The sequence below is a fragment of the Lytechinus variegatus genome, chromosome 1, assembly GCF_018143015.1.
Source record: "Lytechinus variegatus isolate NC3 chromosome 1, Lvar_3.0, whole genome shotgun sequence".
NCBI lineage: Eukaryota > Metazoa > Echinodermata > Echinoidea > Temnopleuroida > Toxopneustidae > Lytechinus > Lytechinus variegatus.
The window spans coordinates 74,602,135-74,734,245 of record NC_054740.1 but is presented as its reverse complement, the minus strand read 5'-3'; the positions used below and the strand labels follow the sequence as shown (position 1 = coordinate 74,734,245).

The 132,111-nt window shown below is 35.8% G+C and overlaps 3 protein-coding genes across 3 annotated transcripts in view; 2 read left to right on the top strand and 1 right to left on the bottom strand.

Annotated features, from left to right (window-relative positions):
* Window positions 1–11,821: 11,821 nt before the first annotated feature.
* Window positions 11,822–89,225, bottom strand: LOC121422868 (G-protein coupled receptor GRL101-like). Its single transcript, XM_041618099.1, has 25 exons — window positions 88,709–89,225; window positions 62,601–62,719; window positions 50,852–51,004; window positions 28,828–28,935; window positions 27,923–28,042; window positions 27,100–27,222; window positions 26,329–26,538; window positions 24,068–24,208; window positions 23,473–23,640; window positions 22,552–22,674; window positions 21,932–22,066; window positions 21,047–21,181; window positions 20,455–20,574; window positions 19,877–19,991; window positions 19,467–19,535; window positions 18,756–18,827; window positions 18,328–18,399; window positions 17,837–17,908; window positions 17,312–17,383; window positions 16,888–16,959; window positions 15,659–15,727; window positions 15,100–15,298; window positions 13,980–14,639; window positions 13,552–13,720; window positions 11,822–13,180 (listed from the first exon to the last, which is right to left on the bottom strand). Exons 2-25 carry the CDS (start codon window positions 62,638–62,640, stop codon window positions 12,930–12,932), a joined length of 3,468 nt encoding a protein of 1,155 aa, XP_041474033.1. The 5' UTR covers window positions 62,641–62,719; window positions 88,709–89,225; the 3' UTR covers window positions 11,822–12,929.
* A 34,182-nt stretch (window positions 89,226–123,407) lies between these two features.
* LOC121422862 overlaps window positions 123,408–132,111 on the top strand; it is a 14,254-nt gene continuing 5,550 nt past the window's right edge. Inside the window, exons 1-3 of the mRNA XM_041618087.1 lie at window positions 123,408–123,724; window positions 131,045–131,128; window positions 131,533–131,672. Of these exons, the coding sequence (XP_041474021.1) occupies window positions 123,665–123,724; window positions 131,045–131,128; window positions 131,533–131,672 (284 nt within the window). The 5' untranslated portion in view covers window positions 123,408–123,664. The remainder of the gene's footprint in view (window positions 123,725–131,044; window positions 131,129–131,532; window positions 131,673–132,111) is intronic.
* Window positions 128,491–130,457, top strand: LOC121422851. Its single transcript, XM_041618076.1, has 2 exons — window positions 128,491–129,898; window positions 130,314–130,457. The coding sequence occupies exons 1-2, from the start codon at window positions 128,520–128,522 to the stop codon at window positions 130,318–130,320; spliced, it is 1,386 nt and encodes a 461-aa protein (XP_041474010.1). The 5' UTR covers window positions 128,491–128,519; the 3' UTR covers window positions 130,321–130,457.

The following is a 132,111-nucleotide window of genomic DNA, read 5'->3' as shown; positions in this document are numbered from 1 at the left end:
ATAGTTCATATCTGCACCTATTTCACTTCTGATTCAAGTAAATCATGGGATAGTATATTCCAACTGTCAAATATGTTCATTTTATCAATAATCATTACTTACTCGTATCCTGGACGATGTGTCGATTATCTTTATAAATCCCAGTAGATGTCGAATGAAACCATGGATGTGTTATCATACCTCTGATTCTGACTGGAAGCAAGAAGAAGTCTCAACCTCGCAAACATCAATTTGACAATGACCGCATTCAGTTTTGTAGCCATCGAACACTCCCTATGTACCCCCCTTGAACTTATAAATGAACAAACACACAGCGTGAAGATTTGTATTGTTACTCATAAACATGTTTATAGCGTTTGCATTTACTGCCTATCGGATGGATTAATGGGCTTCGTTTCATTAAAATTCCTTCACAATTAGCCATATTTTTTAAGTAAATCAAACCCAAGAATGTCAGTGAATTATCAGACGTCCTGATGGAATGAAAGTAGATGATTTAGGGTAAGACTTTTTTTTTCGTTTTCATTTTCTTCTCTCTATCTTCATGATAAAGTTATATGTGTGTGTTTTGTCTGTTTCAAAAATGCACCTTTAAGCATGTTAAGGATATGTCACAAACTTTGTTACTGGTATTCAGGGATGGATCCAGCTTTCGCCAATGGGGGGGGGGGTCGATTTTTTTCCGAATTGTATTATCGCGATGTGCCCTTCATCATGTTTTATTATTTGTTCCTTTCCTTGCAAGTCCCTGTATGTTACATAATTCTACATAGGACATCCTTATTCCACACCATTTTTAATTTCCCTAAAATCTTCAATTTGTTTTAAAACGCTGTAAAAACTGCGGTGTTATGTTAAAACTGACACAAGTTGGTTTTAATAGAGCACCACACCCTGAGGTGTTAAAATTACACCCTAGAGATTGAACATAACACCAAATAGTGTTAATGTAACAACGAAAGGTGTTGTAATAACACATATAGGTGTTAAACTAACACTGTCAATTTAACACCGGTGTAAAGTACCTGGTGTGGTACACCGGGTAACACTCCATTTTTTGCTTTGTATTTTCACATGACCTGTATCTTTTCAATCCCAAGTGGATCAACTGAAATTATTTCCTGATCTGCTGCCTGAACTTCATCATGAAAGATTTGTTGCAAAAACCGTACCAAATCAATTTATTCATACTTCTTTCGAATACAAATACTTGAATAAGTTTGATAATTTACGGATATAAACGAAAATACATATACAAAATAAATAAATCAAAAAGTTAACCGGTCAATTGAATTGGTACAGGTTTGCAATTAGCCTATTCATGCTATTGTTGACAGTTTCGTGGTTAAGGAATGTAATCAAACTATGGTTGTTGTTTTTTTTTATTTGGGGGGGGGTGGGATATATGATTATTTTTCCTGTTCCATTAGCAATTTATTGACAAAATGTTCGTATAATTGTGGTTAAAGTATAACTCCCCAAAGGCATGTCCCTGGGTGGGATAGGGGTGCAGGGGGCACCCAAAAGATTTTTTCAGGGGGTGCTGACTCAAGGGCGCCGGAAGCGGGGGGGCAGGGGGGCACTTGCCCCCCCAAATAAAATTTTGGGGGGGCAAAACGAGATTTTGCCCCCCCAAACGTGCCCCCTGAAAGATGAAAAATGATAAATTATTTAAGGACAAAAGTAAATGAAGGCACTTTTCTGCCTGAAAATTGTCATTTCCATTGTCAAAAATGAAAAAAATTTGCCCCTGACGGGGCAAATACATTATCATAGTAAGCCACGCGTCTTTTGACGAACAGTTCCTCTGTGAAACATAGCTTTGATAAGCACCTTTTCCATCTTATTACAGTGTGATAACGTTTAACATTTTAATGAATACATTTCAGACTTAAAGCGAATGGCAAATTGATAGTGGTCCACCAATGATATAGGTTTATAATTCTATGATGCTGGCTGTGTCGTCTAACAAACGCGCGGTCGCCCAGAAACGCTCAGACCGGACCAGATATCACTAACGCGCGTGAACACTAGTTACTCGAGCAAGATATGGAATCTATGTCATAGCTGTCAAGCCCAGAAACCATAACATCTCGAGAAACTTGTTTCAATTATTTCATTTTCAACTAAATATAAATTGAGTTAATACAGTGATAACAAGAGAGCGGTGTTGGCTCAGTCGGTAACGCGTCTGCCCGTCGAAGTCGAACCAAAGATCGTAGGTTCGAGTCCACCCTGGGCGGATGACTGAAGTCAGTGCGTTGTGTGTAAACGTCTCTCCCATGTTTCATAGATGCAGGCTATGTTTCAATGGAAAACACTCCGTCCCTCGGATAGGACGTTAAATGGAGGCCCCGTGTAGAGGAAAGTCACCACCTTTGCACGTTAAGAACCCACTGCACTATTCGTATGAGAGTAGGGGGAAACCCCGGTGTCGAGGTCCACCTGCACCCCCCCCCCCCAATCAGTTATATCGGGAGGAGAGACCTGTGGATCATAGTGATTCAGTTCGCTTTTCGCCTCCCAGGCACAGGTGACGCCAAACAAATAATAATAACAATTCAGTGCCCTAAAGAAACTACCAAGGTCATTTCAACTCAATATAGACATGTTATCAGAAAATTACACTCAGAATAATCATGTGTAGAGGATTATAATTTATGATTTGTAAAAATGGTGAATCCCACTCGAAAGCAACTTAGAGATAATGTTTAGACATGTAAAAAATAAAATCATCTGTGAAAGTGTCTTCTTGACCGGACTCATATTATCCGAGATATGAATACAAATGTAAAGAATAAAAAAATAAGCGATCTACTACATGCATGTATAAAAAAAATATGATTGGAAGGCGTTTTGTCTGATACTATTTCAGCTCATATATAGCACTTATGTATTTTAGATTCCAAAACTTCTCCCCATTACCTGTTACTAATCAGATCGAGATGGCAGCTATGTTCTCTGGTTCATCCCAGCTTTTGTTATTCATGGACATTTGCAAAAATAAAAAAATAAAAAACCCGGGAGTGGGTGGGGCTGCAAGACCTAAGTTTTCGAAGAAACGTAAGAGCGAGGGGATTTGTGATGGGGGAGCTATTGCATTTTCTAGAATAAAATTGAAGGATTTCGTGCACACTTTTGGTGAATTTTGCCCTCTCGATCGGCGGCCCCCTGCTGCGTACGGTCATGTTTGTCATCTTAAAGTCTTTAAAAGGCCTATATTACATTGGTTTGAAACAATTTCGTTTGCAATAAGGTTCGTAATTTGCTGGAACTGCGACCCTGGACATAAAGAAACACCAGGCTGGGTCAGAAGAGAGGTAACAGAAGGAGCAAAAGGAACTCCAAGATTGTTTAATTCTGAAGAAATTTATTTTTGAATGCACTTAGAAACGCAACTTTTATACTCCATTTTTACACAAAATTCTTACCGTGGGGGGGGGGGGGGGTCCCATAGCCTCTCCCGCTCGATCGCTTCGGTATCTCACGCTGTCAAAAATATTGTGCCCCATTCGGGATTTTGCCCCCCCAAAACTGAAAGTGTTCCGGCGCGCCTGGACCGTGCTGTGTATGCAAGCATAGGCCCCTGAAAATCAGGCTGAAAAAAAAAATGACGGAGAGTTCGGAGCAAGAACCATTTTTTGCTTGTCATTTTTTTAAGACAAACCCTCGAACAAAAACACCACAATCCCCTACTTAAAAACTACAGATTACAACTGGAAGACCATATAAAGAAGATAAAGACTTTTGCTTAAGAAATCAAATCTATAGGGTAAAAAAATTGTGGAAATGACCCCAATCTTCTTCAACGTTTATTCTGTAAAATGAGTGATGATAAAATGGATCGATGGAAATGAAAATTTAAATGTTATCTTGTCAAAGTGAGGCATCGCGTAGTATAGCTCTTTTGTTTTGTTTTCAACTGTTCTGTCAAGTAATGATCATAATGTACATTGTAATTAAATTTTTCCTGTTTATAGTAAAAAAGATCGAATTGATAGCCTAGATTTTCCAACAATGGACCAGACATTCAAACATTATGACAAAGGGAAATGGTCCCAAATCAAATGTTAGCCAACATTCGAGTGTAAACGGAGTCTATGTGATAATGTCTGCCTTTCTTCTTCACACTCTTCTGTGTCTCTCGTCTGCATTTGGGTATTATTTCTACTCACTTTTTTTACCCCATTTTCCACCCCGGTCCACCTTTATGTCACTACTGGATGTTAATAACCTTGCAACTCCTTGCCCCCCCCCCCTCCCGCCATATATCAACGACTGAATGAAGTTATAGTAAATGAATTTGTATTCTAGCTGTCAAGTGCTCTAAATTAATATATTTCATTCTCCAACTTTGAAAATTTTGCCCCGATCACGATTTAAAAGCCCTGGAGCTGCCACTGCCCACAGCGTATCAGTTTGCCCTTTGCTTTTTATTTTCAGTATCTTTCAAATCAAACTTGCCCCCCCCCCCTCTTTCTCTCCCTCTGTTTCTTTTCCGCTCTCGGCTGAATTGTTTCCTATATATTTCATTCTCTGTCTCTCTTTTCTTCTGCCAATTGCACGCATACATCAACGTTTCATGGTTCATTCACATCCACAAATTGCAATCTGACATTGACACTAATGCACAAATCGTTACCCCTGGGCAATCGAATAACAAGTGGGCGTTGCTGTTAAAAAAAGATGTTGGTCGATTTCAGAGATTGATAAACTTCCAAGAATTTATAACACATTTTCTAGTATCAAAACGCTTTTCATTTTGATATATCCTGTCTTTCTTAGTTTAAAAATCACAATGAAAATTAAATTATATATGAAATGGGGCCGTTAGAGGGTAATGGTCAACCAACACGAAATATATAAATACTAAATTGTTTTTTTAGTTTTAATTTTCACCTTAAAGTGTCAATGTGTGACAACTGATGCTTTTCGGAAATCAGAGAATTGATAATCACGATGCAATTAGTGCCGTATTGTACTAATTTAGTTCATTGGAATGCAATTAAGAAGCCATTGTCCAATTTGTCATAATTATTTTCCTCTTTTTTTAGCCAGATGCTGGAGAGATTGCAACTTTGTATCTGACGAAGCAAACAAAACATTTAATTTATGAAGTTTGCTATGATACATTGACACTTTAGGGTGAAAATCATAACTTAAAAAAATCATGACAATTCAATATCTATAAACATGATAAATTTCGAAATCTTGTGTTCTAAGATTTTTTCCTTTCATTGGACCAGTTCATTTTGCTTCATTCATCATGGCGATTTTTATCATTGTCCCGGAACAAAGAACATAGGGTATACCATCAACCATTAAAATAATTTCTTTACTGTATACCATCTACCGGACGAGAACATATGAAAGACATGGATCAAAATCCCAGAGCCAATAGGGGCACCTTTGAGGGGTTTGCTTTCAGTGGTATAATAAGCCAAAAAATGTGCTCGAATGGCGTATCACATAAGATTAATACAAAGTTGGCGAGCGAACGGACAAATATGTCGATTTTTTAATCACAAAAATCAAAGTTTGTAATAGATTTTGACACGACATTCAGAAAATAATAATCATGTTTCAAAAACCGTTTTGAAGTCCCCCTCCCCCCCTAAAAAAACAATAAAACTAAATCATTAAATAAAAATCTTTAGGAAATTATCCAGTTGTGTATATACAATACCGTTCTCTACCCCCCCCCCCCCCCCGTCTCTCTCTCTCTTCTGGCCTCGGTTCTCTACATGATGACGTATACATACATCGGTAATAGAATCATTGATCGAGTCCATGGCCAAGGACCATGATTATTTTCTGTTCGATTGGACCTTCAAGTTCAGTGACATTACATGTGATGGCTTACCGTGAGGACTTGGAGACCAACATAGAGCCTGTCTAGCTTTCTTAAATGATTGACAAGTGTCGGTACATTGGAAATTTATCACACTTAACTGTCAATTTTGATAAATTCTTTGTGAGATTTGACCGTAACATTAGATTTAGAGTCCTATTCTCGACCAAGATCAATTTACCTTTTTTATTACTCCTCTTGGTATTATCATCATTATTATTATTACTATTATTATTATCATTACTATTATTATTATTATTATCATCATTTCAATGATTTGGTCCACTCTTTTGTTTAGATATTTTGTGAAATAAATGGATAAAGAGAACAGTGTTACGGGCGTAGCTTAAATCAATGTTCCCCAGAAATATATATATATATATATATTGTAAAGAAATGGATGAAGAGAACAGTGGTAGGCGTAGCTTAAACCAAGGTTCCCCAGAGCTATCTACCCTTTGGAAAAATTGGTGATGCCGAAAAAATGTCTCTGCCGGGAATCGAACCCGGGCCCCCAGCTTTGAACGCCGGTGCCTTAACCACTAGACCACAGAAACGGGTTAATGGTTAGGGCGAGCCAGATCCGATTGTTCTCTTCATCCATTTCTTTACAATATTTAAATAAAAAAGAGTTGCCAAAAGCTGTTGTACATGTAAAGCTTTACGCATTTGTATTTCTTCTCCCATACGTGTACTGTATCAAAGCAATAGCTTCGATCCAGCTGAGGCATGGCGGCTTGTCATTGTTCAAAACTCACCTTCACCCGACAAAGGAAAATATAATTGGTATAGTGTCGAAAATCTGTCTATCTGACGGTCAATCGGATCTGGCTCGCCCTAACCATTAACCCGTCTCTGTGGTCTAGTGGTTAAGGCACCGGCGTTCAAAGCTGGGGGCCCGGGTTCGATTCCCGGCAGAGACATTTTTTCGGCATCACCAATTTTTCCAAAGGGTAGATAGCTCTGGGGAATCTTGATTTAAGCTACGCCTACCATTGTTCTCTTCATCCATTTCTTTACAATATTTAAATAAAAAGAGTTGCCAAAAGCTGTTGTACATGTAAAGCTTTACACACACACACACACATATATATATATATACATGTATATATATATATACATGTATATATATATATATAGTTTACAAATATACCGGGTATGAGAAAGAAGAGTGGAAATATTTTCATCCGAGCTTGGTCCGGAAATTACTATTTTTCCCGAGGGGCGCGAGCCCCGAGGGCATGTCGTAACATTGTCGGACCAACCGAGGATGAATATTTCCACTTTACTTTCGAAAGTAACGCCCGGTATATTTGTTTTATTTGAGTATGAACGAAAAAAAAAATGGTAATCTAGTCCTAATTGGCCCATCTTCATGAGCTGTACAAAATCTAGATCGGCTTAGCTCTAATTTAAGCAAACCTGGCTTATCATTCCCAGCTAGCCGGTTCTTGAATATACTGCGCGCGGCGACCGTCCGCTCCCAAGCATAAGTGGTTTGGTGTCAGGTTGCGCAGCGCGGCGGCTGTACTAGTGAGATCGATCTTCTAATAATTGCACTTACCGGTTGTGAAGATTTTGATCTAACCCTGCTGAACTAAAGTTGAGTATCCCGAATCATTCGATGATCGAAAGATGGCCATCATCAATTTTGTTTTCAGCATACAGTTTCATTATAAACAAGTAAGACGCGATTTCACATTGACATTTATTTATCGGAGAGTTCGTGATTCAGCTTGTATTGCATTTTTACGTGTGTTCAGTGGCGGACCGTGACCCGAAGGAGACAAATGAATGGAGGGGCACTGTATTCTTTGTGAACAATGCTGTGCCCCTCCAATGCTTTGTCTCCTCTGGGTCACGGTCCGACATTGCCTGTGTTGATTGCGCTGTGCTCAGCGAACCCTGATAAGCGTCTGCGCCGTCGCATCACTAGACTTGGCCAGTTGGAGACATGCCGTCGTGCGCTGCGCCCGAGTGATTGCGTGGTTTTCAGTAGGACGCAAAATAGTAATAATAAAAAATAAAAAAAAAAATAATAACTCTACTCTAACGCCACGAACTATGGTGATCTCCGATGAATTTCATTTTTCTGGTGAAATTTATGACTAGTCACGTGAAGGGCCACGAACTATGGTGATCTCCGATGAATTTCATTTTTCTGGTGAAATTTATGACTAGTCACGTGAAGAGCTCTCGACCAATCAAATAGGAAAAAACAACATTAAGGGATATAATGAAGAGTACGTTGGGCCCAACTTTACTAGTCTTTGTATTCAGCTATTTGATATACGAAATACTACTATTACTACTATTGATACTACTATTTCTACGACCAATAATAATGATAATACCAAGAGGAGTAAAAATACCAAGGAATGTGTTTTCCAAACATCTTCAATATGAGCTACACTGTAAAAAATATTGGGTAAATTTTTTACCACCATGAAGGTAATTATGTGTCCAACCATTTTGGGGCAGTATTTTACCCAATGCGGGAAGCACCAGTAAGGTTAACAAAATAAGCAGCAATTTACTTTAGGATGGGCAAAGATTTCATCACACTGAATAAATAAAAATGCCCAAAAGAAATTATCAATGTTGGTTGGACACATATTACCCTCATGGAGCACTTTACTCAATATTAGAGTGTAAGATGAGTCACGATACACTGTATCATGGAAGACTCCCAACTACATTTGCAACTGCGACTATCTTTTCTGCATAAAATATCCCTGGAACTTTAGAAGATTGAAGAAACATTCACTTCACCTTAGAAGTCAGAAAGAATTCGGATAATTTCAAACTAGAAAGCCGAATTGATCCCCTTTTTCTTCTTCTCTTCATCTTCTATCTTATTCTTGTCTGTTACTTCTTTGTTAAGCTCCTCCATCTCCTTCCTCCTTCATATCCCTTTTTCATTGATTTTTTATTATTAATTCATTCATTATTTTACTCATACAAGTATATTACTAATTCACGTAAGGATTATTCACTATTTTTTTTCTTTTGACGCGTCATGAGAAAGGAAAATGCCTTATATAAATCATCATTCATTTTTATTCATACCTTCTTGCTTGATCGCTTTGCTTACTCACTTAATTGTCAAAAGCTGTTCATCCATTTACGCATTAAAAATAACAGCATATCGCAGTCAATCCTCACCCCCAACGGCTTACCATCACATTGCCAAAACAAATGGTAATTTCTCGTCAAAATAGCCATGCATTAATTCCTACCCAGGACTAACACCAACAAATTTGAAAATAAGGACATTTTCCACTTTTTAAAATATTCATTTGCACTTTATATACCACAGTATATATTATTGACATTTTTTGTATAATACCACAAAATCCATTCACTTTAAGATATCTGAGGTATTGCTATATTACAATATTCACAAATATATACAGAACAACCAACCAATAGCTTATCAATCATCACTCAGAAACATAATAGGAGATTAACAGTACTTATTTTCATAATCAATTCCTACAAAATGTTCGATATACCATTATTACATCTATAGTTTACACAAAATTTCACCCTAACGTTACATATTACTAAACTTTCAAGAAAATTTGTATAAAAACAACCACTCGCTGCAGTGCAAAATCTGTACACATACTTAAATATGATCCTATTTTATTTTCTTATGATATACTACATTAAATTAGGTTTGAAGAAATTCATGAAAATTTGAAAAATACGATTGGTTCTATCATTAGTACACATTAATACTCTAATTATATATATAAATTGCCGTATACTTCCGTGTAAAAAAAAAATATGAACATTGCATTTGTCCCTTTTATCGCACTGATATGTAGGCTATAGATCATGGGCAAGCATGTATTGCCTTAAAGCGTTATGTTGGACGCGGTTAGCTTACCAGTCAAGTGGCATGTCTGGGTATATCAAATCACAAACCTGAACCCTTCTTGCATGTTTTTTTTCAAGTGTTCATGAAGGTAAAGTGTCACCTAGAGACTATTGCTTGCATAAGTTGTAACCAAGGCAACCGAGACGCGGGCAAGATACGCCGGGAAGGGGAGATATATACCCCCTTGGCCTCCCCAAACGCATAGTATGGCAGAATAATAATGACGACGATGCTTTCGTAACTGTTGCTGACGAAGTTGCTGATAATGGTGGTGATGATGGCGATGATACTTAAAATGACACTACTACTAATAATGTACATTTCAAACAATATATTAATAAGGGAGACAGGTAACCTATCAATATCGTTATCATGACCATGATGTCGAATACCATACATAGTTTTTAAAATCACTTTCAAACAATCAATGAGATATTCTAAAAAATAAAAACCGTAATCATATCCGGAATACGATTTCTCCTGATATACAAAAGCATGGTATAATTATGGTATAATTATGTCCTCTAACATTTTTGTTTTGCTGTCTTTACGCAACTTGCCGTATAAACGCAATAAAGGGAATTACCTTTCTCTGTTCATATTTCTTGCACATTATCTGGGAGGTAGAACTTAGATGGGGGTACGTTGCGTTGGATTCTAGGCTATGATCTGGAAGTCATTAAGTAAAGGTATTCATCAGCCATCTTGATACAATATGGAACCAAATACTATTTCGATGATACTATTTCTTCCAGAATATGCTCTAATGATTATTATTGCATTTAACATACAAATATAAATTAACAAGATGGACTATTATTTCACTAACTTTCAGGAATGTAAGATAATAAGCAATCAAACTTTGCAATTTAAAGTTACGGAAGTAAAAAATACATTTTAGAAATAAAGCTTTTGTGATATGAATCTACCTGAATACCTGCCTCTAAATAGAATAATATTAATTATCACGCTGTTGTTCCTTTATCAAGAATGCAAGAATATGAAATTAATAAACTTTGGTTTGGACCATAAGTAATATATGCATATCCACAGTTGAAAATGCCTTAAATCCCGGCATGAGTGTAACGAATTGACAAAGAATGTCGGCGTGAATACAATACAGAATCGTCTTTTTATACATGTTATATTTACCGAGTACTTGTTTTTTTGGTGTATGACAGGAGAACCATTAATCATAATGATAATACATTAGGCCGTTTTCATGTTTTCAGTTTGATCATTATCCTGTTAAGAAGTGGGATAATTGAATAACAGTAATTACCTGAAATTTGGCCTTTTTTATTACAGCAATAGGAAGTCTGAACTTTAAATGCCCCTCAATATATTGCAATTGGTTATATAATGAAGGAGGCATGCACATCCTCATTTTAAAGAATATGCTCCTTTTTCAACGTGGCACTACTGCACATTACTCCTTTGACCACTACCAAACATTGATAATACATTCTTCTCTGATTCATCAGTGGTCTATGTTTGTTGAGATTGCTGAGTAACTTTTCAAAGTTTCGATAAAACATGGTCGTGGCGTCCTTTCATGATTTACACTCTCCTTAGCAATACACCTAAATAACGAGCAATTCAAGATAGTATACTTTTTAACAAGTAGAGGGATTATATATTATATAATAGTAGTATTTTCATGACACCAGTTTGAGAGCCTCTGAATACATTAATCGGGGAAACGGGCCCTAATGAGTTATCTGAGTATATAAATGTAAGAACAACTGGTCCATGTGAATTAATTTCGGGTATATAAAGAAAAACAAATGGATTTTTGTGTACGTCGAATTAGGATTTTGGTCAGCTTTCATTCAGTTCGGGCAGAATTCCGGGATATAAATTAGACACAAGATGGACTTATGTATTTGCATTTGTATTATGCATTTGTCACAGTGCGCCAAATTGACGCCTGTTACCATGGCTATTTTATTCATGAGTCAACTGTTTGAAGAGTGGACTCATGAATAAAAACAGTGGAATCATGAATAAAAAAGCGTATCTGTGACAAATGCGCGCATCAGCATTGAACATGTTTTATATACGCGCTAAATTAAGCGTAATTTATACAGGAAATCTGCATAAACCATGGACTCAACCGTTGGTTTTCAAAACCACCTTTGTGAATTCGGGCCAATTTGGCCAAGAGATGGACCTGAGGTGGTCTTATACATGATAAATGAATGGAACTATAGACGACTTTCCATAAAAATATTTGATAAAAATAAAACTGTATCAAAACCCATTATAACATCAATAACGAATCAAATAAAGTATTTGATAAAAAATGGTAACTGTAAACAAGCAAAATGGATATTCGTGAATTCTGCTTATTAGGGTAGAGGCCCGCCATTCAACTGTAAATAAAAATAACTCTGGAATTAAGGGAGGGAGAAATTAAAAAGTTATAATCTATTGACTTTGCACATACGTTTTTTGAAACACGTTTTAATGACTGATCTTTAAAAGATAATACTATGAAAATAACTACAGAAAACAAACAACACCATATGTAAAAATAAAATGAATATGGAGTGATAGATAGGAACAAACTTATACAAAGCTTCAAACAGTAAGAGAAAGGGGGGCAAATTGCAGGTCACAACATTATGCCGTATTCAAGATATTATCATATAAATCACAATATTCTAGTTACGATCTAAGTTGTACAGTTGTAGTAATGACAAAAACATCTTCTGTGCTTCCTCCTCTAAATCATCCACACACGGAAATTGAAACTAATTTCTCCAAATAAAATCAATGGAATTTAAAAGATAGTATAGTTTGGCATTTGGGGATAAATTGGACGATTTCTTCACCAGTCATGTAGGCCTATTCCTCTCACAGATCTTTTGTATCAAAATTGAATTTGAATACTACCCTCTATTTTGTAGAATAACATTATGACTCATCATGACCAGTACTCTCAAAAATCTGCTGTAACGAACGAGAAGTCTGATCTGGTCCTTATATTTCACAAAGTTTTCAAATCGCAATAGAGTTTCTTCAGACCTCTCACATTTTGTTCACCTTTTTCATGACTTAAAATTAGAGAGAAGGCCCACTCTGTTCAGTCTCCACTTCCCTTTTCACAACGAAAACACCAAATATCAGGGAGTTACTTAAGTAACTCTAGGAAATATCTGTTTTAGTTTTCGGTTGCTGGAATAATATTCACACATTGTTTGGTGTTCTTTCATTGTTATTGCAAGTCGACGTCAAAGCCTTGTTCTCCCCATCATCTACGGTGACGTGTTGTCGATTCCCGAGGTCGATCATTTTAATCGTTTCCTCCTTGCACGGTTGAGGCTTAGGTTTCGCCGTAGTGGTCGTCGTCGTAGCAGTGGGAGCTGGTTTGCAATATTCATTTGCGTTCGTTGACATTGTCCGCAGAGGACGCCCCTTGTATCCACCCTGTTTCCGATCTATAACGAACAAGCATGAATTCAAACACACCGTAAATAGAAGAATATTCAAAATAATTGTCACAACTTCATATATCTTAGTTTCGAACAAGGAAGCATAACAAAAGAATGGTTTACATATAGTATTTGTTCAGTGTTTGGACTTCTAAAACAAACCAGTATGAGCAAAATTAGGAAAATCCTGTTACACAAAATCATATGAACGTTGCTTTCTGATTGCGAAGGATCATAATCATGCCGATATCCCAAGGCAAATGCTTAGCCATTACTATTGTTTATATTCCCCCTTTCCTTCGACATGTTCGATTGAGAGGAAGGAAGGAATCTGTCCAGTGCCTTTCATCGTTACAACACTAATTACATCTTATTACCTGAGGAATTGTTCATAACAGTCTTGTATTCTGAAGTGACTGTTGTTGAAGGGTTTATTGAGAACCTTTGTATTGCTCGACGGACGGTGATGGCGCTACCTAAGGTGTAGAGGATCGGATTGACGGCTGAGTTGACTGGCATCACAAACACAGCTACCCAAGCATACACCTGCAAGAAGAATGGGTAAACACACTGCTGTTATTTGACAATAATATCAACATTTTAATTCTAGTTCTTGGAATACAGCACAACAATAGTTAAGAAGTAAACAGTAGCAATGATGTGAACGATTTTGTACAGTATTGTTTTTATAGGTAGCATACCTATCTTAAGCCCCAATTTTTATTCGTTTATTCATTTATTAATTTTCGCTAACAGTTAACCAATACACACCATTCAAACATAGATTAATATTTTGTCAACTTACCGAAGCTGGTACATAAGCTCCAGATAAGGAGGCCACGCCCAACAGAATAATAGGAACCCAACAGCAGAAGTCTGTAAAGACAATGACAGACATCCTCCTAGCCATTGAATCACTTCCTTTTGACTTGAGTGATCTCATAGCTGCCTTCTGGGTCTTTCTCGCAACGTTGAACATGACTCCATAAGATACCATGATTGTCATAAACGAAACAAAGTTTAGACCCAGGAAAATGAATACGGCATATTCCCATCCACTGGGTCTATCTGGTGTGATATGGAGGGCAAGACACACACCTGAACGTCCGTAGAAGTTACCGAAGTACGCCACTCCGCATAGAGGAAGAGCAGCCAGAAAAGCCACCAATCCCCAGGACACGCCCATAACCCAGACCGCGCGAGTGAACTCCATGTCTTTGATTCGGAAGGGAAAGACGATTGAAGATAACCTATGAAGAGTGATGATTGTGAGACTGAACACAGACAGTTCGCTGGAAAATGTGGACAAGAAGCCGGCGAATTTGCAGAGACCACTGCTCCGCCAGAGCTTATCATGGACGATGTAATTACCACGGTAATAAGCGTCGACGCATGCGATGATGAGGAGGTAGATGCCCATAAACATGTCACCCACGGCGAGGTTAGTTATGAGAAAAGAGTGAACCTGCATGAAAAAAAACACGAAAACATATATTGTGAAAATGTTGTGCATGTTTAATCAAGTGCGACAAAGAACATCTTGCAATTAATTATCTTGATTAGTTCATCGGCACAAATATATGACCCTTTAGGGTAAATGTGCACATTTTCTACGCATCTTAATTTCTCAAACTTATCAGCACAAATGATTTGCCTATAATAAGGGATATTTTATGACGTCTTCTTTCCTCAATTAAATAATAGCGATACACCAATTGACATACCTTATTTGAAAAATAAATGTTGAGAACCCTTATATAAGTACATATTATGGACTGGTCTTGTCACCAACTCGACACAACTGATTGCCTGACCTACCCTTTTTATGAGCACTCCACAACAGCAAAACATTTACCGATAGCCGAAAGGACAAAAACGTGACATCAGAAAATTTGTTGATATTTTTAAAGACCAGTAATGATTACCTTATTATCTCGCTTGCTATTGACCCTCCACAGGATTACAAACAGGTTTCCAATCAAAGCAATCATGCCGATAATCCATATGCACATGCGCAGGATAGGATTTGACATGAGATCTTCGCATGATGAAAACTCATCAGGTAGAGGGAGACATTTAGACACGTGGCGAGCCATACAGCAAAAGCGATATTCATCCGTTATTCTGTATAATCAATATCAAATTGATTAGAGAATTGTTAATCATCCGTTATCTATTTATCAAAATAATCCAAATACATTTTAAATAATAAAAATGATAAGATTAATACTACTACTAAATAATGACGTCATATTTTACCCAGGGTATAACCATTTCAGTTCCGCAAAATATTCCCCCAGCGGGCCCTGCTTACCAAGATAATGTTAAAACGGGCGCTTGAGCATTATCAATACAATACATTTATATCTGTTTTATGTTGAATAATGTCTGCAGAATATGACATGAATGTCTTATTTCAATAAAAAAATATATCATTTATCAAATATATAACAAGTTTGGAATCATTATAAAACATTCACTCACAGTTCGTCCAAGAGACGCATGTTAAATGTTCGTCTGCTAACAACTTCAATTGCATTCCCCGATATATCTCTGAAATAAAAACATTCAATAGCGACGTTAACAGCAGTTTGAATGACTATGTACTTGAAAAGAATTTGTTCATATCATTGTTGATACACGGGATGATGAGAATATCGAACCATATCTGAAATGAGTCAAATTCTAAATATATATACACAAATAAATAATAAAGGCAGAGTGTGTAAAAGGATCGAAAAATGCTCAAAAGAATGCAGTGGGGAAAGGGGGGGGGGGGCACGCGCCCTGGCGTCACTTTCGGGAGGCGCAAAAAAGGGAAACGGGCGCAGATAAAGAAAAGGATAAAATGAAGATAAATGCAAAGGAATAGAGGTATTATCATGATAATTTAGTTTCCAACACATTTAGAAAATGAATGTCTTTACCCATGAATAAATATTCATGCCAACTTTTGATTAGTTATACACTTCTCTTCAGGAATTACATGTACAACGAACAGTCCTTAAAATATTTTTTTTTCAAACGCAAATACTATAACGTTACTCTTAATTAATTCTTACAAACAGTTCTGAAATACAATTTCTTTTTCTGGTTTAATTGTCAAAGTTTGTCAGCACGCTCTGATTTCATATTGGATACACAAATCCTCTTTATTTTTTAAAAACAATAATTCGCGCTCGCATTACGCCGATGAGATATGTTTCTTCTCATGAATTCCTTCATATAGTCCTTGAAATTTTCCCCTACAAGGTAAGCATATACCAAAAAATCAGCTCAACTTGCATTGATTGCTAAGTTAGATAGGCTTCGAGGGATTATTTCTCCCTAACATTTCCCGATTTTAGGTTTAAATATCAATGAATTTCAGCTCGTACATTGCGCTCGCATTCGTTTTTTAATTAGATACGAATCATGTTGATTAACGTCTTAATATTGAAAAATATTCGCACTCGCATTTATAATATAATACACTTTGAAAGAGGCGAGACTTGCCCTAGATACACCACTGTATGAGTGACAGCAATTTCTACCCATACTGAAATCACTGTCATTCCTCGGTCCTTTTAAAGCTTATTTTCCATTTTTCACCATTTCATTTTTGTGTAGGAATGCAAAAAATACATTAATATTGCAACAAATTGATATTTTATTTAAAGTGATGTTATGAAAGAAAAAATCCCGAAAATTCCCGTACTGACTATATTACTTACAATTTCCTGAGTTGATATAGGCCAAAGAAAGCACCATCCGGTACAACTACGATTTGATTGGCTGAAAGGTCTCTGCACGTGACAATAAAAAGAAATACTACATTACAATACACAAAGAGTAACTGTTGCTCTATCATGTCTATTCTCACCAAATATAATGCTCAGATCTCTCTCAAAAATATTTGTTGTTATGGTGATGTCTAGATCCAGCACAGTCAGATAATAAATGGTTATGAAATACAGCCACTAAATTCAAATCAAATATGATACAGAATAAAATCTCACTGCATTACAATTAAATAAGTTGACCCACAAATCCATTCATAAATCGGTTCAACTTCTGTGCATACATCTGTACAAGTATTTGGAATTGAAATTGAACCCCACCGATGGATTCTCTAACCAACTATCATAGCATACTTACAAGAAACGGAGCTTGTAAAGTCCAACAAAAGCAGCGTTTGGTATTTCCGTTAACTTCTGATGACTCAAATCTCTGAAGATTAAAAATATATACAGTTACAGTTAAGCACATAATTTCCTAAAAATTGTTATTTCTTATACACAGTTTGTTGCAACCATATAGTCAGTAGTAGCAACATCAATCAGTCAAAGGAAATGTATGAAGTATCATGTTACCGTAATAATAATATTAATAACAACCGGGTAATCATGCAATCATGTCGATACCCGCTGCATAAATGTGACCATTCTTTCCATATCCTGCAAACTTTTTACTTATCTGAAATTTCCATACTTTAAGTGTTGTTCTCCAGAATATTGAACCTCTAATTTAATGGGGTATAGAATTACCTTGCAAATGTTTTAGATCTATTGCACATATGACGTGTTGTCACTGACTAAAAGTATTCCAAACATTTCATCATTCACAATTTATACTTCATTTTTACATAGAGTTTGTTCCAGAATTTTTTTAATGTATACTTACAGCGTTGTGATATTCTTCAATCCTTCAAATGCATGTGGCTCTATCATGTTGATGTTGTTTCCTCCAAGTAGCCTGTCAGAATAATATAGGAACATAATTAATTTGAAAAAAATAAAAGCATGTAATTCAATTAATGTATACTACTACTACTACTACTTCTACTAAAATGGTGAAATCATATACTACTACTACTTCTTCCACAATTATTTTTACTAGTAACGAATTTTTACTGACTGATGGTATGCCAGTGAAAATAACAATATTAATTTTGTATCAGTGTATATTCGGTTTTGTTGGTACGACTGCAAATTACTGGACCAACATACTGCTTGACTGGATCAAGATATATCTTTCACGTAGAAGGCCTAAACACATTTCTATATGCACATCCCCCTATGTTATTTTCATCACGTTTGTTTGTTTGTTTAGATTTAACCACAAGAGACAGCCCATGACAAAAGTTACATATATAGGATCAGGGTTATACTTACAGTGATTGCAAACCGTCCAAACCTCTGAAATTTCCCTTGCGGATCACCGTGATATTATTGTTCTCCAAATTTCTGTTGTAAAGAAGAACACACACATAAATAATGAAATAATAACTGTAACTATAACACAATAAGTGTGTGTATATATACAATTACTTATACGACTAGTACATAATAATCATAATAATGATTTTGAGAATAAAAGCTACATTCATCATATTAATGTCGCCGTTGTAACGTTGTAACAAAGACAAATCTACATCTAGTCCAATGTATAACACTTTCTATCATGAGTTGTTGACAGGTGGTACATAAACATAGCGAAGGCAAAAACAAATGTTTTCAAAGTAATAAAAAAGTAAAATGAATGATGAAATGAAAATGATAAAATGAATTAAAAAAATAAGAAGTAGCAAATAATTACTTACAGATAAGTGAGATTGACCAAACCACTGAATGTATCATTATCGATATCATTCAAGCTATTATTGGATAGGTCCCTGATAAAAAAAAGAAAAGAAAATCAAATTCAAATCATGGCGCAATGAATACCAATTAATTACACACTTATTATTATAGGTATCATAATACGGATAAAAAGTAATGAAGATATATATATTTTTGTATACATTTTTCCAAGATCTTGGATATTTTGGTAGTGTGGAAGCAAAAGTATGAGAACTTTCAAAACCGTGCGAGCAGTTGGGCACGAACACTGTGCCTGCTCGACTGATTCGTAACTTCAAGTAGTTACCCTGAAATGGTCTGCTTCGGATCGAAGAAGTTATTATCGAGTATTTTGTGGCCTGATCAAGTTTTCGTAATTAAATGGGCATTCTTGAGATCGAGGGGGTCTGAATACAACTGAGTTATTTTCCATAACAGCCAAAATGATATGAATGGGTTATGGACCATTCCTTGATACATGAAATAATTCTTTATTAGTAAGCTTTATACCTAGCATGGAACTGTCATTTCCCATACATTTCTAATAAGGTATTGGTATAACCCTAAAAGGACTGGGCTGTTTGAGATGTGTTAGGGTCAAGGAAAGAAATATATTTGTATTGACCTGAGTGAAGAGGTTAATACGGACAAGTACAGGACAGGGAATTGTATCGTAATAAAAAAATACTCACAAACGAAGCAGCCCGGGTATGTTAACAAGGACCTCGTTTGAGATTTTAATCCTGTTTCCACTCAGATTTCTGTAAAATTAGGAAGCACATGCGGTATTCTTATAATAGCTCATAAATCACAACAGCAACAGCAACTATCCAATAACACATAATCCACTACTACTACTACTACTACTACTACTACTTTACTACAACTACTACTCTAACCAATATTTTTTTCATTTATACTCCGTAATCGCTTTAATACGTCATACATTTCAAGAATATGTGCACTACGTAGAAACTGTGTGTTAACTTCATTTGAAATTTGTCATAATTTTTAAAGTACTTTGGAGGTAGAAAGAGATTAAAACAAATTAGTAAGTAAGAGCAAGTGCTGGGTAGGGGGCACAGAACATTTTATTACTCACATGTCATAAATGTTGTCATCGACGTGGAAATTGTGGAATGATTCAAATCCAAGATTAATACAGCTCATTCGCGTTTGATTGCATGTACACAAATGTACAGGTCCACAACTGTAGGCTGGAAAGATCATTCAAACAACATCAATTTAGAATCGCATGGAGACTCTATTAATGGCTATTTTAAGAATACTATTAAATGTTATTTGTTTCAGTTGCATTATAAGACAAACATAAAACGTTTTCTGATCCATCTCTTGGATATTTTTTTATTAGTTGTACAGATTAAAATGATTAAAACGCCCACCACGATTTCACAAAAAATATTACCTGGTCCGTTAAGCGATGTGATTGTACTATGAATTCAAGGGATTTACGCCATATCCATATGAATTTATTGCGAGATACAGATTATTATTATTTTCATTTGTTACAGAAAGTTGAATTTATATTTCAGACATTTATAATCGGTTATGAACAACCGAAATGCCCACATTACAACTACGCCTGCTCATGCTCAGCAGGTATCCCGTTAAAATATTGTTTGTAAAATTTGCATGTGAACCTCGTAAGACAATACTTACGACAGAAAACTTCGTCTATCCAGGAACGGAGACAATCTACGGGGCCGTTACACACATCACTCATATTGATACAATAGGAATTCAGACACTTAAATTCGTTTTCACGACAGTTCCAGTTGTCTACACATAAAAAAAATACAAACGTTATCAGTTATTGCGGGAGGGTAAAACCTGTAAAGGATTAAAAGAAAATTTAAAAACCAATAATTTTACACTCTATATAAATATCAAGTAAAGCCTACGACCGAACCAATGTTTCCAAGGTATCAAGGCATACAAGAGAGATATCAGTAAGACCATTTATATAAGCCTTTGTTAAAACTGCGTCTGCGAAATGAACTGCCTAGGTATTATCGACTTTATAATACATAGGTATTGATATGAAAAGAAGAACATGTTTTTAAATATAATCTCTGTCCTTGCTCAAAGCGTTCGGGATAGTACTGTAAAACAGAGTTATTACTCAGCAATCATACTTGAACTTATTATGATCGCGGTATAGAAATAATCATAATATTATGTTTGTTATCTTAACTACATGTTTACACTTATACTTTACAGGTGATGGATGATTATATTCTGTAATGTTTACCACAGTCAAATAGATGAGATTCGTCCTTGCATCCTTTGTTTCCCGTAGTATCCAAGAAACACACATCCTCTTGTGGTATACACTGATCATTACTACATCTGAACTCACCCTCCTTGCAGCTTAAGAATTTATAGTCTGCACAGGTTGGAAAGTGAACAACATTCACGCTTATATGTGGGATTAGTAAAGAAATGAATGCAAGATCACATGAGAATAAATTTATTGTCCTAACTCTCCGATCATTCTCCGATCGGTAAAAACACTTTCGCAATTTCGGAATGAGTAAGAAACTTTAGACAATCTCTATCCTATAAAATGTGAATCGTTCTAAATTGATTAACCAATTAATTACTGTTTGATTGTTATGGGAAATACGTTAGTATAGACTGATCAATTGAATTTATTTCCGTTAAAAACATATAACAATACAAATAAAATGATAGATGTGAATTGATAAATGAAAAAGAAAGAAAGAGAGGATGGTTCTACTCAGCAGCATCCATCATCGTGCTTCTGGTCTACCGAGGGGTTCTCAAATAAGTCAAGATAAGTCATTATATATAATTATTATTCCGTGTGGGCTAAAACAATGACAATTCATGAATTCGGGTTAAATGATTCTTAGATTTTCATCACTCAGTACAAAAAGACATGCAACTGAAACAGAATGGACAGTGTAGACTGGATAGTTGGCCTGGGTTGACAACTAAACCTTGGCCGTATAAGCATGATAAATACAACGTACGCTTAGGCGAATGCTACCGCAATCCATGCGCCATTTTCCCTTGACAATCACTGACAATTCGTGCATTCAATTGGCAGAGAGCAATTTATAAGTGTAAAGCCCTGACAAATGACGCTTCCTGAAACGTTCCCATGTCTTACCACATTGATCTTCATCAGACGAATCGATCGTTCCATTGACATAGAAACAACTAGGGATGTAATCACACTTCAGAATCTCCGGCAGACATTGACCACTCTGACACTTCCACGTTCCAGGTGGACACTCGTAAGACTCTAAACATGGACGAACCAAATCCAGGATAGAAACAATCAAATATTGTTGGGTGATGATAGAAAGTGCCACGCTTGGCATAGGCAAAATATTGCACTTACCGTAACAGTATAATTATAGATACGCTGAAAAATGAACATAAGTTGATTGTTTGACATAAATCCTGTCCTGGAAGCATATCGTAGACATTTTAAATGAAGTTGAACTGATTGCAAGTCAGATATATGTATGATAAAGTTCACCAGGAAAGATGTGAGAATGTATCTAATTTTCATTGCCTATAAGACTATACAAATAGTCTAGTATTGATATAACTGACATTGTTCCTGACATTTGACAATTTTATAGACACCTACAAACTCTTTTTCTTGTCGAAGAGAGTAGTGGTAAAACAGCGGCTTGGTGACTATAGTGGCTGTATTCAGGGGGGGGGGGTAGATACATGCACATGCTTCATTAGAGAATATGTTGCGACAGAAAAACATACCACAATTTGCTTCATCCGAGAAATCGAAACAATCGAGATTTGCATCACATCTACTTGAAAGGTCAATACATCTTCCATACGGGCACTCAAATTCTAACTCGGGATCACAAGGACGAGTCACATCTGGAAATAAGATGTTAACAAATGTAAAAGATTACTTTCTTCAAAGTAACGTAATGCAGTCAATTTAACAACACAGTCACGTCGAGGAGCACACAGACTAATACATATATCTTTTAAATTTATTGCATAATGCTGAATGAAAATGACAAGAATGATTATTTTTCACCACCGTGTATATTCGTGAATATGACATTTTCAGAACAGGCCCAAGCAAGATAAATGTTGTCTACAGACGGTTAAGGGGACTTTTCGAAGTTGTTGTTTTAATGCATAACAACAAAATACCAGAAAAAAAACTATTAGACATTATTTTAAGCTACTTGTCGAAATGGTGAGATGATACATCTTGCCATGTCGACATCATAACTTTGTTATGCCAAAATGGCGAGATGCGTTATTTTACAATGTAGAAATATAAGTTGTATGCCAACATTGCGACATACATTATAACGCCAGGTTGACTTGTGAATGGATGTATATGGGCATTGTGAGATATGTTATCACGTCATGTTGACAAATGGAAAGTAATGGCTAGAACTAATTGTACCATCCACAGTGTGCGCGCATGTGTATGCTGATCTTTAGCTTCCCACACCGCTGTGTAAATTCTTCTCCCATTGGATTTACCTTTCTTATGTAAGCATGGCGAGAAAACGTATCTCGCCATGTTGACACTTAACTTGGCAACAAATTGGCAATGTAAGTTATCTCGACAAGTCGATAACACTTTAAAGCTTCAGTACTAAACAACACTCAAGAATCCCTTGGTCAGACAAAATGAATACAAAAAACGCTTACTACAGTTCTGCTCGTCGAAACCATACATGCAGTTAGGTCGTCGATAATGGTCACAAAGCACCTTACTAGGCACGCATCGAGGATCGTCGAGTCCATCTTTGTTATCACACATCATATGGGGATTAATTCCCTCTGGGTCACAGAAGCCGGAAACCTTGCCTGGAATCTCTGAAAGTGCAAAAATGAATGTGCATATCTTAAAGTGTTTTTTTTTCTATCTCAGAAAAATAAAAGACTACAATTAGTTTTTTTAACATGTCCGTAGCAGAGATCAAGTGTTTCCAAGTATTTGTCAGTGGAAAATGAAAGATAAGGTGCACACTTTATCTGGATTTTTTTCTTATAATACTTATGGAATAAAAGGAGAGTCTAACGACCCCAACATCCAGTCTGCGTACAGCCATGGTTCCTTAAGTTTTGTGTGATATCACCTAGATATTTCGGCCGGTGGACTTCACAAACTTAAGTGGATTTACATCCTCAACCGAGAGCTTGGAACAAAGGCTTGGACACAAGGAGTTACCCAATCACCAACTGATCCGTCTTGTTTGAACATTCATGACCTCCAGTTCTTTGGTGATTATAGAGAACTTACGGCAGTTGTACTCATCCATATTTCGAGGACAGTCAAAGTATCCATCGCAGATATATTCCTGCCGTACACAAGGAGCTGGTTTGTTGTTTTTTATCGCACAAAGGATCCCATTTGTCTCGTAATTACACATATCTTCATCCGCTGTCAAATGAAATATGAATAAAGAAAGCATTGGTTTAGGAATGGGACTCTTGAGAAACCATTTTGACTTTAAAAGCCTAAATAAATAATTTCACATCATATATATATATACAGTGCGTATCAAAACAAGTTTACACTTTGAAAAAGCCCTGGGAATTAAAAAATATACAACATGTTGGTATTTTTTTAATCTTAGGTTTGGGTCTCATCTATCCAATGAAAGCAAAAGTTTGGACAGAATGTTACACTTGAGTGAGCACTGTCCATTTAAAGCTCGCATAAATCTTTTTGCGTAGAAATGCTAGTTTTCACGCTGTGTCAAGGGGAAAGGGCGAAATCAAATTTACCCTGCGAAACATTTCTCAGTCCCTTGTACTTTTAGTCAATTGAAATAAAACAGATACATTCTAGCATTTTGTAACAATTTTGCCACCCAAATTGAAATTTCAGCACTTTGTAAGCACAACCTTTTACCCTTTTTGTGCCAGCTGGATCTGAGGACATAACTGAATCTGAACAACAGTTTAATATCAGACAAGTTTTTATCATTTAAAGTGGGTTTACATTTCATTTTTTTAGTTAATACTTGTTTCTCCACACCTTTTCCAAGCTTGACAATGATTAACAAAATGAAAATCAAGCCTAAGCCATTTCATGTAAATCACAGCTCAGTGTAAAGCAAATATCGTCACGATGGCCTCGGTGTTTGGGGCAGTGGGGTGGGGCGCAATGCACTCTTCGAAGTGTTTTGGGAAAGGAAACAAGTTAAAAAGGTTGAAGATATCTTCAAATCAATTTTACTAGCTAAATTCAACGTGTTCTTCATGATTAACGTCTACTTTTATTCGCATAACTATTTCAAAGTTCTGCGCAAATCATTTTTCACTAACTTTTCAAAAGGAAGTGGTGCTCACTCAAGCGGAAATATTTTCCGACAGTTATATCGTCATTTGCTTAAATGGATCTGTACCAATGTTAAAATGTGGAAAAATCTTCATGATATTACAGTCGTCATGAGTATTCATTAGGTGGGCTGATGATGTCACATCCCCACTTGTTCTTTTGTATTTCATTATATGAAATTAGGTTTATTCAAATTTTTTCCTCCAAGAACTAGAAAAATTTGATTAACAACTGATTTATTGCATTAGATATTTATTGCTACAACTTATTAATTTATGAGTGAGACATATTATTCACACACGTATGAAATAATGAAAAAAATGTGATGTTATGTAATAACATTTAAAAAACGTAAAGTGGAGATATGACATCATCAGCCCACCTAATGAGTATTCATGACGACATTTTTCACAAAATATTGCTAAAATCTAAACTTCAATAACTTTATTATTTGTTATCCGATTTTGATGAAATTTTCGGCATTTTGCACAGTGATTTCTACTCTACAACTGATTTATCGCATTAGATATTTATTACTACAACTTATTTATTTATGAGCGAGACATATTATTCACACACGTATGAAATAATGAAAAAAATGTGATTTTATGTAATAACATAATAAAAAAATAAAGTGGAGATGTGACATCATTAGCCCACATAATGAATATTCATGACGACTTTTTTCACAAAATATTGCTAAAATTTAAACTTCAATAACTTTATTATTTGTTATCCCATTGTGGTGAAATTTTCGGCATTTTGCATAGTGAATTCTACTCTATGTATTAAGATATAAATATTTTCAGCCCGGACCATCCCTTTAAGTTCATTTGCGACCATGGCCAGTCATATATAACCACTCATTTGGTGTGATCCACGACTTGTTACCCATCCACAAAATCGGTCAATGTTTTAGTCAAATGCTGGACGGAGACCGTCGCGAAAGAGGTGAGCACATTATTTTAGATCTGCTACTTTAAATTACCAAAAAAATATGTTCAAAATTTGTATTCACCATTCATCCCATTATGATACAAGTTAGCAAGGGCCACGAGTAAAAAGAACGCGTTTTAGTGAGTATACTTTAACTCTATCTATGATGTAATTCTTCCTATGATAATTAACGATAGCTAGCTTTTAAATGACAAAATGCGATTGTTTCTAGTAATGTGACATAAAATAATCTACATATTCGTTCCTCATATGTCACTTACTGCACTCTTTTTCATCCTCGCAAGACATACAATCACAGACTCCGTTGCATCTGACCGATGGCCGGAGGCATTTGCCATTGGGACACTTATATTCATCGGCGGTACAATCACAATTTTGTTCATCTGCTTCATTATCTGGACAGTCGACATTGCGATCACACCATTCATGTTCGTAGATCTTTTTACCATTCCCACAAAGAACGTAGTGATCTAAGGAGAATGGGAAATAATTAATTTTCAAGATATTTAACCAATACATCAACAACAAATTTATGTTATTGCCTGCAAGGCCTGAAATAAACTGGATGTGATCATAAGTACATTAGAAAAATACTCAAAAGTTATGCTGTTTACAGGGGCAACAGGACGGTTTTGAAAGTGGAAGGAGGGGGGGGGGGCACCAAACCATACACCAAACCACAATCAATGGTAATTTTTACATTTTTGTACACGGTTTTGGATAAAAAGGTGGGGGGGGGGGCCTGAAGCCCCCCAGCCCCCGATCAGATCAAATTCCGTATGATTTTACATACATATTAATGCATGAATTAGCATAATCAATTCATAAAATTTGCATAAAATAAAGTACAATGTGTAGATTATTTCCAAGACGTATAACCTTTTTTGCCAATTGTCGGTGGAGATCTGGGGGGGGGGGGGGTTTGACTGCGAGCCCCATATGATCTCAAATACCCCGGTCTACACAGGGTAAAATAGCAATTTGCAGCTATAAAACTTGGTTTAATGGTCATGCATGATCATAAAACATACCTTCATCACAGCGAGCCTCATCGCTACCATCAAAGCAATCAGGATTTCCATCACACATAAACCCTGCGTTAATGCACTGCCTGTTAGAACATTTGAATTCTAGTTTATAACATTCTCGGTGAGCTGCAAGATAAGATCATATATAACAAATCAAACCACAGATTAAGGTGAAACAATGCTGTATGCATTTTGTTCCATGAACATTTACAAAATTTCATTTGATGTTTTAATAAAGAGTTTGACCTTCATCATCAAATTACAAACCAAAACTTAAAACACAAAAAAAATTGAGTGCGCTACATCATCATCATCATCAAATTACAATATCTATAATTATGAAATGAAACAAAACTTTCATATGTCAAAAATTTCTAGGTATATATTTTGTCTTTACTCTTTCCTCAATTCCAATCAATTGGCCTTCTTTTGATGCACTGGCGTACAGATTGGGATACGTGGACACCCCAAAAACCAAGAAGGGGGGGGGGGGAGGAAAGAAGAAAATGAAGGAAAAGGGAATGAAGTATGGTGCTTTTTTCCGATTCTCCGATTTCCAAATCTGTTTCAAATTGTTCTTCTTGAAATGAAAAAAAAATCAAAATAGTCGCTCGCATATTTTTGCCCCATACGCCATGTCTGGCCCCTTTAAGTTGCTGGATGGACTTGACATTTACATCCCCATAGCTTTATTTCCGTTACACTGAGAAACCTTTCTTTTCCAGTTCCACCGATGTAATTATAATCTAGAAATATCTCTAAACATATTACCGAAATCATCTGCTCTCTGCTGGGATAGGTCCAAAATTTATATATGTTTACTTACCACATGCTTCTTCATCTGAATTATCTCCGCAATCGTCAATGAAATTGCACACTAGATGAGGAGGTATGCAGTAGTGATTATTGGAACACTTATGGTAACTTGCTTGACAAGGAAATGTATCTGTGGACAGGAATCGAAAAATGAACCTAAGCCTGTTGGACAGATAATGATTTTTTTTTTTTATTACAGAACACGTAAAAACGAAAGCAAAGAATTTTCTAATATGAATTGCTCATGAAACAATATAGAGATTAATCGATAAAAGATTGAATGATTGATTGATTGAATGAATGAATAACGGTGTTTATAGTAAAAGTAATACCAGTTCTACAAGTCTACTGCAAATAAAATGATATTAGTAAAGTAGAGAATCCAGTGACATTTTCAGAGAGAATTCATTTTATATACTGTCCGCAATGAGCAAATACACCGACATGTCTCCGCACCCCGACGCAGAGAATAATGAGCTCTCGACCAGCGAGAATATATATTGTTGCCGCATAACTAGGAAACACATCTATCATATCAAGCAATTGTCGAAAATTAAAGATCCGGAGTAAGAAAAAAGGCTAGGTGCTCTTTTATTTTCCATTTAATCAAAGGTTCAGAACTTACGAAGCATTACGAATGTATCGTTTACAAAGAAACAAGGACTAACCTGTTGCGTCAATTCGAAAGTTTTTGACAAAGATTACACTACTCTCTTCTTGAATGGCCCTTCCGTCTCGGACTTGAATCGTGCATTTGGCTGTTTCGTCTCAATTATAATAAGTTGAGCTCCAAAAGGAGCTCCGTAAAATACAGTATTTTCAATTACTTTCCTTTAACGACCCAACCCCTTAACACGAACCACTCCCTCACCCAACCCCCCCCCCCCAAAAAAAAAAATATCCCCAACAACTCACCGCATCCATTCATATCAGCGCAGTCATCTTCACAATCACACTTGGTGTCACATCTTAACTCAATTGGGATACACGAATGGCTGCACGGGAACTCATTATCCGCACATCCTGTAAAACAAAAAACACATATATATTATAGTATGAATATAGTGACTAAATATTATAATGTCTAAAAAGACTGGTGTTATGCGCAACGGCGAAAAGCAGGGGCCAATGAACGGATCAAGGGGCAAGGACAAGGCAATACATTCCGAGCCCAAGGTCCGACTTCCGAAATACCAAGGCCGAACGACGAAATGCCAATGACTTCATACCTTTGAGCGCAAGGTCAAGACTAAGGACTTAGCGTCTGAGGCCATGGACAAGGCCAAGGAAACATAAAACTTTTAAAATTTGATCTACACATGTGAAGAGTAAAATGTTATATCTTGGCTTTGTGGAATATGCCCGTCTGATCATAGTATTGCAGTAACAGGCTTTACGTTAAGAAGCAAATAACATATTGTTCGTGACAGACAGAAAAAAGAGGACTCTCGAAAAGAAATCACGCTAGCGATCCACTATTCGCCGATTCGACCAAGTCTGGCTATTCGCAATCCAGATTTGTGCGGACTCGCCTTTATGCGTCAATGACGTGACGTCACCGTGCTTATGTGTCATTGCTGATTCCACGTTCAACACTCTTCACCGTCAACCATAGTCCTCTCGAAATATAATGCTGAATATTAACAATTTAGTGGTAAATCGGTATTTAGGTATAACTAATGACCAATTTATTAACAAAAAATGATGTGTTATCGATATAATGTACAAACTACCTAGTTTTATTTGCTTGTTTTCACTGTCCTGCAACTAGCAACAAGTGATTAAACAGTTAAATGCTCATCCATCATGTTGACGAAACGTGAAAAGCTTTCCAGCAGTATAGGGTCAATGTGGTGGGGTGACGCAATCTAATTCACTCAATCGAAGTGTCTATTTGGACAATGAATATTTCACCAATTAGTAAAAAGAAAATAAAAAAGAGGTAAAATACAGAAATCGGTATTTTTCGAAAAAAAGTAAAATTTAGAGATGAAATTTTACCATGAGACAGTTCCTGATAATATACTTTTCAAATATAAAAAAGGTATCGTTTGACCAACAAATATTGCGTTAACTTAAATTATGCCTAAAAAAACTAAGTGACACATGAATGTTTATCATAAGGCAGTGTTTAATACAAGTACTACATTCACGACGAAAGCAGTAATGAAAAGCAATGCACAGAACACATTATTATTGAATGCAGTAGGGTGTCAATACATACATCAAAAATGAAAAATATAACGCCATTTATTCTGCAAATATGAATGTCAGACAGATCTCAGTCCCCATTTGATAAGGAAATAATGCCCGCAGAAAAAGACACGCAATACCTTAATAATAAACTATTATCAGCTGTTACTGCCACTTGCAGGGAGAAGTATGATTTGGCTTAAATACTTTCCTCAATGAAAATATGATTGACACAAAATAAATGTCCATTTATGAAATGAGCATTCAGCTTGTCTCTTGAACATTTTAGTTATTACTAGTAAATATATATATATCTAATAAAAAAGACAATTCTGAGTGACAAGTCGCATTTTCCATTTCCTGTTCAGAGGTTTCAATAATTATAATCCAAATGCAACGTGCAACATCTTAATGCGTTCGCTCCATATAAGTGAACAGGATACCCTGTCTTAATGGAGCACTGACTTTCCTTTGGGGAAACATTTACCAAACTTGCTAACGGAGCTTCTGAATTCAAGTTCAAAAAGTGTAAAAGTAATTTAAAAAAATGTCTGTCGCGCCTTCCTTGTTTTCCAACGACACACGAGGCGAAACCTCGTCGCAAAGAGAGTACCATCTTTACTTGGAAATGGATATCCTGCGTTACATTGAAATTGCTGTTTCAATACCTCTGAACGGCTTCATCCTACTGATTATTGTTGCTTCACCAAGACTAAGAAAACAACACAATATTTTTACCTTAAACATGGCTCTTATAGACCTTGCCACAGCTCTGATAGCAATTCTTCTCATATTCTACGAACATTCGAAAGTAAGTCACTCGAATGCTGGCATCGAATTAAAATTCACAAGCGGATTCGCCATAATAATGATGATTACATGAATTCCACTTTGTGGTCAAATTAAATTTATTCTGTCAAAAATGTGAGCTCTACATAATATTATTTTTCAAAAACAGGGAATAAAATAGAAATAGAAAAGGAAAAATATGTATTTTAACATATGAATATCTGGATATTGTTATCGAATGTTATCGGAAAACCATCCTTTATCCGTTCCCTTGTTCGATAATTATGATCATAAGGTACAGCCACTTTCTTGACTGATTACCAGTCAAATGGGCAATTGTGGGCAATCCGCGGACCTTCCTACGAATTTAATGCGAATTCATACACACGCACATACATTAAAAATCGCCTCTGGTGCGGAAAGAGAGCCGATCTGGCATTTCGTTAACAATCTCATCTTAAAGCCCCCTAACACCTGACCGAATGTAGGCGGACGAAGGGTGACGAATGGAAAAATGCACGAAATGCACGCGAATTCAACGAATTCAAATAAAATTTACGTCAAATCATGCGATCAGTAACTATTGTCAAATTTTATTAACGAACGGTAAGCGAAGGACAAAAGTGACCTGTGAAGGATAATGATTTTTTCGGTTCACCTCTTTGAATTAATTGCAGCCGAAGGCAAGGGAAGGGTTGATATAACCAAATTAGACAACGAACAGTGAGCAATGGTTTGATATGGCGTGCGATTAGAAACGGAGACGAGGGGATAGATCGGGCGTTCTTGTACGTTTGTGTTATCGTGTTGCATCATTAAGGTTTCTTTCGAGATCGGTCCACTTTGGCAAAAGCGCGATGAGGGACTATGCGCGACAATAACCAATATCCCACAAACGATAAACGAACGATTAGCGCAGAATAAATAAGAGATACGAATTCAAATAGATGACCAATGATTTTTCAATTCGTCGGGAACTTTTAAACATGTTAAAAATTTCTGCGCGAATTTCAATAATCGCAGCCCAAACGAAGGGTAAATATGATTTACTATCAGTTACCATTGAAAACGATTTAAAAATGCCTTTCGCCAGCCATCGCAAGGCCCCTCACACCTGACCGAATGTAAACAGACGAAGGGTGACGAATGTGAAAGTTAACGAAATGCCCGCGAATTCAACGAAAATTTCCGTCAAATCAAGCGTTAAAGGCCCCCTCTCATTATTGAAAAGACGGAAAAATCGTTGGTCATCTGTTTGAAATCACATCTCTTAATTTAGTCTGCGGTAATCGTTCACGTTCGTGTGTCGCGCATAGTCCCTCATCGCGCTGTTGCCAAAGTGGACCGATCTCGAACGAACCCTAACTTAAGGCCCCCTCACACCTAACCGAATTGCCTGAAATATGCCTTGCGATGGTTGGCGAAAGGCATTTTAAAAATCATTTTCAACGGTAACTGATAGTAAATCATATTTACCCTTCGTGTTTGGATTCATACATCTTCTGAACTAACAGCTGCGATTATTCAAATTCGCGAGGAATTTTCGAACATATTAAAAATTCCCGACGAATTGAAAAATCGTTGGTCATCTGTTTGAATTTGCATCTGCGGTAATCGTTCGTTTATCGTTCGTGTGTTTTAATCGCTCATAGTCCCTCTTCGCGCTTTTGCCGAAGTAGACCGATCTCGAAAGAACCCGTAACGAAGCAACACGATGACACAACGAACAAGGTTGCCTGATCTATTCCCTCGTCTTCGTTTCTAGTCGCATGCCATATTAAACAATTGCTCACTATTCCTTCGTCTTATTGGGTTATATCAACCCTTCGCTCGCCTTCGGCCGCAATTTTCTAAAGAGGTGAACCGAAAAATCGATATCCTTTGCATTACATGCTTATTCTTCGCTTACCGCTCGTTGATAAAATTTGACAATAGTTACTGATAGCATGATTTGACGGAAATATTATTTGAATTCGTTGTATTCACGTGCATTTCGTTCATTTTCCCTTTCGTCACCCTTCGTCCGCCTACATTCGGTCAGGTGTAAGGGGCTTAAAGCAACATAATGACAAAAAATTACAAGAACTCCCAATCTATTCCCTCGTCTTCGTTTCTAATCCAATGCCATATCAAACCATTGTCCACTGCTCGTTCGTCTTACTGGGTTATATCAACCCTCCGCTCGCCTTCGCTAGCAATTTTTTTCAGAGGTGAACCAAAAAAGCGATATCCTTTGCATGTCACATTTATCATTCGCTTACCTTTTGTTGATAAAATTTGACAATAGTTACTGATCGAATGATTTGACGGAGATTTTATTTGAATTCGTTTAATTCGCGTACATTTCGTGCATTTTCCCATTCGTCACCCTTCGCCTACATTCGGTCAAGTGTGAGGGGGCTTTGAGACTATTCAATCGAGTTCGACAAGTTTTGTGATTAGCAATCATTCTGCGATCTGGCATCACTAATAAACATCACATCAGATACATATAACCTAACGTTTCGTTTCATGAGCATTCTTGAGGCGTAGTTTGACTATTTAAACTCTACTATATCGTCAAGGTTCCTACAGCCCCCTCCGTCGGGTACAGAAGTACTGGCGAAAAAATTGCATCCAGGACCATTTCCATTTGACAGGATGCAGCATGGGCGTTTGACGGAGAGTCGTGAGGGCTCTTAAAACAAATCCTACAAGCAAGAATAAATGAAATAAATGAAAAATAACAACATTCACCGGATTAGAATTAAGTGTTTACAGAGAAAGCATATCGAAAAAAAAGTAGACCAACTGAATTCAAAGGCATGAAAAATAATTTGATTGATTAAAGAGCAGTTTAAGAGGACACATCCTTCATAGAGAAAAGGAATCTGCAAACGTTTGATAATCTTATGAATTAAACTTATATCGTTGTTTTTCATTGCAGGTACGAAGCATGTACTTCGCAATTTGGAGTTGTTGCACAGTTATATCCGGCCTCAACATTCTACTTGTGGCCATCTACCGCTTTGTAACGGTTCAGGTCGATCCGTTTGGAGTCAAGAATATCGTAACAACACCTAGATGTATTTTCGCTTGTTTTATGGCATGGGTAGTCGGCTCTTTTCCTACCATAGAGTTTGTAGCGAATAACATAGGAAAAGAAATAAGTATTGCAAACATTGTAGTTTTTGTGTCCACCGGAATCTGCTATGGGCTGATTTACCGCGGTTTGACGCGGCCGGTATCAATGGAGGGCGGAGTGGTTGTACGCGGTGAGAGGATGAAAGAGAATCGGCGAGTGTTGAAAACATTCGCAGTTATTTACCTTACATCAGTCTCTTTCTCCCTACCGATATGTTTTGCTGGGTTAGTCGAAAATCATGTTATGACTACAAAGGATATCTTAGTAGCTTTGTATAACTCCAATATGACTGTGAATCCTGTAATTTACTGGTTAAGATCAAACGAATTCAAGACTGCAGTGAGGCAATGTATCTGGGGAAGTCGCGTTGCGCCATTCAGTATCATGGAAGTTGTTTAGGCTTGAGGACTAATTAGGTGCGAAAGAATTAATTAAGTTCTCTTTTAACTGAAAAGTAGGCCTTAGATTTGGAAATAACAAATAATGAATATTCAATTCTTTACAAGATGAATATTTGTTGTTGGAGAAATCATTCATTTACATAATTTTGTTAATTTGATAAAAGCACTGTTTTGGTAATCTTAGCTTTTGAAACATAAAATTTGCATTCAGTCAGAAAAGAGCATTTGTGAATTAAGGTAAATATTAGATGTGTTTTAGCCTAAACACTGACCAAGAACAAATTAGGTTTGCCATTCCTAATGCGATCAATCACAAACGGTTTAATACTACGGTACACTGATACCAGTATCTAGAATTTCAAGAGAGTTGGAAATAATCATGGTCATAATGGTGTAGGATTAGTTTACAGAACTACAATATTATTTCCGTCTTTACAACACTTTTGTTTCCCAACTTTGAGTAAAATTATCGAATGATTTTATTCACTGATTTGAATGTTTGCCACAAACATGACAGGAATGTATATGTTTTTTTTTTCAAATCCATCACCATGGGCCTCTTAGGTGTGCATAACTTCAGTTTTCATGTTGTTGGTTTTTTACCTGTGCCTCGCTAACACCCCAGATTAGGCCAATAATAAGGTTCATAAAATCTATCTTTAAAATGGAAGGAAATGCATCACTTCATTAATTTATTTCAAACATAACAAAATCATTTTAAGTTTTTACTGTGGTTTAATTTTTTTATTTTTCTCTAGGCTGAATTGCACAATATTGTTTATGATGTGCATGTTTTGATTGAAGTGAAAGCTTGCAAGCAATCACTAATTTTACATTGTTTTATTATATGGTCCAACGGCTTTGTTTTTAAGTCGATCTATTTTATCAACAGCTGAGTTAATATCTAAAAATGTTTATGTAAATTTTATGAAATGTAACTTCGCAATACCTGATGTTTTCGAAAGGTAAAAAACAAATATAGTTTTTCTTATGAAAAGATTGAACACATATTTATGAGACCAAGACAATGTACTCTTAACAGCAGATTAAGAGATTTTCAATATGAAATGTTGCAAGGCATTGCTTATACAAAATCATCACTTTTCTCGTTTTAAAATCTCGCAAAATAATCTTTGTTGTAATTGTACAAAAAGAGGAGGAAACATATAGCCATCTATTTTTGGAATGTGAATATGCTTTGGTTTGGAATAATTGTAAGTTGTTTGGTTTTATATATATTGATAATTCGATAAAATCCTTGTAGGTGTAGAATTAGAGGATGAAGGAAAGGAACATTTGGTCGATCATTTTGTAATCTTTGGGAAATTGTAAAGGGAGGGAAAAGGGTGTACTCATGGATGAAATTAAAAGGAAATTTAAAGAAGTAGAATGGGAAGAAAAAAGGCTGGCGTTAGATAGAGGCAAGATGTATCTAAGTTTAGGGAAATGGGAAAATCTTAATCAAAGGAATATATATATATAAAGGGAGAGAGAGAGGCAGAGGTATATACATAGAGCGAGATACAAAATCACAAAACTAAACAAAAGCCATCAAACAAAAACATGTGTTTCTCTTTTTTTTCAGAAAAAGCACGAATATAATACGGGGAATTGGTGTCCCTCCATGTAGAGTTGGCATAAAGGGGAGGATGAGGTCTCTTAGAAGTTTGATGTATATTTTGTATAATTATATGGGATATGGATTTATTGTGTAATTTATAATCATGTTACAAATAATTTGTACAACTTGTTTATGAAATGTGAATGTGTATTTTGATTTAAGAGAATAACAATAAAAACATCCTTTAAAAAAAATTTACCTATGACTAATAGTGGATGTGCATTCTGCGTTCTTTCAACACTTAATAACCCTTTCAAACTGCAAATCAGTGATAATGATTGGGTACCATGAACTGCCCACTGAGTAGCACGCCTGGTATAATTATTTTCTCGAAATAATCAACATTATCAAGTAGAGTGGATACTAAACAAATGAATGATGCATCAACAGATTAGCCTATTGGATATAAAGAACGTATCGAAAGCTACAATATTAAAAGCAATTGGCATCATGATCGACAGGGCATAAATGAGTCGGGTTATTAATCATGTCAGTGCACGTCATTTCTAGGTTTATTAATGTTGAATGTTTAGCACAGTGGCAGTAATTCTAAGTCAGATAGCAGTGATGACTTGACTTACGAAGTAACTCATTTAAGGCGATCGTGTGAGACCTGATATTGATTTAAAGTGTTTGAAGATGTGCAAGGATCTCATGATTATCAAATACAACTCATAAAATACATAGGCCTACCAACAAGCCTGTCTTCGCATGCGATAGAGAAAGAAAACGTTAAGGGAAAAAAGTATGAGCACTGACTATTACGTGATAGGGGATTATTTGATTCTAAATCGCATCCGAACTGCTTATTTGTCAGGTATCCAAACGCTTTTTAGAGTATGATTCCCTACACAACTGACCAAGTGGGTATTTTCACTCAATCTACTGTGAGTACAAGGGAACCACAAGAACTCATTATTGAGATATGTAATATACTTGTGGCTGCCACATCAGTGTTTTTAAACAGTTCTATCATCCTTTTGGTTGTCTGCTCACCGAGGCTAAGGAAACAGCACAACATATTTACATTTAATATGGCAATTATTGATATATTTTCCGCCTTGGTCATGCTGATATCACTGGCTGTTTCCATGACAAGAAAGGTAAGTCTGTACGGCGTGTAAAATAATCCTACAGTTTAAGGTTAGTAGTGTTATTAGACAATGCAATATACAGAGATCTTGTTTGAATATTAGGAAAAGGTAACATGATTGTTTTTTATATGTGGAATCCCATATCTTCTAATTTTGATGTACATTTATTCTCATTGACACTTCAAATACATTTTGGAATTATCACGGACATAGAGATTCCATTTTATAAACTTGCAGATGATGCGGACGTCAATAGTTATCTGATTGTTTTGATAATAAAGTATACGATGCGTAGGCCCCATAATTAATATTACTAGAACTGAAAACGAGAAGTCTTTAAACACCTTTAAATAGTAAACTGGAAATTTCGATACATGTACACACTTATAAAAATATGTACAAATTCGCACCATTAAAGGTGCAGACCAGATGGGAGCGCCTAAAAGGTGCATCATTGTAACTGTTTGGAATTATGCCAATAGTTTTATTTTTCTGCTTTCCAATATACACTCCTTACCTTCTTTTTTTCCTTTCCATTTTTCTCTTTTTTTGGTTGACCGGGTGTTGCTGCAGCCACTTTGCCCCCCCCCCTTGGAACCTAGAATATCACTATTACGGGGCTACCAGTTAAGTAAACATGCGACTAGTCGCTAGGTTATTTGGCTATTTTTTAAATAATAAACACCAAAATGGAACCCAGAGATATGTTTGATAATTATTATTAACCTCTAGCATACGCAGACGGGAACAAGAAAAATAAGTATGATTGATATCGATAAGTATGAAGTATGACAGGTACCTATAATACGCAAGGTCCAAACTTCCACCCTCACCACCCGCTGCGGGTCTGCGCAGGCGCGGTGGCGAGTGAAATGTGCAACTACGCTCGAATACTCGCCCTGTATAGTATACCCTTTTCCACAAAGTTGCACCTTTCTTACACCCATATTTCTTAATGTGTATAATTATGTCACTTAGGAAACAGGCCGTGTCGATGCAAGTGCGTCGTGAAATATTTACATGTTTGTGACATTCTGGCTTGAAAATTGACATTTCAGGGAATGTTTGGATGAAGTCACGAACAGGGTATACGCTTCACAGGAAGTAAGTACATCGATCGCGAAGGAGGAGCTGAAATATTTGGAAATTCAGCCCTGAAAACGGAACGTCTTAATATTTTTTTGAACTGATGAACAGCGCGAAGTGTGGGGGGGGGGTAGGACACGTAAACTTGAAAAAAAGCAAAAACAAAGAAAGCTAGGCGATCGAGCTTGAAATTGAGGCGCTTTTGCAATTTGTAGGGCCGAAAGTTAATTGAAGGATTTCGTTAATACTTTTTGCCTCATAGGTTTTCAAAATTTCTGAGGGGGTGGGCCATTGCCCACCCCCTGCTTCGCCAAGTTATGCACCAATAGAGCCTTCCAATATTTAGCGATGGGGATGCTGGGATTTTATCAAACCTGCTTTCCACACACATACTCACAAATCCACACACTCCCACACACACACACACACACATATATATATACAATATATACAGGTATATATAGAATATTAATTTCTATATATTTTTTTTATTACAGGTACCCCGATTTCTCTTCACAACGTGGGGATCGAGTATAGTTTCAGCGAGTCTAAACATTCTTTTAGTGGCCTTCTATCGCTACGTGGCCGTTCAGGTTGACCCTTTCGGAATTAGAAATCTTGTAACTACACCTCGATGCATCTTAGCCTGTGTGTTGTCCTGGTTGGTCGGTTTTGTAGTTCATATTTTCGCCGTCTTGGATGGAGGATTCAAGTGGGTTTCGAGCTTTATCCTATTTGTCTTTGCTCTAACAGGGATCTCATATGCACTTTTATACCGCGGTGTGACGAGTTCACGAGACGTGCGCCGTTTGAAAGAGAATCGCCGTTTGCTGATAACTTTTGTCTCCATATACATAACATCGGTTGCTTTCTGGATCCCAAGCTTTGCTTTGGGAATTTCCTACTCCGAGATTGATTTGATCGACGGGATAGGTTTACTTCCGTTAAACGCCAATTTAATTGTCAATCCTGTATTTTTTTGGGCGCGCTCAAATGACTTTAGGACGGAAGTTAAAAGACTCTTATTCAAAACCAACGTTGGGCCAATAATGGTGTAACGCAATCTTTCCCACTTATTTGTCGTGATCATGGTGATTGATAATGGAATTAGAAATTTTATTGCAGGCTTTCCCCCGATTTTACAGATTGATTTCAAGCAGTTTAAAAAAAAATTCAGGAGCCAAAATTTAAAATATGTCTTGTGCACGGTTTGATACACCTAAATGCATGTACATGTAAATAGCATCTGAATTGCTAGACGGGGCAAGTCCAGGTCAAGTTCAGTTTGAATCTAAATTGCCACAATAACAAACTTGTTGATGCTGGGTGTCTTCAACCTGTCAAGCCGTTACGTAACCTATTCATACGTTTATATTACTTGCCAGATCGTTACATGTAGGGCCGTCGCTAAAGGGAGGGGGGTGCGACACCCCCAAAGAAAGAAAGAAAGAAAGGAATAAAGGAAGGAAGGAAGAAAGAAAGAAAGAAAGAAAGATAGAAAGAAAGAAAGAAAGAAGAAAGAAAGGAAGAAGGAAGAACTAAATAGATTAAGAAAGGAAGATAGAGGACAAAAGGAAGGAGAAAATCAAGGAACGGGGTAGACCAGATTTTGATTAGGTAAAGATGCGGAGTCTGAGATGTTGGAAAATTAACAATTGTCTCTTATGCAAGTGCAGGGCTGTTGGACTGGGATTTTGGACTGACGCCTGTCGGGAAAATTACAAACTGTCGGGTCACGCAGATCTGTTCCAACTGCTAAAATAATGTTCTTGCTTGGTCTTTGAGTGCCATTATCTTTGTCGATAAATTTCCAATTGCATACGGCTATCATTAAATTGCGATTTTTTTTCTTCGAAATGCGAACGTAGGGAGCTCTCTGTACCGACATTGATTAGAATGTCCAAGTTTAAGGTGTAAATTTCGAAATATTTTCAGCTCGCGCTTCGTGCTCGCATTATGTATATTGAGATTCCCAGCTGATTATTACAGATGCCGAGTCTGTTAAATATTGAATGAAGACAACAGAGTAACTTCATCTTCGCATCATAGAGAGGCATGCGCAGAGAGTGGAAACATGGACGACATTTGGGTTAATAACAGTGGCATAGAATAAAAATATGTTCATAGCAATGTTGAAAGGTACAGGCAGATTGCAAATTCTGTCAAACAGTTGCATGTTGAAGAAACACACATGTAATTAGCTGTTTAGAACAATGTATGTTCTACTTCAAAGATGGTATTATCGTTATAAATGTTTGATAACGTTTAATTCAGATTTATCTGAGCACGAATTGCAAGTGAGTTATTGCATGATGATTAAACAGGTTGGTAGTTAATCTACTGGAAAAGAAAAATAACATGAGTTTGAAAAAAGTCAATATGTCTTGAAGTTATATTTGCATTTATAAAGGGTGGATAAATAAGGTATAAAGTCACACAAGTGAACAGAGATTATGAATGACACATTCACAAAATGTTTTAATTTTTAGATTTATTTATTAGAGAAAACATGAAGCCAAATTAAAGTACGCTATAGTCTGAAATTTAGTGATGCTTGTCAAGACCGCTTAAGGTATACATGTATATTGTATGTAGCCACATTACAAGTTATGGATATTATATCAGTATGAGAATTGATTATTGTTGAAAACACATCAATATTATACAGAGTGAAAATTAGATTAACTTCCTTGCAGTTGAATCAGAATGTTTTCATATCACTTCCCACTGTGTTTCATATTCCAATGTGAAGCTTGCACTTAATACTAAGTTTGTTTTAAAGCACTTCTTACGATTAAATTGATATTCAAAGCTATGTTGGCAAATGGTAAGATCTATGGAAATACGTACCGTTTGCAGATGTAACACATTTTGAAAAATAAATATATAGAATGAAAACTAAAAGTAAGTTGGGCACAGTATTTGCTACATTCAGTATTTGCCAAGTGTTCTAGATATTTGTTGAGAATTCACCAAGTTAGCATAGGAATTGTTTTATGACATAGTTTTGCTTAGTTTGTTATGACTATTTTGTTATATAGCATGCAATGCTGTGCAATGCTTTTACTATGTTTATTGAAAAATTACACCTGATTAGTGCCTACAGTGTGAAACGTCTTAAAAATGGCGGGGTATGCTCCCAAGTAAAGGAGGAGAAATGTTAGGTATTGAACGAAGACTACAGACAGTAGCTTAATCTTCGCAAAATATAGCAGCATGCGCAGAGAGTGAAACATAGGGGACATTAAAAGCAGACATTAATTAAATATATATGTGCTAAATGGCCACTTATTGTGTTGTCCTGAGAAGAACCCACTATGAAAGAACATAACGTAATCTGAGTTTGTTCTTTATTCAAAAACGTGTAATTTTTTTTACTTTTAAGTCAAAGTTGTCAGCTCGCGCTTATACCGACAGTGATTGGAATGTCCCGGTTTAAGGTCAAAATCTCAAAAATTTCTCAGTTCGCACTTGGCGCTCACATCATGTATTTCGTGAGATCCATATCCTCTCCACAATTTTTCTTCATTTTGGACAGTGCTTCAAAGTTTTCTTTTGGGTCACTATATAGATACATATCAGCTCGCGCTTTGCGCTTGCATTGTGTTTATTAAGATACACAGCTTGTTCAATTTGAGGTGCGGAATCTAAGTTTGTTCTCTATAAAAAACGTGTAAAAATGTTTATTCCTCAAGAAAAATATAACCCCCCTAAAAAATAGCTCACACTTTGTGCTCGCATTATGTTTCCTGAGATACAGAAGTTGTTTAGCAACAGATGCGGAATCTGAGATTTTCCTTCATTTTTATATAAAATGTATACAATTTTTTTAGTTTTCAAGTCAAAATATCAAAATAAAAATCGCTCGCAATTCGCGCTCGAATTATGTTTATTAAGATACACAGCTGTTTTGGTTATGATGCTGATTTTGAGTCTGTTCTCTATACGAAAACGTGCAAAAATGTTTAGTTTCTTAAAGTCAAAATATAAAAAAAAATCAATATCCGCTTAATTAATATCCTCCTTTTTCAAGATTACAAGAAAATACATGGAATGTCCGATATTAAGTCTAACTTCGCGCTTCACGCTCACATTTTTTTGATTGATGAAATATGTTTTCTATTTATGGTCACTGCGAACTGTCTTTAAAAAAAAATCTTTTTACTGGCGAGTATATTAAAATTTTTGGCTCGCGCTCGCATTAAACATTTACCTAGGTACGCATCTAGTTCATGATTACAAAAGCTGCTCAAAAATAATTGACATGGTTGAGCTCGCGCTCCACGCTCGCATGGTACTCTATATATTGTTTGTGAGAATGGAAATTAACTAGGGCTAACCCCTTCCCAACCCAAACAAAAATAAAAATATCAGATCTGCACGGCCGTGACGGGGAAATGGATGAAAATATTTTTTCGCCACCCCCCCCCCATTCAACTGCATTCAACTGTTTTGTGAGAATTAAGCAAAACTGAAATATGTCATAACTTTTTTAATTCACATCCGATTTTGATGAGATTTGCAGCGTTACGTTTATTTGATTTTTCTCTATTGATTCAAATTAACAATTTTCTGTAGTGGACTTGACCTTTAAAGACAAACAGTAAGTGAATTGTTCAAGTATGTTTTTTTCTAAAGGGGCTACCTACGCATTTCATATTCTCACTCACTTTGCTCCCTCGTAAATCCATAAAAAAAGGTGTCAGTATTGTGTCCGAGGCCAAGGCCGACCCACAAGGACAAGACAAACGCCGGAAGGGTCGAGGCCAGACAGCCAGGAAAATACCAGTCATTGACAAATATTCTGATAGTATTTGATGGCAACGGCAACAATGTTCATAGGGACCATAAATACACGTCATTTCTTTGCCAAGTGATGTTCTTTGTTTGGTTATGTATTATATTTCCACACCTCCATAGAAAAATCATCGAGGCTCAAAACACTGGTTTCTCACAACATTCAATTTCTTCATGCAATCTAATTTATCCAGGGCGTATGTAGGATTCTAGATACATTGACAAGGTAAAAAGATTAAACTAAAAATTACAAAGCTTTGCCTTCACTTCCACATTAAAAAATTCGGGCTTCCCCGATGTAAATATAAAAAAGTGAAAGCACTATTTTAGTCGGTATAATTATACATATAAATCTAACATAAAAACCAATATTTGATGCCCAAAATGATTTTGGTGAAATTATCGATTTTTTTTAATCATCGGACACTAACAGACTGTCTTCAGTGGTTGACCAGACACTTCCGATAGTTGCATAACAAAAACTTGACACTCATACTACTCTGATCTCTTAGCAAACCAACATTACATTATCTGACTAATTGGTAGGTAATGTAAAAGATATATGGGGGTGGCCAAAATGACACAAATCTTACTTGCGATGAGTGTCCAATGAGCCAGGTATTTCTGTAGAACAAGGATATCAGTTCACACTCAATTGAATTGGATTGTAGAAAACATAGAAACTTCCTTGTAACGTAAATCCCTATAAATGGTCACTGTGAAACAGAAGCAAACTATTATTTTGTCACACGTTACACATCTTCGTAATTTTACGTTCCTAAGTTGTTGTTGTTGTTGTTATTTGGGGTAAGGTTTTGATATATGCCTTGTCGGTTCCTTTACATATGATTTCTTTGCAATAAATTTAATTCGATGACAATTGAATAAAACTAAGAAATTAAATCTGCACCTATCAAGGGAAAATGTCTTTTCTGTCATATTGTTTACACATACACTCGCCGTATTCGTGAAATGAGAAAGAAATGTTAATAATGGTGTGGAGAACATGATCTAGCAACTGATATAACATACATTTAGTTTAATAAACACATCTCCTTTTCAGAAAAATCAAACAAAACGGCTGAGAAGTACGTGACTAGGGCGCCAGTGGAAGCTCGAATTATAAATTTACATTTTTATAAATATATGTAAGAGTTTTATTCCAAAAAGAGCTAAATCCTCTTTTAGTATTTTTCTGTAAATCAAGGATTTTTCATTCACCACTTTCCCTTTTTCACATTGGTTTTATTTTCGCATATGATTATGTTATCCTCTCAGATTGATAAATCGAACATTTAATATCATTTTTAAAGAATTACAAAAATATATGTATTCTTCTTGGATTTAGCTCCTTTTGGAATAAAACCTTAGTTGAATTTAAACATGTTTAATATTGGAAATTAAACACAGAACACATAAGCATTTATAGAAGAGTATGCATATTTCACAGCGTATCTGATGTTTATCCACCGAAAATTTAAAAAAAAAGAAGACATTTTTCATCTTTACTAAGGACGGTGACTTTTTCGATATTGAAGGAGCTAAATCCAAAACAATATTAACAAAAATAGTAAACTTATTTATTATTATAATTATTATTTTCATCAAATTTGCACAGATGGTGTGATCTTGCTTCTACAACATTTACCTACAAATTTGTAAGCATAACTTTATGTAAAGTAGCAAATTAATCAAGTTTAAATGACCCGGTAGTGGATTTAGCTCCTTTTTTAATTATACTGTTTGAATTTAGCTCGTTTTTGGAATAAACTCATATTTTTTTTAAAAAAGACATACGGTGCATTTGATACCCAAGTCTAAGATATAAATATTTATATCTATATTTAAAAAAAAATCTATTTTGGTCAAAAGTGGATTTTAGTCCCTTTTGGAATCACGCTCTTCATTTAAGAAAAATGCAATAATATAAATTCGTGTGCCAGGTACAGGTAATTCCATACTCGATGATGACAAGCATGTCCGGTGAATTGTGGATATTTACGTTTATTAAAACTGACTTGGGAGACTGGTTATACTCTCCAGATCTCATTTCATAGTGAATTTTTCTCTGAGAAAACGTATCGCCTGAGTCTAACGTTTTGCACTGAACACTATCACTTATAAGATTGCGAAGCTTGAAGTCAGAAATAGATATTGTGAAAATAACGAATCCTACGAACGGCTGTTTTCAACAATTTGAACGCTTATTTCAAAAGTAATATAAAAAAATCACTGATCGTCATCGTGAATACCTTGACTTCTCGATTTTACTTAGATTCAGTATGGAATCAGATATGGGAACAGAAAAAGTGCGAATCATTCCTACTCCAAATGAAAATCAGCTTGCTGAATTAGGGTATACCTATTACCAGATGGTGAATACTCCATTGACTGCTATATCTGTCATTCTCAACGGACTCATTCTCTTCTTCATCCTCTCATCGCCAAGATTAAGAAAACAACATAACATCTTCACTTTCAACATGGCGCTTATAGACCTCACCTCTGCTGTTGTTTCCCTCCTCGATATGTACGACAGTCAACGAAGGGTAGGTCTAAAATTTCAGCGCATAGAATATGTTTCTCGGATATTATTATGAGACTTGCAAGAAATATACATGTAAATTAAATTCTAAATCAAACTTGCCGGAAAGAACATGGTTTCACCCAGCGTGCTCACAGTGTTACACAGTGCACTATGTGAAGATGCGATTCACATAGTTGAAATTTAGTAGCGCGAAGACAATTCCACACTATGGACAACTGCACAGTGTGATTCACTTTTAGTGGACTTTCTAAAAAAGGTGATTCATTCTCTTAAATGCGTAAATTTAGCAGTATAAACATGATAAAGGTCATGTCTAACTCTTTTTCCACATTGTAAATACTGCTAGGGAAGCTCAACTCTCCTAAATCAAGCGTAAGCCCTTTTCTTAAACACACATTTGTAGTTAATTTGCGTTGAATGGCAACTCAAATTTCTTGCACCGCCTAATTACGCATGATTTCGGCTAAAAGTTTCTAGCAAGGCCTCTAAGTGCAGGATCATATTTTCTTGCTCGATGACGCTACCTGGTGTCGATTGAGGTAAGACTACAGGTCAAAAAGTGAATTGAGAAAACCTTTTAGCATGAGGAGACACGATGGCTCAGTCGGTAGACATGGTAGAGCGGGGGTTTCGTTTCCGGTTACCCGGGGTTCGATTTACAAATGGTGTATTGTTTTTTCATAAATCATTTAAATTATCATTACCAGGTCCCTTGGAGAGAACCTTATGGTTTCGGTTCCCTGCTTGCTTGCTTGCTTATAGGCTGTTATGTTTTCTTAGCAGTCGGGTAAAACAACACTACGACTCTGCGAGACAGACCAATAGTGTGATCTGGACGATAGGTGTTTTATTAACATGAGTTGTAAGAAATATATTGATTATGAATGTGGTCCTATTATATATAAATGGAAAGGTAATGATGTGGGGATTATCAGTGGGTCATTCAAAAATAACGAAAATAATACAAAAGGTGAAAATTGCCGATTAAAAAACGCTAAAATGCCTCTCCGAAATATGCCTCGCATCGGTCTCTGAATTGACTCGAATTTGATGACGTCACTGTCTGTACGAAAGGCGTGTTTGGCTCTCCCACGTGAAGCTCCACTGGCATGCAAAACCTGTTGCGTGGGTACGTTTTTTCCACACTGTCACTGAATACTTCGATCACGAAATGAAAGAAAACCCATAATTTTATCTAGATTTAGATTTTCAAATTGATGATTTTGAAGATGAAGAGAATGATGATGAAGTGAACAAGAAAGTGACGTAGTTGGAGGTAGATTGGGGGAATTACGCCGATGATGATGAGTAGGACAATTCAGCTTGCAACACGATCACATGCCCATTCGCTACCAACTCATGCAGCTGCTACAACCAGGCCTGGCTACAACTGCTAGCTACACCGCGCGGGCCAAATTGAATTCATGAAAATGAATAACCACATCCAGACAGAGTCTCTTACCTCTTTCAAAATTTACTACGAAGAAGGAAAATAATGATATAACTGTACTAACAAACAAGTTAATATAATCCGAACCTGAAGGCAAATTAACTCAACGAATAGCAGCAGACGATATGCACCGACCATAACTTCATGTAGCTGGGATTGATTGTCACTCGTTCTGTTAGATGTAATTTTTATCTCATCAATTTGACAAAATTACGAAACTCGGGGAATTATTTATCTATCTAAAAATATAATTACATCTCGTATCATTTTTAAATTACGATAAAACATTTTTTGATGGAAAACGTTGAGGTAAATTAAAATTAGATGTAAAAGATCATCCCCAACATGCGTAGCTTGTATGTCATTGCAAACAAACCATCTCAAACACATGTACCGGTATTCCTTCTTTGATCGACTTGGCTGAGAGAGTAGATCTATGCACGTGTTGCACAGCTCTCAATCAGCAAGGCGAGCAAGGAAGGAATACCGGTACATGTGTTTAAGATGGTTTGTTTGCAATGACACACAAGCTACGCATGTTGGAGATGATCTTTTACACTAATTTTAATTTACCCCCAACGTTTTCATTCAAGTAAGTTTTTATCGTAATTTGAAAAATAATACAAAATATTACTATATTTTTATATAGATAAATAATTCCCCATGTTTCGTAATTTTGTCAAATTAATGAGATTTGACAAAATGAGAATCTAGCTTGAACGAGTGACAATCTATCCCAGCCACATGAAGTATATCGTCGGTGCATATCGTCTGCTGCTATTCGTTGAGTTGATTTGCCTTCAGGTTCGGATTATATTCACTTGTTTGTTAGTACAGTTATATCATTATTTTCCTTCTTCATATCAAATTTTGAAAGAGGTAAGAGACTCTGTCTGGATGTGGTTATTCATTTTCATGAATTCAATTTGGCCCGCACGGTGTAGCTAGCAGTTGTAGCCAGGCCTGGTTGTAGCAGCTGCATGAGTTGGTAGCGAATGGGCATGTGATCGTGTTGCAAGCTGAATTGTCCGACTCATCATCATCGGCGTAATTCCTCCAACTACGTCACTTCGTTGTACACATCGCAACAGGTTTTGCATGCAAGTGGAGCTTCACGTGGGAGAGCCAATCACACCTCTCGTACAGACAGTGACGTCATAAAAAAATCCCCAATTTCGCGGACGTAATTCTGCGTGTTTGAATCATTCAGAGAGAGAACTTAAACTATCAATTATCTGAGTTTCATCGGTCTCCATGATAAATGATGTACATCATCGTGTTCTCCCTTTTTTCTCCTTTAATTTGATATATGTTTCTCCATTTGTACTATTTTCAATATATTTCTACTTTAAACATTCAAGCTCCATGGATTTTATACATACCGCTAAGCTTTCAAAGGTCAAAATCATTATTTCCTAGAGGTCCAAACGTTGTAAATAATTGATTAAAATAGGTACATGGATTTTTTTGCATTTGTTTCAATTTCATATGCAGCCTCTATACAACGCTGCATGGAATTCGTGTACAGCTGTCTCGACACTCAATTTTCTTCTTGTGGCTATCTATCGCTTCGTTACCGTTCTAGTTGATCCGTTTGGAGTCAAGAATCTAGTCACCACACCGCGATGTATCGTTGCCTGCGTACTGGCCTGGGTGACCGGCTTTTTCCCGCTTTACGTCGAGCTGATCCTCTCAAAAAATCGGATAGGAGTGCCACTATCTCTTTGTATCCTCATATTGTTCATACTTACAGGACTCTCTTATACACTTCTTTACACCAGTGTGACGCGGACAGGGGCAGGTGTAAATGATCTCCGCCTAAAGGAAAATCGCCGGTTGCTGAAAACATTTGCCGCTATTTATGTCACATCGTTCTCTCTTTGGATGCCGCTATGTGTCTATGGATTATCGAATAAATTGAATACAACATGGTATAGAATCGGAAATTTATCATATAATACCAATTTGATTGCCAACCCAGTTATTTATTGGGTGAGATCAAATGAATTTAAGGCCACCGTGAAAACTTGCGTTGGGTACCATCATAGAAGTCAGGTACAGGCAGTAAATGTCACTGATGCGGTGTAGACAATGACAACCTATCTGCAGTAGCAGTGTACGTCAGAACGCATGGTTGCGTTAAGGACTTCGCCCACCTTTCGATTCATCTGTGATCCGATTTAGGAATAAAATGTAGCTAAATGATGCGACTTTTTAATCGTGAGGACGTCACAACGTCAAAATAATCGGATATTACGATCGACTGCGATTTCAAAGCACTTTAGACTTTACTCCAAAAAAATGCATGCAATTTTTACCAAAAGTTTGATATGATTATTCTAACAGATAACTTGAACCTGAAAAAGAAAATCACATTCATACATTTCCAGGTTTGTTCCAAACTGGGCGTTGTGGCGTGCGCCTGTAATCCAAGCTGTGGGGGAAATTACAAATTGATGCAGAGGGTCGAGGTTCGAGCCCTGGTCACGTCTTTCGGATGGTGACGTTAAAGGTCGGTCCCAGACGTAAATAATCATATCTGATTGATACACGTCTGACAAAACTGAAATACACACACACACACCAAACACTGATCGTATTGAATCTGTGAGGTGTGAGGTTGCCATGGTTGCGTTAAGCGGGATCCTAGACGTTATTGGGTGTCCAGTAATAGTTTTATTCAATGGCAATTTCAACATTGATAATGATTGTTTTTTTGGATTGCTTGGTTTAGTTTGTAAACTGAAAATTATTAACCTATTACATTCGTTCTTTAATACAACCGGTAGCTGGTTTTACGAGCATACACATCGTGTTCAGTGACATGTGTATAAGTATGTTATGGTAACACCACATTGAAATAAAATTTCAAGTCATAAAACTCAGTAATTAAAAAAGTTGTACAACAGGCATAGAAATCGTCATACTCGTCGCCTCATACTTAATATGTTTATTACCGATGTCAAATGTTAGACCTAGAGTCAATGTACTTCTAGTTTTGCTTTAACTATCACGCATAAGATACAGATTATTTACACTGAATTTTAAATTCAATAATAAAATCTATACCGGTAATTATGCTATTTTTTCTCTGAGGGCTCGCATGCCTCCGGGTAACATCGAATGTTAATTCTCTGAGCCAATGAGTATATCTTTCTGCCCTCATTTTCTTCCTGTCCTTTTAACTTATTTATAATCATTTGTTCAGATTTTATTTTTGTATTTACATTTACGATTGTGTATTTTCTATGGCCGAATGAATAATAATGCAGTGATGATGATAAAGTGGTCGTTGTATTTAATCTATTTTATGACGCAGGCATCACTAGTACTCTTTCATTCATATAACATTGTATGTTATGTGAAAAACATGTAAAAAGCGTATACATGTAAAGGAATGTATGTACAATAGTTATGTGACATACTTTGATTCGTTGTTTTTTGTTGATATTATGAAATAAAAGTTCTTTTTTATTCTCTTGAATAAAAAGGAAGAAAAAAAAGAAATAGTAATGATAATTCTAATAATAATATTAATGCCAACAAAAATAATAACAAAACTACTGTCGAATAAAATTTATCTATATTTTGGAGAAAAGAATTTAATAGACTATTACATGTAAAAAAGCAATGTGGGTTATCTAAATAGATCTTTAAAATAAAATCTTTAAGTGGAAACAAGACACAATCAAGTGAATAATATATCAGAACTTACCAATGACAGATTTACGGTGATTTCGGTGATTATCCTAATAATCCGTATTTACTGTCAAATAGTGTAATTCATCGTTAGGGGTGATCTCACTATACTCATAACAAAAACATTATATTCTTACCGCAAAATGCAACTTCCTCGTCCTGACCGAGTTCGCAATCGAATATACCATTACATGTCAAGTTTCTTGGTATGCAGACTCCAGGCTCACACTCGAATTCCCTCTCAACGTCGCACTGGCGAATATTGACCCCGACAACATTGCTGACAAGAACTAATCAAGAAAAAATACACACATAAAGGAAAATGTGAACATAATTCTAGTAAGGAGCAATTTGAACTAACTGGTTGCATTTTAAGCATGCTTATGGAAATGCACATTCCTTCTATTGTTCCATTAATGCTTGTGATTCAGGGTCTTTGCACACGTGAATCTTGAATCCTCATTGTATTGATGATTGCAATTCGTCTTTAGAATCATCTGACATTTCACACGCTCACTCGAAAACTGTGATAAGAATTCGAATTTCCGAGCAAAGGCGGTATGTGTCCTTGGTGAAAAAGCACTGCTTCGATACGATGAGTGCATGACAAATGTATTATCAAGGGAAGTGCTTGAAATGACACGTTAGCTCCTCCCCAAAAATATATTTTCGAGGTCAAGCCTTTCACACGTAAAATTCGTACCGTAATTTGAGTGAATCTTTACTGGAATTCACCCCCGAGTAGAGCTTGAATTTGTACAGTAATTGTGATTAGCGTTCGTGTTTCTAGTTTGGTTTTACACGTGCTAAAATTCGTCATTATTTTTATTTTTTACTGGAATCATTCAAATTACGATTTTTTTACCGTGTGATTCGGCGGTCAGTTACACATAAAAAGTTTATTTCCCGTAACCCGACCGACGCTAATGTTAAATGGGAAAGAAACATTTGGAACAAGTAGGCTTGTGTCGAAACAGAAAAATCAAAGAATAAGAACAAAGAAAGTTTGAGAAAAATCTGACAAATAATGAAAAAGTTATGAGCATTTGAAGATTGCAATCACTAATGCTATGGAGATCCTCCAATTGGCAATGCGACAAGGATGTGTGATGTCACATGTGAACAACTGTCCCTTTTATGGACTATAAAAACCCTAAAATGTATCTTTTTGCTTTTTCTTATGGTGATACAAACTCTATATCCATGATGTATTCTTTAAAAATCTGTATTACATGCCCTCCTATTGAAAGAATATATGCTATACTGATAGATTTGAAAAAAGGAGGCAGATTAAATGAAATATATACTAAAGTAATGGGGAGAGTTGTTCACAAGTGACATCACAAATCTTTGTCGCATTGCCAATATGAGGATCTCCATAGCATTAGTGATCGCAATATTCAAATGCTCATAACTTTCTCATTATTTGTCAGATTTTTCTCAAACTTTTGTTGATCTGTTTCTTTGATTTTTCTGTTTTCACACAAGCTGTCATGTTCCAAACGTTTCAGTCTCCTTTAATACATTGTTTTTTTTTTCTTACAAATAAACTTAGTAAAATTGGTAAATAGTGCAGTAAAAAAAATCGTCCATATTGTAAGAAGCAGGAAACCCTTGTGGCTGGAAGAAACACAGTCTGCATATTTAACTAATATAGGATCTATGTTGTATGAAATTATCCAAACTTTAGAATAATATGGAAGAAAATAATACTTATTACCTTCCCTATTTTTTCTCCGTTACGGAAAATAAACATTTTTATTCATCATCTGAAAATCTGGGACTGACATGAGACTGAATATGCCTAATGATCGAGCACTTCAATGTGCTGCATCAGCTAATACGCCATCTACGTTGAAAGTCCGACGAAGCTTGCATCCTGGCAAGTGAGAGCTTACTAAATACTACTGTAAAACGTTTTTTTTACTACTATTATTATTAAAGATCAAAATCGTGTAAGTATTCTACTACATCTTAGTTGGTTTTCCTAATATTCGTACGCCTACATTTCAAATCCCAATAATGGAAATAAAATACATGTAAGTTGGTATGCTTTGTACCTCGTGAAAACGAGTCTCGCTCTTTATTTTGTTTCCATCAGTTGTGGCTATTAAAAACATCCATTTTAATTACTGATTTCGATTGGCTTCTGAACAATGAAACCATCAAGATGGCATGATAGAACTTTTTAATGCAAGAAAGAAAACATAAACAAATACATGTATGTACAAAACAAAACTCTAAGAATGAACAGAAGAATTATAATTGGGTGAAATAAGGCCCATAAACCCTGATCACCCTCACCCTTTATATTCTATTGCCGTTGAAGTTGGATTTAAAAAAGATGCCGGTATGTAACAATTTCATTTATATGTCTGTTCGTTTTGCTGTATCGGCAATTTCCGCGCCCACCCTTCCTTCTGAATAATTATGTAGTTGTGTGCGCTTGTGAAGGAGAGAGTGACAGCGTGTGAGTGATGGAGATGGTGAATGTGCAGGTGAGGGTATGAGTGAGTGTCCATGTGGAAGGTAAGGTTGACATGACTGTGTAAGGGTGAATGTGAGTATAAAATATGATTATAATAGATTAAATTCCTTCTGGTATGATATGATCTGTTTTTTTATATGGATGCATCGATATTTATTTTCAAATGAAATCTAATTACAAATAAAGATCATGGAAACAAGTGTGTGAAGGTGCTCGCGTAAGGTAGAGTGAAGGTGAGTGAGTGGATTTGTGTATAGGCGAGAGTGGCGTTCGTGGGTTCCGGTGGGTGAGGGTAAGGTGAGGGTGTGTGTGGGAAGGTACGTGTGTGAAAGTAAGGGTGGACTACTACACCCACAAATGTAATAACGTCCACAAATGCAATAACACTTTAATGTAATAATGTCAACGACAAATGTGATAATGCACCTTATCCACAAATTTAATAATGACTTTACCCACACATGTAATAAATTTGAAGGGATATTTTCTAAACTAAAACCCTGTAATAATGCATTCAGTCAACAATACAAAACATAAACAAAGAGCCAATAATCTTATTAATGTTGAATGGCATGGAAATATAGCACAGTCTTTCAGCCAGACCCAGTTCCCCTTTTTTTTCAAAATAACGCAAAAAGCTCAAAATATTTACAGGAGAATTAAGCTTTTGGAACGAGATAGCTGGTGTGAAAACAAAAAAAAATCAAAGAAACAGAAATGAAAGTTTGAGAAAAATCAGATAAATAATGAGAAAGTTATGAGCATTTGAATATTGTGATCACTAATGCTATGGAGATCCTCCTATTGGCAATGCGACAAAGATGTGTGATGTCACAACTCTCCAAGTACTTTTGTATATATTTCATTTAAACTGCCTCTTTTATCACATCTATTAGTAGATCATGACTATGTAATACAGATTTCTAAAGAATACATCATGGATGAAGAGTTTGTATCACTATAAGAAAAAACAAAAAGAGAAATTTGGGGGTATTTTATAGTCGATCAAAGGGAAAGTTGTTCACATGTGACATCACACATCCTTGTTGCATTGCCAATAGGAGGACCTCCATAGCATTATAGACTGCATATTTAAATGCTCCTACTTATTATTTGTCAGATTTTTCTCAAACTTTCTTTCTTCTATTTTTTTTCAAGCCAACTTGTTCCAAAGGGAAGACTATGCTTTATTTCTATGTTATTCAACACCAATACGATTGTGGGGTCTTTTTTATTATCATATAGTTTAATGATTTGCTATTTTAAAATAACTGGGTCTGGAGGAAAGATTATGCCATATTTTCATGCTATTAAACATCAAGTAGATTGTGGGTCTTTAAATGTATTTTGTCTGATTTTATTGTTTTGTTTTTTATGATTTGCTATTTTGAAAAAATGGATCTGGAGGAAAATTTGCACCATATTACCCCTACCACCCCGTCCCCCCCAAAAAAAATGAATAAAAAGAATAAAAAGAAAAAAAGAAAAGAAAAAAAAAAAACAAGGAATAGAGGAAAAAGAAGAAAAGAAAAAAGATGCAGAAAAGAAACAGAGAAAAGAGAGAAGAAAAATAAGAAAAAAGAACGAGATAAGAAGAAAAAACGAAAGGATAAGAAAAAAAGAAAGGAAAACAGAAAAGAGGTAGACAAAGAAGAAAAAAAGAAAGATTTACAGAAAATAAAACAAAAGGAAAAAAATGGAAAAATGAGAAGGAAAAAGGGAAAGTAAAATAGAAAATGAAAAAAAAGATGAAGGGAAAGAAACCTTTTTCATCCTCTAAAAAAGACTCTAAATTGAAATGTGACAAAAAATAGTCATTTTTTTACAGGTTTCCAACAAACAACAAGGCAGAATAAGAAGAAGGCTATTTAGCGTTGATAAGATTGGGGAGGCGGTCTTTGTTGTTGGTGTTGTTTGTTTTTGTGATTTTTTTAAATAACTGGGTCTAGAGAAAAGATTACGCTATATTTCAATGTTATTTAACATTAATAAGATCATGGGGTCTTTATTATTATTATCATAATTATCATTATTATTTTTATCATTTGCTATTTGAAATATCAGGGCCTGAAAGAAAGACTACGCTTTATTTCTATTTTATTCAACATTCGGAAGATTTAATTGTGAGGGCTTTGCTTTGAAGATAAATATAAATATTTCATAAAACCGGTCTGAAGAAAAGACCTTGACTTTGCGCTATATGAATGCATTACTATAGGGTTTAAGGGGTTTGGTTTAAAACAGATTCGCCGAAAATCCCTTCAAAGTTATTACATTTGTGGGTTAAGTCAATATTGCATATTTTGTGGTGATCAAAAATTATTCTATTTGTGGGTAAAGTGCATTTTTACATTTGTGTGGGAAACTATCACATTTGCGGATAAAGTGTTATTTAACACATTTGTGGGTAAAGTGTTATTACATATGTAGGCGTTATTACATTTGTGGGCGTTTATTACATTGGTGGGAGTAACATGGACGTGCATGTGTTAGTTACATCCTAGAGTTGCCATGCTATTGAATTAAAAAGAAGAAGATCGGTAAAGAATGAAAAAAGAACAATAATTTATTTAACAGATGGTCAAAGACGGGAAACAACCACACCTTTCTAGCATATGAGTGGTAGTCAAACTGTTAAATGGTAAAGTTGTCAGGCTAAAAGTTTATAATGACTATAAAAGTTGCCTTTCTTTGATTTCCAATGATATATTCCACTAAAAAAAATAAAAGGAGGCACGACAAGCTTTGTCGAGGGCGCTATTATAACCCACTGTATTGTCGTCATCGATTTGAGACGCAACTGATTTGTGTTTGCAAGGAATCACATCCCTCCTTCGATCGAAGATGATCATGAAATACGAATCCTTCGTAGCCAGAGGGCGCGATTCTCTTTAGAAAAACGCGTCAAATGAAATCAAATGACACAATGACTTTCAGAATCTTCAGTGTAACAAGACGGAAAGTGGGTCGAATACGGATATTAGTGCGATTGTTTGAATTCGATATGAAATTTCATCGCGAGAAAAAATGTGAATAAAGCAGGTAAGTAGGAGTTACTTGCACAATCATTTGTAACCTTTTTATCGCTGAAACTCCTTAAAATGAGCTAGAGACAGACTTTCGATATAATGTTGAGTTTGACTGCACTTCTATTCATATACGAAATATGAAATTCGATCTTTTTTTCATTCCAAAGCTTGAGCGTGGGCGCATTTTCTAAAGCTGTAACAATATCAGAAACATGGAAGCGTAAATATCGACATCTTGCTTTTCATCTTTATACTTGCTAAGTAATTGACTGCACTTTAAACTACCACATCTGGCAAAATGATTTCATAAGAAAACGATTCATTGATCATAAATATAATTGTTTTTGAACGCGCACTATAATAGAGTATTAAATATAATGTGATTTTGAGCAAGTGCATACGTATGTTTAAAAGCGAAGCAAATATATCTAGAAGTACATCTTATTTCCTCTAATCCAACATTTTCCCCTAAAATATCATCCATCAGAATTTATAGAGACAATTGGTAAAATCTTCTCTTTGCTGAGAGCGCCTCATGGTTTTTTTTTGTATTAGGAAGCTTTTACTTGCCAACAACTTTAATTTATATACAAAATGAAATACATACATAAAATCAAATATATCTTTAAAAATTATTATATGAATACATTGAAAGCTCATTTAATTAACACTTTATATGTTCTCTTTTTCCCTTTAGTGTTACAATAAAATTGAATCCATTTATCTTTTTCACCTATTGATGAATGTTGGATGAGTAGAAAACGGACTTTACTTTCCAAGTCTGTTCAATTATGATTCTGACCAGAAACAGCGACCCTTTGTCACATATGATAGAAGCACAAGAGGAATCATTTTATTTATAACGGGTATTTACTTATATTTGAGCGATGATTACAAAAAATTACTTATGATTTAGAATATATTGTTTGTAAAACAAACCTCAAGCCTTCACGGTCGCTTCCGAAAAAATAATCTATGTAAATAATTACTATGCGGATAATTTAACATTCAAATGCATCATCCACAAGTAAATGCGTGCTTAATTACACAAATTAGATAGGTGATCAACAAAGGAGAGTTTGGTATAGAGTGCGTCCCAGAAAAAAACGAAACCGAGATTAAGCGATGATTTATCAGAACTTAATCACAAATACAATAGACAAATGACCTACCAATGTAAAGCTTAGAATCTCCTCTCTCATCTGATATTACTTAGATTATTCCTCATTCACGCATGAGTGAGCAAAAACAAATTGAAGAAAGGATACCTAAAAACTCATTTGGCGGGGGGATATCTGAATTTCAAAAAGAAAATCCCATGCCTAAAAGTTTAATATCTGCTCTTTTATTTGATACCTTAATCACAAAAAACGGTCAAGAAGTAAAAAAAAAATATGTTCCCTTGAAACAATGCTTGTATTTCCATAATTTTATTACATAAACGTGTTTTCAACCGGTTTCCCACAGAAGTTATCGCTTTGTTAACAAAAGACTTAATGCATGGCTAGACCATTTTCTGTAATTGAAGTATTAAATTAAAGAGCAGATTTTGAAATTTTTAAAAATTCATTTTTCCTTTTGAAACCAGATACAGCCCGCCAAATGACTTTTTGGTATCCCCTCTTCAAATTCTTTTTGCTCACTCATGGGTGAATAAGAAATAAGTAATTTCAGATGAAAGAAGAGATTCTAAGCTTTATGGTAGGTCATTTGTCTATTGTATTTGTGATTAAGTTATGATAAATCATCGATAGATCTCGATTTCGTTTGTTTTTAATGCCAATCTGAACGACGGAAGTGACCTGCAATATTGTTCACTGTCTATTATTTGCATTTTGTGATCCCGGAAATACAACTTTGTATACAAATTAACCTTTCAGTTATCGATTTTCTAGTATCGAAACAAGTGTTTTAGCTTTATATCGGACTCTACCAGTGCAGGAAATCTTCTTTTTAATCAAATCGGTACGCATACTCCAAAATCAAAATAATCATAATTTTTACAACTTGTTTCTTTTTCGCTTTTTTTTTCGTTCCTGAAGAAACATTCCATTTATTGAGTTACGCGAACTTTGTTTTGATTAATTGGATAAATCAAGTAATTTTACTTATTGAATCTAACTAGATTGAGTAAATTTTCAGCTAATTCAGCAGTGATTTCATTCATACAAAATAACACTGCTATCCCTCATATCTTCGTCGTTTCGTGAAACAATTCCTCATCATTTATCAAAATAAATGTAAAATGCGAATAACAATTAGATCTATCAAAACTAATAGATGATTTGAAATTGTTTTGTTTGAGTTGTTTCTTAATAGTTCAAAATATAATATTGATCTTATTCTTTGTACCCCATCATGAGTGAAATCGATGATGTTTAGCATTTTAGAGGCGCCGAATATAGTTGCCTATTCAATGGCGTCCTTTATTACCCCGGCTTTAGATCCAGCTGCTTAAGGCACTTTGTGCAAGGAATAAGTCCTGCCGGGTACCCATTTACTTCACCTGGGTCGGGTGAATGTGAATCAATTTCTTGCTGAAGGATTTTCCGCAATGGCTAGTATTCAAACCCCCTGTTTCAAATTCTAGAGGCTAATCCACTGGGCCACAGGTTTTAAATAAGAATAATTTATTTGATCGATGATCACAACGAGAGCGTACAGGAGCTAAATACTATCTTTATCATTTTTACCACATGATTGCTTGGTTTTATAAAACAGTAATGTCGAGACTCAAAGCATGTTTTTAGCTTTTTTTTTCTGGGGGAAGATGACGCAGTGACGTACAGTTGGGAGGGGACTTGGATTGGCTCTTGCCCCCCCCCGAATGGTTTTCTACGATTAAGAAGAAAAAAGAAAAAGGAAGAGAAAAGGCTGAAATATGATATTATTTTCTGATCATTACGTCAATATAAATCACAAAATTAGAATTTGTAATAAAAATGTCGAATTTTTGCTCACTCGCAATTGTTTTTCTTATTCTATAATTTTGCCCGATGCGCCATATCTAGCACCTTATATTTTACCTCATTACGCCACGGGGGGGGGGGGGCTATATCATTCGGTAGACTTCTAATCAGTGATAAATCTCTCTTCGGATGAATAATTTTTTTCTTTCATTCTAATCTTTTTTTTTCAAAGAAAAGCAGTATACAAATGAACAAAGTGAAACAATGAAAGAGTAACAAGCAAAACCAGGTCCATGAACCTATACTGGTTCAAGGCAGGTTGGAATGTACAAAAAAGTAAAATTACAAAAGATATAATTTAATCACCAACATGTATCGATACCAGTTTCTACCATGAAAAATGTGATAAATGGAAGAAGTAGGCTTAATAATGATGTAAAAATAACATGGCATATCCAAATTGAAGGGATTTAAAATAAATCCAGATGGACCGTAGTTATAACGACCAGTCGAATTCTAGATTTAGTTTTAATCCTGAAGAATCCCTTCTTAAATATCAAAGTATTTAAATTCAAACCATCGAGATTAAGAAATGAATCTTTAGGATTAAAAATAAGTCTGGAATTCAAATGGTTAATCCTAAACACAGTCCACCTCGATTTATTTCACATCCCTGCCATTTTGAGTGTCTGGGTTGAGGTGGACAAGAGTTAAATCATATTAATATTATTCATGTCAACTTGGTATATAGATTGCTGCAAATGGGAACTAAAAAGGGAAAGTGTGAGATTTTTTCTCTTTATATCGAAATAATGTTTACGGGAATGAATTTAGTCTTTTTTGGGGAAAGCATCTCCTTAGAGAGAGAGAAAAAAACGTTACAGTTATTAACCATATTCCGATTTAATCTCCACCACCACACAACGGAATGTGTGAATAGAAGTAGAAAAGTCTTTATTATTCTTTTCCGTTTTTATCACAGCCGAGGAAAGGATGATACGTCGCTTTAACCCGTCGTTGGACACCGACCGAGCTCTAAAGTATATTATTCAAACTTTTATTATGAGATCATCAAACAAACTTGAGTAAACATTAAGAAATGATAACAGGAGCCTAGTCGGGATGGTCACCACTGTTAAACCATTATTGTGTGGGTGTGTCACGGTGTCTTCTACTTCCCTTCACAGTTTTAATCTGGATTTCCCTACATCAGATTAATCATTATTATTGGTGATTTATCGACCAGCAATGTTTTCGTGTCTCGACAGTGAGCATACAGTATTTGATCACATCATTTGTTTTTTCGATTACTTCCCAAGATCTCTTGGCAGATCCTCAGCAAATCGCATCACTTCACGCCGTCAAACCAAACCATCCAATATTTATTTGCTCAAGAATTGATAGGAGAAGTGACAAGAACATTGAGTTCACATTGACGATTAATTTCTGACGTATTCAAATTCTCTTACATTAAACTTTTCCTTGATATCATGATTTAATATCATAATATATAACGATACCATGAACTGCTCTTGTATTTCTTTGCTACACCAAGGCGATTTCTTGCATTTCTGCAAGGGGTGTAAAGGGGTAATATCGAAAGATTGAGAAGATGAGAATATGATTTGAAAAGTCGTGTTTTGTATTACTTTACTATGATTTGATAATATCAATAAAAAGAAGGAGAATAATAGCAATGACAATAATTATAAAAATGATGTTCACGATGAGTATGATGATGAAGATGATGAGAATGATAATCGATAAATATGATCTTTCATTAAATCTGCTAGTCATAGAAATGCTAACAGGATGAACGCTCCTTTTTAATACTATCCAGTCTGCATCTCGTCATAGAACCTAAACAATTGTGATTTATAGGCTTTTATCATTAATATATCTGCGGCCGGCCCATTTGACAAACGCCTACCGCAGAAATGAAAGTCTTAAAAATTCCGTAGTATGATAATAGACTTGTATAGATGGTCTGTCTTATGATTCTTTAGAACGAAGTCGAACGATTGCAGCATTGCACCAAGTTCTGTCATTAATCAAGCTTGTGTTATAAAAATCATTGACAGAAATATTTTACAAATTCAATATCATCCCATACAATACATATCTACCCCATTCTCCTTCATGCCAATAATTATCAATTTGAATAGCTTCAAAACAATTATCCAAATCACTAGACGACCAGAAACCTGAGGAGAACGTATCAGAAAATCATGAAGAATGAATTAACTTGATTATAAATTTGATTAAAATAACAGAAGAAAACTCTGAACTGCATTAAAACACTACACAGTGACATTCATATTTGAATTTCCTTTAGAGTATGATTGTGAAAAATATGTATGGATATGATTAACATAATTGAGTTAGTAGATATTGAGTATCAGAAATGGTAATATTAAACATTATATTATTAAATCAATTATTTTTTTTACTAACCGACAACTGCTCCCCCCCAAAAAAAAAATAATGATAATGATATTAATAATAAGAATATTTTTAATCTCATAAAAATTATGACATAAATCGGTCATCTTTCATCAGATTCTGATATTTTCATAGATTTGCTTGTTTAAAATCTAGCTTTTTCAAAACACATTTTTTTTTAGTCTACATTATCCCTTAATATCATGCTTAAACAATGCAACAATCTATTTTTTTAAAGTAATACAAGGTTGGAAAATATCCCTTTGACTTCTTTCCACGTGTTTAATGATAACATCAGATTTCTTCACTTATCAAAATCATTAACTCCCTTGATGGCACCATTAACAAAGAAAATGCAAATGAAAGGAACCCCATCATGGTCGGGCGGGGAGCACACGATATAATGACCAAGAAAGTGTCAGTCTTGTACCGTATATCTATGAATTGTGGATACACGTATAACGTGACATATGATGCATGACCAACCGACTATCTCTGACGATTTTGATAACCTTTCATGTTATGGTATACCCGTCAAATGAAAGGATGATGTCACTCTTCTTTACACAAATTAAATGGGCTTCACCATGAGCTTCATACAATCCCAATAAATGTTTATAATTACGTCACTTTCGTCTAACCGCGAGGTTGATAGATTTGTTTTTTTGGAATAAGTTTCTTCCTAGTTCTGGTTCTGTTTCTTCGTACAACTACTAGTATAGTTTGACGGATACGCTTGCTACTTTTTCCAAGTTCGCTATTTTTATTAAGTTCCTTGTGTGTCAGTAATAAATTTCAAACGTTTCTTTCTCGAAGATTAATGCTATATTATTTTAATACATATCAAATGGCAACATACAAAAAAACATGTTACAGGGGATGAAATTGAATATTGAAATGGGAGGACATTGTCATGAATATCATTCGAATATTTACATGAAATACTAACTGAAATAAGATGTGGCTTGTGAATTCAATTTCATACAACCGATAACATATAAAAAAAAAAGATTCTTACCTATTCCAGAGATAAGGAAAAGGGCAGTCTGCTGTCCCATCTTATCGTTGTGTACCTCACTCTAAATGCCGTTCTGCAGAAACAGAATCAATGCAGACATCTGTCATAGACTGTAGATTCTGAACCAAAATACGGGAAATTGAGATAGTAATATAAAAACAAATGAAAAATATTGACACCAATGATCAAAAATAATAAAAAAATATCAATGCAAGTAATCAAGGAGTTTATGGGCCTACTAATGAAAATAATGATGATAACATCATGATGACATCGTGATGATATCACAAGCAATAATATATGAGTTTGTTTGAAGTCAATTATTCGTCTTAATACGATAGAGAATGTGCTAAAATTATTTTTGTACCTAACTGCGCTTATAGTATGGAGAGAGGGAGCCCACCAGTTTCAAATAATACATAGTTATTAGTTCAACCTGATACACACATGAATAGCATGTGTACGAGTGTATAATGGATTTCTGTTAAATCAACCGTGTTTCATTAGGAATTCATCCCATTCAATATAACGTTTATGATGAGCAGACGCCGCAAAGGGCTCACCTAATTGGTTGATTTATTTGAGAAAGGATGTTTGTTACCATCACCCTTATATTTTAATAATAACGTTCACAATAATGATGGAAGTAAAGTGATTTCATACTTTAGAAAAGGCTTACAGTAATTTCGAAATGGAGGGGGTGGGGTGACGTATAGGCCTAAATGAGTATGATATGACCGAAATAAGAAAACGCGGTACTATGGGTGCAAAGTAAGTTCGTAAGGACTTTGCACCCTTGGTTTAATCTTCGGACAGCGTAAAAGAAAGTTTGGAAACAAACTAAACGTCTCTTATTGCTCTTCGTCGACCTCACATGCGACTATGCACCTGAACGTACCCCCTTGGATGGTCCATCAGGGCACTCACCCAGGTGAAGAGGGGTGTGCCTTACCGCATCTCTCTTGGTTCATTTCCCACGCAAGAGGTACTCAACGAGCATCGAACACCCGCTCGATGATGCTATCGTTTTTCCGAGACTGTAATACGAGCGCGATCGTGACTCTGAGAAGCAGACGACACAATACGTTCCCGCAAAAATTGAAAAATAGGGGGGAAAAAACCCGCGCATATTAAAACACAAAACACGCCAAATGAAATATCACAATGTACGACGAGTGTGCTCTGTGCTCACTTGTTGCGCACCTTTTGCCCTAACCACTTCAACAGGTGAGTGTGTGTTCCACGTACTGTGTGGGATCTTTAATTCATTCATGAAGGTTTCGCCTAGCTTATTAGCCACGACGGAAACACCATTTTCACGAATGCAACGTGTTTCATTCGTTCATTGCCAGTGACTAAACTCGCATGTATTCACACATTTTATAAAGAGTTACAATAATGACTACCTTTGACAAAAATAAATGTTTTCATTTTGTTAAGTTTTTTGTGAGTGATATCGGTCTTAGTCTTAATAAAAGGGTATACAATCATATATTATCAAATTAATCGCACCTCCCCCAAATCAAAAGAAACCTCAAATACCATTATACCAACAACCTCTACATCATTCGGAACAATTTCATGGTAAATGAAACCTTTGTATTTTGGATTTTATTTCATTCTTTAAGGCGATTTTGAAGATAACATGTTTTACGATTTTACAGTTTATAGGAAAGTTGATGGTACTAGGCGGATCCAGGATTTTCAAAAGGGGGGGGGGGCACATTTTCCGAAGAAAAAAATTGACAGGCAAAAAAAAAATTAACCATCGGCTTTTTTACATTACAAATTTGAATTTTGCTTCTGTGCCCCCCTCCCGGATCCTCCAGTGGTACTAGGAGGAAGTGAACCATCACTCTGAGTGTTTAGTGGCAGATCCGAAATATTTTATTGGTTTGTAAATTATTGTTTTAATTCTTAGTTTTGGGTAAAATCATCAAACAATCGTTAATAATATGCTATTGATATATTCTAGCAACACTTACACGCTTACCAGCCCTCATCCTCAGTTTCGAACACCAACATGTCCCCTCGAATATTTCATAAAGTGTGTTATTTCACAACTCAATTCTTTTCCATATTGTTTTTCCAAATTGATTTTTAATGTAATTTTGCTTCAAGTTGTGGTATCAACAGAGGCTCTGCTAAACTTTGAATATTTCCGTGTTTACTATATAGGTCTTGTTGTTCGATGATATAGCAAATCTTCCTTCGGCTGTTTCCTTCCATCTCAGTTACATCATTGGACTAAACAAAATGTCATTTATCGTTACATTTAATCATATGTTCTATTACCCTCTGACACCATGCCTTCGCTCTGTAATTTTCTAATTAAGTTTAAAAAGTGATCCTTCAAAATATTTTCTCCCTGCTCTGATTTAGTTCCGAATTGTAATCTTATATTGCACGCCTTGGTTCTCCAACAAACCTATGAAACATGACTATCCTTGCTCCCAGTTCTGTCTCTCTGTCTCACTACGTCTATCCCTCTTTCCACCAGGTCCCTCTTCTACCCCATCCATCAGATGAAAATGGATGCTCCTGAAGGACGTTGTCAATATTGATCCAAAGGTATTTAAGCATGATAACTTGATATCGGAAATAAGAACAATGTTATATCTTTGTGAGATACAGGAGGAAGAGAGTATATCCCAATGTCCCAGATCCTAACAGATAAGAGGTTCGTGGCATAGGGTTAAGGATGAGGTTAAATCTGCTTTATAAACGAGTACGCTGCGTCGTATGAGAGACCCAGATTTTCAGGGGGCACATCAAACCGGTGACAGTGTTGCCCGAGTCATTAGTGGGTGGTGATACAGAAAAGCGGAAAGTGGACTCAAGTCGCTTCGAGATCATCATTCCCCTGATACATATAAGCAGGCTCAAGTCGCCTATTCACGTGACACGAGCCGCCTTTCTTTCCATGTCAACATTTTATATTGTTCGTTAGCAATACTATTGTTTGCTATTTCTAGTTCAGTGGTCAAGCCGGCCTGAGCCGATTTGAGGGCGGTCCTGAAGGCGCTGTCAAACCACATCCGAAAGGGACTCAGTTCAAGGCAGCGTCAGTCCGGCAATCAAAAAAGAGTGATATACATAAGTCGAGCCGCCTCCGACGCCGTCTTCAGTCCACTTTCAGCGTGTGTAGACGAATATGTCATCAGTAAAACAATAAATCAGAGCGCGAACGAAGGGTAGACAATGTCACACAGCTACATAACAAACATATTCTGCTGTGCTCAAAAGTTAGTGAACCCACCAGAAAATACACTCCTTCCTGCTGGTTATTGAATGTAGACAACTCCACAATTTTCGGCGAGCCCAAAGGAAAAATATAAATATAGTAGTATATTATCTGGCTTCTCAATTACACGTTAAGCAAGTTCATTTTCTGGTGGGGCTTGCTAAATTTTGAGCACCACTGTTGCTAGATGTTCTCGGTAAAGTGTGTGCCTGTCGAATTAAACGTCGTGGGTTCGAGTCTACGCGGGCGGATGACTGAAGCCTGCGTTGTAAGCGTCTCTACCACGTTTCATAGAAGCAGGCTATGTTAAGAGTGGAAAATACTCCGTCCCTCGGATAGGACGTTAAATAAAGAATCCGTGGTCTATGTGCACTCCCCCAATCAGATAAATGGGGAGGAGAAACCTGTGGGTCAAAGTGATTTAGATCGCTTTTCGCCTCCCAGGCATAGATGACGCCAAATAATGATAATAATGATAACTTTACCAAAACAAAATTAATAGATCTAAAAGACCTAAAAGCATTTTTCATTTTAAAAGATAATAATCTGATTCCCGTGGGACTGTAATTAGAATATTTAATCTGCATACTACCTTTCCATTATTTTTTTCTTTTTTTAAATTGGAACATACCTTCCGACCAATCAGAAGAATAGGATTCTACGCACGTATTATTGAAATTCCTCTAATCGCGCTGATTGCGTTCCCCATCTTTTAGATGAAATCATGAAGACACATGCCTTCTTCTGAATATCACACCATACTACACCGATTCCGCCGTGTAGGACAACGCAATGACTATGTACAGGGTAACTTCAAAAGTTGGACTCGTTGGGTAAATTAACTTTTCTATTTTTTCTGTTATAGTAAAGGTTTAGGCGCTCCCCAATATGCAAACTCAACTTGTTATCCCTATGATATAAAGAAAATGATGATGATGAAGATGATGATAGTGTTTATATTGTTTTTTATGTTGATACTTGGTAGCCCAATCACCCTGTTGATAATGATAGATTATGTTATTGCTGGTATTTTTGTAAATGTTGTTGATGATAATGACGATGATAACAATGACAAATTTACATCAAGTATGTTAAAGGAAAATAAAACTTTTGGAATAAGTGCAAAAACAGAAAAAAACAGATCAACAAAAGTTTGAGAAAAATTGAATGATTGATAAGAAGGTTATAAGCATTTGAAGTTTAGATCATTTTTGAAATGTAGATCCTCCCATTGGCAATGAGACAAAGATGGGTGATGTTACATGATTTGTGAACATCTTTGCCATTACTTTTGTATATATTTCACTTAAACTGCCTCTTTTATTACATCTATCATTAGGTCATGTATTATTTTTATAGGAGGGCATGTAATACAGATTTGCAGAGAATGCATTGTGGATAAAGAGTTTGTATCACCATAAGAAAACAAAAGAAAGACATTTGGGGGGGGGGGGCATTTTATAGTCCATCAAAGGGAAAGTTGTTCACACCTGGCATCACATATCTTTGTCTCATTGCTAATGCATTAGTGATCGCAATATTCAAATGCTCAGAACTTTCTCATTATTTGTCCGATTTTTCTCAAACTTACTTTGACCTTGTTCTCTGATGTTTCTGTTTCCACACAAGCCCACTTGTTCAAAACGTTTCATTCCCCTTTAAGAATAATGGTAATGGTGAGTGTATTGAATATTTTTAAGGAAGTAGTGATGGTGGCGACAATGATAAAATCGAAAGAACTATGGTTATAATGGTGATATGAAGAAAGATCCGTGATGATCCTTTTGGGATGAATGGAACATGCATGTAGGCGGTGAAGGGGGGGGGGGGGTACAAACATACCATCACCTACCATGCCTACACCTCCCATTGGGTGTTTATTATGATCAATTTGAATTATGTCTATAGACAGTGCGTCATAAGAATGATGTTCACCCCTCACACACTATCCATGAAATACGACCATCGAAGGTTAATAAAGAAGGAAGAATTACCATTGTCGCCGCTAGCCAATTTTTCTCAGTATTACTTTTGTGCATTGAATAACATTCTTTACATTGCTCATTCGCTTTGATGAGGAAAATTAATCTCCTTTTTGATTGTGTTGAAATACGCACTGAGAGTTGTTTACAAATGTACCAAGAACATAAATATTATGTTGATAAAAGGAATGATTTATCCATTGGGGTTTTTATATTAGACCCCTGTGTGTTATATTCTAGATAGAGCAGTATGTTTTTGTTTAACCCACCATGGGCATTTAGAGCAGTATGTTATTTTGCACGAATAAGACTTCTGAGAATAAAATTACATTTTATAGTTTGGATGCACATCCAGAATTTTTACAAGTTATTTTGTCATTATACATTGTTAAAGACAACCAACTATTGTAATAATAATAATAATAGCTGATTTTTATAAAGCGCTTTGTGCCTGAGGATACAAAGCACTGCTATTATTACCCCGGCTTTAGCGCGAGCTACCGTCACCGGCGCTCAGTGCACGGAAGGAATTACTCCTGTCGGGTACCCATTCACCTCACCTGGGTCGAGTGTAGCACAGCGTGAATAAATTTCTTGCTGAAGGAAAAGACGCTATGGCTTGGATTCGAACCCACGACCCTCTATATTTCTTCAAGTCATATTAACATGTTTCGTATTAACTGACCTTTTTAAAAACAGTGGTTTTATTGAAAGAAATAAAATATATGTAAGTAGTGAATATATTTTGTTTCCATCTCCAAATATGAATAACCAACTAATCCAACTTAAAATGTAGTATCGTCCAACATTCCAATCAGTAAAAGTTTTCTGTTATTTTTTGTTCATACGTTGTTTATGTAATTTTATGTGACAAAGTTGATCTTTGCATTTAAAGCTATTCAGCTCCAGTATACACTGCATATCCAAAAAAAAGTTTACACTTCGAAAAAATCCTGTAAAATTATACATTTGTAATATTCTGAAGATTTTTCCACATTTTAACATTAGTACAGATCCATTAAAGCAAATGACGATATAACTGTCGAAAAATATTTCCGCTTGAGTGAGCACCACTTACTTTTGAAAAGTTAGTGAAAAATGATTTGCGCAGAACTTTGAAATAGTTATGGAAATAAAAGTAGAACTTAAACATGAAGAAAAAGTGGAATTTAGCTAGTAAAATTGATTTAAAGATATCTTTTAACCTTTTTGACTTGTTTCCTTGCCCACAAACACTTCAAAGTGTGCGTTGCGCCCCACCCCACTCCCCCACACACCGAGGCCATCGTGACGATATTTGCTTTACACTGAGCTGTGATTTACATGGAATGGCTTAGGCTTTATTTTCATTCTGTTAATGAGTATCGAGCTTGGAAAATGTGTGGAGAAATAAGTATTAATGAAAAATGAAATGTAAACCCACTTTCAATAATAAAAACTTCCTGAAAAAATGCTGGAGATGTCTGATATAAACTTTTGTTCAGATTCAGTTATGTCCTCAGATCCAGCTGGCACTAAAATGGTAAAGGTTGTGCTTACTAAGTGTTGAAATTTCAATTTGGGTGGCAAAATTGTTACAGAATGCTTGAATGTGTCCGTTTTATTTCAATTGACTAAAATTGCAAGGGAAATGTATGAAAAATGTTTCGCAGGGCGAGTTTGATTTCGCCCTTCCCCCTTGACACAGCGTGAAAATGAGCATTTCTGCGCAAACAGATTTCTGCGAGCTTTACAAAAATGGACAGCGCTCACTCAAGTGTAACATTCTGACAAAACTTTTACTTTCATTGGATAGATGAGACCCAAACCCAAAATTATATGTGAAAAATTTACCCACATGTTGTATATTTTTTCATTCCCAGGGCTTTTTTAAAGTGTAAACTTTTTTTTGATACGCACTGTATAAAGTTTTTTTTTATTAATATTAAGTTTCTAGCTTTAGTAGTATATATTTTCTGAAGGAATTAAGTTCAAATAAAGTATAGAATCCAGTTATGAAACAACACAATACAAATCAGTAAATAGTTCATGTGTTTAATGGATTGTCAGACCCAATGACGTGAATTATTTGGGTAATTGCCTAAACCAATAAATCATTCAATAAATTGGCAATGGAACCCCATTACCTGTGGTAATTAGCGCACGATCTCGATGACTTTGCGAGAAGAAAAATTACACAATCACATCAATAGAGCCAAGACCCTTTTACGGGCCTATATTATGAAAAAAACCTTCACATTATTTTGTTCTCTACTGCCCCCTTCCAATTATATGTGTTCTACAACGCTCTCCAATTAGCTCCACACTGAATACAATGAATCATTAACCATTATCACAAAAACACTGTCACTGAGGTGGCGATACAATCACCTTCAACTGACCCACTTAATCACTGAGGTTAATGCTGGATGGTGTTATAAATGAGAAAAAACACAAAGTTTTATTACAAAGAAGTTTTGTTACATCATTTGCAGTAACGAAATATCAATTAGTAAATAGAATAAATACCCAGATATCATGCAAAATTATAGGAAAAACTATTCCATACATTTACATCATGTTTATAGATGTCTAAACGGGGCAGCAGTGGCTTCGAGTTCTATCAAGGTAATACAATAATGTCATTTTTTCTTCATGGGCAAAACCTCACGCAAAAACAATATAATTCCAATATATTAAGTGAAATTGATCGAAGAAAACAATGATAACTTTACCAAAACGGAACTGAAAAATATCAGAGACATAAATCTTCACATTGAGCATTTTTCAATGAATGATGTCACGTCATCATGAACATGCAACTAGCCAAATCATGATGTCATCACCGAACTCTTAATTTTGATTTTACTATGAAGAATTAAAATTATTCCATAGTCACTTCAATAAGTCACTTCATTCAGTTTAATCAATGTTGAGCAATACATTTTCTACATAATTATTGTATGATTTTGTGAATTTATTTTGGTTATAAATGGTTAATTTTTTGTTACTGAATTTATCCACTGTATATGAATATGTCAATACCATGACATTTTGTACAATTATTTATATTATAAAAATGGATAATTATTTGACTTTTGTGAACAGTGTTTTGTTATTATATTTAATTGTTATAATTTAAACTGAATGATTAATAAATATTATTACAAAACAAAAACAAAACAAGTGCCAAAGATGCAGCTTAGTTTATACCTCAGTGAATTTTATTTTTTTAAATATAAAACAACATGATAATCATGATTTTCATGTATAAGATAATCAGTTCACTCTTTGGGTATTCATACTAAAATGCATAGTTACTTTTCAAAATAATGAAATTCATTGACTTCCTTGATATTTTCCACTCCATTTTGTCGATTGTTCTGATCGGTTGTTTTTAGTCATATACATGTAATTATAATCACAATATACAGGAGTATCCCCTTTTATATTTTTGCCCATTCATCTACCATTTCAGTTATTCAAAATCATCACCCAACTCTCATATGACGATTCACTTGATCATGGATTATTATAGCAATATGTTAAAAATATAAGTATATATACTCTAAGATTAACATCCCCGGCACATTTCGGATCTCCAATGCACACATCCTCAAATGTTTTCCACTCCCATTCGATCATTATAGGCATAAAAAACCCAAAATGAAACATTATACCTAAAACCCACCTACTTTCACGTCGAATTGCACTTTTCAGCCATTACAATGTCAATTGCCCGTAAAACAAGCTGTGATGGCTGCTTATCTACAATGTGATAATAAGTGTTAGTTATAGGATCTTTGCTTGTTTCGAAAGCGTGTCACTCCCCGTGTTACAATCGAGTTCTATTTCTCAGTGATGACGTCATCAAATCACGGGGACACCACAGAATATAAAGCTAGATGATCTAATGTTGCTGTATTGCCGACGAAGTAGAGTTCGTTGGAAGAACTAGATCAAGATCACAGAAGAAGAAGTAGTAGAATTAGCCGAAGAAGTAGTTCTTTGTTTAAATCATTTTTTTTTCATAAGTATTGTTTCATTGTTTTCATATCTTTGTTAGATAATTGGTGAAGGTGGTGGTGGGGATAAATTATAAGATGAGAAAGAAGGAGAGGCGGTTGTATTAGTGTCAACAATAATACTGATGTTGGCGGTAATGGTGGCAGAAGTTGCAGCAGAAGTCGTTATATGATTTAGTAAAGTGTGTAGCAGTAGTAGTATTAGAAGTAGAAGTAGTAGTAGTAGGTTAACCCCCCCCCCCGTCGATCTATCTCTGGTAGTAATAAAAGCAGAGGTAGTAATAATAGCAGTAGCAGTAGTAGATTGAAAAGGAGAAGGAACGGATGGGATGGGTGAAAGCAGCGGCATAATGAAAAAAAGTGGTATTTGTTTTATTGAAATATAATTAACGTCTGTTGGGTATGTTCATATCATCATTAGATATCAATGTATACATTACATTTAATAATAAAACGCCAAAACAATTTTTACACAATGATGTGGAATATTTTTACCGTGTCACTCGTATTTCTTTCCTCTCTCTCTTTGTTTCTCTCTCTCTCTCTCTCTCCCTTTCAAGCAAACCCCTACTTTTGCACGTGTTGATTTAAATAAGATGAATTCTAAGAGCAATGATATGTGTGGAAATACAACATCTCCTACGTTATCTGATATTATATTATTATTATTAGCGTTATTTAGACTGCTTAGAGCGTGTGCCCTGAAGCTTGTATTCTTTTCTTTTCCCCTCACACTATCCTCATCTCAAGTTATTGAAATGTAACAAGTTCATATCAGCTTTAGATAGCAAAATAGACAAGGGGAGAAAACGAAGATCAATATGATAATTTCCAATTAAACAGGGTGTTATCATCGGTAGCAATGCATATCACAAACAATCGCCACTGATGATCAGTAACGTGTCATCCAAACGCTGTCGCCACTAGTGATTCCATTGCAACACTCAGGTGATCACTAACACGTCGTTTACATGCGATGTGTACGTTCTCTGCTCCAACGAGCAGCATTGTGACGTAAATTGAATCACAGCAAAATATCCCATGTATAATGGTGATTTTAAATACGTCACAATGAAAACAGGTATACGCTGTATAAACTTTATCCTAAGCTCCACCAAGTTATCACCACTTGTGATTGGTAGCATGGTAGTTAGATGTCATCACATCACGTCTTCAAATCCAGTGGTAATAGATAATCGATTGAGGTTGGTCACCACTGGAAAAAAAATAGAGCTCTAAGTGTGTGACCTATCACCGCTGGTGATTGACAACATAATACATCGCCATTGATGATAAAGTCCGTATGTATTATGGTTTTAGTAAGTTCACATCAGCAGTAGATAGGGCATTATCCTACGAGGGGGGAAAGTCGAGCGAAAATCGGATGTTTCAAAAAGAAATAGCTAAATTTCAGCAGATTTACAAAAGATGTGCGTTACATTTAAGCTTTTTATCCTTCGCATGTCAATGATAAGTAGAGTAGGTTTAAACTATTCAAAAGGGGAAACCCCAAAACAAATGCATTTCTCACCAAACATCGGCGGAGGTTAAATGCCCAGAATGTACCTCCATTTTTACACGTTTTCGTTATTTATATTTTTCTCTTAAGTTGTATCTTCCCTTCGTTTCACCTGCATAGCAGAGTGAGACTATAGGCGCCGCTTTTCCGACGGAGCCGCGGTGGCATCAACACCAAATCTTAACTGAAGAAAGCATAATAAGTATATGGACCTAGTTCATGAATCTTGTACATATTTTTAACCAAGTGTTACTTACCATCCTGCCCTCGTTTCAAGTCACATGACCAAGGTCAAAGGTTATTTAGGGTCAATGAACTTTGGCCACGTTGGGGGTATCTGTCGAACTACCATCATAACTTTGAAAGTTCATGAATCTGATTCATGAAACTTGCATGTAAGAGAAAGTATCACTGAATTTCCTATGCGAAAATTGGCCAAGTTGGGGATATTTGTTGAAGTACCATCATAATTTTGAAAGTTAATTGGTCTAGTTCATAAAACTTAGACATAAGAGTAATCAAGTATCACTGAATATACTGTGCGAATTTCAGGTCACATGACCAATGTCAAAGGTAAATGAACTTTGGCCATGTTGGGGGTATCTGTTGAATTACCATCATAGCTTTGAGAGTTAATGGATCCGATTCATGACACTTGGACATAAGGTTATTCAAGTTTCACTGAACATCCTGTGCGAGTTTCTTGTCACATGATTAAAGTCAAATGTCATTTGAGGTCAATGAACTTTAATTGAGTTTGGGTTATTTGTTGAATTACCATTACTCTCAAAGTTTATTGGTCTAGTTCATAAAACTTGGACATAATATTGATCAAGTATCACTAAACATCCTGTGCGAATATCAGTTCACATGACAAAGGTCAAAGGCCAATGAATTTTGGTCATGTTGGGGTATCTGTTGAATTGCCATCATAACTCTGAAAGTTTATGGATCTGATTGATGAAACCTAACATAAGAGTAATCAAGTATCACTAAACATTTAATGCGAGTTTCAGGTCACATGGCGAAAGTCAAAGGTAATTTAAGGTAATTGAACTTTGGCTATTTTGGAGGTAATTATTAAAAACTTTCAAAGTTTATGGATATAGTTTATAATTGTGGAAATAGGGGTAATCAAGTATCACTGACAAATCTTAGGTCATACGATCATGGTCAAATATCATTTAGGGTCAATGAACGTAGTATTGTATCATTATATGAATGGTGTTTTGTGAATAATTATTTTAAAGTAATTTTCAAAGTCAACACTGCTGATATATTGGATCGCGTGATACAGGCGAGACTGCCAGAGGCGCTCCATTTGTTTGTTCTGATTTTTTTTTATATCAAACCTCCCAATCCGATGACAGCTAACTTGTATTAATTACTCCCCGATCGCTATACCTTCTCAAACTCTAAATCATTAGTGTTATCCTTTTACCTTTTATAATTTTGCGGGTTTTTTTTGTATGTTATGTAGCTTATCGTCTATATCCTCTCCTGCTTAAACTCTCGAATATTTTATTTCTCCCTCTTCCACTTACTTTCGTGATCCCATACTGATATATAAACATGTATATCATCCCCTTGTCTGTTCTGGTTTTACGCAATAATTTTAGATTTGTCAAATTAACCAAATTGTTGGTAAATCTGTGTCAATTTTAGCAAAACTTCTTGTAGATTCTGAACAATAAATATGTATGTTATTTTGCACATTTTTATCGTTCGAACACAGTCATATTTACCTAAACATCGGTTATTTTGACCAACCCCCTTTCATCACTTATAAACATTCAGAGGGATTGTCTTAAGCTTATGATATTGGTGTCAGAGAATCACAAGAGACTAAAAATCCCTGATAGGAATCAATTATATTCAAGTCAATCATAAAACAAAACACAAGGGCTATTACAAATATTAATGTGGTGTTTTTAAACACTTTTTTAAACGTAAAAACTATCATCAGCGAGTGCGTGCATGGTAAAACGAATTCACAAGTTAAAACGAATTTGAAGAACGTCATTATCGTGAAGTATTTTTAAAGGTAAAGATGCTCTTCCATGAAACTTTTAAACAATTTTAATTCATTATTTCGCATATTATAGTATTATCAACAAGTGATCGTTTTCATGGCTCCCCATCATGATCACTACACTGCAAAAACTCCGGTGTTGATTTGACACCAGCCCGGAATCTATATATTTCCACACCAGAAACAACACCAGTTTGGAATCAAACCGATGCTGTTTTAATACTAATTGGGGTTGTATAAACATCTTTCTGGTGATAGACCAAAGCGAAACTGGTGTTGTTTAACACTTCTCCTGTGTGGACATATATAGATTCCGCTCTGGTGTTAAATCAACACCGGAGTTTTTGCAGTGTAGGTATCTCTACGAATCTACTCGACATTCAATTTTACCTGTATGATAGCCATATTGACCTAATTCTACAAGTTTCCAGTGATATTGCAACTTCCTCAGGGTAACCAGAAGTAGCCAGTACTGCCCTTTCTCACTAACAAAATGATACACCTGTGCATGATACATATGTCTCTTGTGGGGAATCACCCCTATCCTTTGGACAATCATGTCGCATTATTTTCGCTATTTTTCACGTTCTCATTCAGGCATCCTATCCGAAATGATCCGAGCATCTGATTGCCCCAGATATCCGATCCGATTCGCTGCAATTGTTGTTATTTCTATTAGTATATATTTCAAACCTTTTACCTATCATATAATCTTCATTTAGTTGAACCGGTAAACATGTCACCTGCAAACAGACTCAAATACAGATGACACCACATTGAATTGGACATTATGTAGACATTTCGGATAATTTGAGTAATTTATGATGTTCTTTTAACTTTGTTTTGAGTATGGGGCTTCAAAGAACATCAATCTTGATATTATTCTTTATGACTCACCTTTAATGTAGGGAATTGGCTTAAAATGTGAAATAAATGAATGAAAATGTTCATCCAGATGAAATAGAGACGATGTCATGCCGCCCCCCCCCCCGCTTTTAATTATTAAAAATAAAAGGTACCGATACCTTTCGGCTCTCGAATTTCCAATAAAACACCAGAATGCTGAGCTGAACAATTCATGCCAATGTGTGTTTATTTTGATATGCTGTATTACAATACTATGAATTACAAAACTCGTATGATCACAAAGTGATAGAGGAAACATATTTGTGTTAGTTTGATACACTCTCAAAATGTTATACTTATTATACTTACATATACAGATGAAACATCGGAGTGTTTTAGGCATGTTGAAAAGTGACCGAATTCATTTTTAATAGCAGGAATCCTTGAGAATGAGAAAAGGTCTCTTGATATGATGTTTATTCAAATTAATGTAGAGGGTATAGACGCTGTGCTGGTTCAGTGCATGGTATCAGGTGAATGTAGGACTTTCTTCTTTTTATTTTGTCAGATTTAATATTCAAAGTTAGCGTTCGTCCTGGGAGCTTTTCTCTTTCACTCGTAGAGATAATGGGTAGTTTTCGCATTTACTATGGGGAAATTGTACAACGCATCGATTCCTATGAAAATGCAATTAAAATCACAATGGAGAGCTGAGAGGCTTTTGTCGAAGGTTGGTGGACAGGGACAACATATCATCCGAAGATTTGCACCGGACGAACAATTGCAAATATGTCGTTGTCCAGACTGAAGAGATTCCTATGCTGTCCCGGTCCACAAACTTTCGACAAAAACCTCTTAGATCTCCATTATGATTTGACTTGCATTTTCAAAGGAATCATTGCGTTGTAGAGAGTTCGGGCCCGTTGTAAATGCAAAATGTCCGGAATTTATCACTCATGACCTGACAAAATATTTTACGGAGTAGTTATGGACCTGTTGTAGAAGGTTCATGGAGTAATCAAGGTAAGCATTTTGTCATCTCTAGGTTTTCTGCAGTGGATGAGGCGTGTTGAAAGTAATTAAAATCTAGTTATATAAGCGTCACATCGAAACGAATTCAAATACCGCCAAACAAAAGAAGAGGAATTTGCAAAAGATATCACATTCTAATCATATCGTCCCAGAAAATTCCCTCACTGGATTTGTAATCATTCAACAAAATTGAATCGGGATTAAAAAGACAATGAGCTACCGGGGATCATTTTACGGATTCGGGCACTGTCGTTATTATCGAAAGTAAGACTGTGAATGTAGGTGTAAAGCGATGAAACAGCGAAGAAATGGAGAGAGAGGGGGGGGGGGGGTGCGAGCGTATCTGTCTGTATGTTTAAGAAATAATCATTTATCATCACTAGAAGGGTTGTATTGGAAGATCTTAGAGACAGCATCACAGTATTAAAATGAGACGCCTTTGGTAACTTTGTATAGTCAGGGAAATATATTTCCATCCGTTTATCTTTGGGCGCTTCGGACCGAAAACAACCGACGCACGTGTTTCAATAAATTTAATTGAAATTATGAACAAACATGACAAAACGAGATTTCTTCTGAGGTACTTGCATGCAGGCACTTGTACACAGAAATGACAGGGCAAGAATTGCGGCCTTAAGTTGATAAACTACCATTTTACCTTGTATCTATATCAATCATAGAAAATGAAGTACCATGAAAAAAAAAGTTGGTAGAACTTTTGTTCAAGTAATGATAATAATAATAGCAATGATAATAATAGTAATACCAATAATGATGATAATAATGAAGATAATACTTACCATCAAATAGTAAGGAAAATATACCAAACAATCAAAATTAAAAAGGTAGAAGATATAGAATATTTCAGAGAATAAAGGGAAATATTCGTTTATGTCAAAAAAAAGAAAGAAAATAAACGTATACCTTTTCACACCATATCAATGAAAAAAAGAACAGACAGGATTTGTAAAGAAAGTAAAAGATGAAAGTGCTTTGACCATTTTCGAAAACTGGTAAGCTAGTAATGAATCAAATATTACTGATAATGTACTTTAAAATGAATTAGATTGCACTTCAGGGATCACAAAAGGCACTTGCGAAAGCGACAAGGAATTGCGCAATACGATATCAAGGCGGACGATTTTAAGACAAGCATTAACAACCTCAACCTTCTTTACCATATGTGTTGGACTGAATAATGTAGGTCCGTAGTAATTAAGGTGGTAATGATTTGGTTACCGATCAACACCATTCATGGCCTCGTACCCCAATGGGTGTGATCAGGAGTCAGAATGTAAAAAGAGAGGCAAATCAATCAGAATGTAAAATAAAAGGAGAGGCAAACCGGAATGAAGATGAGAAGATGGCGATCGAAGAGAGACAGAGAGGAGAGAAGACAGTATGCTAAAGGGAGCGAGAGAGGGAGAGACACAGAGGTAGGCGTTGATGTGCTATGAAAGAACAATTTTATTGCTATACTAAAAGCGGCTTAAGTCATCAGTCACACCTCTTTCTGTCGAATTTTTTAGTTTGTTCTAACCTAAATTCTCTGAAATTGTCTATTTGGTACTGCATTTTGAGTATCTGTAGATAAGTTAAGCTGAAGATCTAGAGGAAGTAAATTACATTAAAATTCTTAAATATGTTGAACGTTATGTTTTCCCCCATCATTTAACCCGACCTATTCTCCCTCTCTTTCTCCTCTTCTTTCATTTCTTTTTTTATTTTCGCCCTTCCAAATCCTTCTGCATATTGTTTCGGAAATTTTTTTTTTATCGTCCATTTGCATAACTAGGATTATTTTGGGGGCGCAACTTTGCACCAACAAAAACTGCCTTCACATCGAACAGGTTGAAAATCTCTCCAGAAACGGGTTAAATTGTACACAAATTTGGCCTAACCAGAGTTTGTTACCATGGTTACTGCACAATTCGGTTGATTGTCAATTTGGTGACAAAACCAAAATATGAAATTACGAAAATGTGAAGTTTCAAGTTACCGCTAATTTTGGTAAATGCTTTATTTTAAAACTGGGAAATCTTACTCATATGCACTGGTAGTGACAGAGCTCTCGTGTTACCAATTTGTGCAAATGTCAAGTGATATGCTGGATCTTGGTAACGTATACTTTAATGATGGTTTGTTGATTTTGATCATTATTTCGTGAGATTAAATTACTCAGTAACAGTTTGCTCAATTGAGTATTGGCAAAGTGATCAAGTGTAAATTGGACCACACTGATAGTGGCTAAGACGCATGATCTGAGATTTAGACTATTTCGGGTAGTGAACCAAGACGTGAGTACAAACCCCATGCGCTGTTCAGCTACCGATTAGACGCAACGAGCCTGAGCCAGCGGTTTTGACTATACCCCACTGGCTGTTCCAAGATCAGCTACTTGGAAACATCCAGAGACTATTGAAAAGCGATCTCGATGAATCGATAACTTCCAATGAACCTATTACAATAATTCATACATTTTTTGTGCGGATATATTGGACTCTGCCAGTGTGTAGCTCTCGTCAGTGTACTCCTGATAAGCATACCATGGTAAATCTACACTTCCTATTCAAAATCTAGTTTCTGATTCAGGACTAGTTGTAAATATTTATCTGCATCTTACCACTGTTATTAATGTTTCTTCAGTGTTTGGAAGAATTTTTCGTTTTCGTACAAGTTCTACAATCAATGCGGCCATTACAAGGAATCCATTGTGCTACTTGTATTGTCCTGCAATATTGCACTCCACGATCTTAATGTCAAAATTATTGCTCTCGCACACCAAGAAAAAAAGGTGCAATAGGGTGCAATTTCGCAAATGCCCCAAAATAATCGGGTAATAACATACACCATAAAACCAACGCCTATATACTCTAAAGCAGGGATAGGAGTTGCCATTTGTTTCCATAAAAAAAACCTTGATTATATCACTCTGACAATCACAGCGAAAAGCACAGCCAGTCAATACAAACTTTCTAAAGACAATATTGTCAGGTGGTATGGAGTTCTTCATGTCGTGACCTTGAAAACTGGCGTCAAAGATTACCTTATATTGATTTGCTAAGAGCAAGAAAGCAACTAAACTTACTTAATGTGAATCGGGCGTAATGTCTATGCCCTTCATGCCATTGATTCTCCATCGAATGTACTTGATTCCCTTGAATCGTAGTAAAGAAAGTTTAGCATGGCGCGTTTCGGAAATCAAGGTCATACGAATTGTCTCATAGGCATCCGGTTAGAACGTTCAAATCACAACCTTTAATTGCCCCTATCGCTGTCATAATTACCACACTATCGGGTTTTGTTGATCTATAAAAACAAGTTCAACTCAATCAATTCTTTCTGAATAAATAATTCAGTTCGGTATGTAATTCATCACGAGTCGTTGCACGTTAAGGGCCTACTTGAATGGCCTCTCATTACGAAATGAGAGATGCGATGCGGAAAGGCAGTGCACCACTCCAAAATACTGCGACTGACTTGTTAAAGCCAAGATACAGTTGTTAAGATGTGCATGTATTATTTACAGTGTCTGTGGTTAAGTAACTTTAGACCAGATGTAATACTGATCTTATGTCTGTCTCCTCTTGTTCCTCCTCTTCTACTTCCCCTTTCTTTCTGTAAGTACTATCATTCTGACTAGTAGAGATGACAAGCCATCCTGTGTGTTTGAATATCTCCATCCAATTTTGTAAGGTAGTTCAGTTGTTATGAAAAGTGACTTTAACATTGCCACATTTGTACATATTTGATACTTTAGTTCTTATTTTTGCATACGAGCAAGAATCCTTTTCGAAGCGGATAATCCACACTCGTGATATTCTAAATGTACCAAGCGCCCTTCCTTTTACCTATCCTTTCCCTTGTTCTTTTCATATTTCAATCCAATATTCTAAAAGTTGTTTCCTGATTGAATCCTGATTTTATGAATTTATTTAAAAAAATTCATGCTTGTAAACATTATTATGTAAATTATGTAATGTTTTCGTGGTCACTTCCATAACTGATTATGGTCCTTTACTTCAAACCATGCATTTTGTTTCGTTTAACATGTTTAATTAATATCGTTTTCATCTTCCCAAAAGTTGCCCTTCAACTATCTAAAATTCTACCAACGTTCGATATAATTTACATAAAACTAATTGTTGTGTCTATCTAATGTCGTCCTTTTTCATAGCACAGTCCTCCTGGCAAAAGTGGTATAGTTCACAATGCCCTTTCCGCCATCCTCTGATTCTTCTACTTATGATCGGCGCAACACTATTAGCTAGAGGTGTCTGAGTGGACTAACAGGTCCGTCATTACAATGTATTTTGTCATTGCTTTCTGGTAAAGTGGTAAGTGAAGATTATTTCTTTGGTGCGGATTATGTCCAATTGACCGTAGGCGTCACACCGAACTCGAACTTCGAGGGGACAGAGGGGGGGGGGGGGTAAACACTTTAACAGGTTTTTAACTACTTTAAATGTTATAACTTTTAATTTTGCTATAACCCCCTTTCTTTCTAGTTCAGTTCATATTTTTTCGCGCTCTTTAGCTTCACTGATGACCGTTTTCTTTATTGTATATTTATTAGCATTACAAACCTTAATATTTTGTCAATAAATTCGATTACACATTGGGATTTTACAATCATTTTCTTCTGTAAAAAAAGGATTATAGAAAATTCAATATAAGACAATTGTTTTCACTCCAATGTAAGATTTGCATTGTTTTGCATTCTGTTAAATTACAAAAAATACATTTTTACCACACTGACCAAACAAAGGAACATTTTAAGGATTCTTTGCATTAATTAATCAACATAATACTTGTTTGATAATCAGACCCGAAAATGGGACTTTTTTCACTTCATAATTAATGCGAGCGCGGAGAGCGAGCTGAATATACTAATACGAAAAAGGCGTGTTTTAAGCACTGTTTGACTTTATGAAGAGGTTACGTATCGAAGTAAATGAATGATGCGATCGGGATTAAGCTCTAGCTGAAAATTTGGTTCGGTGTAAAAATGGCAGATGCAAAAATGGCAGAGGCAAAAAGGCAGAAGTAAAATGGCAAAGATAAAAATGACCGAGAAAATAATGGCAGAAATAAAAAGGGCTGAGGTAAAAAATGGCCGAGGTAACAATTTCAACGGACCTTGTCCAGAATATAATTCAAAAATATAATTACATGACTAATATCACCTCTCATAGCAAAAGGTGGGAATGTGAAATGTTTCAATGGCTATAAAAGTGATTGATTCTTTGACTTTTTTCTACTAAAATATATACCCAGGTAAACGGAAGAACACTTTTAAGATAAGTGATTGATAAAAACAAACATTTCGATATAATAAATGGCAATGTGAATTCTAGCAAAAAAAATTTAAATGAATAAAAAGAAAAAAAAACAAGTCAGACAAACATAATGAAAATCATGAAACTCGAATGGAAAAAAAACATTTTTCAGTTTCGCCATGATCAACAATTTTCACCATAAAGATGATACTTATGCGAAATGTAGACCTGTATGCAAACACTACAACATATAATATTGAGTGAATTTTCCTTTTCCACAGATACCTTTTGAGTGAATCTCCCTTTTCCACAGATACCCTTTTCCTATTTAAATATATATTATAATTTGTTTACAAAATTACCATATTTTGTATATATCTTTATATGTTATCATTGATGTTTTTTTAATATGATTATGACAGTGATTTGTATCGAAAATATTTATTATAATGCATGAAAATGATTTGTATCAACATTCATGCCATTTCTGTTGGAAATAAATCTGAATCTAAATATAAAACTACTAAGACATCGTAACTTGGAGAGGAGAATCTAATGATTAATGATTCACAATAAAATTAATAATCATTAAACATTAATATTCATATATTCTACGGACAATAAAAACAGGTTCAAATTTTATGAGGGATTGACAATATTTGATATTTTCTATAATACATCATTACATATGTAACTGTTTCTCTCTTTTTTTGTTCCCTCATTTGCATATCGCCTATGACGTTCATATTTCGTTGAAATTTGCCAACATTTAAAATGCTTTGTTTTTTTCATTCATGAAAATGAACGTTGTTGTTTTTAATTATTGATTGGCCGATATGGCCTTGATGCAATTTATCAACATTGATAATTGTGTGTGTGTGTGGGGGGGGGGTGGTCTAGACTCTCTTCGTTATGTCAGAGAGACGTGGTCTTGAATCCCTTCAGCAAAGGCGTTACTCACAATGCGCTGCAGTCATCGAAGCCGAGGTGACATGGTAACTGGCAAAATTCATCCTTTTATTGCACAGCGCTGGAAACTTCTAAAACATAAAAATATCCATTAATTTGAAAAAAATCAAAATGCCAAAAACTTAGTTTGAAATTAACCATGCAAAATCTAAGATTTGTGGAAAAAGAATGGACTTCAGAATTTACATGTGGTAAATAGAGCACATTTAATCTTCACTTTGTTAATGCATCATACCCAGTTATGCTGTCGGCATGGAAACAGTAAACGCTCACATCCACCCAAGCTTCAATTTGTGGCTTGGAACCAAGTGTTAGTTTCTTAGATGCAGGCTATAAAGGATACGGATATCAGCCTTAATGTTCATTAGACATTCTAATTTAAAGGGATGGTCCGGGCTGAAACATTTATATTTAAATATATAGAGTAAAATTCACAGAGCAAAATGCTGAAAAATTCATCAAAATCGGATAATGAATAACGAAGTTATTGAGATTTAAAATTCATCAATATTTTGTGAAATTAGTTATATGCACATCGTTATGAATATTCACTAGGTGGGCTGATGATGTCACATCTCCACTTTCCTTTTTCTCATGTTATTACATGAAATAATAAATGTTTCATTTTTGTAAATGATGTGTCTCCATTATGATGAAATAAGTTGCGGCAGTAAATAACTAATGCACTTTATCAGCTGTCAAGCCAATTGTTTTAGTTCTTGGTAGAATTTTTTTTGAATAATCCTAATTTCATATAATAAAATGCAAAACAACAAGTCGGGATATGACATCATCAGCCAACCTAATGAATATTCATAAAGACATGCCTTGAACTGTTTCACTGGAATAATGCAAATCTTTAAAGTTCAATAACTTTGTTATTTGCTATCCGATTTTGATCAAAATTTCAGCATTTTGCTTAATCAATTTTACTCTATTTATTGAGATATCTCCAGCCTGGATCATCCCTTTAAATGAGAATCAAACCCTTGATCAAGTTAGCATGTATGAACACATACAAATCCAAAGATAAGATGAACAAAAGTTTGAGAACAACTAGACAAACAATAAGAACATTATGAGCATTTGAATGTTAAAATACCAACTGCTACAATGTATGGAGATCCTCTCATTGCAAAGCGACCAATATACGTGATGTCACAGAAGTAAAACTCTCCCCTTGGTATACTGAACATAATTATACTACAAAACACATATTGTTACTCGTTCTATAGTACAATCTTTGGCATGAAAATAGTTTATGGAACCCTTATAACATGTCATCCAATGACACAAAAAACCCTGATCTAGTAAAGTCGCAATTTAATATGTAAAGTAATTGGGGAGTTGAACAACTGTGAAATAGCACAATGTGGTAGCATTACCAACGGAAGGATATCCCCATCATTAGTGTTGTCAAAATTTAATGTAATAACTTTCCTATTATTTGTACAATTTTTCTCAAATTTTCACTGATTTTTTTTCTTTGTTTTGTTTCCCCCCAAGCTAACTTCTTCCAAAGACAATCTCGAAAAATTCATGTAAAATACACACAAAACAAAATTTTGCAATTCCGAACGTTGAAATCACTGTATGGGAATCTGTCGAATGCGCAAATCAAGTGCGGCAGCCAACCTTTTGAATCAAGACACGGAGCTGATAAACATCCACATTTGTCAATGCTCTCTAATAGTTTTACTTATTGTTTTTCATTTTAATTATGTATGTCTTATATTATGTGTTACTGTAATATTTAAAATATTTTTCGTATGTCTCACTTTTACATGTTTTTTAATGTTCACGGACTTGCTGAAAGCAGTCTGTTATGACTGAATGTAAGTTTTACCGTGATTAAATAAATACAATACAATACAATACAATCATAATTATAAAGCAATTTGAAAAGAAAATGTCGTTTCCTATGATAATCATAACATTAAATTTGAATGTTTTTATTCGGAAAATAGCCCGTATTTTTTAGAATCATGTCCTAGTATACGTGTACTTACAATATACTAGACGTTGAATCATTTTGAAAAATAAAGAGCGTGAAAATATCTGCATCGCGACTAAAGTGCTTGCTCTTTAAAACTTAGGATATTAGTAAAGAAAACATTAGGAATCAGCAATTCCGATTGAGGTTACTGCATATAAAATATCCCGGAGGGGTTCGGAAATATATTCATGTCTAAGACCGCGTATGGGGCCTGAAGTCACACTGTCGTGACTGTACCATCCGCCTGCAAGCCTGTTGAAATATAGTTTTCCTTTTCACCCATTTTTTATATTATATACAATCTCACGTTTTAATTTCCACAATTTTCTTTGGTTAGATCTGACGGATAAAGTTTCATCAGCTGGTTTGGAGCAAGTTGAACTTTTGGAAAGATTGTTGATTATTCATCATGATGATATATACAGTGGCAAATCGAGGCCGATTCAAGGAACACGCGCCGATATAGCTTAATCTCAGAAAATGGTCATTTAATTTCACATTTTCTCTTTACACACCCTCTATTTTTAATTCCGGATCTGCCACTGTAAATACTTTATGGTAACCACTTGACTTTACACGTTGCAACATAATATTGCAAATGATCATACACTTAGGCTGTATGAGATCGATGATTAACAATGTAAAAAAAACTTTCAAATTTCATTTTAAGCATATTGACACGATAAAACTAATCTATCTGTTCCAGACATTTTGCTAGATATGTGAAATAAGTGTAATACTATACTATATCAAATGTTGTTTGGTGTTGCAATTTCAAGAAATAATTTTAATAATATCATAAGCAAAGTGATTACAAAACTGCAATGATACAAACTTTGGAATTGTAGAGTCGTAATCAGATAGTAAAACAATGACAATTTCAAAAGAGTGTTTCGATTATGAATTAGTAACACTATATTGCTCTCCTTCATTAAATCAGTAGGTGAATGATCAAAATCTTAAACGGGGATTTAAAAAGAAATAATCTCTTTCATGAATTTCTTATACAATGTGTGGTCATTTTACATGTTTCTTTTCATCATACAATAAAATTTCAGAAATAATCAAACGTGATTATGGTGTATGATCATGATTGTTTCATCTTACCAAACGGTAAATAGAAAAACGCAAATAACACACGTATGTCGACAAAATTACTAATACTGATATGATTTAACAGAGTGATTTATGTTCATTTTATCCTCGTGTTAATGTATGTAAAGCAATTGCTTAGGCTTTCTTCTAAAAAAAAAAACCCAAAACATCGCAGTATAGTTTATTGTCCAGACTTGTAAGCACAGAACATGGGGGGGATTAAGCAAGTACCACATTGTTACCCGGCTTCAATACAAAGAAAATTTTTTTTTTAATTTGAAACAATTCCAATTTACACACGATTGAGTAAGCCATTCGAGAAAAAATAGTAATTAGTTAAAGCTTATCGAGTACAAGCAAATAATCATACCGTCAGGTGTTACAATAAAATAAACAAAATATATGGGATGATTTCAAAATCTTCAACGTCACTTATTGTGCGCTACCTTTACGAATAAGGCGATAAATATGAAAGTGTTCGTACCCCTTCAATGTACTTGTCACATCAATACTAATCATATTTTCATAGATACGCTAATAAAATTTTACTCAACATCAAGATTTTTAAAAAATCCTTGAGTCATTCAGTGTATAACTTTACTTGTCTAAACAGTTTTCCTTCCATGAATTATGTAAACAGTTTATATTGTTCAAAAAGTGTTATAATTTCCTTCAGACGCAGGCTTTACACGTATTCAATTTGGTCAAGAAAGCGCTTAAATGTTTTCAATTATGTGGTGATTTTTACAATCTAAATGCACAAATAATTTCAAAGATTTTTGAATTTCAAAATCTCACAAGATGGGGGAGATGTACATTTGCCTGCATGTTAAGGGATCATGAAGTTCTGAAAACTCTTTAAAAATATTTTCTCGGATTGAATACACCGATCCAGTCTCTGAAAAGCACTGCATTGATATGGTTATGAATTTGAAGTACTGATCGCTCACAGTGTGCAGGTGGTTTGATGCGACCAGATTGGAAAAAAAAATTAAACTGCAATGAATTTCGATCTCAAACACTGTTGAACGATTAAAACCTTCAATTAAAAACTAGTGTCACGTTGTTTGCATTCTATATGTTAGCTGGCTCAGCACACTCTTGAAAATCTCATTTTAATTTGTGTGCACATGTTTCAACATCGCAATTGACGATTCAAGTTTCATAGAATGTAATTGAAATATTAAAGAGGGATTTAGGACTTAATTAATCATACGTACGTAGTAAAATTACAATTTTTCAAGTATGTTTGTGTAGAACATATTTTCACCGAATCAGCTTTTATATATATATATCATCCGCAAAGGGTCAATAAAATAATGTTGGTTCCCAGACCGAAAAAAATATCTTGATTTTAGTGATATTTGTGCTCTGTTGAACTCTATAGGACACGATTGTTACTAATAGTTTTTGAAGTCGTTTGTTGTTGATGATCAAATGACTTTTAATATTTCTTTCTACTAAAATATTATTTAATATCAATATTATTTTAAAATTTCTCAACTGTCAAAAAAAAAAAATTTTTTGGTGATGCTTACAAAACTCTGGCCCACGTATGTGGAATTTTTTCCAGCTTCCTTTCGTTCTTTCCCATTCAATTTATAGACTTGCCTCATGAAAAAACATAACTTTAGTTACATTAACCTTGATAATTTTTTTTTTTGGGGGGGGGTTTTTCAATTTCACTTTTGTTTGTATATTTCAAATTGTCTACATTGTAAAGCACTTTGCTATTGATCTCATGAAAAGGCTATATAACACTTATTATTATTACTATTACTGTTATTACTCTTATTATTTTCATTATTACGAACAACATTTTATTGCGATCCCTGATTTAAGCGTATGCATCAGAAGAGCACACGGGGAAACGACATTCAAGGGGGATTCAGGCAAAAAGCAAGGAGAGAAACTTTAAAGTTTATTCCTGGTTGGTAGGAAATTTTGCAGTAGCAATTTTATGAATGAAGTATCTTGTATGTATGGGACTCTTCTTCAGGTTTGCAATCAGTGTAAATGACTTTTCACAAACAAAGTAACGCATTATGCGAGAACTGATAGGTTTCATGTAATAGAAAGTTTATTTGTGAGTGCACGCTCATACACTTACCTTAAATCAAAGTAATTGTCTCCCCAAGGGAAAGAAGATGTTGGTTGATAGAGCGAGTAACGAGGCAGAGCTTGAAGGAGAAGAAGATAAAATCACATTCAATAACATTAGATTGACGTTTAAATGAAGTCCTCTCGGCTCACAACACGGTTACTGATCCCCTTCAAATTCGCGTAAATGCGAGAAGATATTGAAGCAACAAATCAAGATGCGGCAATCACTCTTGATCCAAAAGAGTTGAGAGAAAGCAAGAGAAACAGCGATGGGAAAGAGATAGGATGGCTGCTTTATTGCTTTTGATCTTTTACCCCAGATGTTAGGATGGTGAGACGCCGATGAGTTTGAGTTTGCGCGCGAACGCCAGTACCTTCAAGAACGAAGAGATGATTTGTCCGCTACCTCTCCGACAATTTACAAACGACTGACCGATGATTAAACCGTGTTGTTGATAGCGTTACAACTTTGGCGCTATTGAGTCGGGAGTTTCTTGCTCCTCTACTTTTTGGTCAGGTTTTCAGGGCGGGGTTTGCGAGATGTCAGCATGACGATCATCATGCGCTTCACTTCTAAACCTTAATGCACGTGCGAGATCGGGCCCGGGAAAGATTTAATGCATGATCGTCATGGCTGTAACTTCTTTTACTGGGCAGTTTTCGGAAGTATAAAATTGAATGCCATTCCTTTTAACCAAAATCTTATTTGGTTACTTTTCTATTCCTTTCTTTTATGTAACCCATCTCCTCTCTTTCTTCCCCCTCTCTCTCCTCCGTCATTTTATACTGGATCTTCCAATGGTGCACTTTTTTTGTTAACCAGAATTTCTTCTTCCTGTCTTTATCTTTCTCACCCCTCACCCATTCGTTATCACAGATCTCCACACTGGCAAACACACACACACACACACACACAAGTGCCTACGCATCACCATAAATAACAAAAGCTCCTACACGATCTTATAGATATTCTCTCAGTTAATGACACATTTTACTCCGACATGTTAGTTGGAAAAAATAGGGGAAAAAACGAATCACTAATGAAAAAAAATTAGTCTGTAAAAAAAAAAAAAAGTACTATGGCAATCTAAATCTTCGAACAGCACAGCCGGTATGTATTTCCTTGCATGAAAAATCACACGGTCAACTTTTATAATGGGCATGTGGAATAGACATTATTTAATTTAAAAAAAGACCTTACCTATTGTCAAATATACAAAAATAATGAAATTATGATGAAAAATGGTGAATGTGTCATTGAGTCTGACATTTCCATTTGAGGCACGTTGTATATTTTATGAAATAAAGCAAACTTTGAAATGACAAAGTATTCTGTATTATATACATCTGATTTTGATGGGACTTTCAGTGTTATCCTTCTTTAAATTTTCTTTCTCCATGTAAATAAACATTTTGACGGACTTTAAAAGAAAATCCAACCCGAATGTGAAGCTGTTTTTAAAGAAAGAGAAAAGCTAGGAAAGTGAAAGACTGCACAAATCGGACAAACTTACGAAAATTATGTTTCAAAGTTGTGATTAAACTGTAATTACTATATACATTTTAAATTGCCATCAAAAGCGATGTCATTGATACAAACACAAAATTACTAAAATATAAAATTTTTTGCTAAAATCTTTAGTCAGATTTGTGTAATATTCTTGAGGACATTTTACCAATATGATACAATGTGGTTATCATCCGGGGGAATACTAAGAAGAACAAAAATTAAATCTTCATAATAAAGTACATGGCAAATGGGAAACTTGTCACAACCCTCTTCACCAAATTCCCACTTTGAGATTTACATTTGTCAGAGTGATTTATCCAGCCAGACATTTAGAACAATACCTCATTCCTTGACCAATATCTTTCAGACTTTAAAAAAAACATGTTTTTCTTAATAATGATGTCTGTTTATGTTTATCAAATTTTGAGGAGCACATAACAATATAACATGATGACAAATTTTCAAAAATAATCTAACAATATAAATACTTATTTCCTAAATTTCTTGATTTTCCTATTCCACTAAAATCATGACCTTAGTTGGGTTCTTTTAATAAGAATCCTCTTGGGTTTTAACGTTTATCTGATTTCTTCAGCATAAAAGAGTTTCTCTACTCATCTCACTCTATCTTTATTATCGTCTTCCGCCTTAATACTATACTCATTCTAAAAGTCAAGTTCTTACCACACATATTAAATGTGAAGGTTATATCTAACATTTTATACATTGAATATTGAATTCATAACATCGAATAGATTTACATCTGCTTTATGAAAGTCACAAATAAGGATGGAAATCTCCTTACATCCATTTACCCGGTTTGAAATCTCTGACTGAAATTAAATGATTCCGAGGCACATATTCTGAGGGTTCGACATTATTAATCAGGATTAACCACTCGTGCCGTGCATCTAAAATGGAAATGAAATGGAAAGACTTTTTCTCCAATCTCGGTATATAGACTGCGGTGACACGTAAAGTGTTTTTAAAGACGGGAATGTCCGAAATAGAAAAATAAAAAAGGTGCCTAAGGTGTTCCGCATCCACATTCAGAAAGCCATGAAAATACTATTGAAAGGAATTAATGATCCTCTCCTTCTACTCGACATTTCGAAGGTCATTCAGCAAAGATGGTTCTAATCATCTATATCTTTATGTTTTAAAGAAACAAAAACAATCTTAAATTATCTGGGAGCTTTTGATATTGATGCTTCCTTCCAGACAGTGTCTTCTTCTAAAAAAATGAAAAACGGCGGTGTAGATAATATAATACGATTTCGAACCACCCAATGGTAATTCAATGGGAATAAATTGTATAGCGTTGATCGGTATGGAGTCGGTTTCATAGGGTTCATGGTAAATAGCATAACAGAGCAGTGGTGGTTTATATCACGTGCGTGAATTACTAGTGATTGTGTGCCTGGGATAATGGGTCCTTCTATTACCCCCCCACCCCTCCCCTCCTCTTCTTGGTTTTCCATCATTCTACCCTCCTTCATTTATCTCTTATTCTTCATTCCCCATTCCGTTTCAAAAATAAACATCTCCCTCTTCCAGAGTTTTGTACACGTCCATTTTCATATTTCCTTCCTCACGCTTCGGTTTTCAATCAAACCCATTTCTGAACATGTCCCTACGAAGAAATATTATGAGTTTGTTTCTTTCTTAGTCTAATCATGTCGGTCAATGGTCTATTAAATTAAGCAATCTATACATTATACCACCATGAGTCTATTTGTCAATATTAAGATGCATGATATCCCAAAGAATAATGTCCAAGTGTCCTTTATCGTTCGTATAACATACCAGACTCGCCATGCAATATTGAATTTTCTTATATAATTATCCATGATTTTTTTTCTCAATTGTATCTGATCTGTCTCCTTCATCCCTGATAGATAATTATCAAGGCTCCAAACATAGAGAACATGGTCCTGAAGATAGATGGAGTCTGAATGGACATGCCGGAGGATGGTGACAAAGGATGAGGGAGAGACTACACGATTAGGAGTGATTTGACATCATCTACGCTCAACAGTGATCGATTTGTTAGATTAATTATCTCAGTTGACTCTGGATATTCATCGTGATCTTAAAGGGGTGGATTAATAGAGAAAAGATTCACGAAAAAAGGTACCATAAGACTTTTGAATCGTTTGCTTCTTCTTCCCATATTTTTTCCAGTTTCTCCGGAATTTAAGTGGAAGAGCCGTGGTGTAGTGGTTCTGACTCTCGCCTTGTAAACAGAGGGTCGTGTGTTCGAATCCACCGCGGTCTAGCGCCCTTTGGCAAGGCGTTAATCACACTTTGCCACTCTCGACCCAGGTGCTAAATGGGTACCGGTAGATGCGAAAGATATTGTATGTTTGATTTTGCCAGCGCCATAATGAGGCTGCGATGAATGCAAGGAATGCTCCCCAGGGAGTGGAAATTGTGCACTTTTCGTGCGGGATTGAAATGAATCCATGACCGGGGTAATAATATGCTGTAACGCGCTTGGGCCATTATGGGAAAAGCGCTTTATAAAAATTGGGTATTATTATTATTATTTATCTTTTCACACGCAATGTCCCATCTTCCCCTAGAGCATTCAAGTAGTCTGAGAAACAATGTCGTATACTAGGGTTTCGTGGAATAAAATGCATTTTCTTATTCTGTTTATATTGTTATCTAAGTTACTACAGGGGCCGCGGAACAGTTTTTAAAGTGGGGGAGGGCTGAGCATGCAAAAAATCACAATCATATGGTCATTTGTACGTTTTTGTACACGGTCTTGAAAAAAACTATGGGGGGGCTGAAGCCCCCCCCCCCCCCGCTTCCGCGGCCCCTGTACCAAATGGACTTAACGTACATGTAAGCGGAAAAAAAACTAAAAGCGAGAGGGCTTTGATGCATGGGCCTGAACACGCATATCACTTTAGCGTTTTTATTTATGTTTGGAAAAAAAAAAGGGGACTGATTCCTCCGTCCCGTGGTCCCCGGTAGCTAACACAGTGTTTTATTCTAGGAGGTGATTTTTCTAATGAATAATATTTCACGATCTCAAAATGCCGAGTGCAATTCAAATATATTACTTTCAAAATATTAAGTGCCATTGGCACTGATGTGTAGACTGAAAATACAGTTTTGATTTAAGCACGTTTGCTTCAAGCGAGTGAACATTATTACCATTGATTATGATTTACCTCGCAACTGGATACGGAGAAGGCTAAATTAGTATTCAGTAAATAAAATCTTGATCAAATGATTTACACTAAAAGGAGCTCTGTAACATCAGAGTTTAGCATTGTGACACGTATCGGTGCTGAGATGTAATCAGAAGGTATTCTTGGGCTGAGATGATAAAAGGGCAATAAAAACCCGTAATAAAATATTATTTATGATTAGTTCTGCAAAACACATTCGGATTGGACCGAAAGGGTGGATAGCGTCGCGACGCATTAACAGGAACCCCACCCTTAGTCAAATCGGTATTACATCAATTTTTAGAAACTATAGCCCAAAGGCTATTAGAATAATTGACTATAGACAACATAATCATGATTATTGAACCAAATAATGATTTAAGAAAATAGGTCCAAACGCACCCTTTCGACAAAAATCGGGGTGATGGGGGGATTGACGAAGGGAGAAGTTCCCGTTAACGCGACGCTATCTCTCATTTCTGTACGAGCCCCTGAATTATGAAGTGCGATGGATTCGGTATATGACATGATGTAAGACTAAACATGAAAGAATTAAGAAAATAATAAAATGAAACATCAATATCATGCATGCGTATTACCTCATGCTTATTCTTGATACTGACTTATGAAGCCATCAATTATTAGCCAAACAATTTTTTTTAATTCCCTCCCTTTTTCAGGTTAGATGATAACGAAAATATAAAACGCTTTAAAATTAATCATAGCAGAGCAAGCAATGGTAAATTAGATTGTTACATTTGTAATAATATAACACCTCCAATTAGCCGTATACCTATTACAAATTCAGCTGTTACCTTTAGTTAAATCTCTGTTAATTGCTTTAGTGTAATTATTAGGTAACAGAAGGAGTAAATGCGAGAGGCGAGATAAAGACAGCACTTGTTAAGAGAGGAGGCAGTATATGGTTTACTGCGGGATTACAATAGAGCATAATTGCAATTGGCCGAAGTTGTAAATGGTATAAAGACGTTGTACACTATTATTAACATAAGGATGATATATATATATATATATATCATCCTCTCCATCATCATCATCACTACCCCACCGCCGCCAACGTCATCATCATCATCATTTAACACAATTATCATCACCACCACCACCATCATCGTCAACACCACAAACTTCCTAATTACTATTATCATCATCATTATCATCACCATTATCGCGATTCCTCTCCGATGTGCCTGCCCCCCCCCCCTCTGTTCTCTTCTTCATACAAACCTAAGATCCATAAATTCATATCCAGTGATGTTTGGTGGTTCTCTAGCTGCTTCTGCTTTTAGCCTCCCCAAGTCCTCTCTGTCTAATTACTCTGCTTGACGATGGGTGTACTCGCTGTAAGTGATTGCATATTGTTTACATAATTTCTTAGATGGTGGATTGAAGCTTGTGTACTTTTATGACTACCAAGAATCTCGTGGGCTTTACCTCCATAACAGATTTTTAGACAGGGGCTACAAAAATAGGATCATGGAAGATCAGTTTCTCCATCAATATTCCCTGTCCCAATATTTCTCTTCTGTCTCCCCCCCCCCCCCCCCGTCTCTCTCGCTTCTCGATTTCCTCCTAGAATTTTTTTTCGTGGTTTACAACATCCATAAACCTATATTGAAAGGATTTCTATCGCCAGAAAGTTGTATATTTTCTTTCTCTAAATTCCGTTTCACCAGAACTAGTTTTTTAATGTTATTTCTTTAAAAAGTTTTTAAACATCACTTAACACGCAGGAACAAACTCTCTATTTTTACCAAAATTTTAGTTTCAATAACACCTATGGACGATTGTTACTCATAGTCTAGGTAACCGAAAGCTCCCACTTTCTATAAATTAGTTGTATTTTTAGTTATCAATGTATGAAATTGTTTCTTTACAATTTGATGTATTTATTTTTTTAAATCAAGCTATACATGACAACTATTAACGAAATTTGACAACCCATTAGACAAGTTAGACAATTATTTCGGAATTGAATACCAGCCAATTCCCTATTATCTGGCCTTCATAAGAGCATTAAAAATCAATCGATATCAAGTCTTGCGTTTTAGACGAATGAAGTCACGGACAACGATGTGTTGAGTAACTTTTACGCGGAGACTAGGGTATTACCATCACTTTCACTTACACTGCAATTTGTCCAACAAATATTTCCATATCTTATTGATTATCTGCGAGCTAATGTAGATTTGCAGTAACGCAGTGGGTCTTGTTATGTTCACTGAGTCTACAACGGAGAGAAAAGAATGTTATGTTGAGTCTTTGATCACTGTGTTGTTTATTATCGCAGAGACTGGACTGGAGACGGTATAGCTGTGGAAGCTATGTATTCAGGACGATGATTTACTGGTAGTGGGTGACGTTCAACTTGACGACTGGTGGGATGTATTTACAAAACATGTCACTGCTAGAGAATATAAGATACCAAGGTATTATACCCTGGTCCCGTGTATGCTATTTTATGCTAGGCTATCACAGAATCAAGATAAAACTGTGAACCACACAAAGAACATTAATTTAGCCATTATATGCACAAAGAATTTACATGCGATGTCGAAATAACTAGGAAGTATTTGATACTCAATGTTGAAATCCCAAAGAATGTGAAAATGAGATGAGTACATCAAGAACGAAAAGAAAAGGTGGGAAATGACAGGTAACAAGCAGAAACGATAGTATTTTTTTGGAAAAACACATAAAATCGTGAGTGATCGCACAATATATCAATAGTTTGAGTAATTGGAACACTTTCATTGTTAAAGAGATTGAAGTAAAAATGAATGGGAATGTAATATAAAGCGGAACTCTATTGAAAAGTTTTGACATGTACGAGGGGGAATTGTATTTACTTTAAACAGAAACAAAGCTGTTGTATCAGGAAAGAGTAATAAGTTCGGGAGAAGGAAATTCAGACATGCAAATATGCCTTACTTCATATCTTCATTAGATAACCAAGATATCAAGAAAGTAAATTCTGAAAGCGATATTTGCGGTGGTAATTATGGTGATCTTTGTGGAATAGCCTTCCTGAAGACATAAAAATGTACCTCTGTCGAAACTTTCAAAAATCTTATAGAAACTTTGCTATTTAACTCTTAGCTCTTTATGCGCCTTGAGCACTCTACAGAGTGGATTTGGCGCTTTACAAGTGTCATTATTATTATTATTATCTTTATTATGAATAGTTTGATGTTGTAAGAAGTTGCAATGACTTTCGTTTTGTTGTGAGTAGTTGTAGCCGTGACGGCTGTTTTGTCAGTGGTGATGGTTTGCCGTTGTCCTGTTATAATTTCTGGTGAGCAAAGAGACTAGAATTTCACATATTGCAAGGTAGTATTGATGATAGTGGGTATACAGGTCCATGGAGTTGCTATGAGGTGTATATTCCATGTCAAATGAAATGGTGTTTCCGGTGAGAGTGACTAAGAAAGTAGAAAAAGAAAAGTGACAGGTTCAAATCTTCTTGAGGTGGTGAAAGTGGTGGGAGAGAGTGGTGTACAAGTTATGGCGGTCGCGCAGTTCTCTAAACTTTCTTACTTATGTATAAAAAATAATAATGAAAATTTAAGCAATGATTAGAAGACAGGACGCAAGTGAACAAAAAAATATTTTTAGAAGAAAAGAAATCAGATATATATATATATATATATAAAATAATAATTTGTAACACAGCAATAATGCATTTACCTCTTTTTATCTTTCATGTAACCTTTTTTTATATTAAACATTACTAAAACGGACTATGCTTTGTGACATACACATGCCTCATAGGTTTATACGAATTCCGATTCCTACTTTACTGTCTGTCATTAATCAAATTTAACAAGTCAAAGTACATCACGTCTTTCCAATGAAATTTAATACAGTGAAATTTCGCCATTATCGCACTCTATATACCACACAATAAAGAGAGACGGACAAAAGACATGTAGTTAACAGACTATTACAGTGCAACTGTTGTATACACCAATCTGGAATATACACATGTTAATTGATGATGTACACCCATCAAAACATTCTAAGGTTCGGCTATGATGTACAGACCAATGAAACAAACCGACCATTAATAATTCATTCAAATTCACCCACGACTTGAAAAAGACGTATAACCACTAACCCGTAGGCGCGCATTCGACAACGATTCAGACTAGTCTGAATTGAATATTCGTTTGTTCGCGTACTAATAGCAGTCAGTGTCTAAATGACAGAATTACGGGGAGGCGATAAAGGTAATTATCAATTAAGGACCCCAACGAGATTTGATTCAGCGATTACGTGGCATTTTGGACCCGTGTTGTTAACAATCGTCTTATTTGACTTGGGGAAAAAAATGCCCTGTGTTCGCTGTCATATTAACTGATTCTACTTAATTAATTTAGCAAAAGCTGCGAAGAATGCACGGTTTATTTGTTTCTCTAATTATATGCATTGTTATCCGGAGATTGCAATGTATGTGTAATATGTTTATACCTCCGTCCCATCCATTTATACATCAATATAAAAAAAAGTCTTCAACCAGGAATAAAGGATTTCGTACCCCCCCAAAAAATGACAAGCAAAAAAAAGGTCCTCAACAGGATATAAAGGACATTTTGCACCAAAAAAAATTGACAGTCTGCCCCCCTGCCCCCCATAGGTACGAAAGTGATCCCCACCTACTTCAACCTCATTTTTGTAACCTCCCTTTAACATCTCCTAGCCGCCACCCCCCCCCCACTCTCATATTATATTTAAAGCATATATATAACACAACTTCTTGCCATGGAGCATATTATGAGACGTGTGTCAAATTATCACACTTCGTGATACTTTATCAACAGGGACTGTGTTACTTGAATTTTCATCACTCGAATTCGATCGATGTAATATCCTGTTTGCTACTTAGGTTTCTACTTTAGATTTTAGCCACTTAAAATGGGCAAACGTGATTTGTTATGATGTATATTTTATTGCATATATGTGGGTCTGTTGTTGGATGTTATCAACAGAATATTAGCTATCGTAGCGTCCATTGAATAAAGATATAAACAGAAATTTGATTGATGCGGAAGACGAACGGGTGGAGGACAATCGTATAGAGAGGGGGAGGGGTAAGAAAGAAAGATGAGGAGTTAAAAGAGGTCACAAAACACGGGTGGTTTGAATAAAGCAGGTTACTTTATAGTAAATACGGTAAAAAAATAATGAAAACAATGGGGAAACAATCCACAACTGGATAGAGATTATGGTAACAGTCACGATACAACACAACGAAGTACTACTTCGTCGCGAAATAATTTGGAAACCCCTCTGAAAACACGTGTACAGGTGTTTTGCCAAAGCAGACGATCATTATCTGAGAAGATAAAGGGCGGGAAACAAGTAAATTTCACATCAGCGAACTCGAACACCAAGATTAACGGAATTCAATTTTTTTTCAAATCAATAAAGCAAACTAACTAAAAATAATGTATTGAAATATTTAACAGTAGGCTTGTTGAAAATTTGAATTCACAAAAATCTCGTTTATAAAGAAAAACCGCTGAAGTCGCTTCACGAATAAGACGTGCCTTGTCAAATGTCATTATTACAACTTGTTCAAGGTGTACTTTCTTTATTGGATTCGAGCAAATTTAATTTACTGCTAATGCGATTGTTTCAAAGCTGGTTTAGAAGGTGGTTCAATTTTTAAAGTAATTAACTTTATTTGTTTCAAAGGATACGTTTTCTGGAGGAAATTAAATTTCATGAAACAGTATTTTTTCAACTTCTCCCTACCCCCAAAGTAGGGTGTTTTATTGATATTGAATAATCAAATCAAGTGTACATTTAAAAGAAAAATTACATACGTTTCATCAAGTGAGTTTATAACAACAATATAATGACACATGTTACATTGTTTCTCATGAAATAAACTAACATGTCACTATTACAAATTAACGATAATATTTAGTTACAAAATAAGATATATATATATGCAAGAGACACTCCGATCCCCTTCCCCCTCCCCGACAAAAAATATATATTTTCGACATCAGTCGAAAATATTTATTAAGTTTGACCAGCATTTTTCAAAAGAATCTTGTTTCAGGCTTTTTTTTAAAGAGATGCCCTTCTGGCATATAGAATAACAAAATTCTTAACCTCGTTGATGATTGACATTAAGTAAAATCAAGCAAATTGAACTGAATACATCATCAATACCCAAAACTTTACGTGTATTCAATGTTCTCATTTACGTAATGGGTGTAATTCCAAAAAGAACGCTTTTTAAAGTAAGTTTTCAAATAAGCTTGTATTAATCGTTACTTTCATAATTCACCACACAGTGAATTATTCACATGCAAAAACAATGAGATATTGCATTGAAAACGTGGACTATCGGGTTGGTAGACTTTGGTGAAAAAGAAAGACAACATGGATGCGGGGCTTATTACCAGGATAAATGGCCAACGTTATTGGCCTTCTGGCCATATTGCGATTGTTCTTGATAAGTGGCCCTATCAAAATTCAAAGTTCTCATCAAAATGTAATGAAGCAATTATCATAGTTCTCCATTATTTGCGTGTGTTTTGGGCAATAACAAAATGTAATAAAAAGAAGAAACTACGTGGGGGAAGAGAGAATATAGACGGCTTGGTGCCAGATGTAAAATATGCTTTTATCCCATCTTTCCGCCAAGCCTAAAATTTTAAAATGCATTTTTGGAAGCATTCTAGAAGAGGCCATTATGTTGTCGGGTCGCTTGCCTTATATACTGTTATAAGGAGTTTAAACGCCTCTTTCTCAACCTTTTTATTAATTGAAGATAATCGCAATAGGATTGGAAGGATACTTTCTCCCGAGGGTAATGTGGTAGACGTCTTTCGGTCCATTCTGTTGAGACTCGGATTATAATCCTCTGATATTAATTAACGACACCGGCTTATTTTACGCGGAGTATACCGCACACAGACACTAATGCTTGTCTCTCGACGAGCTGGTATGGCATAGAGAGAGTAGAACACGATGTACGAATATTATGAGCTTGTTCTCGCCGGAGAGGGCGAATTAAACTATGTTTTCAAATGTAGAGAACTGTAATTTCGGCTTCAAATCTCGACATAATGATGATAATCGTCTTCATTATTTGATGAATTGCATGTGATGCACAACGTGTACCTAAGTACCCCGAACAATCTATAGTCTATAGGCGTACAATAAATTTTATATTGCAAAAAACCCAAGGTTACTATTATTGAGTATCCAAGCGCAAACTTTTATTTTTGCTTGCTTGTCAAATTTTGTCAAAAACTTAGCCAAACCATGCACCCGCTTTTCAAAATTCGTTCCCAGGTGCCCCCTGCTTTCTGCTTTTCATATCTCACTTCCGAGACATTAAAATTCAACGTTGAAATAGGATAGCAGTTCTAGTTTTGCATTTCCTTCTTCAATCTATAATCAAGTAAAAAAAAAAATTGCTGGTCATTAGCATATTACCTTCATTTTTTTAAAGGACAATCCACCCAACAAAAACTTGATTTGAATAAAAAGAGAAAAATTCAACAAGCATAACACTTAAAATTTCATCAAATTCGGATGTAAAATAAGAAAGTTATGACATTTTAAAGTTTCGCTTATTTTTAACAAAACAGTTATATGAACGAGCCAGTTATATCCAAATGAGAGAGTTGATGATGTCACTCACTCACTATTTCTTTTGTTTTTTATTGTTTTAAATATGAAATATTTTGATTTTCTCGTCATTGTCATGTGAAATGAAGTTTCATTCCTCCCTGAACACATGGAATTCCATCATTTTGTCATTTTGTGCGTCAGGCAAGGAGGTCCTGATCATCAAATTCGTAAAAATTGAAATATTGTATAATTCAAACAATAAAAAACAAAAGAAATAGTGAATGAGTGACATCATCGACTCTCTCATTTGGATGTAACTGGCTCGTTCATATAACTATTTTGTTAAAATAAGCGAAACTTTAAAATGTCATAACTCTTATTTTACATCCGATTTTGATGAAATCTTCAGCATTGCGCTTGTCTGATTTTTCTCTATTGATTCAAATCAACATTTTTCTGAGGTGGACTTGACCTTTAAGTGAAACCCTCTTTTTGTCATTTTTTCCAAACCAGCACCTCTGCAAAAGCCATTCCCAGTGCCCTGTAAAAAGAGCATATGCAACAACGAAATCACCGCCCATATACTATGTACACTGTACATGTTTGATATTCATGAATTTGAATTCCAACTGGTAAAGAGGGTCCCGGTACGAATGTAAAAAAAAATCCTGTTTTTTTAAGTTGGTCGCTCTTTTTGCATGTTTAGGTGAGAAAATTGTATTCTAATTAAATCAAATTGAATTAACTATTTGCTTTATGAATGTCGATCTCATCGGTCATTAAAATTCGTTCCAAAAAAAGTGCTGACATCATTAAATCGGAGGGAATTTTGACGATATTTTTTTTGACGGAAAACCTGTACTATAAATACACAAGAAAATGTACAAAACTAATTCTGAGAACAGGTTTAGTTTTTAAGATAAAACCAGGAATCACATCTCACACATAGGAACTAGAGCCAGAGGTTCAGAGTGGAATTACGTCACATGACATAATCTGCGTTCCGATGTTACTATATGACAATCAGAGTCAAAAGTATATTTTATCACGGATTTTGTAATCATGTTATCACATTGTGCCCAACTGACTGCGATTTTTTTTTTTACATCAAAATGTATCTTTCAACCCCAGTTAAACTAAAATTGGTATCTTTAACTTTCTCACACCTATGCCAAGGTCTTCGTATGGTAGGACACCCCGGTACACCATTCACCCGGCTCTCTTCGGTAATCCGCCATCCAGCATCCCGCTCGTGACCAGTCGTGCGTGTGACCAACAGAGAGTCGAAACAGACGTTATATAATTTCCTTCTAATTTACCCCAACGTCCCTGCGCGTGCCGTAAGTCGATCACCCCTTCAAGCCTTCGCCTGGATTTCCCCAGCCGCATAAAATCCCTTCGAAAATTAATTTTCAAGATTTTCAATGCCCAAAGCTGGCTGTTTGCATACGATAAACACAGGACTAAAGCTTTGTCTTCATAAGGATTATCGAATCGACCCTCAACCCTCCTTGATTGCGATGCACTTTTCTAACGGATAAGTATCATCACTGGAACAATAGTTAATAAACAATTTAAATTGCAACTACATTTTGTGAAAGAAACTTATCCATCCTGCGCAACCACGAAAGGGTGGAAAGATTTAATACAATGTTATTCATTGGGTGATATTCCACTCTATCGCATAGAGAAACATTTTTATTCAAACATGCTGGTCTGAGAAAAGTGGACACATCCCCCTCCCCCCAAAAAAAAGGACATAAGAGGATGTTATGTTCAGATTTGTCCATTGAAGCTATCAGTATCCCCCCATGAAAAAAAGTGATCATCTTGCCAATCAGACTTCTGACTTCTTTCAATTAGGACGGATAGAAAAAAAAATGTACCCCATAAAATAAAGCACACGAATGGAGGATCTTCATATTATCACTCGCTATCGACAGGCTTGATCCCTTTGGTAATTCAACGAAAGCTTAAAAAAAAGTGATGCAATATAGCATTATCGGCTGCAAAAGTGACCAGCCGCCGATATTATACATTATATATATATATTATATACATACATATATATATATATATATATATCCACTTGGTATGGGATTGGTTGAGGTTTCCAAAAAGTGCTCAATGCCGGGGCAGAGCAATTATATATTCATATATATTCTGTCGTGGGTTCATTCGAACCCACGACAGAAGGTCGTGGGTTCGAATCCCAGCCATGGCGTAATTTCCTTCAGCAAGAAATTGATCCACAATGTGCTGCACTCAACCCAGGTGAGGTAAATGGGTACCTGGCAGGAATTTATTCCTTGAAACGCAGCGCGCGTAACAGCTGCACTGCTAAAGCCAGGGTAATTATGCTGCATATACTGTAGAGCGCTTAGAGACTTCTGACAAAGTAAGTATTAAGCGCTATATAAGCAAGTATAATTATTATACCGTGGTTAGTTCCGTCCACTACCGTCGCGACGGTAGCGGACGCGTCGGTTTCACGCTTTCGGCGATCTTCAGGCAGAAGATCGCCGAAAGCGTGAAACCGACGGTAGTGGACGGAACTGACCAAGGTATGAATTATATATATACATGTGGTGTTATGTATGTATATGCGAAATTGTGGGGGTTTTGAACTGAGCTTCATGAAGGATGAATAGTTGAACTTCCACGTGAAATCAATCATAATGCTAAACACACATTAATACCGTCAAACTATGTAACTTCAACCTCTTACAAACCCTGCTCTAGTAGTTTTTCACTGTACCGCAGCCAATCCCCAAGTGACCAGTCAATTTAATCAAGACTTTATGAAATATCACCATAAGACTTGTCATCAGTTCATATATGATGTGATATTTGCCCTGACATGAAATACATAATAAGCGAACACCTTGTTATTATCATGACAACGATCGATACTGTGATCATGAAATCGAAAATGCAATTACGGTTCTGTCGTCTGACTACAAAACGTGGTGCTTTGGTAGCATTTAACTCCCTTGTCGCTAAAATTGAGTGTTAGTTTCTTACTTATGAGAGATGTGTATGGAAAGGAATATAATATGATTATCTGTTTATCATACTGAAGTAATTTGATGTTGATATGCTAAGGGCATTCTAATTTGAATTTGGATGAGGGTTCCGAGGTCCAGAGGGAACAAGTGCGGGGGGGGGGGGGGATAAAAGAACTAGGAAGAGAGGCAGGTATGGGTGGTAGGCGTTTATAATGATTGTGGAATGGTGAAGAATAGGCAGAAAGTTATCCAACATTCACATCTACGGAACCGACTCAGCATTGTTCAGAGCTATTGTTGAATGACATATCATCGGTAGGTTTCATGGTGAGACGGGTCGAGGGAGGAGAATGGGGAGGGATTGTGCGAGATGGTGCATGAAAATAACGCAAACGTGTGTTGTGTGTGAGGGTGGGTGTGGGTATGTGCGTGAGAGAGAGAGGGAGTAGAATGAATAAAATAAAGGAATCAAAACGAGAATTCTCTACAATCATAGCCTACAATTCCATCATAATTACTGCAAAGACGATGGCGTCCAAACCTCGAATGAAGGTATTGGAGTAAAGCTATGTTAGTAAACGCATTACTTGTTCGAATCACAAATACGGAAGCATACAGGAATATAGGAAATGACACGCTCACGTTCTCTAAATTGGCGCAGCGTATAAAACTTTGTCCAAATATACATTTTCCATAATTTGTCTTTCTTTATTTCTTTTTACAAAATTCATGCCTTTTGGCAGATTGGTGATACATCCATGACCGTTTGTTAGTTATCGAGTAATTCTCAGGTACAAAATAACATTATGTGAAGTTTGAACTTGACCGTAATTTATACGGCCGAAATTAAACAGGGGCCATATTCGGAGAGGGTTGCGGTTAAACAAAATTTAAGAAATCTTAGTCTGAAAATTCGAGTTTCTGATTGGTCGCAGGTTATGTTTTTTTTAAATAGTGTTTAAATAAACTCTTTCGTGAGAATTTCTTTTGACATTACATAACATTTACAAAGCATTTGGCATTGTATTACCCAGCAACAAACAGGGGCAGCAGAACCTATTTTTATTTGGGGTCAAAGCCAAAAGGCACACTTATATTATTAAAATGAGCGTTTTGGTGCAAACGGATATTTTCACCATGAGATTATCATCTGCGTGAAGTAGTTGTGTGTTTTGAAGTATTAAAGTTGAGCAAAGCCTTTTTTTTGAAGTGATTTATGTTAATAAGATTCATATTAAAGCTTATTTCATCCGCTGTAGAGCACAGCGAGCGAGTGGTTTGGAAAAAACTGAAGTTGTAAAACCCACAATTTGGTCATTTACGGCGCTAATTTCTATTAAAATGCCATCCTTGCGAGATGTTGTGAGGACAAATCGCGAGCTCGAACTTGTGGACATTTCATGTAATAAGACAAGAAAATCAAACATTCTGAGCAGTTTTTGTAATGATGAAAAAATGCGTTTCTAACTAAAGAACTGGCGGATCCAGGGGGGGGGGATAGAAGTGTGTCCCCAATATTGAAAGTGAAGACCTCCCCCTATACACACACACTTCTTTTTGCTGGTCAAACTTTTTCGTGGACGAAATGTCCTTAATTTTTTCTTTGCTTGCTTGTCAAATATAGCACAGCGAGCGAGTAGTTTGGAAAAAAATCTGAAGTTGTAAAACCCACATTTTGGTCATTTATGGCGCTAATTACTATTAAAATGCCATCCTTGCAAGATGTTGAGAGCACAAATCGCGAGCTCAAACTTGTGGACATTTCATGTAATAAGACAAGAAAATCAAACATTCTGAGCAGTTTTCTTAATGATGAAAAAATGCGTTTCTAACTAAGGCACTGGCGGATCGGGGGGGGGGGGGGGAAGTGTGTCACCACCCCCCACTTTTTTTGCCTGTCGATCTTTTTCGTGGACGAAATGTCCTTATTATTTTTTTTTGTTGCTTGCTTGTCAATTTTTTTTCTCGGAAAATGTGCCCCCACCCCCTTATGGACAAACATGGATCCGCCCCTGAACTAAAGAGTTAACGCCAGCGCAAAGCGCGAGCTGACATCTCTAATATACTGACAAGAAAAGGAACCTGATAAGGACTTTATTTAGTGACTCATGAATAGGATACATATCTTACCAATCAAATAATGCGAGCGCGAAGCGTGAGCTGAAATTTGTGACATTCCACCTGAAAAATGGAAATTCTAAGAATTCTTTGTAACAAGGAACAAAATGAGGACCTGACTAAACAATATTTGATGCGAGCGTGAGACGCGAGCAAAATATGTGTGATATTCCAACCCCAAAAATGGACATTCTAAGAAGAACAATAATTGAAGTAAGCGCGAAGCGAGAGCCCCCCCCCCAAAAAAAAAAAAAGTATGTCGAACCTTAAATGTATTATGTTTACTTCAAAAGGGGTACTTCATTTTAGGCAATTTCCATTTCGAACAAACATGGATGTTCTCTTTTAATTGTATAAGCTTCATTTGTTTTTACAGTTAATCTATCTTAAAATAAAGTACAGGATAGTATTAATATGAGGATTGCACATAATGGCAAATATCACCATCAAATTACGCTTTCAATTTGAAATATAAACGTACATATTTTTTTTTGAAACATAATTCTTAGACTGCTTGAAAATTAATCTTAAATCAATTGTACTTCGATGGACCATGGTACGTCCATGGATAGACACACAAAACTTTCTTCCCTTCAGTGGCACAAAAAAAAATCAAGCGTATGGAAAATCAATTGAGTAAAACGTGTCGAAAATGGGCGCTAAGAGCAGAGAAGCGTGTTAACTCCAAATTGAATACCAGGGACTTCTAATGAAAGAAACAGATATTGAATAACATTGAATAAAGCGTAATCTCCACAATTCGTATGCAGTGGTACCAGAGGTAAGATGAGTGAGGGAGGATGGTGTTTGTGAAGGAACATGATAAAAACGAAAAGTTTTGTCAAAATAACATGCGACTTTGACTGATCAGAAGTAAATTTTATTTTATGTCTAACGAAGAAAACATTTTCTCGGCAAATATCGGAGAATCTTAAAATTTCGAATGCATGTTGTTTGATATTGTTCTAAAGTACTGGAAGAGTATTATGTTCGAACATTCCCAGACCGATTGATGTGTACTGAGATAAAACGAGGGTGGAGATGAATTAAGAATATACGAGGGGAAGTGAAAGAAAAAAAAAACTAAGAAGACTTCTTAAGAGATTAGTAGAAATGATTGGGACTTACGTTTGACCTTACAAGAAGTAAAGACTGATGAAATAAACAAAAAATCAATATGAATACCTCTGCTACCAAGCAAACTTACTTTAGTTTTACATTGCCATGATTATAAAGAATTTTGTTAATGACATGATAAATCAATTTTACTTTCAAATAAAGACATTTTAAATTAATAATCGCAATACAAAAAGTCTATGTTAATATTACCTGCATTGTCTTCATGGCGTCACGTTTAGAGGGGTCAAAAAAGACAAATTAATTTAATTCGACTAACAAAGAAACAGGGCCATGAAAATCCCGAAAGATCTCTTCGAACTGTGGCGAGTAAATGCCAAACTTTCTCCTGTTTCAATAATAATGAGCAAATAGTCACGAAACAAGAGATGGCAGTCCAAAAATCGTCTAAGCGTGAGATGTGATTTATTTTCCAGAGACACACTCATTTCAGATCAATTTTCCCATCAAGCCTCGGCAAACAAGACAACAATGCCAACTCAAACAACTTGAAAATAGCTCTTGCCTTGACTTTCGTAATTTTGCCCTGGTACAACGTTTCATCATTATCGCCAAATTGTAGGGGAATTCCGTAGGGGAGGGAAGGGGAGAGTCGGGCTTAGAAGATCACGTTCATGTAAGAAGAAGAGAAGGTTCGCTGAAATACCACAGGAGAGGGACTTCAATTGAGTCTTTGATGAGGTTATGAGATTTAAATGAATATTGCTTGGTAAAAGTATAATTAGAGACCAAGCAATTACTGCTCAAGTCTGGACCCTGGGAAATAGCATACTCATACAGGCATAGCTCGATTTAGAACATGTATCATTGACGCTTTCAACATGAGAATTAAACGAGTATTCTTTGGTGAAAACATAACAAGTGACAAAGTAATAACCGCGCAAGTTTAGACCCTGGGATATTACAGTATAATCATAGCTCAATAATTATGTTTGGAAACACTTATCATTGACGTTTCAACCACAATCTGGAACCCTTTCATTCTTTTATTCCCATTCAGACTCAAAGCTAACAACAAAATAAACAAAATATTATTTTACACTATTGTAAAATATCATGTGCCTATTTCGGTCATCCGCTGTATCTCGTGTGTCTCAACAATGAACTAATATTTCAGCTTACACATCAATTACACCGGATAGGAGTTTGGACTTCAAAGCAATTGGAAGATGCGCAAATCAAAACAGAATCAAAATCTCCGTCGGATAAGATATACCGCCCTTTCACATGGTAAAACAAAAATGTTTTATTTTTTTGCGTAATCAGATAAAAAATATACAATATACAATAATAACAATAATAACAAAAATAACAATAATAACGGAGGATCACCCAATTCAGCTGTATTTGCAAAATACTGCTGTTCTTCCTTGGGGAAGAACAGCAGTAATTTGAATGATGATTCCAGTGAAAAAAGGGCTATTGACGAATATTCAACACCTGTGAAACCAAACTAGAACATGATATAGAATCAGAACGCTAATCAATGCTCCATATTCTTTTTTTTTTAATCCCATGTTGTGGCACATCTTCTGTAAACACCTCTAATTCTTTATTCGATCGACCAGTAAAGTAAAATCCCTCCATGTTCCCCCCCAAAAAAAAAAATCTCGCAATGAAATAGTTGAAAATCGTAGGATCTTTTTCTACTAGCCAATCTGGATCCTGTGGATAAGATTGTCATTTGGAACGTACTACTTACATACCGCATTAAAAAACAAGGAAAAAGCAATGTTGTGTCTCGCCAAGGTATAAAATAACCAGAAATATCGTGATTCGCGATGGCATGCAACAGAATTGTATCAAAACTTCATTGTAATATGACTGGGATGGAATAACACTTGCCTTAAGAGCCTTGCACGTAAACTTTAATGTTGACCTGAAAATGACCTTTGACCTTATCATGTGACCTCCGACTGCAGCATAACATGCAGGTCCCCCAAGTCCATCTACCATCCAAGTTTGGTAGAAAAGCACCTTACGGTTTAGGTGTCATAAGAGAGTCTTGCATGTAAACTTTGACGTTGACCTCAAAATGACCTTTGACCTTACCATGTGACCTTCAACTGCAGCATAACATGCAGGTCCCCCAAGTCCATCTACCATCCAAGTTTGGTTGAAAAGCGACTTACGGTTGCGGAGTTAGGTGTCATAAGAGAGTCTTGCATGTAAACTTTAACGTTGACCTGAAAATGACCTTTGACCTTACCATATGACCTCCGACTGCAGCATATCATTCAGGTCCCCTAAGACCATCTACCATCCAAGTTTGGTTGAAAAGCACCTTACGGTTGTGGAGTTATGTGTCATTAGATTTGTGACGGACGGACGACGGACGACATTTGGATCCCTAAGTCTCGCCTTCACCTCTGGTGGGCGAGACAAAAATGATGTGATGATCACGTCATCGTAAGAGTTAAAAGTGAAATAACCTTGCTAATTGACTTGGAGGCATGTTTACCAGATTTGCACCACGGAATTTGCATTCCACGGGAATAATCATGCGCTAAATGATAAAAGTTTTGAATAAGAGAGGGAGATAAAGGGGGGGGGGGGGCGTTAGAAAGAACAGCAGGGACTTGGGTTGTAAGGAGATAATGATTCATTAAAAATGATTCGTGGAAGTGATATTTATCGCCGATGGACTTTTGTTAATGTCAGATTTTAGGGTAATAATTTCAAGCTAAATCTACACCTCAGCCATGACAGCTAATCTTTCCCTTCATCTTTGTCTATATACAACTTATCATATTAATATAACGCATAAAGATCATTCTTAATTTTCTCCCATTTGAAACTCATTACTAATTTTCATTATTTTCTTGGCAACCTCAACGTAATTGATCAGGAAATTTATCATTGTCCTAAATTCTGTACGCTCCAGTGACTTCCTGCGCAACCTGAATTGAAAAGGCCAACCCGATAGTCCGCGGGTGCATTAGTCCGCGGGTCCGATAGTCCGCGGGTCCGTTATTCCGCAGGTCTGATAGTCCGCGGTGCGTGTAAAATTATGATAATATAGTGAGATGAAATGCCATCGAGTGATACGATCGAGACCATGCATGGGTTTCTGTAATAATAACCCAAAGACAATCGCCTACTGACAAGTACTTTTACAAGGTCATTTACCTTGTTTAGATTTTCTCGCTGGGAAATATCAGTGGTTCAGATACTGTAAGGGACCTTGGAGTTATTATTGATAACAACTTGACCCTTAACCAGCATATCAGAAATGTTTGTCGTTGTGCATCATGGGGTATTTGTAAGATAGGGAAGTTAAGAAAGTATCTTGATAAATCATCTACTGAACGTATACATGCCTTTGTACCATCCCATTTAGATTATTGTAATGCTTTACTTGCTGGTTTACCTCAATCTAGTATAGCCCCCCTTCAGAGAATTCAAAATTCTGCAGCTAGATTGGCAACCCTCACAAAGAAATTTGAACATATTACCCGTATTCTCTACTCCCTCCATTGGCTTCAGGTTCATAATATAATTATTTTCAAGCTCCTTCTCCTTGTCTATAAAATCATCCATGGTCTTGCCCCATCCTACCTTCAAAATCTTATCTCTCTCTGTCCCTCATCCTCTGCAACTCAACGTCTCCGATCTTCTTCTACTGCTCACCTTCGACTATCTCTAGGACCCCGCACTTTTACCCGTTATGGAGATCGTGCTTTTTCTGCTCTTGCCCCTAAACTCTAGAACAATCTTCCCATCTCTATCCGTAATGCATCCACTGTCGAATCTTTCAAAACACTCCTCAAATCTTACCTCATTAAGCAGTCCTCTTAATTCCATTTCCTGTTCTCTCTCACTGTATTTTCTTACTTCTTTTTTTTTCTTCTTTCTTTTTTTTCTCTTTCCAATGCGCTTAGAAACTGTTGTATTAAGCGCTATATAAATGTTAATTATTATTATTTATTATTATTATTTTTTTGGGGGGTGGCTGTCAAATATATTGCTGTATATACACCTGCGTGACCCAAAAACCGCGTTTAAAGGGGTGTTTTTTTTTAGGTTTTAGGCGTGGGCTGCGCGTGCACTCGTTAAGGGTATGAAAAATACTAATTTTCCCAAAAAGGTGGTTTTGAAAGACTGGTCAATGAATGGGCAATCGCGGGGTAAAACGAATTTTGGGTATTATTTTTTCCAATAATTTTTTTTACAGACTAACCAAACATGTTTAGGGTATGTTTTTCCCAAAGCTTCTTCCCCGGGGTCATATTCTGGCGACTTATTTAGGGATCAAAATGTATAAATAAAGCCCACTAAAAACTTGTTTAGGTGGTTATTTTCCACACAGAGAAAAACTCTTTTAGGGGGTGTTTGGAAATAATTTGGTCACACGCAGACGACATTGCGAGATATCTTATGTTGCCATGTCGACTTAATAAGCTTATTATGTCGACATGGCGAGATACGTTATCTTGCCAAGTCGACTTATATGTCAACATGGCGGAATACTTCATCTTGCCAAGTCGACTTATAACAAGTTATAAGTCAACATGGCGAGATACTTGGTTTCTCACCGGAATTTGATCATTTCATATCTCGGCAAGTCGACATATCGACTTGGCAAGATAAAATATATCGCCATGTCGACGTAATAAAATTATTAATTTGACATGGCAAAAGTATCTCGTCATGTCGTCAAGTCGATGGCATTTTAAAGGCTCCGTACTAGGGGTAATTATCCGGGATAATTGTCTGGAGGGCAAATTTCCAAGGGGGAGGGGGGGGCAGTAAATATATGGGGACAATATTTTCCTTGAAGTAGTCTGTTAGTTGTCCGTGGGTCATTGCCTTAAGTGGGTTATTGTTAAAGAACCCTGGCGTGGATCCAGGATTTCGTGAACTTTTGTAGAGGGCACAAAGATTTTTTTTAAAACAAGGCAAAAGCAATTTTGTGTCTCACCCACTTATGATAATAACCAGAAATATCATGATTTGCGAGAGCACGCAAGAGGATTATATCGAAACTTCATTGTGAAATGACTGGGATGGAATAACACTTGTCATGAGAGAGTCTTGCATGTAAACTTTAATGTTGACCTGAAATGACCTTTGACCTTACCATGTGACCTCTGACTGCAGCATAACATGCAGGTCCACGTCGGGAGCAAAATTCATCTACCATCCATGTTTGGTTGAAAAGTGACTTTTCGGTTGCGGAGTTAGTGTTATAAGAGAGTCTTGCATGTAAACTTTAACGTTGACCTCAAAATGACCTTTGACCTTTACACCATGTGACCTCCGACTGCAGCATAACATGCAGGTCCCCCAAGTCCATCTACCATCTAAGTTTGGTTGAAATACAACTTACGGTTGCAGAGTTAGGTTCATAAGAGTCTGGCATGTAAACTTTTAAGTAGACAACCGAAGAATCAAAAGTATTTTATAATGACTTTTTGTGGTCATCATTGTAAAGGGGAAGTATTACTAATCAGATATATAACTTCACCTTTTAAATAGTGATTAGAGTTTGCAGAAATCAGCTCTCAAAAATGACTTATTTTCATGGCATATTTCTGCCTTCGTCCGTCCTCTGGCGAGCTCCAGCTGAGTGACGTCACACCACGAGCAGTGAGCAGCTGAGCTGACAGCAGCCCATTGAAGACGATCTTTCAATCAGCGTTTTTTGCTCCTAGAATTGTTTATTCCTCTCAAGATTGGTCTTATTACATAGATAAAAGTTTGAATTTTCTGAACAGTAAAATGAAATGCACATTTAACATATTTTGGTAACCGATATTTAGCTTGGAAAAAATTATTTGTTTTCAAGAAATATACGTGAATAAACAAAGCATATTTTCACTTAGAAATCATGCTTGCACCACATTGATATTATTATCAATATAAAGCATAGACATTCGTCTTCACAACTGAATTAAAATTATGAAATTTAATTACGTAGCAAGTTCAGGAACCACAAAAAACACGGCAATATATGATCGCGAAATGATTGGAATTGCAGTTGGATTGCCGAAGCATTGCGAGGCAACAGCAGCGAACGCACTTTGTTTATATATCGTTATGAACCCAATTGACATACAGACATGGTCTGTGGACAAATCTGTACGCACGTAGATTTTTTTATGAGTGCGGGGATCCTGGTTCGAAACTCTTTGATTTTTTTTTGGTTCTGGATTTTTTTTTAAATTATATTCCTTCCCCGTTCCTATCAGCTCTTTTTTCTCTTTTTATTTTCATGTGAGATTCTATTCAGATCTATTAAATCTTACTTCTTAATTGCTGCTTTTGATTTTCAAGTTCTTGATTAGATTCTCTACTTATTATTTGGGCAGCGACTCACTCACTGACTGGAGTGGAGCAACACAATGACGACTGCAGTGGACAAAATCGGTCTTTACAGTCCACAATTCAATAAAAACGGGCAAAGGAACACAGTTCTGATTCACGTTTGGTCTGAAGTTGTCGAAAACAGAAATTGAATATCACATTACATGAAGAAAACGGTAAATTCGGAAGATATTGAACAGGTCAGTAAGGTGATTCAGTGCATGATGCACAGAGAGATGATGAGCACGTCGATTGTGTGACGTCATTATTCTCGACCGTTTTCGGCTGCGTGATTGTCGGTCTGGGGGGCTGAGAAGGGTGTCTAATAATTTCATTTCTTGCATTTCCACGACATCTATAAGACTTTTTAGTGACATATTTGTGTATAAAAAGACAATACCTTTCCATCCATATATAATTTGTCTATAATCATCACTTTCGTGAATTTTCTTCGTGTGTCTACTTTAACGTTGACCTGAAAATGACCTTTGACCTTATCAGGTGACCTCCGACTGCAGCATAACATGCAGGTCCCCCAAGCCCATCTACCATCCAAGTTTGGTTGCAAAGCGACTTATGGTTGCGGATGTTAAGATTCTTGCATGTAAACTTTAATGTTGACCTGAAAATGACCTTTGACCTTGACCTCCGACTGCAGCATAACATGCAGGTCCCCAAGTCTATCTACCATCCAAGTTTGGTTGAAAAGCGACTTATGGTTGTGGAGTTAGGTGTCATAGAGAGTCTTGCATGTTAACTTTAACGTTGACCTGAAAATGACCTTTGACCTTACCATATGACCTCAGACTGCAGCATGACATGCAGGTCCCCCAAGTCCATCCACCATCCCAGCTTGTTTGAAAAGCGACTCATTGTTGTGGAGTTATGTGTCATAACAGGTTTGTGACGGACGGACGACGGACGATATTTGGATCCCTAAGTCTCGCCTTCACCTCTGGTGGGCGAGACAAAAATTAAATTGGGGGTGGGTAGAAGTCTAAGAAAATCTGAGATTTTATTTATTTATTATTATTTATTTATTGGTATACGCATATTAAAATTGACCAGCAGCACAAGCTGAAAGGGCCAATTTACACAAATTCATGAAGTACAATATAAAGATAAAAAATCAAATGAATAAAAATGTAATTACAGTATTCTACGTCAAAATTATATCCAAGTAAAAGGTGTATCTCATAAATAGAAGTTTGAGAAAGAAATAAGCAAAGGGGAGAGAGGGAGAGAGAAAAAGAAGAAGGAGAGAGAGTAATGGAAAGAGAGGGGGGTATGTCCTCCAAACAGAATTAGAAAATTGAGTGAGGTGGAGAGAAAAAAAGAAAGTGGTGAAGACGGAGAGAGTGACATGGAGACCATATAGAAATCAAAATACTGTCAATTATGATTGACACTATATAAAGATATGAATATCCTATAATGAGATACATGAATTATACATATAAATAGATTCAAAATAAGAGCAATTAGTATATTACATTTAGCAAGACAATAACCGTAATCATTTCATTTTATCATGTACGTAGGCCTAACCTACAAAGAAACGAAAGAAAGCTTAAGAAAGGATGTAAAGAAAGAATGAGGGACAAACAAGAAAAAAAAGGGAGAAATGTGTAAGGGATAGGACTCAAATAGGTAAAGACAATAGTACTTTTGGAAAGGAAAAGAAAGAGGAAAGAGGGAGAACAAAAAATAATGTAAGAAAGTATGTTTACATTGTAACAACACTAAAAAAAGGATTTATTCTCATAAACACATTGATGTATCTCACAAGGCATTAATAAATAATGCGAACGCGAAGCGCGATCTGATTTTGTTCGTGGATTTTATCCTGAAAGCTTAAATATGATGAACACGATGCCTATCTAAATTTTAGAAATGAATGCGGGCGCGAAGCGCTAGATGAAAACTCAAATGATGACATGAAAAAGACACTTTAGTTGTCAGGTAAGCATATCAAATATTTCAAGCTCGCGCTACTCGTTCTTATTAAAAAAAAAACTGATGCGTATATAACTTAACGATTGATGCGAGCGCGAAGCACGAGCTTGAAATTAACAATACATATATATGTGCGAATGCGAACTGAATTTCTTTATTTTCCAACTTTTAGACCCAAAAATTTTCAACACTTTTTGTAACTATGAACAGAATAGCTACTTCACTATAATTGATGTGAGCGCAAAGTAGGAACTAAAAAAAAAAAAAATATTTTTCGACCTTTAAACTGGCAATTTTTACAACATTCTGTTATTCTCAACAGAATAGGTATCTCACTAATTTTCCGACTGGAAAACTAAAAATGTACAAGAAAAGTCAACAATTTATGCGAAATGATTGAAATGAAGCGTGATGTGACTTTTTTTCCGACATGACAAGCGGATATTCCGAGCACTTTTGACAGGAATAATACCAAATTAACAGTTTGTGCGAGAGGAAATCGAGAGCTAACTTGGGAAAATGGGATATCTAGTCAGTGGCGGAACTACGAGGGCGTCCCAACCAGTTGACAAAAACACGTGAAAAGGAGAAAAAGAGGGAGAGAGGAAGAGAAACGTAATGGGAAAGAATAAATTATTGTTCATTATGAAGTTATATTATATTACAATTATGTTATATTACATAAGAATTTTTTTTCATAACTTAATGAAACATAATTTGATTAGGACCTATGTCTTCATTGTTCCTGGTGCTCGCATTGTCTGTTAAAACTTTAACGAGATATATAATCATATTGTACTAAAACCTCCCGTTTTCAATATACTTCCTCGCACTTCGAGTTAATTATTGTTATATGTACAATATAAGAATCTATGCATCTTTTTCATGACTACTTAAAGTGATTGCCACATTTTAGGTCTCAATATGAAACATTTCTTGTCCGTGCTTATATTCGCATTAGTGGATTGGTGAGATATGTCTGCTCTCCATGAGTTCCTATAGAATCAGTCCTTAAAATGTCCCCTTTTCTGATCTCAATATAAAAAAAAAATCAGCTCGCGCTTCGCGCTCAGTCTAAGTGAATTACTACAAACAATTTTTAGAATGCCCTTTTGTAGGTCTGAATTTCATCAATTTTCAGCGCGATATTTGGTTATTGGGATGCATAATGTTAATAACCATGATTATAATGACTACAAGTGATTCATGTGTAATTTTAACAAAATTAGCAAGCGCTTATAGCACTAGCATTAGATGACTGTGGTGAGATATGGAATCCTAAAATATAGTCCTTAAAATCTCCGTTTGGGGTCAATATATACAAAATTTTCAGCTCGCGCTTCACGCTCGCATTGTTTAGCGGGACAGATACGTATCACGATTACAAAAGGATGATTATAATGTCCCTTTTTATGTTGGAATATGAACAATTTTTAACTCGCGCTTCGCGCTCGCATAATTTGATCAGTGATATCTGTTTAACATATGGCACTGTCCTTAACGGTAAATGCTAGTTTTGGTAATGATATCAAAATGAGTTCGTACAGAATCCAATGAAATGACCACCAAAGTTCTGTATAAATAAAACGCATGTGCCAAAGGATTCTGGAAGAAATTGTGTAATTGCTGAGAAATCAGCAAATAAGCACAGGATTCAGGTAGAGCGTCGGGCCCGACGCTCTAAGCAATAATTATACATTGTACCACGTGCGCTTATCTGTGTTGGGGATCTTCGGTGTGAACATTTTTCAGCATAGATTTCAAGATTTCACAAAGTTCAGTTAATGTAACTGTACCAGATCTAGATCCTCAATGATATATTGACAATTAAGCCTTGTTTTACAGACTTTCTCATGAAATCAGTGTTTACTGCAACTACTGGAATTTCTCTTTAAGATGTGTCTAGTAGGTATACCTGGCAACTGAACGCGCTTCGCGCGCCCACTACACACTAAGAAATAAAGGTTCAAAATTGAACCCCGCAAGGTTGATGCAAAATCAGTACCCTATGGGTTCAAAAATTGAACCCTGCGGTTGGGGTTCATTTTTGAACCCGCAGGGTGCAAAAATGAACCCTAAATTTTAAATTGAACCCCTAGGGGTGCAGATATGAACCCCAACCGCAGGGTTCAATTTTTTAACACATAGGGTGCTGATTTTGCATAAACCTTTCGGGGTTCAATTATGAACCTTTATTTCTTAGTGCGTGACTCAAAATTTTTACTGGTGCCCCCCAATGCAGTGACCCACAGTACACCACTGCATCTAACAATAGAAAGTAGGGGGTATCTTCATGAAATAAGTGACGAGAGCTCAAAGAGCAAAAAAAAAAAAAATTATATTCCGATATTAAAACAAGACAAAAGCAATTTTGCGTCTCGCCCACTTACGAAAATAACCAGAAATATCGTGATTTGCGAGAGCACGCAAGAGGATTATATCGAAACTTCATTGTGAAATGACTGGGATGGAATAACACTTGTCATAAGAGTCTTGCATGTAAACTTTAACGTTGACCTCAAAATGACCTTTGACCTTTACACCATGTGACCTCCGACTGCAGCATAACATGCAGGTCCCCCAAGTCCATCTACCATCTAAGTTTGGTTGAAATACAACTTACGGTTGCAGAGTTAGGTGTCATAAGAGAATATTGCATGTAAACTTTAACGTTGACCTCAAACTGACCTTTGACCTTATCAGGTGACTTCCGACTGCAGTAGAACATGCAGTTCCCCCAAGTCCATCGACCATCTATGTTTGGTTGAAAAGCGACTTACGGTTGTGGAGTTGGGTGTCATAAGAGAGTCTTGCATGTAAACTTTAACATTGACCTTTAAATTTATCATGTGACCTCCGACTGCAGCATATCATGCATGTCCCCCAAGTCCATCTACCATCCACGTTAGGTTAAAAAGTGACTTACGGTTGCGGAGTTAGGTGTCAAAAGAGAGTCTTGCATGTAAACTTCAACGTTGACCTGAAAGTGACCTTTGACCTTACCATGTGACCACCAACTGCAGCATAACATGCAGGTCCCTTAAGTCCATCTACCATCCAAGTTTGGTTGAAAAGCGACTTACTGTTGTGGAGTCATGTGTCATTAAATTTGTGACGGACGGACGACATTTGGATCCCTAAGTCTCGCCTTCTCCTCTGGTGGGCGAGACCAAAAGTGCAGCTTACTTAATACTTTTTTAAATATTTCAGTAGATTCACGTCTTTGAAGATTTGTTTATTTCGAGTTTTTGCACCATTATTGCCAAATGAGGGCGCTGCTGACTCCAAATAGATATAGTTTTACCATTCAAACTACTTTGTCTACTTCTGTATACACTTTGTTATATATCTTGAAAATATGATGAAGTTTGATGCGGAATCTGCTGTGTAAAGATGATTTAAACTCATCTGGTGAATTCGTGAGGTCTAAGAGAGGCAAAATTCTCTTAATTGCGCAAGATTGCACATCATTCATATACGGCGACTTTGAAGTCCCCTAAAAAAATAAACACATGAACCTATATAATTTTTTTGCAGTTTCATAATGCATAGATACCAAAGCATCTCTCTGCAAAATTTGGTGAAAATGACATGGACTTCATTTCAACTGTGGAACGTCCTTAGCAGAGAATTCCCAGAATACACTGGCATACAGATTGGGGTCTTGGAGCCATGACCTCCAAAAAATTTCACGACCAAGAAAAAAAAGAGAAAATAGAATAAAAGTGGTGAAATATATATGTTTTATTCTCAAACTTAATGGAAATTCATTTTGTTCACAGGCAAACATACAAATTACAACCATAGGTAATATATACACAATGAAGGAGAGACAAATACAGAATATTAGTGTGCACATAACACATACTTATCATTCTACACAAGAACAACAAGTATTTACGCATATTCAGTATAATTATTACTATTATTCCAGAACCGTTAAATAAGTTATATTCATTTAATTTTTCTTCTATTACTTGAAACATAATTCACAACTTTACATTGACCATGTTGTTGATAACATTATTATTATTTATTATTATTGTAATCATTATAATTGTTGTTATTGTTATAATTATTATTACATCTACTACTATTAATTACTCTTTACATTAAATTTTGTGGCAGTTATTGTATTTATAAGGAGACATAGATGGCAAGACGAATTGAATAAGGAATAAAAGAATTTCCGCAACGGCTTGTTCTTGCCTTAACTGATATGATATCATTTTTCTGAAACTGTGTCACAAAATTAGATGTTTGGAATATAAAAAGGGCCAATATTTTTGCTGGCTCGCGTTTTTCAGAAATTTGCCTGATACTTCATATCTGGCCCCCTCAAAATTTTCGATTCATAACGGTACTGATTTCGTATGATCATACCTCAAATTTTTAAAATTTCTTTCCTCCATAGATATTTTATATTCATGAGTCCTGCGATCATTTTTCAAAATTTATTTTCCCCTCCAAACATAACAAACATCTTATTGATAAATCAAACTTACGGCAGTAAAATATAAAATTACAATAAAACAACAATTAAAAACCAATTCGATTCACACAGTCAAATTAGGAAACAAACCACCAATAAAAGGAAATAATCATATTGCACAATTGAATAAAAAAGGACTGAACGCATCACTCCAAGCAGACAGCGGTCGTAATTTAAACCATTTCCCTTTTAACTTAATCATATTACAATGTGAATCTGCGATACTTCTTGAAATAATTCTAAAGCACAAAATTGATATTGTCAAAAATCAGGTAATTGACGCTATACTTCTGAAGTGTAAATCATTCGTCGTACCAATACAAATAAACTAGAAAAGGAAAACAGAAGGAAAAAAAGAAGAAAATAAGAGGAACAAGACGAAAGAATAAAATAATGTTTGGGGAAGACTTGCAAAAGAATGTTTTATGTTACTAAATAAAATTTAATAGAATAGTACGGGATTAGCGATAGTCCGGGGCTAAGAAAATCCTGTGTAAAAAGGGTAAAAGGCTATTAAAACCTTTAATACGAATTCGTCATGTGGCCTCGATGCCAAGTTGTATTAAAATAATTAGATTATGTGGTCACGTTTTGATTTATTCTTTAGTATCTTTGATAAACAATTCTTTTTCATCTTGCTTTTTTCCAAAGGAATGGAAGCTAAAAAAATTCCCCTTCATAAAAAGGGTAGTATTAAAGAAATTAGTAATTATAGACCGATTTCCAGGATTGTAGAAAATATTGTTAATACAGAACTAGATTCGTTTCTTAATGTTTCTGGATTATTATGTGAAAGCAAATTCGGGTTTAGAAAAAAACATTCAACTGAAACTGCATTAGTATATATGGTTAATAACTGGTATACAAGTATTAATAATGAAAAAATGATCGGTGTAATTTCCCATTGATTTGAAAAAGGCCTTCGATTCGGTAGATTTGGATTTGCTATTATTAGAATAAAAAAAATAAGCCAGTTCGTAGTTCCTTTCTGCGCATGATCAAAAGATTCTACGCATGATCAGAAGAAGGTCATTTGTACTAAAGTGACATGGTGCTTTAAAATCTAATGAGTTTAGCACCAACTTTGATGTCTTGATTATTCATATATTCTTTTGAATTGTCGTTTTCATTTTCATCCACAAAAAAACAATAATGCTTTGAAGAACGACTGGTATTTCACAGTTTGTCAAGTACATTGTGCAACATGCTAAGATATGCATTCAAAGTAGGAATGCAACAAATACCTTCATTAGGTGTTCACTGGTGTGTTATTCTAGTCACCTGGTCTATTCAATTTCTTTATCCTGCTATGTAAGGCAAGCTTACGTAATACCTTGCTTTGAAATCTGCCTATCATGATGAAAGAAATGAAAGGTCATTTGACCAAAATTGCCCATGAAGTAACTTCGAACTGGTCTATTGTTTTCGCATCAAACTCAATCAAATGGTTTAATTTTTTCTATCCAATAGATCACAACGTGTTAATATAAACAGGGTACTTTCTGAAACTAAAGAGAAGCGGAAAGGAGTACCGCAGGGATCCATACAGGGCCTACAATTATTTTCCATAATATAAATGATATGCTTAATTTATTGAAATATCCTAAAATTGTTATTCACGCAATCGATACATCTATTTATGCCGAAGGTGATAGTTTAGCTGAAATACAATATAAATTAAAATTGGATATAGAAAATAATGTAGCCTTCTGGTAATAAGAAAACCGTATGATGATGATGAAAAAACAAATGTATGATTATTGGTACACGGGTTCGATTTGCATTCTCTATTTTTTTAAGTTGTTGGGTAAAAAACACTGGGTAAATGAAAATTGGGCATAGGTTGGTTAAATCTTTCCCAACTTTTTACTGCATGCATTTATTCAGCATGTGGCAAAAGATTAAATGCGGGGATTTAATATGCCTACATAATGAGCAACAAGGCTTGGGCAATAAGCATGGGGCATAACTTGAACCCGGCAATCAGGGGTAAAGCTTTCCCAACTTTTTACGACATGCTAATACCAAACATAAAAGAGAGGAAATAATGAGAATCATTGTTATGCCCCCGTAATCAAATCTGTTGGAATAGTTCGGTTAATATCGGTAGAGACTATATTGGCGTCGATCCGGCAGGTCATTAATATTCATGAGTAAACTGCCTGTAGCATACGGACATGATTATTCATGACGTATAAAACGCGCGCCTATTTAGCTCTTCAAGCACTCGAAAGCAATCGAATTCAAAACAATCTTATTGTTGATATCTTGTATAAAATCAAAGTTTTACAATCATCAGATATTTATGCCAATTTTGAATGGATACCATCCCATTGCGGTATTCACGGGAACGAAGTAGGAGACCTTTTAGCAAAAAAAGGAGCATCAAAAGAAGAAGTTGAATTACACATTCCATACATCAAAGAGGAATGGAAAAACCACATGTCTATGATTTATAAAGAAATCTGGCAGGCACAATGGGTATCCTCATCTAAAGGAAGACATTTATTTAGCATCCAACCCAATGTGGCAGAAACAAATAGTTATCAAGGTCTCATTCGGTTTGAAGGGACTATGATTCACCGGCTAAGACTTGGAAAATGTAAATTGAATTATTATCAGTATAAATGTAATCAACATGAAAATGGTTTATGTTCCCATTGTCAGGTTTCTGAGACAATAGAACATTTTTTACTACATTGTAATAAATATGAAAGAGAAAGAAGAACTATGCAAAGAAGCATGGATTTAAACAAGCCAATATCAGACCTAGCAACATTACTGGGAAGAAATGCAGACTATAAAGTCATCCTGAATTATGTGGAAAAAAACAAAGAGATTCGAATAAGAAAATACCACTGATCTCTCTCCATCTCTCTCTCTCTCTTTTCCTTTTGTCCTGATGATTATATTTAGTGATGTTTATTCTTATAGACTTAAATTGAGCTTTGACCGAGCTAATAACAGTTTGCATACTATGAAGTACAAAAACGCACAATTTAATGGTGGAGGTAACTAATCTTAATTATATTGCACCTCGCTAGATGACAGGACAGACTAGTCTAACGCCGAGGACATTGAAGCGGGAATTAAGCAACTTAAACTCGGAAACGACCTGGCGCAGATAATCTACCAAATTGAAGAGCGCCAACTCAACTCCAACACCAACCAACCAGCCACACAGAGGGACGAGTACAATACAGTACAGTCGAGTTGTGTTGTGCTATGATGTTTCCTTTTCGATTTGGGAATATCTTTTGGATGTATATAGGAATTAGGATTTAAACCTTGGATCCTTTTGGATTTTGCTTTTGCTAATTTTGGGAAATTCGGATTGCACTCTAAATTTCAGGGACTTAAAATTTAAGTCTCAGTCGGGATTGAAATGAAATTAAATCTAAAAGATTAAATTTAAGTCCTGAAAGATTGCTAAACGTAGTTCTTTATCCGAGATTCCAATATTTTTATTTAAGTCCCGAAAGACTAAAAAAGTTTCGAAGATAAATAGAAAAGTGGCCAATAGGAAGATGGATATTTTGTCACGTGACTTGCAAGCGGGAACTGCAGCGGGAAAAAAATTATCTCTCGCCGATCGAAATCATCGCAGTAATCCATGGATTGAAAATGGCCAATCTGGATGGATTTTTGGAAAAAGTACTGGGCACGAAGGCCGAAGATACTAAACGAATATTGGAGGGTAAGTTCATTTGGTGTTAAGTATGCTAACTTTATTAGAATAACTAATTATATGGCAGCAAAACGGGTGTTTTATCAAGTTGGGAATAGTCAACCTCAGAAAAATCGCACGCGCAATTTTGCCATTCACGTGAATGGCAAAATTGCGTGTGCGATTTTTCTGAGTCGCAATTTCGCCATAGTCATAGACAATTGACTTGTAGAAAACATCAAATAATACATTCTTAAAACATTTTTCACAGATATTTGTTTCCAGAATTGTGACGCATGATTATCAAGCTCTCATTTAAGCCAAGTCTTGTTACCAATTGGGCAATTTTGGTATTTTTGTGAGCGTTCCTAACGTGCCTAACGACCGTCGTTGCATACTGCAGCCCATACACACGAAGTGCGGGCTGGACAGTCGTAAAGTTTTTGTAGGGCCTACCGCCCGGTGCAGCGGTGGCGGTTTACCTGGCTGTATGCAGTGGTCACGGTTACCTGTAGAAACCGCTATCGGCACCGCTGCACCGGGCGGTAGGCCCTACAAAAACATCATCTTTTGCTCTGGATTTTCTCAAAATCTATGCAGTAAATACCAAAAATATTTGCTAATAAAAGTAATATGTGTGCTTTGTTATATTGTCTGTTAAATTAGAATCTACTTTCAATCGATTAGGCCTAGAAATCTAACGTTAGGCCTAACGTTGGCGAAGGGGCCTAATGAAATCACAAAGTTCCTAAAAATTTCTGTCTTGTCCGGACAAACAACCCGTCCGGACACAACAACCGGGTATAGATTCTAGGCCCTAACGTTAGGTCTAACGTTAAGTTAAAGCCTGTAACTTAGACCAAGGGTCTAGATCTATAGCCTATCTACCCGGTTGTTGTGTTTCCGGACGGGTTGTATGTCGATCCGGATGACATTTTATGAAGTTTGTGATCAATATTCTAGACTAATCGATTGAAAGTAATACAGACAATAGAATCTAGATCTAGGACAAAGCACAAATATTAGTAAATATTTTTGGTATTTACTGCACAGATTTTGAGAAAATCCAGAGCAAAAGATTAAGTTTTTATCTGCTTAACAGTGAGTTAGACCTAACGTTAGAGTCTAGGGTCTATATAAGTATCCGGACAACGGACCCCCCCCCCCCCCCATCATACGTAGGCTGTATTGCCTAGATCTAGATCTAAGTCTGCGCAACTGAAATTTTATCTCAATTTCAATAAAAAGTAAAATATTTTTTTTACGATTCATCAATGTTAGATTTATTCCATTCTTTATATTCTAATGATCAATGAAGCAAAATATCTCAAGAAATCATTTAGAAAGAAAGTCTACAAGAACAGTGTTATTTTACAACTTTTAGACAGGCTTGTCGTTTCGTAAAATAACACTGTTCTTGACTAGGGTCTAGACCTATCCTAGATTAGGTCTGTTGGAATAGGATGTGGTTGGTAATGGATAATGACATCAGTACAGATCACAAATAGAGGCTAGATGGACATTATTGTTTATGTCTAGACTAGAGCACATTTAATAATGCGTCTTGCTGTGACTTCAGTTGAGATGTTATAACAAGTGAGGTATTACTGTATCCTCGCACAGTACATTCTTATTCCCATGAGTGGCCTGTTTCAAATCTATCATCAACAGGTCACTACAGTTCATGGTACTAGACTGTTTGTAAACATTACATTAACATGACCTAAATATGTAGTCTTTGCTCAAGTCTTCTCATCGCAAAGACTATGACATAGACTCTATTAATTAATTAAACATTAGATATACCACCAATCACCACAAGGTCTAAATGATTTCTTGAGATAGAGGTCTAACTTGGTCTAGGCCTAGTGTTTTTTTTTTTTTTTTTAGACAGGCTTGTCATTTTGTGTAAGATAGATCTAGAGATTCTAGATCTAGACCTAGCGAAATTGGATAGACTCGAGACTCTAACAGTCAAAGCTCATGTCTGCACATGTACACTAGAACTAGATCTAGGCTTACTGTGACAGCCCTAAACCGTGACCAGTCCCAGTCGCAAAGCGACTTTGCAACGGGAACTGACAAGCCAGTAGATTCCTCTAGACATTATTTGGTGAAGGTTTGAAAATATCTAAAGTTAGATTCGTGGTTAAAAATACCTTATTTGAATTCATACATTGAATCAAATCTTTTAAGTTTTCCTAGAATTTGTGACATCTGCAAATGTTTCACATGAAATAATCAACTAATAATGAAGAAAAATACAGGAAAATTGAGTCCATCCACGTATATTTCTCCGTGCGTGCGCTGTCTTCGCCACAGAGTTAATTACGACTTCGCACAGTAAAATAACATAGAAAATGGCAGCGATGGCACCAACACTATGGGAAGAGACAAGGCCAACGGAAAATTCATTATGGGAAGTCAAAAAGCTCTTATATAATTCAGTTTTATAAGAATTACATTTTAACATTAGTAACATATTAACCAGTATAATCACCTGATAGCTCATCATCGCTGGTTGTTTCACTGTAAATGGGGGTGGTGGAAGTACAGCCCCATCGCCCTCGGCAACAGGGCTGTGTATAGTTACGGCAGCCCGTAATTGATAATGATTAAAACCCATATTAAAATGTATCAAGGTTCAAAGTTGTGTTTCATACAGAACATTTAAACTGAACACAATCTTTTACTTTACCTTGCATTCTGGTGGTAGGCCTATTCAGTGGTTCTGTGGACCCAGGCATGACATCACCATGACGAATTATGTATCAACTTGAGGAATAAATGAACCTGATACTGGTATAAAATCCAATAAAAAATATAAGATACCCAAAAAGTTATCAGCGTCTGAACTGTAGTTGCGGAATTTAAATGTTATCAATAATAGTGCATTGAATTTTTAATTTCTAGTTTTCTCCATGTATTCTGATTATCTGTGTATTGAAGCATGACACAGTCATTACAAATATGATATCAATAAAAAGGGGAATTAATTATCTTTCCATTGGTATGAATATCAGAAATAACTAAAGCGTACCTAAAAAGTTATCATGGTCCAAAGTCGATTTGCTGAACTTTTTGGTAGGGGTTTATATTCCGTCATGTGTTTAATATCCATGTTCTATGATGTAATAAAATAAAAAATAGTCTATTCCCAATTATTTATTTTCAATACAAATTACTTTTCAGTTTTCCTATGAAATTGGCGGCATCACAGGTCTAGGAACAGTCCAGCCTGAGGCTAGATGACTATTATAGGTACAGGGCACTCCAGCAGTACATGTGTACATCAAAGTCAAAACAGTATTATTGACCTCATAGAAAACTAGTGCATACACTCATCCATGTATCACAGAAATTTGGCACCGGCGGTAACACACAAATGCAAACAAGAAATATTGCCTATGCCAAGGCTCATTCCCGTAAGGAGGCACAGAATCGTGTCAGAATCGCGGCACTTTGATTCTCATTAGGATCATTAGACTAGAGTATGGACCCATATTCATAGAGGATTCCAGTTTTCAGGCTATTGCAGGATTCTAGGTCTTATCGCCTTTCCTTTTCTGGCATTTACTATTTTTATTAGCATCTCTCTTCTATATTAGCATTTCTTCTTTTCTTCGAATTACACTGCATTTCAGTTTTCAGGAAGTCATGGATTTGAAATGCTTTAAATGTGAACGACTCATTCATGCTGATACAGTCAGAGAGTACGCTCGCCATTTACGTATGACCCATGCAATCTTTGGGAATGGAGAGACACTTGTTTGTGGTCAAAATGGTTGTATGCGAACGTTCACTCTCATGAACTCCCTGTTGCGCCATATTCGTTTGCAACATGCCGACATGTATATGCCAGCCCGTGTGCCAATAATCCCCCTGTATATGTAGGCGCACGTGGTGGCTTAGCTCATGATAATGACGGGGATGATGAAGGAGAGAATGAGCAAGCAAATGATGATGAGGACATAGAAGATGCTGAACAAGTTTATGAACAGGAAGATTTCAATGTAGGTTCATTGAAGAAGCTTGCCATGAATTTGGTCATAAGATTAAAGGCTTCGACATCTACCACATATTCTACCATTCAAAGTGTCATTAGTTGTACAAAAACATGTTTCAAGAAACACTTTCATCTCTCCGGCAAAAGATGATAACTGTAATGCAACACCATGGAATTGATACAGATTCACAAGATGTGCAGCAGCTTAGTCTCCAATTTCAAGAGCTTGAAAACCCTTATGTAGGCATTGAAACGCCAAGTCAGCAAATGCAATACATGAATGACAACTTAATGTTGGTTCCTCCAGTTGAGCTGGCATTGGGAACAAGAATTGATCACAGGTTGGACAGAAAAACTGGCCAAACAAAGCAAATAGTGGTCACAGAGACGTTCCAGTATGTCCCTATACTAGAAGTTCTAAAACTTGTACTGAAACCAGATGTAATAGCCCTCATTGACTCTGAAATTAAATCACCAAAGGGCATTCTCAGAGGATATATGGATGGCACACAATATCATCAGAATGAAGTATTGCATAATCACCCACATGCTCTTAGAATTGTACTCTACTATGATGATGTGGAAGTCGTTAATCCCCTGGGAAGCAAAAAGGGCCTCCACAAATTAGGCTTGTTTTATTACAGTATTCAAAATTTTCCACCATGTTATAACTCTACTATGAACAGTATCTTTTTGCTAGCAGTATGTTATAGCTCAGACTTGAAGAAATATGGTTTCAATGCTATTTTGCGACCATTCCTTGAGGAATTGAAAATGCTTGTAAGTGAAAATGGTGTAGAGATCATCATCAATGATAACATGATAAAAGTTCATGGTACATTGATCTCATTTGTTGGTGACTCATTAGCAGTACATGATATTTTGGGTTTTCTAAGCCCATCTGCAAGAAAGCTATGTAGGTTGTGCCTTGTAACTCGAGAAGAAATCCAGACTAACTTTTCAGATGAGGATTTTCAGCTTCGTGAAATGGAAGAACATGATGAATTATCTCAGATTGCTGCTGATAGAGGACGTGGTGATTCAGACAGTGGCATAAGAGGTGTATGCCCATTGAATGTGTTGAGTTCTTTCCACTGTGTGAATAATTTCAACTTTGATGTTATGCACGATCTTCTTGAGGGAGTGTGTCAGTATGAGATTAAACTCATACTTAACCAGCTTCTCTTTGTGGATCAATTCATGACATTGTCTGAATTTAATCAGCGCATATCATCTTTTCATTACTCGTTCAATGACAAGAAGAACAAGCCAACTTGCTTGTCAATGGAACGAATAAGGAATATACAAGACCACAAACTAGGTGAAAAGGCTTCCCAAATGTGGTGTTTGACACGGATGTTGCCTCTGTTGATAGGGGATCGTATCCCTCAAGATAACCTCCACTACGAAATACTACTTTTGTTGTTACAATGCTTGGATATAATTTATTCACCCGTAGTTTCTATACCTCAGACTGTAATTCTGAAACACATGATTATTGATCATCATAGTCATTTCAAGCTTGTGTTTCCCAAAAGCCGTATGATAAATAAGCACCATCACATGGTGCACTATCCAATGTGCATGAGAATGTGTGGACCTCTGGTTCTTTCGCAATGTCTTCGGTTTGAAATTAAGCATAATTTTGGCAAGAGATTAGCAGCAATTAATTGTAATTTTAGAAACATTTGCAAAAGTGTTGCTGTAAAACACCAGGTGATGCAATGTGCAGGTTGGATGGGAAAAGGTCTAAGAGAAGATTTGGAGTGCATTAGTGGTAGTGTTGTTACAGTTTCTTCATTAGAAGGAAGCCAATCTATCATTGAAAGCCTTCACCTTCATGAGGACTCTGAAATCTTTGCAGCCAGTAAAGTGACAGTATATGGCATTGAGTATATTCCAAATATGTACTTGGTAACAGGCATTGATGATGATGATGAACCACAGTTCAGTCGAATAGTAGTCATTTTGGTCCCAGGGACAACAGCAGGAGAGATCAATTTTGTTGTTAGAAGGTGTTACAATAGTGGGTTTTTCCGCCATTACCATGCCTTCTGTGTCCAAGAAATGGAGATGTGTGCATACAGTTTGGTGAGGCTTGATGACCTTATTGACCATGTGCCTTTGACTGCATTATCATCCTATGAGAACAACTCAAGAGTTTACCTGTGCCCTCGACATAGTCTAATACATCATAGGTATATATATATTTATATAAATTCAATAATGTACAACCAGTTACATTACTTATGTTTTGGGGATGGGGTTGTCGCCCAAACGTGCACAAAGGAGGAGATATCATTTATGAAAAATAATCAAACTATACAACAAAATCAATGAAACAGTAATCAGGCCTTATTTTCATTTTCTGAAAATAGGGTTTTGGACATTTTCAAATTGGTGTGTCAGTATTTTTCGTTGTGTCTCTATCAAATAATATCTTATTTCAAAGTTTAAGTGTCCAAAGAAAGTAGAGACATGAAAGGAAAGGGTAAAGTCGCACTGGTAGAAATGTGGCGGATTTAGGAAAACTTGCTTTTGGTCCTCTCTTCTGTGCAATATCTCTAAATATATGCTTTGTTATGCATCTTTCTTCCCCCCCCTCCTTCATAGAGAATGATGTTGACCTAGAAGTTCTACTTACAATGTCAGAAGGAGATCTTGACAAACTTGGCATATCATTTGGTTTGAGGCGGAAATTGTCCGTGGCAATTGGAAAGTCACAACAGCAGCCAGAGAGTACCTCAGACGAAATCGTTGTACATGCACATGTAAGATTCTTTTTTTCTTTTTTCTTTTTTTTTCAGTCCAGTTATACTTTAAATAAATGTATGTCAGAATATAAAATTGCTGTAAATGAAGGATGTTTTGATAAGCACCTCAGGAGTCACCTTTAATTCTGCCATGTATTGGCATTGCAGTTGTGAAAGATTGAAGAGCTTGAAGATGGGTGCATTTTATTGTTTTATTGCATTATACTAGGTGTGTCGTTAAAGTAATTGATGTTTTGATTGTTAATTAAAAGAGTAAACTGCTATATCACGTTCGTATATCGGATAATTGAGATTCCATTGAAATATTAAGTGTCAAGACATTCCTTTAGCTACACAATGCTTTTAATTATTTTATCTCTTTAAGCCATTGTCTGGAAATTCAGCTGCAATTCACAAAGATATTGTTTATGGAATTGATTATAATGTACTTTGATATTTTTGGTCTTGAATTGTCAACAAGTAAAAAACTTAAAAAAATCAGACATCAGTTGATTCAGTCCATTTTTAAAGTTTATTTTAAGGAATGCTATTAATGAATTTTAATCTTTCTTTTTCTAAAACACAAAAAAGGATAATTCAGCGAAGGATAATTCAGCGAAGAATGATTCATCAGTATCTGATGGCCCAGTGCCCAAGAAGTTGAAAACTGTGATGGTAAGTTGTAATACCTAACATTTGGTATTACAATTTGAAATAAAAATGAAATTAATTTCAACTCTGTATCAGATGGGAAAATGTCCTTTGATTAGATTAATTGCCACCCATTTCAGGTCACTCATTCAAACTTAAAAATATAAACTTATTGGGTAAATAGATGGAGAAAGCAAAGGAGGTCATTCTTTATAAGTCAACCTTCCATAATGGCCGTACTAGTCAAAGCTATAGTCTGTGTCAAATAAAATGGTACTTTTTAAAGTATGAAAATGAATAACGTTCTAAAAGTGTTTGATACCTCCATAAATTTGCATTTGCCTTCGTGCATGCAGAGGTGGTTGCTCAAATTTAGGTGCCAATTGTGTACTTATCCATGAATTAATTCTTGGTTTATACTTTTACAGAATCTCAAAGAAGTGCTAACAAATTCATCCGAAGGTCTAGATCTTTTGAAGCATCTTGAGAGTGGTTCTGTACTCAATACCAAGCAGAGGAAGACGTTAGTAAAGATAGCGGTGGGACATCTTATTGACCTACATGGATTGTAAGTAGTGAATAATATATTGTAGATCTGTGTAAATTACCATTGCTCCACATGAAATTTCAGCATGCTGCGTTAAAAAAAAATCTACCGTGGATGCTGCCATTTTGAATCACAAATTGAGCAAATTTATGCCACTCCAAGGCTGGCCACACACTTTTGTAGTATCTGGATATGCAAAAAAAAATGTGCTCTATGAAATGGTGACCATAAGGTATCCTTTTTGGTGATATTAAATTGAAATGCTCTGGCACATTTCTAAACATGTCACCAATTTTAGCATGTCACATTTACATAGTAAAACCCCTCATGGATCATCCTGAAATAAACATGATAGCGGATTTTTTTTGGGGGGGAGGGGAGGGGGGAGGAAAGTGATGTTGAAAAAGCAAGTGAAGCATAAAATAATGAAGAAAAATAGTAAGGTTTATACCATCATCTC

Coding starts and splice junctions, on each gene's coding strand:
- LOC121422868 (XM_041618099.1), bottom strand. CDS start 62,640: ATGGGACAGCAGACTGCCCTTTTCCTTATCTCTGGAATAG. Junction 23,641..24,067: donor TATGGATGAGTACAACTGCC/GTAAGTTCTCTA, acceptor TTGCACTTTCAG/AGATTCCAGGCAAGGTTTCC. Junction 15,299..15,658: donor ATGCGTCTCTTGGACGAACT/GTGAGTGAATGT, acceptor TTGATTATACAG/AATAACGGATGAATATCGCT.
- LOC121422851 (XM_041618076.1), top strand. CDS start 128,520: ATGATAAAAGTTCATGGTACATTGATCTCATTTGTTGGTGACTCATTA.